The sequence below is a fragment of the Neoarius graeffei genome, chromosome 26 (assembly GCF_027579695.1).
Source record: "Neoarius graeffei isolate fNeoGra1 chromosome 26, fNeoGra1.pri, whole genome shotgun sequence".
In the NCBI taxonomy this organism is placed as follows: domain Eukaryota; kingdom Metazoa; phylum Chordata; class Actinopteri; order Siluriformes; family Ariidae; genus Neoarius; species Neoarius graeffei.
Window position 1 is genome coordinate 52,463,576 of NC_083594.1, and position 135,967 is coordinate 52,599,542.

Sequence of the window (135,967 nt, forward strand, 5' to 3'; positions counted from 1 at the left end):
GTGTTTATATACTGGGTGCGATTTGCTGGTGGGGATCATTTCCCCCCCCCCGGTTTTTATCTCTGCTGAAAAAAAATCCTCGGGGACAACCCCGTCAATAAAACAAACAAACCAAAAAAAAAGTTGACATGACAGGCATGTTGTGACACAGTTTTCTATGGTCTACATTGCACTCACTTTCAAAATGACCCGAAGTGGCAGCTCTGATGTTCACGAACGTCCCCAGCAAATCTTCAGGGATGCAAACAGCGCGCCTTTTGGTGGATGCTGCCTTTTTCACGGCCGATTTTTTTTTAGGGGGGACGTTGGAGTGTCTGATTATAATTTCAAAGTAAATTCTGTATTAAAATTACTAAATAAGCAAATCCGTTACAGTCCATGAAACAGGAAGTATAAGGATGAGAAAAAAACAGTTTAAATCGGAAAGCTGGGCACAATGTGAACTGCGCCATCAGAGCAAACTGTTCATTTAGTATTCAGGTATTTTAGTGATTTTCGAGTCACTGTCCATTTAATCCGGAGGGAGAGAAACATCACAGCAACGCGACAAGCAATACGAACTTTGTTGTGTTATTAGTGTTCGTGTATTTAGTCAGAGAGATAGGAATAGGAAGATGAATTTACTATCTCTGGTTTAGTGTTCGTTTTCACTTAGTGTTATTCATTTGATATCATCGGATGTTATTGAGCTGTTAGCCTATTGTTACCTTAATTTTGTGACGTTTCATGAATTAAAAAAAAATCCCCCCTTCTGTTTTTTTGACACATCGCACCCTGTGTGTGTGTGTGTGTATATATATATATATATATATATATATATATATGTGTGTGTGTGTGTGTGTGTGTGTGTGTTACCTGTGTGTATTTCACATCCTCTCTCACACACTTCTGACTCAAAACTCACCTGTTCAAAATTTCCTATTCTTTGTAATTTGCATTGTTCTCTTTTTTCCCTTATTTTTGCTGTTTAGTTTCTATCTGCTGTTTAGCTTATTCCCTGTAAATTGCTTTTTCCTTTCCATTTTATATTGTGTATTTTGTTTATTTTTGTTTTATTCTTGTAAAGTGTCCTTGAGTGTCATGAAAGGCGCTTATAAATAAAATTTATGATTATAATACACACTACTAGGGTTTTTTTAAGCGTTTTTTCCTCCGTTTTTAGTTGATTTTATTTGATATTGTATTAGTTTTTTTTTTAAGCAAAAAGAGAGAGAGAGAGCTTGAAGTCCCCTGGCTGCTCGCTCTCCCCCGGCGCCATTTTGCTTCTCTGTGTGTTTCTGTGCGCGAGAGAGTTGTGATTGGGCTCCGCGCGCCGCCATTGGAGCCAATCAGCGGTGATAACAGCGAGAAGACGGTGAGTGCGCGCGGCGCTGAGAGGGGATGGGACCCGGGAACAGATGGCGATTGGTGTGCGGCCGACCAACCAAAAGACTAAAATAATTATAAACAGGAATTTAACGGATATGATCCGTGTGTGGATTAACCCGAACAGGGTCATTTTCATCGATGAGCTGACCAGGTTAGCCGAGAAGCTAACCGTTTATAAAGAGGCCCTGCTTTGTTTAGCTTAGCTTAGCTTCACTTAACCAGAGCTGTGTTCTTTGCTCGCAAAATAATTAAACCGTTTGCGTCGAGCTGTCAGACCAGCCTGAGATGAAAACACATCACTTTCGTGTGCATGAAAGACATTAATCCTGACATGTTCTTGTAAAATGAAATAAAAACTGGCCTAAATAACGTTTAACTAGCGTTTGAGCCACCGCTTAACTCTCAGGTTATCATGCAGAGACATGGCTGTATCCTAAATGCTCCCTATTTGACTTTCTAGTGCACTCGGCAGAACGTACAACGTCGTCGGTTGTGACACGACTGTAGCGTACGAAGGAAGCGAGTGTGGAGCAGTTTGGGATTCAACCCGTTGACTCAACATCCAGAACTCGCTGTCAACCATAAACATGCAAACAATGAGTTTATTTATTAAAATAAATAAACTGAAATATATAATTTGAGTTCATGAGCTTAAGTGAGAGGATTATTAGCTTGGAAGCAAACTCGGGATATAAAATCCTGAATAAATATTCTTCATGCCATGAAAAGTTTATTTATATCCATTTTCTGCTTGTCCAGGCCAGACAGGAAGTCCAGGGCAGACAGGAAGTCCGGTGCTCCATGAGAGTTTCTCAGATACAGCTTGGATGCTAATTATATCCTGAATGATTATCATTGAATTGACTGCTTTCATATTTTCAGTACCTTCATTTCAGATCTCATGTAAAACCACAAACATCTGCTGTAACGTCAGCATCACTGAATATAAAAGCCCTGAATCACACCCCACTCAGCATTGTGAAATATCTGAGGAAAAAGCTTCTTGCTGTTTTCTTCTAAGTTCTTGTGCACTGCTAAAATACCACGAAACTAAATCCTGATCTCTCGACTCATACCGATTTGCTCTGTTTCTGTTCACACAGCGTAGCGTTGAGCTTGGGTTCTGAATAGGCTCTGAGAATGGAGCAGTTCACCGAGACGGCGAGTGGCGGAGAGCAGATTGTGGTGCAGGCATCTGGTGGAGCAGTGCAGCAGCAGGTATGAGCTCTGCCTCGGAATGGGCAGGCGTGGTGCAGGCCACTGTCTGTGTGTGTGTGTGTGTGTGAGAGAGAGAGCGAAAGAGAGAGGTGTGTATAACCGTATGGCTGCGTTCTCTGTGGTCCAGAGCACAGTGACTGCAGTGCAGCTGCAGGCCGACGGCCAGGTGGATGCGGGTGCGGCCCAGCAGGTGCAGACTCTCCAGGTAGTGGTATTCTTTCTCTGGCTCGTCAGCTGTCTGCATGTCGGCAACAACGACTCCGCAACGTTTCCTCAAATCTGTACAAAGATGATCGTCCACATGTTAAACCCATTCAGTCCACAAACAGCGAGACGTCATGCTTCATTCATTCGTTTCATGTGTTTATTTAATACTGAATTTGCAGTTTGGTATATTAATGCGAAAAATGTGGTTTAAAAAAGCCCGTGTGTGAACAGACCGTCAGGAAAGCTGTGATGCTACTGTGCATGATTATATAATTTCTGTACATACAGCCATTATAAAGCACAAATATAATTTCCTCCAGTGTTCTCCAGCGCATGCGTTTGCTATTAAGTGTATGAGTGTGTGTGTATGTGCGTTCAGTGTTGTATTCATCGTTTACATTTGTTTCGCAGAACCCTGTGTACGTTCTGCATGATGTCATGTTGATCTGAACGTGAGAGCACTGAGAGACCTGTGGCACCCAAAAAGAAAAATACTCATTGCTCCCGGTCTTCTCTTCTCAGGTCCAGGGGCAGCCTTTAATGGTGCAGGTCAGCGGGGGTCAGCTCATCACCCCTTCCGGGCAGCCCATAATGGTACAGGCCGTGCCAGGAGGACAGGCGCAGACGATCATGCAGCTACCCGTGACAGGCTCGCAGGGACTTCAGCAGGTGAGCAGAAGTGTGTGCTTATCATCAGATCAAAGGTCTGGCTTGATTAAGACTGCGTGTACTATCAACGAAACTGTACTGCAGTGTTGTTGGGAATTATTAATTCACTAATGCTCAATTAATCGGTTATTATGATTCTTATTAGTTTTAATCACGGAGCTAAATTGACAACACTAATCAACAACAACTTTTAATACTTGCATTGCAAGTAAGAACAGAAAATGGTGCTGAGTTTGTTTTGTGTCCCTGACAGATCCAGCTCGTGCAGCCGGGACAGATTCAGCTCTCGGGAGGTCAAACGCTACAAGTCCAATCTGCACAGGGCCAGACGCAGCAGATCATCATCCAGCAGCCGCAGACTGCAGTGACCGCAGGACAGAACCAGGTCTCAACCCGCACGTGCACGTAAACAGACATAAAGGCCGCTGTAGGTCTTTAAAAGTATTATAATATACACACAGGAAGGGAACTGCGACGAGCAGACAACTCGAACCGATGCATGATACTAGTTTGAGTGCTGTAGTTTACCGTCATGTATTAGAAAAGACTTTGTAAGATACCGTATAACACTAATAATTCTATCCACATTCACGGGATATGAGCAGCCACGCATCCTGATTGGCTGCTCTACTACAAGGCTGTCAGTTCATATACCGTGAGTAGAGAAAAACAAAATGGCGGAGCGTGTTACTGAACCAACCGAGGACAAAATAAAAACTCTACTCGGAAAGAAAATCCAAAGAAATAGAAAAAAAAGCAACAAAATATGGAATAAAAGTATTTAATGGGCAGAACATATCTGTTTTAATTTTTTCAAGAATTATTATTAGTGCATTTTTCGCAAATTGCTTCTGTCATTTCGCCGGTTTGTTTACATTCTAAGTGGAAATTATTCTGTCGGACGATTTGTATGAAGTTTTTATTTATCGAATTTGCAAAAAATAAAAAAATGCTCTGTTTCTCAAAATCCAGTGAATGTGGAAATAATAAAATGGTTATTCCATTCAATCTCGCCGTACGTGGCTTATAGACAACTCGGTGCTACGCACCTCACCGGCTATCGGCTCATGTACGACTCGATTGCGTGGAATAACTGTTAAATATTATTGTACTATATTTATTGTATGTAACGCACATTATCTTGTGTGTGTGTGTGTCTCAGCCTCAGCAGATCACAGTACAGGGTCAGCAGGCTCAGACAGCGGAGGGTCAGACCATCCTGTACCAGCCGGTCAACGCTGATGGAACCGTCCTCCAGCAGGGTAACGCAACAAAACCACAGGTTTACACACTATGGGTTCCATTTAGGAAAGAAGTTGAGATCACATTTGGCTAGAAATACAAATCAGGATTGAAGAAACCAGACATCATCATGAAAACATTCTTATATATACCCAGGCAAAAAAGAAGCTCGTGCACCTGTACTCGAGTGCATATTGTGATGTTCCAGAACGTGTGTTAGCTCAGAGTGAGTTTTCAACTTCTCTCTTTTCTGTGTGTTTGCTCTCTTCAGGCATGATCACTATTCCAGCCGCCAGCTTAGCAGGAGGGCAGATCATCCAGGCGGGTTCAAACGCGAGTGGCAGCGGGGGTCAGGGCACCGTGACCGTCGCCGTACCCGTCACAGGAAACGTGGTCAATGCTGGAGGAATGGTCATGGTGGGTCACTGAGGTTTATCGACTTATAGTTACCTATAATGCTCTTTCACATACAACCCCGATTCCAAAAAAGTTGGGACAAAGTACAAATTGTAAATAAAAACGGAATGCAATGATGTGGAAGTTTCAAAATTCCATATTTTATTCAGAATAGAACATAGATGACATATCAAATGTTTAAACTGAGAAAATGTATCATTTAAAAAGAAAAATTAGGTGATTTAAAATTTCATGACAACAACACATCTCAAAAAAGTTGGGACAAGGCCATGTTTCCCACTGTGAGACATCCCCTTTTCTCTTTACAACAGTCTGTAAACGTCTGGGGACTGAGGAGACAAGTTGCTCAAGTTTAGGGATAGGAATGTTAACCCATTCTTGTCTAATGTAGGATTCTAGTTGCTCAACTGTCTTAGGTCTTTTTTGTCGTATCTTCCGTTTTATGATGCGCCAAATGTTTTCTATGGGTGAAAGATCTGGACTGCAGGCTGGCCAGTTCAGTACCCGGACCCTTCTTCTACGCAGCCATGATGCTGTAATTGATGCAGTATGTGGTTTGGCATTGTCATGTTGGAAAATGCAAGGTCTTCCCTGAAAGAGACGTCGTCTGGATGGGAGCATATGTTGCTCTAGAACCTGGATATACCTTTCAGCATTGATGGTGTCTTTCCAGATGTGTAAGCTGCCCATGCCACACGCACTAATGCAACCCCATACCATCAGAGATGCAGGCTTCTGAACTGAGCGCTGATAACAACTCGGGTCGTCCTTCTCCTCTTTAGTCCAAATGACATGGTGTCCCTGATTTCCATAAAGAACTTCAAATTTTGATTCGTCTGACCACAGAACAGTTTTCCACTTTGCCACAGTCCATTTTAAATGAGCCTTGGCCCAGAGAAGACGTCTGCGCTTCTGGATCATGTTTAGATACGGCTTCTTCTTTGAACTATAGAGTTTTAGCTGGCAACGGCGGATGGCACGGTGAATTGTGTTCACAGATAATGTTCTCTGGAAATATTCCTGAGCCCATTTTGTGATTTCCAATACAGAAGCATGCCTGTATGTGATGCAGTGCCGTCTAAGGGCCCGAAGATCACGGGCACCCAGTATGGTTTTCCGGCCTTGACCCTTACGCACAGAGATTCTTCCAGATTCTCTGAATCTTTTGATGATATTATGCACTGTAGATGATGATATGTTCAAACTCTTTGCAATTTTACACTGTCGAACTCCTTTCTGATATTGCTCCACTATTTGTCGGCGCAGAATTAGGGGGATTGGTGATCCTCTTCCCATCTTTACTTCTGAGAGCCGCTGCCACTCCAAGATGCTCTTTTTATACCCAGTCATGTTAATGACCTTTTGCCAATTGACCTAATGAGTTGCAATTTGGTCCTCCAGCTGTTCCTTTTTTGTACCTTTAACTTTTCCAGCCTCTTATTGCCCCTGTCCCAACTTTTTTGAGATGTGTTGCTGTCATGAAATTTCAAATGAGCCAATATTTGGCAAGAAATTTCAAAATGTCTCACTTTTGACATTTGATATGTTGTCTATGTTATATTGTGAATACAATATCAGTTTTTGAGATTTGTAAATTATTGCATTCCGTTTTTATTTACAATTTGTACTTTGTCCCAACTTTTTTGGAATCGGGGTTGTACAAGTCATCAGTATGATGAATGCATTTATATTTTTTAAATATGAAAATAGTAATGGTGTGTAAAACATGGCACCACTTGTGCATTTATCAGATGGTCCAAAGCGGCGGTTCTGTCCCCACCATGCAGCGGATCCCTCTCCCCGGAGCTGAGATGCTGGAGGAGGAGCCGCTCTACGTTAATGCTAAGCAGTACCACCGCATCCTGAAGAGACGCCAGGCCCGCGCCAAGCTGGAGGCCGAGGGCAAGATCCCGAAAGAGAGGAGGGTGAGTTAAACACACTTAACGTGGATAATGGATTTAATTTCTGTGAGAAATTTTTATATGTCAGAAATAAGGTCCTGCGTCAGCCTTTAAAGATGCGGTGTGTATTTTTTGTGTGTTAACACCTGTGGTAATCATATAATTTAAATTAAAACAGAATACAAATGTGACTCTGTATATTGCCTGGTCAGTTTTGTTTCTGTTTCAGATCGCTGTATGTGTGTGTAATATTTAAAATATATAATATTTAATTCTGGCGGCACGGTGGTGTAGTGGTTAGCGCTGTCGCCTCACAGCAAGAAGGTCCGGGTTCGAGCCCCGTGGCCGGCGAGGGCCTTTCTGTGCGGAGTTTGCATGTTCTCCCCGTGTCCGCGTGGGTTTCCTCCGGGTGCTCCGGTTTCCCCCACAGTCCAAAGACATGCAGGTTAGGTTAACTGGTGACTCTAAATTGACCGTAGGTGTGAGTGTGAGTGTGAATGGTTGTCTGTGTCTATGTGTCAGCCCTGTGATGACCTGGCGACTTGTCCAGGGTGTACCCCGCCTTTCGCCCGTAGTCAGCTGGGATAGGCTCCAGCTTGCCTGCGACCCTGTAGAACAGGATAAAGCGGCTACAGATAATGAGATGAGAATATTTAATGCTGGATGTTAGCTCCAGCTCAGCTCCGCCCTTTTTAATAAACGACAAGGAAGCAACAATTTTGGAACACATCTTCAACCTGTGCTGAGTTAGCGATGGCGTGTACTGTGTGTTCACCCGATTGCTTTGTCATCCTAGAAATACCTGCACGAGTCTCGTCATCGGCACGCCATGGCGCGGAAGCGTGGTGACGGCGGACGCTTCTTTTCCGTCAAAGAGAAGGAGGAGATGGCCGTGCAGGTGAGCGGGAGGCTCCAGATAAATCCCAGCACTGATTGGACTGCCATCTCGGCCCTGCCACTGGGATAACAATCGCATCTCGGGCTTTTAAGCAATACACGCTCCTCTTTGCAAGCCAAAGAGACTGCACGTGTGTGTGTGTACGCACATGTTCGTGTGTGTGTGTCTCTGTGTATGTTTGTGCTTTCAGGCTTCATCGTGCGTGTGTAATTTATCCCTGCTGAGACTGTGTGGCTCGACAGCGGTACGATACAAATTGCCCTAAAACACGAAAGCGACCGTGGAATATTTTCAAACCGAGTGGGCCGTTTGTTAATAACGGCTTTTATTCATTTTATTAGATATGAGCAGTGACCTAGATGACGCGCTGATACACGCTTCTTAGATAAGCTTATTTTTTGCATGCTTAACTTAATATTAATGTCATAATTGCACAGTAAATCTCTTCAGCACTTTATTCTTACTGTACAGCCACTGTTTCAGAGCCAAAAACAAAACTCGTCCTTGTGCTGCCCCAGTGTTAAGATTTCAAGTGCGCAACCTGATAGAAATCACACTGGATTTTAATCTGACCTCATTTAATCTCACTAAAGTCAGTATTATAATTCAGTCCTTCCTCGTAATTTCTTATCATTCGTGATTATTCACGGTAAACCGGCTGATTCCACGATTCATCGAGCTTCAAGACTCATCGTTTGCAGGATTTTGCTTTTCTCTGTAACCTATTGTGTTGTTTTGATCTGTGCCGTCTGCATGGCTTATGTGTATCGGTATCGCTGCTTTCGGAGTTTTGCATCATTGCTTCGTTGTTTGTCATAAGTTATTGACATGTTTAAAATGTTTCGAAAGGAACGCATGCAGAACCGAGCTTGTGTTTTCACCTGCCCGATAAAACAAGCCGTTCGTGTCCCTGCTGTTTTCTTGTACTGTTTTCTTCTGTTTCTTTTTTTTTTAATTTGCAAATAAACACGTTTTAAGTTTTCTATTTTCTTGTTTTTAATATCCATCAATATTTTACGTCATTGTAATTATTTTACTGTCTAATATTTTGGACATTTCAATATGATGTGAGTTTTTAAGTAATGCAGATGCACATGCGAAGCAGATATATGATCAAGTTCATCATCACTCAGCTCAGGATACTATGCGTATATAATAAAAGAGATCAAATGCGACGGAGTAATTGCCTTCATCGCTCCTCCTCTTCCTCTCTCTTTTTGGCAGGTGGAGTCAGAGCAGGCCCCGGTCGGCGAGGAAGCTGTGACTCAAATGATCAGCGTTTCATAACCCTTCGTAATGCTTCATACGGTGTTCGGTGTTCACTCCAGTGTAAAGCGAAAAATCCCTCCGAATCTCAGCCGGTGCTTTGTACGGATTTCTACACTGGCTCTGTTCCACTCTGGTGCTTCATGAGCAAGAACGCTGATCTCGGATCAGGTTTTCTGCCTTTAACCTTGTAAATAATGCCACTGTAAAGGCGCAGAGAGTTGATCCCAGATCAGTGCGCTACCAAACTGACTATTTCTGTCTGAAAGCATGGAAAGACTCGAGGAAACAGAACCTGTGCATTTCCTATCGACTTGTATGACGTGTGTAAGGGTGACTCACGAGGTCGCTCCTGTGTGCTGTATTTTGTATGGCATCTTGTTTACCTTCTGAGCATGACTTTTAATATATTTGTTGGAACGTTAACGTTTGTAACGAGACAAAGAAGCTTATTTAAAGACATCGGACATGTTACTTGTGGACAGACTGAGTTTTATTTCCTCATAGAAATTGTGACAAGGTCAAATATTTTGCTGACTATGCACTTCGACATTGTTCTCCAGAACGTACCGAGTACTTAAAAGACTCCAAGGTCATCTCGTGTGAAATTTACAGCACAAAAATCCATTTCATAAATAAAAAGCTGATGTGTTTGGAAATGTGAGCGCTGTGAATGCATATGGCTGTGTTTCGCATGTCAGATCATTTGGACAGAAAACTCCAGGACTATTGGTGAACTCTCAGAAGTTGTTGTTTTGTGGAAATCATTGCTCTCTGTGCAATCTCTGGAGTCTTAATTTTTGTCACGAGATTAACAAAATAATATGACGTGTTTTATCCCTTCCTGAAACATGCAACATCTCATCTCATTATCTGTAGCCGCTTTATCCTGTTCTACAAGGTCGCAGGCAAGCTGGAGCCTATCCCAGCTGACTACGGGCGAAAGGCGGGGTACACCCTGGACAAGTCGCCAGGTCATCACAGGGCTGACACATAGACACAGACAACCATTCACACTCACATTCACGCCTACGCTCAATTTAGAGTCACCAGTTAACCTAACCTGCATGTCTTTGGACTGTGGGGGAAACCGGAGCACCCGGAGGAAACCCACGTGGACACGGGGAGAACATGCAAACTCCGCACAGAAAGGCCCTCGCCGGCCACGGGGCTCGAACCCGGACCTTCTTGCTGTGAGGCGACAGCGCTAACCACTACACCACCGCGCCGCCCACATGCAACATCTCTATTGTAAATTGTTGATCACACTAATATCGGATTCACCTCTGGACCGTGAACCGATTGTTTGACCGTCAACTTTTTTGTTTCTTTTTAAAGAAATGGAACAAAAATCTTGCAAAGAGGTTCCGAAGAGAAGTTCCTCCATGGGTCTGGCTATGTCTAATTTCGAATCTGACTTGTGTGTTTCTTTCCCAGGCAACTGCACAACATCCCAAAGGAACTGTGATTAAATATAGATGCCTGATAGTCATTTCCAAATGCCACACATATAGACCATAACCCTGACAGAGAGAGAAAGAGAGATGGTCTCAATCAGAGCCATACCACTGTCTGAAAGGTGGATTTTATTGATTAGGGGTTTGGATGACAAAAATTGTTCGTGTGGACAGTCTCTTGCACTAGTGTACCCTTTTCCCTCCACTAGAGGGTGCTGTTCAGAAGAACCGGACATGTTCTGTACGATCATGATCTTTCTGTTCGGCAGTCTGGAGAACAGCCGCATCTCAAAAACGAGCCTCGATATTGATGATAATCTTTTTGTTCTCGTGTTCAATCCTCGCTCATTATCAGAGTGTCAAAACTGGCCTTAGATCAGTTGAAAAATTGAAGCATCCACCAACAGCCACCCACTGGACCAGCTCTCCCAGCTCAATAGCCACACATTAGCATAAAAATGGCGTGCTACGAATAATCAGGCCTGGAGTAGTGCAGAATAATTTGTGTTGCTTTTTTTTCTCTAAACAAGAAGTGCTTCATTTAGTTCAATAGCTGAGATAAAATGCAGCGCGTCCCTGATTTGAATTGAAGATGAGAGATGGAGGGATAAGCCTTGGCTCTCTTTTTATAAATTATACAGATTTAAGGTTTAAAAAAAATTAAAAAGCTTTAAAAACGACAACCCAAGTTTACACTGTGTCACAAAAATAGTTACACCACTGTAACATAACCTGAGGTGGGATAAATACCCAGGAGTTCACACGGATGTAATAACCTTAAAGATCTGTTATCATGAGCTAAAACTGTTTCACTCTGGCTCATCGCGATCTAACAACAACTTGACTGAAGTGTGACGTTCATTGTGTGAGGAAAAATCACTTTGGTTTTACGGTAGATACCTACACTGTAAAAACGAAAATGTTGAGAAAACTCAAATGATCACGGCAACATGACGCAAGAGATTTTTGAGTTTTCTTCACTTTTGACTTTAGTAATGTTTTCAAGTTTAGACAAGAGTTCTGCCAACTTGAATCCTCTCGTTCACTGAATTATAATATTCTTGTGAGGCTAACAATGAAAATGTATGTTGTTGCAATTGTATTTAAGGAACGCTCAACAAACAAATGAATATATCAATAAAATGAAGCGCACACAGCTGAAAGTTAACTAAAACTGTGTTTCTGAAAGAAAGAAAGAAAGAAAGAAAGAAAGAAAGAAACCCATGTTTCTTTATGAATATGAGGGATAATGATTATTATTCTATCCACAGTGACTGGATATGAGCAATTGCATGCTTTGATTGGCTACTCTACTACTAGACTATCAGCTCATATACCATGAATAGAGAAAAACAAAATGGCGGAGCGTGTTGCTGAACCAACCGAAGACTATTCGAAAACAAAACCCGCCAAAAAAAACCAAAATATGGAATAAAAGTATGTGATGGTAAGAACATCTTTTTTTTCAAGAATTATTATAAGAGCATTTTTTACAAATTCTCCTGTCATGTCGCTGTTTTTTTTTTTTTTACATTCTTAGTGGAAATTATTTTGTTGGATGTTTTGTGTAAAGTTTTTATTTACTGAATTTGCAAAAAATAAAAAAAATGCTCTGTTTCTCAAAATCCAGCGAATGTGGATCGAATAAAACAGTTATTCCACTCAATCTCGTCATACATGGATTATAGACAACTCGGTGCGATGCGATTCATCGGCTATCAGCTCGTGTACGACTCGATTTTGTGGAATAACTGTTTAAAAGACTGAGGTAAGTCTTGCCTCAAGTCCAACATACGAAAATGTGTTCACTGAAGACAGTGATAAAGGGCTTCACCCATTTCGCGAACGTTGTCCTCAACAAAAAGCTACAATTTGCTTGTCACGAGCTTCAGGCCACGAGGTCCTCTGTTGATAAAATGCAGAACAACATCCTGCTCGCCCACGTCAAATTAGGAGATGCGCAGGGTTTCCCTGAAAGGTCGAACAAAACCGACTGCAACTCAAAAATCCTTGTTATAGTATTTTGAAAATACTTGTTCACACATTAAGAGCAAAGTCTGCTGGAGAGACGAGTCTTTGCTAACTGCAAATAACCAGCTTTATTTCTGAGTGAGATCAATTTGAAAACTTGTCTGAGATCAACAATTATGAGTTATCATTTTTACAGTAGAGGTATCCTTGGCAGGATTGGAAAATACATGTTTCCACGAGATATAATTATGGTGTTTCCATTGCATCACATTTGATTGGCGATCAGCAACTATGGTGAGGATTAACCAATCAGAATCGTGCGTTTTTTTCCAAGTAAATCTGGCTTCATAAGGTAAGATGGAATTTACATCCTATTATTACGAGCATGTTTTCTTTTAATCATTTCCAGCTGAACTGTCATAAATATCCATTTCCTGGAAGCATTACTGATATGATATGATAAGTTGATGGTAAATGGTGTTTTTACTGCTGTCCAGCATCCATCCAAAAACGCACAAGTTCATCAGATTGAGCACCTGTTTTATCAAATCTTCTGACACACAAATTCTCAGAAGTTATTTCGTTTCTGTAATTACACAAGTATTAAAGTCATAATGTAAAGTGGGATGAAAATCATTCGCTTTCACGGTGTTTAAATGATCTCACTGCCACCATAATGCACAATATCAATTATCATCAAGTTCTTGACTGCTAATCACACTAGCCTGTTTGAACACCAGCCTACTGCAGTGCATTCTGGGATTGGATGATGCGGTCAGACAATATCTCTTGGAAATCTCCTGCTATAGTGCAGTATATCGTCAGGTACAGGATGATTGTGACATTTTTCTTGTCCTGATGCTGATTAGATATGTATTTTTTTTAAAATGCCAAACAAAGCTCTGACACCAGTCCTGTCTGGTTATTCCTTATAAAAACAACAACAAAAAAAATCGAGCAAATCCACTGAGTCCTGTCACTACTACGCCACATCTGGTGACAACTGGTGTCTCTGCTCTTGGGAGCTCTTGTGAAGATAAAAATGGTCCAGGAGAGTTTTTCATTGGCGAGTGAGTCGCACGCTGATGCTCGTGCAGCACATGGAGATGCTGTGGTAGACAGGAAGGATGAAGATGTCCACAAGGCTGCTCCACAGCTTCTCAAGACAGGTGTTGTTCATGAAGATGACCTTTACACACGGTGTGAGAAGCCTGAAGGACAAGAGAGGAAAGCTCAGGTCATTGCAAGATCGCATCATCTCTGTCCAAACTCTATCCTTTGAAAAGGAAGAGATTAATTCACACCATTCTCTTCTCGCCCCATGTTTCGCCAATGACACGTTCAGTGTTTCTTGCTGATGTGGTTTGTGACACATTCAAAAAAATGGACAAACATTCACAGCTTGAATAGCTTTCTTCTTCAGGACATGGTTTGGTGTGACCAGCATCTGACTCAGGTAGGAAGCGTGGCCTAAAGTTTGAAGGCGGAACTCTACAATATAGCTGATTTCAACATTTGATTTGATTTTGCATTTTTAAAGGAACAGTTGGACATGTTTCAGCGTTCAGTTGTCTTCCCAATAAACTAGCACCTTGTGGATTATATTTTTTTTGGGAAATGGGCAGGGTTAACTTATTGAAATGTATCATCAGAGCAGAAACGGCTCGTAAGGAGATAACGGTGAGGTCTTTCTCTCAAGCTTCAGTTATTTCACAGCTCCATTTTGGTGAGCGCTAGAACCACGTCAATATTACAAACTGCCCAAAACTTCTTATTTATTTTTACAGTATGGAGTTATTCTGATGGGCGGCACGGTGGTGTAGTGGTTAGTGCTGTCGCCTCACAGCAAGAAGGTCCGGGTTCGAGCCCCGGGGCCGGCGAGGGCCTTTCTGTGTGGAGTTTGCATGTTCTCCCCGTGTCCGCGTGGGTTTCCTCCGGGTGCTCCGGTTTCCCCCACAGTCCAAAGACATGCAGGTTAGGTTAACTGGTGACTCTAAATTGACCGTAGGTGTGAATGGGAGTGTGAATGGTTTTCTGTGTCTGTGTGTCAGCCCTGTGATGACCTGGCGACTTGTCCAGGGTGTACCCCGCCTTTCGCCCGTAGTCAGCTGGGATAGGCTCCAGCTTGCCTGCGACCCTGTAGAAGGATAAAGCGGCTAGAGATAATGAGATGAGATGAGTTATTCTGACTTATGGTCATGTTCATGTCCAAATGATGAGCCAAAATAACTTATTAGCTTCATAGATTCATTGCAAAGGAAGCGGCACCAAATGGATCCGGTTTAGAGGCAAGTAATTTTTTGGTCCAACTGTTCGTTTAATGTATGCAGTGTGGAGATGCTGAGATTTCACATCACCTGCTCATCAGTGTGAAGTGAAGTGACGATGACATACGTTAAGTTCCCCTCTACAGCACCATAAATTATTTCAAAACCCGGATATTGATATTAAATGAAATAAGTGCTCATACCAGATGTGAAGGCAGGTGAGGAACGCGAAGAGAACTCCGGCGATGATGGAGAAGGGGATGGCGAGCACCGCCGTGATGATGCGATAGAACCAAACCCGGGACACCTCGAAGAGTGCGTTGCTCCAGAACCACACCCGGTCTCCAGTACGCACTGAGAGCGGCTCAGCTATCACGTCCTCGAAACTCACCTGACCGCACACACACATTATAGATCAGATCTGATATTTTAACCTTTCAGAGAAATAGCTGTCTCATCAGGTGCTTTAATTAAAGAAGAAAACGCCGTGTCATTCTGTTTGAGGGTGGTTCGATCAAGTGGAATTACTGATACCATCCCAAAGTTTATTGCTTCCCTATAACAGCATGTCCTGATGTGTTTTATTCCTCTTCTACTGCAGTGGTTTGCCTGTTTCTAGTTACATTTAGTGTTGTAGAACATCTGCAAAACAAGTTATTTCCTCTTCTCACTTACGTTATCGCAGCTGTAAACAGTCGTTACTTCACCAAGGAGATAAAAAGGCAAAAATTGCGGCTTGAGGGTGGGTTTTGTCGAGTTGTTGCTTGCTGATGTGGTTTCTGAGACCGGATGTCACACTGTTTCCAAATCAAAGAAACTCATGTCCGTGGCAGCCATCTTGTAACCAGAATCTCTGTGAAATTTCAACTGCTTCTGTGTTACTCTTATTATCGCAATACATGTTGTCATTAGCGCACAGTGGCCTACAATTTATTCTGCTGAATGGTGATCTGATGAATGGTGCTGAACTTTTCAACGGTATTAGCCTGGTTCAGTACCTTCACTGTGCTACGTGGATCATTTTGGATAATTTTGATAATTCTGGATTACTTCTCTCAGTCGGAGGCTAGTGCTCATCTCGTGTGATGCAGGCTGCGCTAACACACCTGCACTGCAACTCCTTCAGCTCATTCGTGGAATATTTGCATATGAACAACACACGCTGTGATTGCATCACTTATAGTGAGCACTAATGAGGGGTTTTTGAAGAACACTTCAGTGGTTATTGATGTGGAGCGTATTTCAACAGTTTCAACTTGAGACAAAATAGCGCCGGTTGATTTAAAAAAAAAGTGTGCTTTGTTTTTCACAAGTCCAACAGATATACAGGATGGTGTTGTATATGTGGGGTCTGAGTATGAAACATGGTATACGAGTAAGAATTTAAACACTTGTCATTGATTATTTTTCTCTAACAAGTTGGTGTGATGATGAAGCAGAGTTCATGAGACCGTCCGAAAGTTGATCATTTTCTTTTTTTTTAAAGATTTTTTTGGGCTTTTTTCACCTTTATTATTGGATAGGACAGTGTAGAGACAGAAAATGAGCGGGAGAGAGATCGGGAAATGACCTCGGGCCGGAATTGAACCCGGGTCCCCGGATTTATGGTATGGCGCCTTATCCACCTCAGCCTTTGTCCTGAAAACTTAGTTACAGCTTTTGACTTAGTTACACTCAAGACTCTTCCGTCAATGGTGAATAACGTCTCCTTCCAGAAAACTACACCATATAAACCATAATAGATGTGTTTTCAAATGAGTGCATTAATATCACAAAAATGACCCCTTTCTGCCAATCAGAGCCAACAGAGCTGTGGTATAAATGGCTTTCAATATACTTTTTCCACAACTTTGTCATTTATTTAAAGAACTTTCTTGGTTTCGTCATTTTTTTTTCACCCAGTATAAGATGAGTCTCCATCAGCGTGCTGCTATAATTGTGCTCATGAGCTGAAAAAGAACAGTTGTTCTGCTTTTATCCTCCATCTGTCTCAGAGCAGCAGCTGTTAGCATTTACTTCAAGACAAAGTCTCTCTTTACACTTTACCTAATAAGCAAAGAGGAAACACAGACCTCCTGAGAGGAACACGTTTGTTTAGTGCAGTGGACAACAGAAGGACAGGAGCTGTCCTTCTCAGCATTAGTGCTCTACGCTGTATATGCACAGTTTACATTTTTTTTCTGGAATTACAGTCTCAAAGAGTATAAACTCTCATTCATGTCGGCTCTGAAGCATTTAATTTGGATGCTTTGCTTTTGCAGAAGTTATTGATTCAGTGATGGCCCAAAGCAAAGTCAAGTCAAATCAAAGTCCCTCTTGCACCAGGATCTAGTCTTCCCAGGCAGTCTCCTGTCCCAGGACTAACCAGCTCTTGAGGTGCATGGGTGTGGCACCGATCTCTGTTTCTATAGCCCTTGGCCTCTCGCCTGTTATAGCTAGGGTTACAGTGGGAGGCCAGTTTTCTGGTAACTGCGAGAGTTTGACTCTCTACTCGCATCTGTATTGCAGCGTGCCTTGCCAGATGGCAGTCGGTACCACTTTTATGATTGTCTTTGGTATGACCCAATTGTGAGTAGAACTCATGATCTCCCGGTCAAGAAGCAGACACGTTAACCACTCGGCCAGCTCACACTCAAGGTCCAAAGCAAAATAATCACGATATAAGGTGAAGTCGGGTAAAAACGAGTCGGATCGGTTTGAATAAGTCCGACGTCTTTTGAATTTCTGCGATCGCTAATTGTTGCCAAATTGGTGTGGCATTGCTTTTTTGGCATGCGATGAAGGAGTGCATGCCAAAAGGTGTCCCAGTTTACCTGATGTCACCCTATGAACCATTTTCTGCTAAGAATTTCCTTATTGTGTCACATCTTCATCTTCTAAACCTGAGGAATTCTGAGTATATTGAGTGCATCTCAAGGATTTGGTCCATTTTCAGGACTAAGCACATGATCTGTGCACAAGTTTCAATCCCAAATGATAGTTTTGGATTTTTGGACTCGCACACTGTCAGTACGAGGACCGTGTCTCAGCCGGGACGGACTGCGTCGCTAACGTGACCCTGTGATCCAGTAAGTTATTCAGTTACCTTGAGGCATTCGTTCATCTGTCGTGGATCTCTCTCGTTGATCAGAGGCCTCGTGTCACTCTGTGTCGAGGCCAAGTCCTCATCTTCCTCCTCGTCTTCTTCTTCCTCCATGACTGTCTCCAGCTGCGTCTTCCACGGCCGCTGTCCCTCGCTGTCCTCGCTGTCTCCGTCGTCCCCGAGGTCGATCTCTGTATCTGCAGGGGCTAGACTCTGCATCATGGTGCTGGTCATGAACACCAAATAAAACCTCCTGAACACAGTAGAACTCTGAGCAGTGTGTTGGCCGGAGTGTTGGAGTGTGTAGTCACTGCAGTGCTGGGGTTGAGGGACGGATATATTAGGAAAGTGACCGTGCTTGTACAAGAATTCCCTGTGGGAAGATCTGAACGCCCCTGCTGGATGAGCTATAAATACTGCAGGATGGGCCGTCACTTGTTAAACGCTCTTCTTGTGAGTCACCAGAGAGGCACATGGAGGGTCAGACCTGGGTTCTGAAAATGAAAGTCTTTTTTTTTTTTGCATGAATTGATTGATTGATAGATAGATCTTTAAAGGGGCAATATGTGATGTTTGGAGCCCAGTGTTGCCCTTACCCTCTGTTGAAACCCTCAATGTTCCCCTGAAATGACCCCACCTCCTCTGTAAATATGGTATACCCCATGAGCTATTGTTTAAGGAAAAAGGGACAAGGCTTAGGTGTTCTGTTTGAGCAGGGGCGGGGCTAATTTCTGGGCCAGAAAAATTGAAACAGAAGCCTGAAATTAAAGTGCTTCTCTGCATGGAAACACTGCAAGTCACAATTTTTCTCAGATTTTTCCTTTTCAATTTTAGGTTTCGAAACGTTTTAAACGTTTCAAGCTGCACCTTTAAGAAACGGACCATTTTTAACTGGAGTGTTTTATACACTTTACAAAGTGTGAAGCTATAGGGGTGAAAAAAGTGAAAACAGAATCTTTAAATGCCCTGTTTTACTTGATATAGCCTGTTTCTTCTTTCCTTGTTAGATCAAATGCCTCTTGCTGTAGATGGATTACGGTGTCATAGTGCAGTGGGTTTGAGACGCGACCATGTGGAGATTCACGTTGGCTTTATGCAGACAGGGTTTTCACTACTGCAGAGATTTTATCGGAGTGTTTCCACCGACTCTGAGTTAATGTATGACTTGACTCGCTGAAACGTCTCCATGGAGGCTCAACAGCACCACGTTTGTCTTTCTGCTGAACTTCTGAAGTGCTGTTTGCAGTAAGAGCTGGGCATTGCAGCTCATTTCAGATTCTCTTCAAAAGTTTATATCCATGTGCTCACTGAAGGTCTTCAATCTGGCTATTTTTTTTTATATTATAATCATAATGAAGCCATTAAAACTTTGAAATAACCCATGCAGTGACCAAGAAAAATGTTGAACCAAGACATATTTAAAATTCTTAAATGTTCATTTTGAAGCTGGCCACATTCTCATCATCTTCATGAAGAGTTTCCTCCAGGAGGGTTTTTAAAAATCTATAGAAACTGACTTCAGGCCTTTAAACATGTGTCACGACACGAATAAACGATGCAAAAGTGTGGAAAATTCATTGACGAATTTAATGCAACGTTAATATTCACATTAAATGCACCATGATTATGTGAGCATTCCGCAAAATCTGGTGCTTATAGGAGAGAAAAAGGAAAATTCTGGGTACATTCTATCTGATCCTGAGAAGTTGTCGAGAACGCAGAAAATGTCACTGCTTCGTTCAGGAGGGCAAGCTTCATCACGTCAGAAAATCGGCAAACCGAATGAGAGACTCCATCAAGCCTGCAGCAGTGTGGTGATGTTTCTCCAAGCTGCGCCCTGATTGAGTGAATGAAATATGAGAAAAATCAAACATGCCGCGAAAAAAATAAAGGTTTCTTTTTTGTGCACAAACCTTGGCCTTTGATGTGAAAGTGTTCCTTTTTCTGGATAGTCAAAAATATATCTATATATAAAACAGTTATTCCACGAAATCGAGTCGTACACGAGCTGATAGCGGCTATAATCCATGTACAACGAGATTGAGTGGAATAACTGTTTTATTCTATCCACAGTCCTTGGATTTTGAGAAACGGAGCATTTTTATTTTTATGTTTTGCAAATTCGGTCAATAAAATCTTTATACAAAACGTCCAACAAAATAATTTCTGCTTAGAATGTAAACAAACCGGTGAAATGACAGGAGCAATTTGTGAAAAATACGATAATTCTTGAAAAATTAAAAAAGATACGTTCTTACCATCAAATACTTTTATTCCATATTTTGTTGCTTTTTTTTTGTATTTCGGGGGGTTTTGTTTCAAGTAGAGATTTTATTTAGTCCTCGGTTGGTTCAGCAACACGCGCCGCCATTTTGATGGTTGGCAAACCAACTTAAAGGCGTGTTACCACCACCGACTGGGCTGGAGTGTGGAACAGGAGATATGGGGGGGGGGGGGGGGGAACTATATTCTTTTATCTGTTTCTGTTTCTTTTAAATACTTCATAACAAAGTGATATCTCTGACTTGATGCATTCCACCATTTTGTTCTTCTCTCCTCACGGTATATGAGCTGATATCCTAGTAGTAGAGTAGCCAATCAGAGTGCACGATTGCTCATATCCAGTGAATGTGGACAGAATAATTACAATTATCTCAGGAACAAATCTCAACCATAAAACTTCCCAAACTGTCTTTAAAACAGTGAAAATGTCAAATGACTCGATTACGTCCAAAATTTTGACTGGTTGATTTGATTGATTTGTGAATCCAGATATTGGACATATGAAGAAGCGAATGTGTAAACTCAGATCTCCTAAAGAACACATGAAGAGCAGATTGAATTTAGTTTTTTAAAGTCAGCTTATCAAGCTTATTTTCATGCGTAGCTCAAAGATGTCTGATTTGCCCTTGATTGTGAAAATATTCATCAGATTCACTGAGAAGAGGATTTGTTCAAAAAGAAATCAAAGAAAAGACTGAGAATCAATACACATGCTGAAACACAAATTGAATGTTTAACAATTCATTATTGAAGGTGCTTCAGCATGAACGCAGCTTGCGCTGATACTGTGACTCTGTGCGCCGCTGGAATCCATTATGCACACAGCGAGATGATGAATGGATCTGAGATTGTTGGGGACCTGTCAGTGTTTTATAATGGCAGGAAAAAACCTCCGAGTCGCCATCAGGAATATTACAGAAAGGCTTAATGCATTGCAAACACAAAGACTAGCATCTTTGCATTTTATTTCAAAACAACAACGGTGTATATGTTGGATGATGATGAACACTGTGGTCAGAAATTAGGAATAAAACAGTTAGGAGAGTGTTTTATTCCTCTTATATCACAGCAACTTTCACATGATGACACTTTTTTCAATTCAAGAACAAAATGCTTCAGTTTCGAGTTACTTTATAGCTACATTCATGAAACCAGTTCATTCCTGTTCTCACTTCCTGTAAGTTATCGAAACTGCAAACAGTCATTCCTTCACCAACCTCCTTTCTCTCTCTGTTGAAGTCGGACGAAAAAAAACCCACAACAAAATCTCATGTTCCTGAGAAACCACAAAGCATAAACTCCTCTCTCCTGAAGAGGTCAGAAAACATGCAGCTCTGACTGCTCCCTCTGACTGTTACACTGACACTGGAGACTCCTTACAGAAAACATTAACGATTACATGCGGGGGGGGGTTGACATATAAGAATGAATGCATTCATATAAATCCGTATAAATCGAAAATTAATCAACACTTGGGGCGGCACGGTAGTGTAGTGGTTAGCGCTGTTGCCTCACAGCACGAAGGTCCGGGTTCGAGCCCCGTGGCCGGCGAGGGCCTTTCTGTGCGGAGTTTGCATGTTCTCCCCGTGTCCGCGTGGTTTTCCTCCGGGTGCTCCGGTTTCCCCCACAGTCCAAAGACATGCAGGTTAGGTTAACTGGTGACTCTAAATTGAGCGTAGGTGTGAATGTGAGTGTGAATGGTTGTCTGTGTCTATGTGTCAGCCCTGTGATGACCTGGCGACTTGTCCAGGGTGTACCCCGCCTTTCGCCCGTAGTCAGCTGGGATAGGCTCCAGCTCGCCTGCGACCCTGTAGAACAGGATAAAGCGGCTACAGATAATGAGATGAGATGAGATCGACACTTGGACTTCAGAATTCATGGAAGAAAGGAGCTGGTGATGGTCCCTCAGTTTGGACGATATTTGGAGATGTTTCCATCCATGCAGTGACACAGAAAGAACGTGACTTAAGCCACTTTGCGTTGTTTCATTTGTCAGATGTGTGGATTGTTTACTTGACAGAATGCATTAGTCATAACAACGTGCGTGTGTGTGTGTGTGTGTGTGATCAGCACGAATGAAGTCAGCCATGACGTCTCTCAATGAAACACAGCGCCATTTGAATCCGCGACAGAAACAGAGGCCGTTGCATCATGGAGCAACAGGATCATGTGGCAAAAATCCATCTTTGAGATTTTAGGAAGATTTGTTCCATTCACACATCATAGCGAAGTGTGTATTTCTAGCTATGCAGCCAATTTAACTGACATGAGATTCAAATCTTCTCATGGAGAGGTGCAGAAATTAAATCAATTACATTTGGTGAATATGAAATAAAATGGTTCTTTGGAATGAAGCAATTTGATCGCAGGCTGTGTTTCTACTGAAACATATATATTTCTACTCTGTGTGTGTGTGTGTGTGTGTGTGTGTGTGTGTGTGTGTGTGTGTGTGTGTGAAAATAGAGAATATGAAGAACAAAGATAGAAAGAGAACCAAATGAATTCTTTTTCTTCTTCTTCATTTTCTCTCTCTCACACACACACACACACACACACACACACACACACACACACACACACACACAACACTTAGTGCTTCTGTGCTGCATTTACTGACCGTTCTATATGAAGGTGTTAATGGACTCTGTGACAGATGGCTGAGCGTGTGTGTGTGTGTGTGTGTGTGAGGACATGGCTGATGAACATGTGATGTATTACTCTGGATTAAAAAGGAAAAGAAACTTGAACAAAACAGAAGCGCTATTCACAGAAAATAGACCACATTTCATTTATTTTTATTGAAAAAAAATTGAGTGGTTTTATAAATAGAATTCTATCTTTCAATTTCTTTCTAGTATTTTTTAAATAACTCGTTGCCTGGGGCGGCACGGTGGTGTAGTGGTTAGCGCTGTCGCCTCACAGCAAGAAGGTCCTGGGTTCGAGCCCCGTGGCTGGCGAGGGCCTTTCTGTGCGGAGTTTGCATGTTGTCCGCGTGGGTTTCCTCCGGGTGCTCCGGTTTCCCCCACAGTCCAAAGACATGCAGGTTAGGTTAACTGGTGACTCTAAATTGAGCGTAGGTGTGAATGTGAGTGTGAATGGTTGTCTGTGTCTATGTGTCAGCCCTGTGATGACCTGGCGACTTGTCCAGGGTGTACCCTGCCTTTCGCCCGTAGTCAGCTGGGATAGGCTCCAGCTTGCCTGCGACCCTGTAGAAGGATAAAGCAGCTAGAGATAATGAGATGAGATGAGAACTCGTTGCCTTGCCTCAAATCTCAATCACGGTTATTTCGCAGGTTGAACGTTCTCCACAAGGGGGCGTACTTACTGACCGAGCTTTTGGTTGCGTCGTCATTTAAATCGTGCAAAATATCATCAACCTGCACTGGAGGGATCTGATGACTGCACACATAATTTGATACACAAAGCTTTAATTTGTAAAACGCACCCTACGCCAACGCAGGCTTATATTAACGATGAAAACGTTCAACGATCTACTTTCAGTTGGATATTGCTCTTACATGAAAGATATTCCGTGTTGAAATTTCCACGCTTGTAGCTACGTGACTAGCTTTTGCTTGGCTGCGTCGTTACCGTAACGACCCATGTGAATGTCTAAACGTGTATGGCTTCGGTATGAACAAACAGCAAATATCATTTGATGCAAATTTTGTTTGTTTTCATTCTGTTGAGGTCACGCAGATATTAACGATGAAAACGTTCAACGATCTACTTTCAGTTGGATATTGCTCTTACATGAAAGATATTCCGTGTTGAAATTTCCACGCTTGTAGCTACATGACTAGCTTTTGCTTGGCTGCGTCGTTACCGTAACGACCCTTGTGAATGTCTAAACGTGTATGGCTTCGGTATGAACAAACAGCAAATATCATTTGATGCAAATTTTGTTTGTTTTCATTCTGTTGAGGTCACGCAGATTTTATACGTCTTTAAGCAGAAAGTTCTGTCGAAGTGTGTCATCGTGACCTGGACAGGTAGGTGTGTGTGTTTTGTGTGTAAGCAGGTGTAGTATGTCATCCTGAAGCTTCTCCAGTGCTGATTTTCTCTTCGATAACTGTCAGTGTATATCAGCGTTTCAGCATCAGGGTCACGACTCCTCATAAATCCTCCACTGTGGATGGATGGATGGATGAGTCACTGCTTTGAAAGAGAGGAACATGGTACAGTAAGTCGATGATAATGTTATTTTATGATGCTGGGAGGCTTTATATGTGATATACAGAGTATGTGTCAGTTCACCAGATTTTCATACCAGACGCTCAGATTATGGATTTTGAGATATATCTGCTGCATTACACGGCCAAGCCTCTGTACGCAGGAAATACAAACCAAAATGAAATTGGACCAAGGGAAGTTACTGTAAATCTGACATGAAATCATGTGCGCGCAACCCAAAATGGTCCATTTTCCAGGCACTGACTACAGATGATACAGAACCATCAGGAGACAATCTTGACTGTAGGTTATTGGTGAATTTCCCAGATTTGTTGAGCAGCAGACCACAAAATGCTGCTCAGAAGGTCAAGAAAACACGTGGTGAACTATTAGCACTGCCGCCAAGCGAATGTTGCTCAATAACTGCGCTCGCATGATCCATGCATTTTCACGACAAATCAAAATGTCATTCACCGATTTTTATGGCAAAAGGAAGATCTATACTTGTCTCAGTCATGGATGATGTTAAAAGCGATAAACGTATCCCGTGGGGTGCTTTTGAGGTGATTATTTGTTGATAGTTACTGGATCAGCCAGCGAAAAGGGTGCAAAATATCGCATGCCGTTTCTACGCATTCTGTAAACGGAGCATCTGGTACAAAAATCAAATGGGATGACCCATATCAAGTATAAGGTGAGTTTATACTGTAGTGTATAATATGCAGTTTAATCTCTGGGCTGGTGGACATGTTGCTTTTGATTCTGTGAAATAGAACAATACTGCCCTTCGTGTTCGAGGGAAGGATCATAATTGGATAATAATTCGCTGATTAGCGCAATCGATCCTGGATATTCAAGAAATTCAGTGAACAAAAATCATCATTTTTATATTGTAACCAAACAGGTTAGAAATATGAAGGTTCCTAGAATGAAAAGTGTTGGAAAAACTATATAATGTATGAGCATTATGTATGTTAAGTAAGTTGATTACACGGCTCATTTGAATACTTGATTCTGATTGGTCAGTGATGTTATTTGTTTATCACAGACTGCCATATGGACCACATCGTTAATGGAAGCAATAAAATCATCTCATCTCATTATCTGTAGCCGCTTTATCCTGTTCTACAGGGTCGCAGGCAAGCTGGAGCCTATCCCAGCTGACTACAGGCGAAAGGCGGGGTACACCCTGGACAAGTCGCCAGGTCATCACAGGGCTGACACATAGACACAGACAACCATTCACACTCACATTCACACCTACGCTCAATTTAGAGTCACCAGTTAACCTAACCTGCATGTCTTTGGACTGTGGGGGAAACCGGAGCACCTGGAGGAAACCCACGCGGACACGGGGAGAACATGCAAACTCCACACAGAAAGGCCCTCGCCGGCCACGGGGCTCAAACCTGGACCTTCTTGCTGTGAGGCGACAGCGCTAACCACTACACCACTGTGCCACCCAATAAAATCATTTTTAAATCAATTTAAAAAATTTAAACTGACATTTTGTCTCAAAACATTGATCTCTTCAGGAAGTAGCGACACTAAAGTCCACACAAAAACACGCCGAAAGATCCTAGAAGCGTGTGTAAGATCAAGGCTGACTTATGGCACACAGGCCTGGTACCCTAACGCAGTCCAAATGAGACGCCTTGAGGCCTGTTGGAATGAGTTACTTAGAACAATGATTAAGGGCGGGTGGTCGAGGAAAAATAGTGCTGGCGGCCCTGAAGAGTACACATTTGTGCACCCGAATGCAGAGGTGCAAAGAATTTTACAGACTACCTCAATAACCCACTTCATAAACAAACAATATCTTAAATATATCGCCCATATCTGCCGATCGTCAAACACTGCAATAACCAAGCGAATGCTATTCGCCACTCCCATCCGGCAATATTATAGAGACCCGTGGCTAAAAATCGCTAGCCTCCTCCAGGTTACAGTGGAGCAGGCAAAACGAGCGATGCAGGAGAGGATCGACTTCACTGAGCTGGTTGCCCAACTCAACTCGAAGGGGGACTCTGTCTCTCAAGAGGAAATATACTGAACTGAACTGAACAGTGGTGCTTGAAAGTTCATGTACCCTTTCTGTATTTCTGCATAAATATGACCTAAAACATCATCAGATTTTCACACAAGTCCTAAAAGTAGATAAAGAGAACCCAGTTAAACAAATGAAATAAAAATATTATACTTGGTCATTTATTTATTGAGGAAAAGGATCCAATATTACATATCTGTGAGTGGCAAAAGTATGTGAACCTCTAGGATTAGCAGTTAATTTGAAGGTGAAATTAGAGTCAGATGTTTTCAATCAATGGGATGACAATCAGATGTGAGTGGGCACCCTGTTTTATTTAAAGAACAGGGATCTATCAAAGTCTGATCTTCACAACACATGTTTGTGGAAGTGCATCAGGGCACGAACAAAGGAGATTTCTGAGGACCTCAGAAAAAGCATTGTTGATGCTCATCAGGCTGGAAAAGGTTACAAAACCATCTCTAAAGAGTTTGGACTCCATCAATCCACAATCAGACAGATTGTGTACAAATGGAGGAAATCCAAGACCATTGTTACCCTCCCCAGGAGTGGTCGACCAACAAAGATCACTCCAAGAGCAAGGCGTGTAATAGTCGGCGAGGTCACAAAGGACCCCAGGGTAACTTCTAAGCAACTGAAGGCCTCTCTCACATTGGCTAATGTTAATGTTCACGAGTCCACCATCAGGAGAACACTGAACAACAATGGTGTGCATGACAGGGTTGCAAGGAGAAAGCCACTGCTCTCCAAAAAGAACATTGCTGATCGTCTGCAGTTTGCTAAAGATCACGTGGACAAGCCAGAAGGCAATTGGAAAAATGTTTTGTGGACGGATGAGACCAAAATAGAACTTTTTGGTTTAAATGAGAAGCATTATGTTTGGAGAAAGGAAAACACTGCATTCCAGCATAAGAACCTCATCCCATCTGTGAAACATGGTGGTGGTAGTATCATGGTTTGGGCCTGTTTTGCTGCATCTGGGCCAGGACGGCTTGCCATCATTGATGGAGCAATGAATTCTGAATTATACCAGCAAATTCTAAAGGAAAATGTCAGGACATCTGTCCATGAACTGAATCTCAAGAGAAGGTGGGTCATGCAGCAAGACAACGACCCTAAGCACACAAGTCGTTCTACCAAAGAATGGTTAAAGAAGAATAAAGTGAATGTTTTGGAATGGCCAAGTCAAAGTTCTGACCTTAATCCAATGGAAATGTTGTGGAAGGACCTGAAGCGAGCAGTTCATGTGAGGAAACCCACCAACATCCCAGAGTTAAAGCTGTTCTGTACGGAGGAACGGGCTAAAATTCCTCCAAGCTGGTGTGCAGCACTGATCAACAGTTACCCCAAACGTTTAGTTGCAGTTATTGCTGCACAAGGGAGTCACACCAGATACTGAAAGCAAAGGTTCACATACTTTTGCCACTCACAGATATGTAGTATTGGATCATTTTCCTCAATAAATAAATGACCAAGTATAATATTTTTGTCTCATTTGTTTAACTGGGTTCTCTTCATCTACTTTTAGGACTTGTGTGAAAATCTGATAATGTTTTAGGTCATATTTATGCAGAAATATAGAAAATTCGAAAGGGTTTACAAACTTTCAAGCACTACTGTAGCCATGTAATATGCGGCATAATGTCGAACAAGCCAGCCATCATTGTGAAATAAACCCCTTCAGGGCGATTCAAGATCCCTCCTTTTCGTCTCGTCATCGTGCATCAGTGTTTATTTTGCATTTAATGACCACCTTAGCCCTGTGATGACCTGGCGACTTGTCCAGGGTGTACCCCGCCTTTCGCCCGTAGTCAGCTGGGATAGGCTCCAGCTTGCCTGCGACCCTGTAGAACAGGATAAAGTGGCTAGAAATAATGAGATGAGATGAGATGAGATGAGATGAGCACCTTGCTGTATATTATCTCTTACTTGTAAATGCGTAACGTTCACGAAGCATCTGGTCTTGATCACGCATGTGTTCGTAAATCGTTCTCACACGCTAATTTATGATCTGATGGGCAGTGTATGGAATCTGTTCACTAACACTGAAGATAAAAAGAAGAAGCTGAATGTCAGTCCTGCTGAGCTTTATACAGTTAAAATCCTATCTGACGACACCAATACAAGCAATGTTTTAAATTCCAGATTGCAGTAATATATCGGTTCTGTAGTTGTCGTGATGTCTTTTAATCATGATACGCCATTAAACAAGGGAAGTGTTCTTTCAGTGTTTTGTACAAGGACACAACACTTGGTCAGAAGAAGTTTGGAACATTTCAATCCCAGAATTCAAATTAAAGGTCTTGTGTGCACTTTATCCCATGATATTCTCATGTTATTGCACTGTTTACACAAAAAAGTCTCGACTTCATCATCTGCCGTTTGACTTATGGGTTGTGATGGGGAAATAAATGCAGCACACACTCACAATGTGTTTTGTGCTATAGTGTAGTAAACAGGCCTTTCTTTATCACCTAGACCTCGACGAGCAGAAACATCATGCAGCAACGCACCAAGCCTGTTCAATCTTTTTTTTTTAAACAAAGACACGTTGTATAACACAGTGCACGTGACAGAGTGAAGGGTGTTTTATTCAGCAGGGAGGCAGGAGATCTTAGAAACGTCTCCGAGCCACGGGGAGAAAAACGAACAGAAATAACAACAGAAAGACAGCATTTGAACTCGAATAAATATAGATCCAAACAATAAATATCGTTTTATCGTTTCACAATATCGTCAACTCAACGGGAAACTACTCACATCACGACTGACTGTAAATGAATGTTAAAATATATTCTTAAACAATATTAAACAACACCGTGTAATAGATACTGATACAGAGCCTTGAGTCTTTGTGTAGCTGCATCACGTGAGGCAAATCAGCGAACAACTCGATGAACATTGGTAACAAAATACAGGATATTTTTGAAAAAGAGATGGATTTAAAGGAGAGATTGAGAGTCTTCTGATGAAAAAAACTGAGTAATGTCATGTTGTGTTGTGTCATGTTGTGATATTTTAAGGTGAATGAATAAAGACGTGTTGTTACGGAGCGCGTTCTGAATAAAACGCAGATGAAGATGATCATTCAAGGCGTTATTGTGGCACATGTAGAAGAAGATCTTCTCAATTCTTCTCTGTAATACTAACAGCCCTGAGTATCTGAGGTTGACTTCGAAGACCCTGACCTCAGCATCAGATTTTATTTTCACATATCTGATCCAGTCTAATTCAAGTCACTGGATCATTTTAAAATTGAGTCATTTCGAAGAATATGCGAAAAACTGATTTTCTCAATTATTTAAAAAATAATCACCAGTGGTACAGTCCATGTTAAAAGTTAGTGTATGGAAACAACCTAGTATAAAAGTGTGTGTGTGTGTGTGTGTGTGTGTGTGTGTGTGTGTGTGTGTGCGCGCGTGTGTGTGGCCTTGCCAACATCACTCATTATCACATGGTATTTATGAGCATGAAAAGCAGACCAAAAAGACATTTCAACTGTAGATTTCTTGTTTTCCTCTTCACTTGATCAGACTTGTTTGATTCGACCTGATTTCAGCTTCTGAATGATTACGAAAATAGAAGGAATTCTGGAGCAGGATTTTTTCTGTACCTTCCCCCTCTTTTCTGAAATTTTCCCTTTTATACAGTACCAGTCAAAAGCTTGGACACAACTTCACTTCATGTCTTCAAGTAATAATGGATGTCGTTTCTCGTTACTTAGTTGAGTCGGTTCTTGACATAATATGGATTACTACAGTTGTGGCGTTGAGTCGGGCTATTTACTGTATTTACTGTTTGATCTCAAACGCATTAAGAACGCAAGAAACTAGTCCACGAATTACCTTTTGACGAGGCACACCTGTGAATTGAAAAGCGTTCCAGGTGGTGAAGATAATGCCAGTGGTGTGCAAAGCATCATCAAGGTAAACGGTGGATACGCTGAAGAATCTAAAATATGAAACATATTTTGGTTTTAACACTTTTTTTGTTGACCACATCATTCTATAGATGTTCCAGATGTTATTTCATAGTTTTGATGTTTTCGGTATTGTTCTACAATGACAAAAATACAAAATATAGAAAAACCTATGAGTGAGTAGAGTAGGGGTGTACAAACATTTGACTGGTACTGTATCTGGATTGAAGATACCAAATTTGGATCTGATTTGAACATTGATTTGGATTCCAGATTTGGATCCGATTTAAATGTCTCAGATCTGGATCCCGTTTGAAGGTTCTAGAGTTATATCCATTTTGAATGTTCCAGATTGAGATCTGAAATGATGTTTTCAGATTTGGATCCATTTACAACATGTCTGATTTGGATCTCCTGTGAATGTTCCAGATTTGGATCCTTTCCTAAGGCGAATGAACCAGACGTATGGGATCCGATTTGAACAGTCCAGATATGGATCCAGTTTGAATGTACCAGGTTTGGATCTGATTTGAAGGTTCCATATCAGGATCCAGTTTGAACTTTCCAGATTTGGAGCCAAATTGAAAGTTCCAGAATTGGCTGCCCTCTAACAGCAGCCTAGGTGAGTTCCTCGGGGATCTGTCCTGGTATCCTGAACCCGGCTTGGTCCAGTGTATTTCTGGGAGTTCCCGTGTTGTAGCTGCTGCGCGTGGCTTCCATCGAACTGCTGCGCTTCAGGAATTGCAGGAAGTCTTCATGTGCCGAGGCATCGTGCCCAGATGCTGGGGCTCTCGCGGGTCTGCTGGGCGAGCGGCAGCAGCAGCACATCGTTTTACACACTTCCTCACGGATCTGGCGGTTGAGTAGGCCATAGAAAAAGGGGTTTGCAGCGAATGAAGAGTACGCAAGCCACGTGACAGGGCCTTCTGCCTCGTCGGCCGAGCTGTGGGCAACGGTCAGAGACAAGTGCAAATGGAAGGCAAAGTATGGCAGCCAACAGAGGACAAACTGGCCCACGATGACAGCTAGTGTAAGTGCTGCTTTACCGCCCACCAGTGTCCGGCGTGGCCTGCGAGGTGCGTGTGTCCCTGTCCCTCTCCTGGCACTTGAGCTTCTGGTGATGATGGTGGTTTGGCTGTTGACGGAGTCAGAGCGGTGTTTTGGACGAGGTGTTGCGGGCACCCAGCTAGGCAGCGGACCCCTGTGTCGGGCGGCCATGTGCGCTACCTTGTAGACATTAGCATACACGGCTAGGATGATGGCAGCAGGGACGCAAAAGCAAAGCACACAGAAAATGATGGAGAAAACACGCCTGTGCCCGCTGTGGCTCCAGTGAAGTGAGCAGTGTGCAGCAGCGATGGCACTGTGGTGGCGATAACTGGGCCATCCAAACACAGTGGCCAATCCAAGGACGGCAGACGCCAACCAGACCAACGCCATGACCGCAGCAGCAATGCGGGGTGTCATTTTGGCCTCGTAGCGCATTGGGTGCACTATGTAGTAGTAGCGCTCGACACTGATCGCCGTCACCGTGAAGATGCAGGCAGAGATCAGAAAGGCATTGAGGAAGATGTACAGGCGACACTCTAGTGGCGTAAAGATGACCCCGGCGAAGATGGGCGAGCCGCATACTATGGCAAGGGGCATGAGGAGGGCTGCGCACAGCACATCCACACCGCACAGGTGCCACACGAAGCTATACTTCCTCAGATGTGCCGCCTTCAGCACCACAATCAGCACGGCCAGGTTTGCCAACAGAGCCACGGCGTTCAGCGTCACCATGGCCGCCAGACCCATGGCGTCACGAAGACGGGACTGCGGGTTGGACATGGTGCCCAGCTGCATGCTGGGAGTCGGGTGCACAGACACGGCATGTTCCAGCGAGTGGTTGGTTTGCGTTTCATTGAGGTGGGGGGTCTGAGGGAATCCGGATGCTGCCATCTTTGGAGCTCAGATCTACGCAGCGCTGGTCACAATCACAGATGCCTTCATTGTCCAACACAGGGGATGCTGCGATTGACTAATCACAGGTCAGACCTGGAGATGAAATAACAGATAATTTTGGAATAATTTTGTAAGAATACTCCTGCACTCAAAAATATGTTTTATGAATGGTTAAATTTTTTTGCACGGTTGATTCCAATTACTGTATTGATGGAAATAGATCAAATATACTGGACACAAAATATACAAAAAATAAATCACATATTTTCCCCTTTAGATTCAGGGCAGGTTATGAGGTTTATGGGATTATACTCATCTCATCTCATTATCTCTAGCTGCTTTATCCTGTTCTACAGGGTCACAGGCAAGCTGGAGCCTATCCCAGCTGACTACGGGTGAAAGGCGGGGTACACCCTGGACAAGTCGCCAGGTCATCACAGGGCTGACACATAGACACAGACAACCATTCACACTCACATTCACACCTACGGTCAATTTAGAGTCACCAGTTAACCTAACCTGCATGTCTTTGGACTGTGGGGGAAACCGGAGCACCCGGAGGAAACCCACGCGGACACGGGGAGAACATGCAAACTCCGCACAGAAAGGCCCTCGCCGGCCACGGGGCTCGAACCCGGACCTTCTTGCTGTGAGGCGACAACGCTAACCACTACACCACCGTACCGCCCCGTCTTCAGGTATCATTATATAATATTGCTCTATCGCCTTGGAATGCCAATCAATCAGTCAGTGAGTTATCTTCATAACCCTTATGATGGACTCATGTCCCATCCGGAGGGAATTCTCCTGAGTTGTGTCCAGGAGAATTCCATCTGGATGGGACACAAGTCCATCATAAGTCCGGTTTAGTAACTTGTGATATCACAGTTCAGTAATGAGCATCAGGACTTTTTCATCTGCAACTCTTTTGGTTTTTTTCCTCCTCGTGCCGTCAGCCCTAAAGCGTGTCACATTGTTTTCAGCTTAATTCGAGACTCATAATCGTGTGGTTCAATATTTGTCTTGCATGGATGAGTCGTTACAGAATTGAGAGAGTGGGAGTTTGATCACTGTGAATTATTCATGACACATGCTCTGTATTTCTCTTTTTTACGCCCTCTCTCTTTCTCTCTCAATTCTGTCTGTCTTTCAATCTGTCTCTTTCTCTGCATGTGTCTCTGTGGCTGTCTCTCTCTCTGTCCTTTTGCACTCCTTCTCTCTGTCACTCTCCATCTCTCGGGATTTTTCTGTCAGTTTCTACCCTTCTTCTCTCTCTCTCTCTCTCTCTCTCTCTCTCTAACCTTTTGATGGTGAGTATAATGAGGCAGCTTGTTGGGTTGCAGCTGCAGGAGGCTTTTCTGCTCTAAGCTGCATTAGCATTGGAGTGAGGTCACTGTCACCTGCACCTCACCCCAACACCCCCCCCCCCCCCCCCCCACACACACACAAATCTCTTTCTCTCTCCCTCTTTTTCTCTCTCAAACACACACAAACACATACAAAGCCCCCCCACACACAGATACATCCTCCCACACACACACAACATGAACTTGTAATGCAGCTCATCCCGAACACACACATACACACTACTCAATATGTGCACAAAATCAGCATCTCTTAAATGCTCATTCAAATCCTCAAAGCAAACTCAAACTGAGAGCATGAAAAGCAAGCACCACTTCAGTACAAGTCTACATTTTCAGTTTAATCCAAGCAAGACTCGTTATTTACATTCGCACTTCAGAAAATCTGAAATGTCTTCCTGACAGTGGACCTGCATCACCTTGTTTATTTGTCCATCATCTCAGGTTTTTGTTTTTTTGCATGTACAGTACGAGCCACAGTTGATGAATACACTTTATAGACGCTAATGGGTGTTATAAATGTGTGCGTATGTGTGTGTGTTACATCATCACGGCTGCATGGTGTGTTTCATCTTTATCGCCGTGTGGATCTTGATGGATCGGACGGATAGGATGAGGGCTTGCACACTCAGCTCCCACGCTTTTTCGTGCGCATGAGGAAGCCAAAGAGCTTTATCTCCAAACACACTCCTCGCCCGTCTGGTGTGAAACGTTGATAACGACAGCGAGGACAAAACATAAAATATTACCTTGTGTTTAACCCTCTATCCTACACACACACACACACACACACACACACACACACACACACACACGAACATCTCTCTCTGAGCACCGTGTCCATTCTGGGCTCTTCTCAGAATCTTCTCAGAAACTTTCAGCAGAATGCTTCAGTGCTACAGCCTCGTTCGATCAGGCCCTGTGGCACGTTTCTGATTTTATCCTCGCTAATCTGCTCAAATGATCCGAGTTTGGTGCACGCTGTGCAGTAGCAGTGTTGGCGTGAGATCCATGAGGTCAGGACACAGAGCTGTTCAGATTTTGATCGTTACATAACATGGTTCCAGATTTCAGCCAGTCTCTTTCAAATTAAAGCACAGAGCAATGCACAGATCACAACAGTTGGAGTTTTATGTTCATAACTGATGATACTGACTTTGCCATTATTTTCTTTTTGCTAATGATGAGATGAGAAAGAATGATGATGACTAACCAACCTGGATTTGCCGATGATGAAGAAAATATTTAATGTATATAAACAACAGAAGCAGTAGACTGGATCAGAAAACCTGTCTGATTTCAGATCTGAACTGATAATTGATCAGCTCCCATAATCTGATTACGTTTCTGGTCGATATCAATCTGAGATCAATTATCTTTGGTGTACAAATGATTTTAATCAAAACGCTTTAATATGTTACTTGTTATTCAATCAACCTTAAATTTTTTTTGTTAATCTGTAATCTATTAATATATGAAACTTTACCATCAATATCTATCTATCTATCTATCTATCTATCTATCTATCTATCTATCTATCTATCTATCTATCTATCTATCTATCTATCTATCTGTCTATCTATCTATCTATCTATCTATCTATCTATCTATCTATCTATCCCAAGTCTTACCAGTCAGACCAATCAGATTTGAAAACTGAACCACACTGTCGGATAAAAATATTCATATCTGCTCAGAATGTGTTGATTAATTTCCCATGACAGCAGCTCTGACAGTAGTGCAGCTGCAACTCGCAGGTTTATATAAATCTGCCTGTTCTAAAACGTTATCCTTTCTTGAGTAACAACTAATAAGTCCTAGCACTTGTCGTACACGAACATGATTAAAGCCGACAGTCAAAAGATTTTAAAGCATGCCCTTTTATTTAACATCCAAAGAAGGAACAATTGTTGCTATGGTATTCAGAAGCTTTTGAAAAAGTCTCATTTCATGTTGTGCTAAGAAGCATGTCTGTCCTGATAAAAATCTGTCAGGTGTTAGATTAAATTAAATTTAATCTACCAAGAAAACCTGATCTGGTGTCTCGTCCAGTGGTGTCCAGTCTTCAGCTGACTGACCGGAGACGTTCATTCTGTCCACCAGGCAGGGGTTCCTGATTTCATCCAGCCTGGAAGATGATGTGATGATTTGATCTGCTTTTGGGTCCTGGGCTATGTTCGTTTTCCACCTGTTGTGTTACACGTCCTTACTACGTTTATATTAAAACGTAAAAATTTAAACTTATTAGACGTCTACACGTCCAGAAATATCTTTTCCACAGATGTTCTACCTTTAGACTATTACTATACATCTGTACTATTACACTAAATCTTGAACTGAAGAGCACAGCACCATCATACCATCCCACATCCACCTCCTGTCACACCGCTACGGTTAACAGTGTGCGTTAGCTACAACTCACGATATGTGGCCATGTTTGTTTTATATGTGTGTTCAGTCCAGCTAATATTAAAATAACTAATACTGATAAACTACTATAATAAATAATGCCACTGACTGTATATTCCTGTACTACCAAGCAAAATATTACATCACTGATGCTGCCATGTATTTACTGTTCGGTACTGTACTCTCATAATCAGTAAGATGAAAAAGACACGACGACTATTTGATTATACAACTGTTATTATATATATGTTAGTATACATTATTATATTATACTACTGTTTTTTAAGTACCGTTAGATTATACTACACACAAAATATACCCAGGTTTATTAAACCAATTGATCGATATTCTCACGAGTGTTTTACTGTTTTACTTTAATTTACTCATATTTTTCATACGAACTCCATCCGGGACACGGAGAACCAAAATTGAGAAATAAATCTCTATATGTCACTTGTGAAGAAATTGAGTCAATATTTTGATAAATTTGGGTATGTTTTGTTTGTGAATGTGTCGATATAATAAAAAGAAAATCACACATTGGCTTGAATATGAAGTTTATCTTCTCGTGTTGAAAAACTTGCATTTTTCATATGAAATACATCGCAGATCTGAGTGATGTATTTAAATAATATCAGCTTGCTTTTTTCATGGTATATCAGATATATTCCATTCAGCGAGCATGATACTGAACAAGTCGAAGACGAGTCACTGAATGGAATATATCTGATAGACCACGAAGAAACCCCACCCGATATTATTATTATTATTATTATTATTATTATTATTATTATTATTATTATACATACACATTCCTTTTGGGTGTTCAACGTGTCTTTTTCAAAATTCTCTCAAAATCTTTTGTATTTAACAAAGCAAACCTGGCGGCCATGTTAGTTTACAAATTGTCACAGTCACTCGTGAGCGCTGAAGTTTTACGTCTCCGATGTGTGATGTCATGTTGCCTTGACAACCATACAGTGTTGTAAACCATATTCAGCACTCATTCTCCATTGGGTAGAGTGATGTAATACATGCAGGATAAGCGATATGCTAACAATATTACATGCTGTCAAACCAAATGAATGAAACCCGCTAGAAGGGAATAGAACACGTTTTTATTCCATCAAAAAAGTGCTCTGGATGTATAATAATAACTGATATTTCACTCCAGTGATGTCACTCCCAGTGTTTTCCCACTGACTAGATGTCTCATCTCATCTCATCTCATTATCTGTAGCCGCTTTATCCTTCTACAGGGTCGCAGGCAAGCTGGAGCCTATCCCAGCTGACTACGGGCGAAAGGCGGGGTACACCCTGGACAAGTCGCCAGGTCATCACAGGGCTGACACATAGACACAGACAACCATTCACACTCACATTCACACCTACGCTCAATTTAGAGTCACCAGTTAACCTAACCTGCATGTCTTTGGACTGTGGGGGAAACCGGAGCACCCGGAGGAAACCCACGCGGACACGGGGAGAACATGCAAACTCCGCACAGAAGGGCCCTCGCCGGCCCCGGGGCTCGAACCCAGGACCTTCTTGCTGTGAGGCGACAGCGCTAACCACTACACCACCGTGCCGCCCCTGACTAGATGTGCGCTGTCAAAATTACATTTAATTACAAATACATAGAATTACATTGATTTTTTTAAGCAGTTCTTGTATAGATATGTGCATGGGCGCAGATAGAGGGGGGGGACGGGGGGGGGGGGGGGGGGGGGGGGGGGGATTCGTCCCACCCAGATTTAAATTCACCTCGTTCGGTCCCCCCCCACTTATAGGGAGGAAAAAACGTCTATGCTGTCTTTCTTTGCATAAGGCAAACCTCACGGAAAAATCAAAAGACTAATTACCATTCGGTTTATTGAGGTGCACAGCAGTACATACATAGTTGCAACTGCGCAGACTGCACAGGTTGCGAGCTCGAGCTTGGTTGCTATGGTTACAAGTTTGACAGGCATATCGGGGACAGCTCCTCCTAGTTCAGGACCCCAACACGGCATGATGAAGGGTGCCAAAAGGCAGAAAACGATTGCATCGTTTTTTCAAAAAAACAAAAAAATGACTGTAAGTAAACTGTGCCTTACTTTATCATATCACCTTGCAATTTTTTGATAGTCTGTTCAAAGTAATGTCGTAGTGAAAGTAAAATCGTCCAGAGTAGAGATGCCTTTCTGGTAGCCTCCTTCTTTCGGTGGTAGCCTGTAGATACAGTGCTCAGAAGGCAGTTTTAATGTTTAATCTGGCGTTCCCTGCCATAATTTCAGCAAGCATATTGTTTCATAAGGAAACTTTGCGAAGAGTTGTTGACTGACTGCCGCTCACGCAACACACAGGCACAGTTAGAAAGTCAGGATGCACTGGTTTACACTTTACACACACACACACACACACACACACGTAGCCCAGCCTCTCGCTATGGTTAACAGTTGGAACTTAGCGGTTTTAAAACTAGTTTTGCAGTTTTGCAATTTCTGTGCGTGATGGTAATGTGTAAACTTTGGATTTCCATAGGCTATGTTAAAATGTTATCATTGTCCTGGCCTGCAGGTAGTTCCTGGTGATGGCAGTGAGGGAGGTGAAATAACATGTATACACACTACCGTTCAAAAGTTTGGGGTCACCCAGACAATTTAGTGTTTTCCATGAAAAGTCACACTTTTATTTCCCACCATAAGTTGTAAAATGAATAGAAAATATAGTCAAGACATTTTTCTGGCCATTTTGAGCATTTAATCGACCCCACAAATGTGATGCTCCAGAAACTCAATCTGCTCAAAGGAAGGTCAGTTTTATAGCTTCTCTAAAGAGCTCAACTGTTTTCAGCTGTGCTAACATGATTGTACAAGGGTTTTCTAATCATCCATTAGCCTTCTGAGGCAATGAGCAAACACATTGTACCATTAGAACACTGGAGTGAGAGTTGCTGGAAATGGGCCTCTATACACCTATGGAGATATTGCACCAAAAACCAGACATTTGCAGCTAGAATAGTCATTTACCACATTAGCAATGTATAGAGTGGATTTCTGATTAGTTTAAAGTGATCTTCATTGAAAAGAACAGTGCTTTTCTTTCAAAAATAAGGACATTTCAAAGTGACCCCAAACTTTTGAACAGTAGTGTGTGTGTGTATATATATATATATATATATATATACACACACACACACACACACACATACATATATATATATATATATATATATATATATATATATATATATATATATATATATAAAATGGAATCATTTGCTGACGGCTCAGTCCCCCCCAGTTCAAAAATCCTATCTGCGCCCCTGGATATGTGTATCTTTTTTATTGACCTATCTATCTATCTATCTATCTATCTATCTATCTATCTATCTATCTATCTATCTATCTATCTATCTATCTATCTATCTTATACAGATTTGTTTATCTTTTTTCTTGAATGTTTATCTTGTACAGATCTGATTATCTTTTTTTCCCCCCTTAATACTAAGTGTTTGTATGAATACACCGACTGGATTGTTTGAAAATGGTAAACCGGTTCAAAATTTAAATTCTTTTGTTTAACTTGCGCATGCATATATATATAATTTGTGAATGTGTCCATATTATGTAAAGAACATCACATGGTGGTGCAAAGATATGAAGTTTATCACTCACTCGTGAGATATACAATCACCACTCGAAGATCAACTTTATATCTTCACCCAACCGTGTAATATCCTCTATATATTATGATATTTTGCTGCGATTATTCTGCTACCATTTGATGAGATGAAAGTGATTAGTTATGAATATTGTGAAGTTCTGTTCTTATTCTTGTTGATTCCATTATAATTTAAATCAGGATCCAGTGACTATTCAGCATGGAACCTCCGTCACTGCAGCCGAGAACCGGTTTAATCTGTACCCCAGGACCTGGCCCTCAGTCTGTGAACGTAATCAGTTTCCAGAAAACTGATCTGTGCTGAATGATTAAGAGCAGGGAGAAGCGGCTGCCTGGGCCGAGGAAGTGCTGTTTACTCTTCATCCTCATTAAAGAGTGTGCTGGACACACAGGCTGCCTTCATTAACATCCATTAATCTTACACAAGCCCAGGTGTGCCGGTGTGTCCCATGTCTCCAACGCACTCTCTCTCTCTCTCTCTCTCTCTCTCTCTCTGCAGTGACAGATCTGCTGTGAACTCATGGCCCAACTTTCCATCCTGTCTAATTCATGAAATTCCTTTTTTTTTAATGGTACCGAGGGTTCAGATTGACTTGATTGTGTCTGTGGGTGAAAATGTTTAACCACCAGCACTTATAACCTGATCAGAAGTCAATCAAATCTTTTTCATTTTCATCTCAGAACATGAAACCAAATTTACCATGTGAATGTCAACATGGATTAAATCATTATATCATTTTTTTTCCTGGTAAAGAAGTGAATCTATGCAGAAATCACAACCAGATCATGAGTAAATATCAGATTAAAAAGTTGATAAGTCTCACCTGGTGGTCACCGAACGTCCTGTGAAACCCCTTTCAAAATTGATCTGGCAGCCAGATGTGCACATGTATCCAGATGTTACAATAAGGAACAGAATATCTATCAGAAGCAGAGCCGTTATTTAGAGCAGGAGGCATTTGAGAGAAACAGGAGGGATGTGTGCGTTGGTAGAGTAAGTCCACTCTCTCTCTCTCTCTCTCTCTCTCTCTCTGTCTCTCTCTCTTTCTCTCTCTCTGTCTCTCTCTCACACACACACACAAAGTGTTTATTACCTATCAGTAAACACCAGGTGGTTTTGAGGCAGCAGGTGAACGATGGCACGGATGCACCAAGATACAGAGAGAGAGGGGGACACACACACACACACACACTCAGAGAGATAGAACAGCTGGCCAGGGTGTGAGTGAGTGTGTGTGGGGGGTGTGAGTAGTAACCAGTAGCAACAGTTAATCACATATTCATGTGAAAGTGAGAGCAAGAACAGAGAAGATGGTCTCTAGACCCTCTCTCTCTCTCTCTCTCTCTCTCTCTCTCTCTCTCTCTCTCTCTCTCTCTCTCTCACTCACACACACACACACACACACACACAGAGTGTTTGGTAGTGACAGGCACACATTGTTCATTTTAGGTTCTCTTCTTGGTCCAGCTCTTGTTTAACCTCCTTTATATTCCAAGTAATTATGAGGAGTTGAATTATTGTGTGTGTGTGTGTGTGTGTGTGTGTGTAATGGCATTTGGGGTCAAAATGTCAACAGTGTGATGTAAAATACTAATGTTTCAATTTGTGACTGAATTTTGTTGAACATCTTTTCAGGTTTTTATTTTAATGGCGTCACTGTGTCCCTGTGGGTTCTTGTGTCTCCGGTTTCTCCCAAAAACATGCCAGGAGGTGGGCTGGTGACTCGAAATCGCCGCTCAGTGTGTGTGTGTGTGTGTGTGTGGGATGTGTATGGTGTCCCATCCAGGATGTATTCCCCCCTCACACCCAGTGTTCCTGGGATGAGCTCCAGATCCACCAGGATGAAGTGACTGAGTGTGTGACGAGATGGGACTGTGTGTAAATTAGTCATGTGTCAGTTTACGAATGAATTGTTTCCTTTTCAAAGACTCTTTTAAAGGAGTTGGATGAATTGTTTGGACTTTTTGCAAAAGAGGTCTATGTTATTTGAATTATTTCACTTTTTGGTCACCTTCACTTGCACAACTTTGGCTGTCAAATCCAGTCTGGTGATGTTTGTAAAATGTGTTGAAATGTTTAAATTCTGCCATATTTCAATCCAGAATTAAAACATTTCTCTTATGTCATGCCTTTGACACCTTCTATCTGTACTTTGTACTATTTATGTTTCATTTATGTCTTTTATTTCATCCTTATGATTATTTCTTTTTGCTTTTAGTTTTATAAAGCGCTGTCAGTTGCTTTTTTGGATGGAATGTGCTCTATAAATAAACATAAACGTGTCTTGCCTGTGGGGTTATTTATTATCAGCTAAACTGGAGTTAATTATAAATATATCTTTCACTAAGCTCCTGTCACATGTGAAATAAAAAAAAAATGAACATGATTCATCTCTGTGGAGTGAAGCAAACGAATTGATTGCAACCGATTCAAGGACTCGGTTCATTCTACTGAATTGCGGCAAAGAAAGAGGACACGTTCTTGAAAGTGAGTCGCTTAGAGAGTGAATCGATTCAGTTTAATTGATTCGCGGTCCAGAGTGAATTGATTCTGTCGAAAGAATTCATTTCATTTCAGCAGTGAATTGATTCTCATTTGAATGAAGTGATTCGCGATCACCGGTGCCTCTCCGATCCGCTTGGGGGCGATAGAGAACAAACACACACACACACTTACACTTCACCCGAGGAAACAGAAAGATAGCAACATGTGCAAGGGATCCATGTGGGGCTTTAGGATATGAGCTAACTGGGAATATTAGATGAATGAAATAACTTCAGTTTATTGAAGTAAAAAAAATATATAATTTAATATTTTATTAATCATGTCTTTCTTTATAAAGAAGAAATCCGCCTCAGCGGCTCCTGGGAAAGGAGAAAAGTCTGCAGGTGGCAAGCGGAAGGTAAACTTTCAGCTAGCATGTGGCTAAAATACACAGGAATCTGCATGGCTATAAATATATAAAACATTTCAACGTTTTTATTTCTGTCTCTTGTCTAAGCACAGTTTCTCTGAGTAAAAATAAGTGCAGATTAATTTGCCTCTGATTCCTGAATAAAAGTTTCGTGCTTGCTGTGACTTGTGTATTATTTATTGTATTGGATACAGACTCTGCATTGACACTCTGTGTGTGTGTGTGTGTGTGTGTGTGTTGTTCTGTCTGCAGGCTGATAATCAGGGTGGAAAAGGGCGTCCAAAAAAAACTCAACAAACGCCTGAATGAGGAAATCTCCAGCGAATCAGAGAGTGAAAAGTGAGACACAAAGCTGAAGCAGCCAGACACCTTGTGTTCTTTTTCTTTTTAAAACTCCTGTGAAGCTTTCTGATCGTTCGTGGCCTGTCTAGTTAAAGCACCACCACTGAGTTTATAATCCGTCTCATCTGTCTTTTGTTCAGCAATGAAACACACATCAGAAAGCAGAAGGAGGCGGAGGAGGACGAGGAGATCCAGGAGACGCCGCAGGAGAAGAAGCTGCGTCTGGCGAAGCTTTACCTGGAGCAGCTGAGAGAAGAGGGTCAGTGAAGGCTTCCAAGGAATTCATTCTGGTCTGATCCTGGATCAGGGGTTTAATCCGAGTCCTTCCTGGTTTTAAAATTAAAAACATTCAGGCAAAATCCAAAGAGATTATGTTGCAAAATGTTTTTCTTTGGAACCATTGGAAGTTACAGGAAGTCTATCAGTGGACGCTCTGTCCTCAGGTCTGTTTGAGACACGGACGATGGACCGACAACCTCACCACCAGCGACTCGGTTCAGTCTGGAAATTCCTTGTCTGCTGTGATCATGTCTGTCTCTCTTTCGTTCTCATCTTTGTGACCCAAATTCCTTCCTTGAACTTTCCGTCAAGGCTTTAACGTCAGAACACAATATACATAGTACAGAAAATATAATTTCAATATTTTTTCCGCGCGGCACGGTGGTGTAGTGGTTAGCGCTGTCGCCTCACAGCAAGAAGGTCCGGGTTCGAGCCCCGTGGGCCGGCGAGGGCCTTTCTGTGCGGAGTTTGCATGTTCTCCCCCGTGTCCGCGTGGGTTTCCTCCGGGTGCTCCGGTTTCCCCCACAGTCCAAAGACATGCAGGTTAGGTTAACTGGTGACTCTAAATTGACCGTAGGTGTGAATGTGAGTGTGAATGGTTGTCTGTGTCTGTCAGCCCTGTGATGACCTGGTGACTTGTCCAGGGTGTACCCCGCCTTTCGCCCGTAGTCAGCTGGGGATAGGCTCCAGCTTGCCTGCGACCCTGTAGAACAGGATAAAGCGGCTACAGATAATGAGATGAGAATATTTTTTCCAAGTTTCTGTATTTCTTATCATACACATGATAATCAGCATGGAAACAATGTTATTACTCTTTTTATTTTTTATACGAGTGTGCTGCTGTGACGGGTATCAAGTTTTCATCCAAGCACGTTTCAGAGAGAGAGAGAGAGAGAGGGATGTCCTTATGTAAACACAGGACTGAGACATGGGTCAGATCCGGACAAAAAGAGTCACATCTGTGCCAGAAGATCAGGCTTGTGTGTGAGGGTAGTCTTTGTTGATTATAAATGTGTGTGTGTGTGTGTTTTTTTTCTTCTGTGCAGAGGAGAAGAAGGCAGAGGACGAGGAGTTCGAGTCAGACCTGATAGCTGGACGCTTACGGGAGGACGTGGTACGCTCACTTCTTCATCCTCGGTAGTGATTCAACTTTTTACTTCAGTTCTGTGCTTGACCTTTCGAACATCTTTCACCTTGTCAACAGCTGGAGCAGAAAGGCAAACTGCAGAGACTCATCGCGAACGAGGTGAGCCGAGTTCCTGTTTGTTTTGATGGAAGAAAGAAGTCGCTTGACTTGATTCTGGAACAGAGTGAAGAATCAGCTTTATTAATAATCAATATGTTTTTGTCACCATGGCAATCTTAATCGTGATGATGATAAAATCAAATTTGCTCTGATCTCCAGTTATGTAATATTAATAAAACATGATCTAGTTTGAGATTCATTGGATTTTATGTAAACAGGAGTCAGTTGTGTGAGGTAACTGATGCTTTTAGAGCGTTTTGACGCTTTGATTTGTGTCTGTGTTGTCCTCGTGTCCAGCTCATCGCTCCGGATCCTTCTGAAATCCGCTTGTTGAGAGGACACAAGCTCTCCATCACATGTCTCGTCATCACCCCGGACGAGAAACACATCATCTCTGCATCGAAAGACTGTTCCATCATCAAGTGTAACTATTATTTAGGGTGACAATATTTTACGTAGATATACACACAGTCCTGTGCAGAAGTCCTCGACACCTTGGTTTTTTTTTTTTTTCTTTCATACAAACTTTGTTATAGATGTCTATTTTGTGACTTCTCCATTATCGAGTCAGTACAAAAACATTTTAGAGCTCCAAACATTCTTTTTTTTTTTCAGCACAAAATTATATGTTGCAGAATGCTAGCCCCACGCTGCTGAAGGGAATGATCCAGTCAGCTGTTGACTTTGTTGCTTGCGAGTGTGAAAGTGGGCTGATCCCCAGGAGAACATTCTGGACACGCATCTTGTTGTTCAGTGAAATATTTCCTCCCGAAACGCTCAGTATTGTTTCCTGTCGGTCCTCCTGTGTTATGAACAGTGTTTCAGTATAACAGTGTTTCTGGGTCAGGAGCAGGTTTCACAGTTCAACACTTAATGGTGTTGTGTGTTGAGTGGGAGGTGAGAAAAGATGTATTTTTCAGGCCCTGTGCTGGTACACTCGCTTTTGTGGGATGGCGGAGTAAAATGTTGGCATTGAAAAGCAACTGTGGGTTTGTGGGAGGAATAAAGAAGCTGTAAGTGTGTGTGGTGGAAATGATGGCCTCTGTATGTGTGTAGGGGAGGTGGAGAGTGGGAGGAAGGTGCAGAAGATCGCAGGAGGGAGGAAAGGGACGGAGGAACGGCACGTCGGTCACACGGGACACATCCTCTGCATGGCCATTTCCTCTGACGGCAAATATCTGGTGAGGAAAAACATGAAAAGTGTGATTATGACTCTGTGTGTATGAGAGAGAGAGAGAGAGAGAGATTTCAACTCCTGTGTCAGGTGTGTTAAAGAAATACTGTGTGATTTTTATAATAACAAAGGCAAAAGAAAATCATTGGTAATATAAAGATTTATTAAATGTCAAGTTTAGATGCAGAGCAGAATGATAGAATATCCTTCTTCCACTCACCGGACACTATTAGGAACTACTTGTTGGTTCTAAGATCCCTGTTCTTGGCTGCAGGAGTGGAACTCAGTGTGTTGGTCTGCTGTTGCATGCTGAGATGCTTTTCTGCTCACCATGGTTGTAAAGAGTGATTATATGAGTTACTATATCCTTCCTGGCAAAAAAGCTCAAACCAGTCTGTCCATTTTCTGATCTCTGACCCTCTCTTATCAAAAAGGCGTTTGTTTCCACCCACAGAACTGTCACTCACTCGATGTTTTTTGTTTTTTTGCACCATTCTGTGTAAACTCTAGAGACAGTTGTGTGTGAAAACCCCAGATCAGCAGTTTCTGAAATACTCAGACCTTCACGCTCAAACCAACTAACACCCATACCACAGTGAAAGAAAGTCACACTTCACTGTGAGAGCACAATTCTTCCCATTCTGATGTTTGAACACTGTGAACATTAACTGAAGCTCGTTGATTTGTATCTGCGTGATTTGATGCCTCTTGCTGCTGTCGAGGGATCGGCTGATTAGAGAACTGTAGAAAACACTACGTGTTTGTTATGCGTGTTCCTAATAAAGTGGCCGGTGAGTGTACATTTAGGCCACACCAATTTAATTAGTTGGTTCTCGGATTTTTTCAGGAAAAATATGAAGCGAGCGCGCGAAATAAAATAAAAAAAAAAAATGCTCTGATGGTAAAGTTAGCGGTGGAAATAGAGGGCTTTCATAATAGAGAAACAAAACAAAGATAATACATTATTGTTACGAATTTCATATGGCTCTTTTAATAGCTTATCTTATTTCCACCCATATGCATTAAGGGCTAGCTCTGGCCGCACGTCTTTTATCAGGCAAACCAGTAAACAGAGGCTAAATAAACGATTGAATTACAGTCAATTGAACATCTACAATGCACAGAATAAAAGAATTGACCAGGAGTAGGCTACTTCTGATGGCTAAATACTTCGATTGATTTTTTGTTTGCCCCTCACATCAATCAGTGAAATATATAAATCAGGGGTTTTCAAAGTGTGGGAGAGTCAGCCCCCCCCTCAGAGAGCAAATAAACAACAGCGCCCCCCCCCCCTACAATTTTTGTTGTTGCTATACTTAATGTTCCATTCGTATTTAAAAAAAAATGGTTGTTGTACACATTATTTTTTTCTTTTACACATTTTAAACATCTGTGCTTTTTGAAAACATCTTTTTTACACATTTAAAACATATGAACTTTATTAAAACATCTTTTTTTTTTTTTTACACATTTTAAACATCTGTGCTTTTTAAAAAAAAAAAATCTTGTTTTACACATTTTAAACATCTCATAGCATCGTTAGCTAGCACCTCTTGGCAGACAACACACTGTGGCAGTGGAGCATCTTCAGATCCAGTCCATGAAAATCCAAACTTTAAATAATCATGGTCATACTAACTTCTGTTTTTGCTTGGCCCAGACTCTGTCTCCTCACTCACTGTAGCTTGAGGTACTAAAAATCGATCCATTTTGTCTCTGGCAAAGGCTAGCTGAAGTTCGCTAAATGTCCGCAATAGTAACTTATTCTGGTTTATTTTTCCTGACGTTGCCCCCCCCCCCCCCCCCCCCCCCCCCCCCCCGAAGAACTCTGGTGCCCCCTAGGGGAGGCGCGCCCCACACTTTGAAAAGCCCTGATATAAATCAAACCCACCTCCGCAGAGTCGTTGTCCAAGTTGGCACATCACAGGGTAACAAGCTCACGGCATCTTGAGTACAACTGTGCAAAGTTTTCCCCCTCTTGAATTTCGACACACCTGTCAAAGATTTTACGCTTCTGTTCGCTGAACATCCTAACAATCACAAACAGGCTTTGCAGGATTCCCCTCCACAGGCATGTTTCTTCCACAAGTCTTTATTGAAAGTGAAAGGGGCGATCTGATTGGTTTTCGACGTCACGTGACCTCAACCTGCAGTCGATTTCGATTTTTTTTTTTCCATTTTGTATTTTCTTCAAGCGGCGATTCCGAGAACCAACTAATTGAATTGGTGTGGCCTTAGGACAAAAAGAAAAATGGATGTAGAGGTTTTTTTTTCTTTTACTCATTTTTTTTATTGACTTGAATGTCCTTGCATCGTAAAACTGGAACTGAAATCTTTTTAAAAATCTGTGTTTAGTTTGTTGATTTAATTCGGAGCCCCGACCCTGAAGCATGTCCCACACACCAGATTTAACTCCTCAGTAAACTGAACGTCCTTTGTCTGAGTCAGTGTCGCTGTTTAAAAGAACTTTTGACACATTTTCTGGATCAAACTTAATGACTTGAATTCGTTTGCTGTTTGGGTTTGTTCTGCAAATACGTAAACATAAATGGGGGGGAAAAACTTTTGAGGGCTGGAAATCTCATCTCATTATCTGTAGCCGCTTTATCCTGTTCTACAGGGTCGCAGGCGAGCTGGAGCCTATCCCAGCTGACTACGGGTGAAAGGCGGGGTACACCCTGGACAAGTCGCCAGGTCATCACAGGGCTGACACATAGACACAGACAACCATTCACACTCATTCACACCTACGGTCAATTTAGAGTCACCAGTTAACCTAACCTGCATGTCTTTGGACTGTGGGGGAAACCGGAGCACCCGGAGGAAACACACGCGGACACGGGGAGAACATGCAAACTCCGCACAGAAAGGCCCTCGCCGGCCACGGGGCTCGAACCCGGACCTTCTTGCTGTGAGGTGACGGCGCTAACCACTACACCACCTTGCCGCCCTGAGTTGAAAGTGTTTTTTGGTTTTCTCTTTGTTTTCTCGGTCAGTCCGGATCTTTAGAGCATGCGCCATTTCTACAGCTCTGTGTTTTGACACAGTTTAGCAGTTCATACATACAAAACCAAGACACACGGCACGTTTGAGTCATTTCCGAGCCAAATCGCTTTCTCTCATCGAAGTTCACTTTGAGATGGACTGAGACCGCCTCGCTCGGACGCTCCCGATCCAATCGCGGTGTTCTCACCTGATTGTGCTGCAAAAACAGGAATCTGTGTTTAGTCAGATTTCAGATAAACACATCAGTTATTGCTGATAGTAATTACTGGATTGAATGAATTATGTCGAGTGACTGTGATTAAGTGATCCATTTACATTCTAAAATGTGATTTAAATCAAAGATTCAAATTCAAAGATTCTTTGTCAATTCACTATATATCCAGGACATATAGGAGAATCGAAATGCCGTTTCTCTCTCACCTTACTTGTAAAAAAAAAAAAAACAGATAAAGATTACACACTCAAACCAAAAAAAAAAGAGAGAAATATTTAATATAGATAAAAAAATTAAGAAAAACAATATATATATAAAATACACTATAAAATCAATGTACAAAATAGCAGTAGTGCAATACAGTATAATAACGGAGAAGGTGCTAGAAGAGCAGCTTATGAGGTGAATATGAACAGTAGTGCAAATGAGCAATAGCAGCAGATCCAGCAGTAATGCTAATGATTGTGGTGTGATGTGCAAACGGATGAGAGAGAGTTTCTTGTGTGAATGAGTGTGTTACAGACCAGGGGTAGGGGGTAGGTAGTGGATAGAGTTCAGCATCCTGACAGCCTGGCGGATGAAGCTGTTCAGCAGTCTTGTGGAGCAGGCCTGGAGGCTCCGGTACCTTTTCCCTGAGGGCAGGAGGCTGAAGAGTGAGTGTGAAGGGTGGGAGGTGTCACCAGCGATGCTGATGGCTCTGCGGGTGAGACGGGAGTGATAGATCTCCGTAAGGGAGGGCTGAGGGGTACCAATGATCTTGCTGGCCGTGTTCGCTATGCGTTGCAGAGTCTTCCGGCAGGAGGCACTGCAGCCTCCGTACCACACAGTGATGCAGCCAGTGAGGACACTCTCAATGGTGCCCCTGTAGAATGAGCACATGATGGGGGGTGGGACTCATGCACTCCTCAGTTTGCGGAGGAAGTAGAGTCGAGTTTGAGCCTCCTTGGCCAGCGATGCGACGTTGTTGGACCAGGAGAGGTCCTCAGCGATGTGCACCCCTAGGAATTTGGTGCTGCTCACCCTCTCCACCTCTCCTGAAGTCGACCACAATCTCTTTGGTCTTCTCCTTATTCAGGAAGAGGTTGTTGTCTTTACTCCACTCGACCAGTTGGCTCACCTCATTCCTGTAGTTGGCTTCATCGTTGTTAGTGATGAGGCCCACCACAGTCGTGTCATCCGCAAACTTGATGATATGGTTGGTGCTGTAGATTGGTACGCAGTCATGGGTCAGCAGAGTGAAGAGCAGCGGGCTGAGCACACACCCTTGTGGGGCCCCTGTGCTCAGCATGATGGTCCTGGAGGTGTTACTGCCAACCGGAACGTTCTGTGGCTTCCCTGTAAGAAAGTCCAGCACCCAGTTACAAAGAGAGGTGTTGAGTCCCCAATGTCCGAGTTTTTGTATTAGCTGCTGGGGAATGATTTGTGTTGAATACCGAACTGTAATCCAAGAACAGCATTCGCACATAGGTGTTCTTTGAGTCCAGGTGAGTGAGGGCTGGGTGTAGAGCAGCGGAGATGGCGTCCTCTATGGACCTGTTTGACCTATATGCAAACTGGAACGGGTCATGAGAGGGAGGGAGAATGGACTCGATGTTCTGCATGACCAGTCGCTCAAAGCACTTCATGATGATGGAAGTCAGTGCTACAGGCCGATAGTCGTTATAGTTAGATGGGAGGGGCTTCTTTGGCACTGGCATTATGGTTGTAGCTTTGAAACACGTGGGGACAACAGCTTGGTTCAGGGAGATGTTAAAGATGTCAGCGAGGACGTCCCTGAGCTCCATGGCACAGTCCTTCAGAGCACAACCAGGTATGTTGTCTGGTCTAGCTGCCTTACGTGCGTTGATCCTGGAGAGGGTCCTCTCCACGCTGGCTGGATCCAGACATACGGCCTGTTCGTCCGGGGGAGGCGTGGTCTTCTGTGCTGGTGTGTTGTTTTGTGTTTCAAAGTGTCCAAAGAAGTCATTTAGGCAGTTTAGCAATGTGGTGTCACTCTCACAGGTCTGTGGTGGGGGTTTGTGAGGGTTTGAATGCCACGCCAGAGAGACTGTGCATCTCTGGTGTTGCTGAAGTGTCCAGATATTTTATTGCTGTACTGATGTTTTGCCTCCCCGATGCCGCGGGACAGGTCGGCTCTGGCTGTTGTTAGACCTGCGGTGTCACCAGCCCTAAAGGCTGCGTCTCGAGCTCGCAGGAGCCTGTGAACCTCTCCGGTCAGCCAAGGCTTCTGGTTAGCATGAACAGTGATGGTTTTGCTGTGAGTGACATCATCAGCGCATTTAGCGACGTATGATGTGACGGCCTCCGTGTATTCCTCTAAGTCTATGTGGTCGTTGTAAGTGGCTGCTGACGTGTTGTACAATGGCGCAGTGGGTAACGCCACCGAATAGGGTTCGATCCTGAACTCCGGTGGGTTTTATTTTACTCAGGGATTTTAAAATATTTTATCAAATCCTGTTGGATGTACGAAAACAAAGTGGAGCGGAATTCCTTCACATGGATCTGATGTACACGGTTGAATGAAGTAAATTTTGTAAGGCCCCCCCCCCCCCCCCCCCCCAGTTTAAAGAACAGCACCAAGCAGGAGAACACACCAGGGTTCCATTTGACCTTGTTACCAACGCTGAGCTGAATGTGGTGCAGCTTGCAAATGTGTCATTAAAACCAGAGCTTTGTGAAATTAAACCTGTCGTCGTCGTCTTCTTTACCAGGCCACAGGAGACGTGAACAAGCAGATCATGATTTGGGAAGCTGCTACGTGTAAACACCTGTACAAGTTCACGGGACACAGAGACGCTGTATCGGTGAGGAAACGGATCGTCGAGATAACTCATGAATTTATTTTTATTTGTTTATTTATTTTTGTCGTTGTTGTGAAGCGTTAGTTTTTAAAAAAATCTTTTTGAAGAACCAGCAGATTTTTTTTGTGTGTGAAATTGAAAAAGTAATGTTCCGTAAAACAACATGGACAAAACCAGTAATTGACGTTAAAACAAATAAGGGTAGAAACAAAATTAATAAATGCTATTCACTCATTTGTCTTTTTAAAAAAATTGTTCAGAATTTGATCAGAAACTTTTCTGAAAGCTGAATTTCACAAAAATGTAAATGTATAGAAATATATAGAACACTACATTAAAATGCAAAGCTGCGTACGAGAACAGTGCAATTCTGAGTTTAATGCAGATATATCTTTTGTAGGGTGTTTTTTGTTTTTAAATTACATTTAATTATTATTTATTTAATTTCTCAGGGTTTGGCGTTCAGGAGAGGAACACATGAGCTGTACAGCGCCTCTCACGATCGCTCAGTCAAAGTGTGGAACGTGGATGAGAACGCTTATGTAGAAACACTGTATGTGCGAGCGCACGCACGCACACACGCACACTCTTCAGGCTTGATTTTAAGTGTGTTATAGTGACCTCCTCCTGTGCGAACATGAACTAGACACGGAGTGTTGTTAATTTCTCCGCTCTTCAGGTTCGGGCATCAGGACGCAATCACTGGTTTGGACTGCCTCGGACGGGAGCGGTGTGTGACCGCAGGGGGCCGCGACCGAACAGTCCGAGTGTGGAAGATCGCCGAGGAGACGCAGCTGGTCTTCAACGGGCATGAGTGAGTCTCCCCACAAATCCACCACCTTTCAAATCTGTCAGGTTTAATCCAGAACTGCAGAATCCGAATTTGATTTTTCTGCTCCTTTTTTCCTTTTACGTCCATGACATGCTCTCTCTATCCTTTTGTCTCTCTGAAGGAGCTCCATCGACTGTGTTCAGCTCATTAATGAAGAGCACATGGTCTCAGGTGGCGATGATGGGTAAGAAGTTAAAATTGCCCTCGGAGTACAGGACAGACAGACCTGTCGCTCCAGACCACTTTTTTTTTTTAAATAAAGGTTGTAGATCTGAAATGAATCTTTTACAGTGATGTCTTTGTGGCTGAACTGTGGCATGATTTTACAATTTAAAATAAATCCAAATGGCCTCATGTTCATTCCATAGAGTATGATGTACAGAAGAGTGCTTGTTGTAGTGCCAGTTGTAGAACCTACATCGTGCACAACATGGCGTCTGAAACATTTTGATATTCAGCTGCTGAAGATGGGCAGCTCGGATAAGATGGCTGTTCAAAGTATTTACGTGTAATATCACTTTTAGGACGTATTTGTTGTGCGTCATTTTAAACCATAATTTTAAAAATAAAGTAAGTGATGCATGCTGGAAATATTGTTTGGTTTGTCTGAAATGAGTTTTCAGCCCAAACGTTTATTTACATTTTCATTTATAAATCTTATAAAGTGTGTGTATGTGTGCGCATCCAGCTGCGTTTCCGTCTGGTCCGTGAACAAGAAGAAGCCGCTGACCACAGTGAAGCGGGCACATGGTCTCCATGGCAGCGCAGGGCTGGAGGAGCCGTACTGGGTGTCATCGGTTGCAGCGCTGCACAACTCCGACACCATCGCCTCAGGTGCCTCAGGTGCACGCACACACACACACCTATATTAAGTCAAGTTTATTTGTATAGCGCTTTTAACAATAGACATTGTCACAAAGCAGCTTTACAGAATTTGAATGACTTTAAACATGAGCTAATTTGATCCCTAATCTATCCCCGATGAGCAAGCCTGGGATATTAATATATGAATATCCCAGCCTATATTAATATTTATATCAGCACAAGTACATACACTTAAATTCCCTGTGAATTATTTTTGTGATGATCATCTTTCTTTTAGCTGTAGTGTTTTTGTTTTTTATTTTTCTCAGGATTGATTGGAAAATAAATATTTCTGGAAATAACAGACCTTTTATAATGACACGTTCTTTTTACTGACATTTTATACCAGACTGAAAAACAATGCCGAACTCATATAGCTCTGATAACTTATAAGCTTATAACTCTTTTATATAGCTTTTATATTCCCTGAATTGAACATTTTTTTTATACACATTCAGTCATGGACTCGCAAGTACACACCCACACACTTGTCTCTATTCTTCCTGTCTTTCTGTGTTATTCTCTGTCACACACTCCCACACACACTCCCTCAAACGCAGAGAGATGGATGGATGGATAGAGACAGAAGGGTGGAGTGAGAGAGAAAAAGACGGAGAGAGAACAAGAGAGATGATGGAGCAGGGAAAGGGAAAGTGATAAGGAGAGTAAGAGATGGATGGGGAGAGTGAGAGAGATGAAAGAAATGGGAGAGAGAGAGAGAGAGATGGATGATGGAGCAGGAAAAGAGAAAATGAGATGGCTGGAAAGAGATGGACAGAGAGGGAGACAGGTGCCAGCAGCTCTTCAAACATCTCATTTACACACCACCGTGTTGTTGTGCTGTTCCTCAGGTTCCCATAATGCCTCTGTGCAGCTGTGGAAGTGTGGGCTGGGATTCCGAGGCCTGGAGCCGCTCTTCACCGTCCCAGTGGTGAGAAACGACACGGAGCATTTCATATCTGAACCTTTATCCTGAGCACAGTGAGATGAGAGGAGAGGAGAGGTGTTCACATCAGCCTGTAGTCATGCACTTCTAATTGGCTCGTGGATGTTAGCCATCAACATGCTTTATTTTTTTAAAACTACTTTTGCATCACCGCTGAATACCACGACGTAATCACGGGTGTGTGTAAAGTACAGTACTCACTCGCTGGCAAAAAAGAGTGGCGGGTTAGGGTGTTTTTTTTTTTTTTTAAATTGATGTAAAATGTTTAGTGGTGATGTGCTACTTGAAGCCATAACAGTGCACCAGATTCTGTATTCAGGAAGACAAATTACGTCCGTTTAAATTAACCTGAACGCCTGCTTGCAGGAAAGTTGGACGAAAAATGCATCAAATCCTGTGGCAGGAACAATATTTAAAGGGGTACCAAATATAATATATACAGTTGCTGATGTGACAAAGTAACGTATTCTTAAGTATTCTATCAAATTTATATACTAGAAAACAACAAAATATCTTGGTAATTGTAAATATAATAGTCGGTACGCTAAACGGCACAAGAGTCGCCATTTTTAAAAGACCGTGACGTCAGCCCTACCCACTGCACTAGGAGAGAAGCGTGTAATCATGGCGTCGGGCGCATCAAGTGAAAGCGACAGCTCTGTCGAATCATACGAAGAGATCCCGCAAGACACACTGCAAGCAGGCTATGGCTTAGAAGGGTACCAGTTTGAACCTAGGAGAGGTACTCTCGACTCCGGTGATGACGAAAGAAGAGAAGAAAGCTTGGATGACGGCGAGGATGAGACTGATGCTGACCATGGGCATGGCGAGCGTGGGGCAGAGCGTAACACAACTGGGCACATACATACGTCATGAGTGTTACGCAGAGAAAATGAACGTGCATTCTGATTGGATAAAATTAATATCATGGCGGGCTGTTCAAACTGTGGAAATAGTTTGCTCGAGCTACTTTCAAAACACTATAACTTTCCAACCTTAGAACAAAAAACTTTTGTAAGTCTTGAATAAGGTTCGTGAATGTGTGTTTTATTGTTATATTTACTCTATATATTGCCCTCTGTTCCCCTTTAAAAATCTCTACTGGCTCCGAATTTTTTTCTGTTTTCTTGTTTAAACTTCTCCGCAACACTGTGCACTTTACTCAGCCTTTTTCTCGCGAGTTGCTGTCAGACAGAAGACCCCAGTGATGTCTTTTGACGGACTGTCAATTAAATAAGCCACACCCCTTTTTCATGATGTCACAGGATCAAGCCAGACTCGAACAGGAGCATGACTTTTCTTTAAAGTCAGATGGAATTGAGATAACATCATATTTCAGATCATGCATTTGTTAGTTTTTAATCATTTTACTGGTGTTGCTTTGGATAAATCATCATAATCATAACTCTCCTGGCAGTTACATAAGAGGGAATTTTCTGTTTTTCTTTTTCAGAATGGTTTTGTGAACAGTTTGAAATTCTCCAACACGGGCAAGTTCCTGGTGGCCGGTGTTGGACAGGAGCACAGGTACATCAGCAGCAGCAGCATTATTTCAAACATCAGTTCAGTGGTTCGGTAAATCAGTCGAGTCCAGGAAGTAATACAGTGTCGCCCTGGTGATCAGCAGAGAGCCCCGAGTGTACCATCATGATGCAGGCACAAGGTGATGCTGTTGCTCTGTGCAGATAAATTCAGGTTTATTTCCTGCAGCCGGAGTGCCAGTGAAAACTGAAGATCAGAACTGTGCAACGGGAGTGTGATATTTATTTCAAGATTTCACCATTCATGAATAAGTGGGAACTGGAACGGTTTTGATTTCAGAGGAGAAAAAAAATGCAATGAACAGACCTCAAACTTGTAATTCCCACTCAAAGTCTTGCTCGGACTTCTCTGAGTGGCGTTTCAAGCTTTTGAGTTTTCTCTAAATACAGGAGTGTGCCTGCATGATTGATTTACTATGACAGAGACGGATATGACAGACTCCTGCGAGGGGGACACAAAAACTAACCAAACGGTTCTTTCTTGGCATTTTTGATATTTCTAATCTTCACACAGGCCAAAAAGCTTGACCTTACTCGAAGCATCGGTTATTACCAGATTTAACCAGTCTAAGACGGAGGGAAAGGGAAGCTTTGTCGTAAAATAGTCCATTCTCAGTTGTGTTGAATGCAGCATCGGTCCTGTAAAGGTATTTTTACCTGAAGTAAAAGTATTTTGTGTTGTGTGCGCTTCAGGTTGGGCCGATGGTGGAGGATAAAGGAGGCGAAGAACGGACTTTACATCATTCCTCTCAAAAGGCAGAACAAAGAGACGACGACTGAGCAATAACACAATAATACACACTCTGAGGACTGGACGAGAGTTTTGTTTTGGCTTTTTCTTTTTTGTAATCTTTATTATTTTATGTTCAATATGTTGTGCAGAAATGTACAAATAAATGTCCCTTTAAGTTTCCAGTGATTGACTCATTATTACACACCTTTCATTAAAATTGGTTGGACTCGGATTGGTTAAAAGGTGTTTTAATTTTCTGTCACAGTAGTGCAGTTCCAGTTCACAGGTTTACTTGTATTCATGGTCTTGTTCTCATACATTATCGTTGAAGAGGGACATTTTTTGTGATTGATGCTCCAGATAAACTGATTATAAAATGCATGAAATTATGAGGATTTTGTGTGTGCGCGTGCAAGGACTAAAGGGAGTTTATTGGAAGTTTATGGAAGGAGCTCTGAAGCAGTGAGTTTTTCACCATGGGTCACTATCGGACCGAGGACTTTACATTTTCTTGTTCTTCAGCAGTGTGACAAGCAGCATTTTGTCTTATTAACTTTAAGAGTAATGAAGGCAGGTTTTGTGAGGGAACTATTGTTTAAAGCTCATTTCAGTGCTGGAGCAGTAATTCAGCTTGTTTACACGGATCTTCTTTTGGCTGCTCCCGATTCGGGGTTGTCACAGCAGATCTTTCGTCTCCACTGCTCCCTGTCTTCTGCATCCTTCTCTACCACTTTCATGGCCTCTCTCTCACCACATCCATGTATCTCCTCTTTGGCCTTCCTCGTTTTCATGTGCCTGGCAGCTCCATCCTCAACATTCTCCTTCCAACATGCTCTGCATCTCTTCTCAGGATGTGCCCATACCGTCTCAGTCTCATCTCTCTTAGCTTAATTCCCAAGCTCTCCACATGTGCCGTCCCTCTGATGTGCTCATTCCTTATCCTGTCCAACCTTCTCACTCCCATCGCAAACCTTAACATCCTCATCTCCGCCACCTCCAACTTTTGTCTCCTGTCTCTTCGTTAAGGGTACGGTCTCCAATCCATACATCACAGCTGGTCTCACTACTGTCCTATACATCTTACCTTTCACTTTTGCTGGGACTTTCCCATCACAAATGATGTGATAGGAAAATAATTCAACTTATTTACACGGACCTGTTGTTGATTACTTTCCTATAATAGCAAGCTAAGCATTGTACCTGCCCCAGTCTACTTTCTAATTTAGCTTCAAGTGCAATGATTAAAAAAAATTAGTGTTTTTGTATTAAGGTACGAGTCAATTTACAATCTTATGAATATGAAAAATGTGCATTGTTACCTGAAAACATTCATCCCTATGAAAGTGTGGAACCTCCCACATGTCACGTGTTCAGCAAGAAATTGCATCCTCCAAATTTCCTGAGAATAAGCGCTAACAAGAAAAGTAAGTTCTCTCATAATTTTTTGAATAATTTGTGATATCAATTAGTGTTATAGTTTATATAAATAAAAGATAGTGCTCAGTGTAAATGAGTACACCCCCTTTGAAAAGTAACATTTTAAACAAATGTCTCAATGAACACAATTTCTAAAATGTTGACAAGACAAAGTTAAATATAACATCTGTTTAACTTATAACGTGAAAGTAAGGTTAATAATATAACTTAGATTACACATTTGGTGCAAAAATGAGTACACCCCACAACAAAAACTCATACATCTAGTACTTTGTATGGCCTCCATGATTTTTAATGACAGCACCAAGTCTTCTAGGCATGGAATGAACAAGTTGGTGACATTTTGCAACATCAATATTTTTCCATTCTTCAACAACGACCTCTTTTAGTGACTGGATGCTGGATGGAAAGTGATGCTCAACTTGTCTCTTCAGAATTCCCCATAGGTGTTCGATTGGGTTCAGATCAGGAGACATACTTGGCCACTGAATCACTTTCACCCTGTTCTTCTTCAGAAATCCAACAGTGGCCTTAGATGTGTGTTTAGGATCATTGCCATGTTGGAAAAGTGCATGATGACCAAGGGCACGGAGTGATGGTAGCATCTTCTCTTTCAGTATAGAGCAATACATCTGTGAATTCATGATGCCATCAATGAAATGCAGCTCCCCGACACCAGCAGCACTCATGCAGCCCCACATAAGGACGCTGCCACCACCATGTTTCACTGTAGGCACCAGGCATTTTTCTTTGTATTCCTTAACTTTGCGATGCCATGCAGTTTTGAAGCCATCAGTTCCAAAAACATTTATCTTGGTCTCATCACTCCAGAGTATAGAGTCCCAGTAGTCTTCATCTTTGTCAGCATGGGCCCTGGCAAACTCTAGGCGGGCTTTTTTGTGCCTGGGCTTTAGGAGAGGCTTCTTTCATGGACGGCATCCACGCATGCCGTTCCCCTGCAGTGTACGCATATTGTGTCACGGGAAATAGTCACCCCAGTTTGGCTTTCTACTTCTTTAGATAACTGCAGTGAACTTGCATGCCGATTTTCTTCAACCCTTCTCATCAGAAGACGCTCCTGTCGAGGTGTTAACTTCTGTGCGTCTCTGTGAGATGGTTGCAGTTCCATCTTTCTTAAATTTCTGTACCACTTTTGCTACAGTATTCTGACTGATAAGTAAAGCTTTGCTGATCTTCTTGTAGCCTTCATCTTTGTGGTGGAAAGAAATTATTTTCTTTCTCAGGTCTCGTGTCATTCTGACAGCATGAAATGGGAAGGGGTTTTCTTTAAGTAACACAGTCAACTGTCTGCTGGACACGACGAATTAGACTCACCTGTGATTGTATTCTTGTTAAATTAGACATTTGTAGTCGACAATTTAGCTTTGCTCCAGAGACTTTCAGTGGGGTGTACTCATTTTTGCACCACCCTAATTTGAGTAAAACTGAAAAATGTGTAATCTAAGTTATATTATTAACCTTACTCTCACGTTATAAATTAAACAGATGTTATATTAAACTTTGTCTTGTGAACATTTTGGAAATTGTTTGTGTTCATTCAGATATTGTTTAACATTAGCTTGGATGCTAATCCTTTCTTTAAAAAAAAAAACGAAAACCCCTCATCCTTGTTACTTGTTGAAGAGTAAAATGCTGCTTTCATGAACAAAAAAAAAATATTTTAAAAGTGAGATATTGTTTCCTGAGATGGATAAACACATTATTTGAACGGTTAATGTAAAAGAATGGGCTTTATTAAACAAAATTTTACTCAGAGTTTTCTTTCAGAAACGCTGTTTGTCCGCGCATGCGCCTGTTCGTGTTAATGAACGCCAATCAATTTACAGGCGCGCGCACGGGACAGCTGATTTGCATTCGGTGACGCCCACAAATCTCCATAAAAGGCAAAGCTCACAGTCCGGAAATGGTGGACAAAAAACAGTGAGTGAGTTATTTTGCTTCACATCTGGCTCAGTAAAAATAAATACATACATACATACATTATTCAGCAGTGTAATAATCCTCTGAAAAGACTAAAAAAAAATCTGGAGTTGAGCAACAGAAAAGGTTAATTATATATGAATTAAGTGAGGTGAAAAGAAATGTAAACTTATCTACACAGATGCACTGTCCTGGGTTTACTGTATAGTCTATTAGGTTGTTTTTCATATTTAATATTTCTTTAGTTAACTCCATCCACTGTATGGAAAAAAAAACCTATATAAATTGGACTGTGCATGGTATCACAGGTGGACAGTAACAAAGTACATTTACTTGAGTTCTGTACTTAAGTCCACTTTTTGAGTATCTGTAGTTTACTTGAGTATTATTTTTTTTTTTGGAAACTTATGACTTTAACTTCACTACATTTGAAAGACAAATATCGTACTTTTCACTCCACTACATTTCTATCAAGTTACTTGTTACTATGAAGCAGCTTAGAAAGTGGATGTTCTTTTCTTTTCTAAAACGTGATTGGTTTTTTCGCAGCTGACACTGAGATAGCTGAGCAGTAATCACTAGGGTCACGTCACGTCCATAGACTGTATAAAATCAAGTTCAGTGACTTCTCAGCAGCATTATTTAACGCGATCAGTTGATGGCAGAATGGAAGGAGGCGGTTCTTCTGGGGAACGCATGCATCCATGGCTATACCTAGAACCCATGTTTCAGTTTTCTGAAAAGATTAAAGACTCATTTTGTTTTAAATGTTTGCTTTGTTTACCTAAAACGAACCACATCATGGCCTGCAGAAGCATATTGAGGTCTGTAAACGTTTTATTCCAAGAGAAAGCTTGCAATGAAATTGTCTGTGCTTTTAGAGCTAGCGATAACGTTGCAATAGCTATGCAGTCTGATTAGTCAAATGACTTTCTATGGATTTGCCCACCAAGTTGCCATCGCCTTGTCCACGGCTAATGTTAACACAACTACTTAAATTGGACACAGTTAGCATTTAAAAACAGAGTTACGCTAACATGAATAATGTTAACTTATCTGAAGTCCTTTCAGAAATGTTTTGATATAATCTTGCCAAATAAACAGAATGTAGAAAGCTTTCTTTTCTCGTAGCGTTAACCAGGGGCGCAGATACGTTTTTTGAATTGGGGGGGAAAAAAAACTGGGGGGACAAAGCTGCCAGCAAACCAACCCCAACCCCGATATGCCTGTCAAACTTGTTGTGGGTTTCCATAGCAACCAAGCTTGAGCTCGCAACCTGTGCAGTCTGCGCAGCTCAACCAACCGAATATCAGTCTTTGTTTTATGTGAGTTGTTGCAACTATGTATACACTGCTGTGCACCTCAATAAACCGAGTGGTAATTAGTCTTTTGATTTTTCCGTGAGGTTTGCCTTATGCAAAGAAAGACAGCATAGACGTTTTTTCCTCCCTATAAGTGGGGGGGACCGAACGAGGTGAATTTAAATCTGGGTGGGACGAGTCCCCCCCGTCCCCCCCTCTATCTGCACCCGTGGCGTTAACTACCCAATATGATTGAGTTTGAAAAGAGTTTGCTAGCATGCCAGGTAGCGCTTCACTGACTGACTAGCTAGCTTAACATTAAACCACCATGATGCACAGCATGCGTTCATTTTGTAAATCCAGTCGGTTGCTTCAGAGGCATTCGGTACTGTAAGCGTTGTGGCAATAATACAACAATGCATTGACAGAAAATGTACTTTTAATACTTTAGTATTTTTAAAAGTGAGTACTTCAGTACTTTAACTTAAGTAAAAATTTGACTGGACAACTTTCACTTGTATCGGAATAACATTTAACCAGTGTGATCTGTACTTTGACTTAAGTAATGAAGTTGGGTACTTTGTCCACCTCTGCACGGTATCTTCAAAAGTTTTGCCACTCTAGGTCTAGCGCCCCTGCTGGCTGGTTGCAGGTAATTTTTAGCCCCACCCATCCCTGTGAGTTTCAATAACAAAGCAGCCAATCTTCCAGGTCACTTTTCTCCTCTAAACTGGCTTTCCATATACAGTGTCGAATTTGAGCAGTTTGTTTTCTCTATGCTGATGTCTGCACATTTTAATTTTACCCAGAAATTAGATTTTCATTCTTCTTTTAAGGTGTGGATCGACTTGGAAATGATGTGATTGACAGATTTCCCAGAAGAGACTGACTTGAGCCACCCAGCTAACTTTACCATGAATTTTACCCTCATTTATTACTTTTTTTTTTTACTTTTCTGGACACATGCACTCATAAAACCGATTCGCCATTTCTGTTCAAAAAACATTTGAAACATAAAAAGGCTAGTTGAATTGTGCTAACTCAGATCGCCAAACATTTGTCGCAATATTATTTCAGTATTCACAACATCCAACCAGCCAGCGATTGAAATTTGCACAAAAACTCTTTTTCAGTGAACACACACTATTGATAACATTAGGATGGATTTTATAAGTAGGTGCCCCAGATAATGAGTTTTTCACACTGTGCACTGTGACTGCAGCTTAAACAAGCCCCTCCTCCTAAAACCATGGTGAATTTCCAGTTCACGGCCATGTGATAAACGTCTTTCCTAGACACATCCATTTTAATGAAATATATCCAACTGAAACCATTTACATAAGCTTTCTGGATAGATGTGATGGAGAGAATTTGAGAATGTGACCGTATTTGTCTGATCCGTTTCTTCCAGAGAAGAGGGCAGGGCTACCAAAGCAGTGACTTCAACCTCTCGGCATGACTGTGCAAACTCAAGAAGGAGAAAGTCTCAACTGCGTGGACTCTGGTTGAAAATTTGACCACATGGCAGAGGTATTTTGGTTTGAGTTTTGTCAAATGGGAGTGTACGGGAGCATGGCGTCCATTTTTTTATCTGGACGATGGTTAACTCTGTTTATATGAAATATCTGTGTTTTACAAGAGTTTAATTAAATTTGTTTGTCACTGAAATACATAAGCTATTGAAACTTCTGTATGTTTGAAATCTGGATATAAAAGCGCGGTAACCTGATCAATTGGCGTTTACATGAGATCGGCTTGTTGCGCCTAAATTTTGTAAAGATACAAAAGTATTTCAGAAGTTCGGGTATTTTTATGAAAACAAAATGTCTTGTGGAAATGCTCCAATGAATGATTTCTGAATGAATCCTTTTGTATCCAATACAAAACAAAATGACTCCCATTCTTGGGAAAATGCTTTAAAATGGGCTCAGTGGTATCCCAGGTGTGACCTCACCCAACGCGATCCAAGCACATGCTTTACAATGATGGTGTGTGTGGCTCTTGATTTCTTAAAACTGCAATGAAACAGACAGGTATTTCATTTAAAAAAAAGTTTATTTACATATATTACAAGAATAGCACTGACGGGTTCACCAAAGTTCACATTTAAACACATTCCTTTTTGTATCGTTATAGCTACTTTCAAATACTTTATTCAAATCTGATATACTAACGATTTAGTCTTCAAGTTCAAAAGGAAATACTGATATAAGGATTTGTTCTTGCATTGCCACAAAACTAGTGCATGGAAAGAAAACATGGGACGTTTCATTAACGACACTCAAAGAACAATGCAAATCTTCAAACGAGCTACTGAAGTAAAACATGGCAGAACTCCGGCTCTCGTCCTTTCAGAGTTCTGCTTCAAGTCAGGTTCACAAACGCAATCGTTTTCTGGAAACATATCTAATAACTACCACTGTTTCATGTTGAAATCATGAACGGTGGTATGAGAAAGTAAATACACCCCCTGAAAAGTTGTTTATTGCACGCACAGTATCTGAACCTCAGTGCTCTCATTGAAATACACTGATCTAATCTAACAGCAAACACGGAGAGTAATTAGATATATAGGTCTATATAATTTTGCAATCATTTACCTAAATTCTGTAGCTCTAAGAACATTATACATTTTTAAGAACAACTTTTCAGGGTTGTACCTACAGCAAAACACTGGAAAGTGTGTGTTTCGGTGCTATCACTGACGAAGAATATTGTTACCTGATAAGCTTCATTCAGTGAAGTTCAGATTTTATAAATATGTCAAATCAAATACCTACTGTTAGTGTTCCTTAAAATCCAAAGTGCACTGTAAATCATTCACTTCTATAACACACTTCATACAGCTGGATTTCAAATACCTTCTTTTTTTTTTTACATGCCTTTGTTGACTTTGCCCTCACCAGTTCCTCTTGAGGGTTGTTCAAATACTTCATTATTGTCAGTAAAACTTGTTAGATGGCTCTTTTGGAGGACTGAGGGTTCGTACGTATATGAAGAAGTTAACTGTGATCTGATAGAATTGACCTTAATATAAATCTATGACACTTGGTTAGCCGTCTATTCAAAACTCATGACGTAACATATGTATTTCAATCTCAACTTAGCTAGCTAGCGAAGCACACGAGCCGGTTATACCTCAAGATCATGAGTATCACAAAAGCGTGAACGTAACATGCTGATATATTTAATCGTGGCTCCAAAATGCACTGTGAGAGAGGGACAGAGATGGCTGTTGTCATGGTCTCGCAACTAAAGATAGCCTGGGACAAAATTCTGATAGTGTCAGGAATTTAGGATGATCATCTCGCAGTGTGAGTGCTGCTATGGTCTGAACCAGCCAATAGGAACGCAGCATGAAATGACGCACTCTTCAGCGCGACGCTGGCACCAAACCTATTATTGGTTCTCTTCACTGTTTACCAATATAGCGGTGCAGATGGATGATGCACGTTGATGACGTTTTATTCTTGAATATTGATTTGTCGTAGCCTCTGGTTCAGGAGGTGTTATCATCGTGCAGTCTACATACATCAAACTTGATGTTGTATCCAAATTTATTCGACCCATGTCGCACAGCGTGGCTTGCAATAAATCTCAGTCTGTAGGCACCATGACAAGCTGCATCATAGACTAACTGGCGATGATGGTTATTTTTAAATTTTTAACCATGAACAATTAGTTAATGTGAATTTTGTTGCGTAGTTGCGCTTCAGGTCAACACATTTGGTCAGATATTTATTTATTTATTTATAAGTAATTGGTTTGCTCTCCTTTAACCCTTGGCTGGCGAGATAGATATCTAACAGAACTGTAATATATATTTACAGAGCGCAATTAAAATACTTTTTCGATTTAAACATGAAAAATATTCAAGAAATTCACCAAACTGCTTTTTATGCGGCCACCAACTGGTGAGGGCATGTTCACAAAGTCATGTTAAAGACATTTCCAAACTGAAGTTTTACAGTTTATTTCCAGACTACAGCAAGTCCCAGCTTCAAACACGCCACGTGGCAATAAACCTACTTACTAGTTCATAATGGCACGTTGTTTTTCACATAGTCACATTTACAGGATTTTTCTTTTAAATTATTGAACTGTTGAATAGTCAAGTATTTGTTTCATAGAATTTCAGCTTAAGTGCCTGAAATGGATGACAGAAGCACCCTTAGTGGAAGAGGCATCGAGAAAAGATTTATCCATGACATCACTGGAGATGGTGTGGTTGTGTGTAGTTGTGTGCGGTAATGCGGTTCCTCCTTCACAATGACGACGTTGTAGAGTCCACGACCTCTCGTCCGTTGCACACGGTGGGAACGACGGTCGCGGCTGAGGCTGTGGATGAAAGATCGAATGTTTCATGGTCAGTTGTAGTGAAAGACATTTCAACTATTGACCTTTCGTGCACAGAAACGTGATCCAATCTCAGGGTAACCATGTTGATCACTCAAGCATGTAAAGATCTTTGACACTGTTTCCCAAAAGACTGAATCCCACTCGGACATGATCCGCTGAAAGGAACTTGAGCTCATACGCAGAGGAAATTCAGTAGGTATACTCTTATTAGTATTAATCTTAAAGGGGACATGTTTTGACAAACACACTTTTTCAGTGCTTGTGCACACCCACAAGCTCAACCCAATCAGCTTTTTTTTCTGCCGATTTCAGAAAACATGCGCTTCAACAAGCCGGTCAGATTTCGCTCCTCTTTCTATGTCACAAGTGGAGCTCATTAGAATTACGCCACCCCCTCATCTGAGTATCTCCACTCACAGCTTCAGAACTGCCTTTGCAAATGAATACTTGAGAAAATTGTGACCTGATTAGCCAGCTGAAGGGGGTGGGGTGAGTCGTGGCTCGTTATAATTTAAAGGAACAGGCACTCAAATCCAGCCGTTTTAAACAGGTTGAACAGCGAGCTGTGGTGCTTTATCCTTGTGGTATTTTCACCAAATCATGTCACAAACATATGTTATTTGCCAGCTGGGAGGTCCGTATCGTGAAATACCATGACCGAGGTCTTGAAAGTACTGACCAAGGCCCTCTGGACCGAGGTCAGTATTCAAGGTCGAGGTCACGGTATTTCACCATACGGACCGACCTTAAGCTGGTAAATAATAATATATTTATTTTTTCTTTAACAAATTCTAACAGAAAACGAGAGCGCCCAAAAGGGAAAACCGAGCTGAGCCGCCATTTTGAATCTTCATTCATGGCTGTAATGCAAATGGCTTCCTCCTCGGTATACAAGTGCACTTCCATGGCAGGAAAAAAACTACATTTTGCCACCTATGTAGTCCCCTATTTATACAAATAGGAGTCATTCAGGATTCAGCCATGTTTTTGCTCAGCGTTAGCAACAGTTAGAGGTTTTTAGCTTTCTCCTGCAATGTTTTTTTTTTATTTCTTCTTCCTCAGGGTAGTAAAACTTGCTTTCGCTGTGAAGACTGTCGTTATCACTATCCATGATGTAAAATTAATGCTATTCTTCTGAGAAATGCTGGCAAAAATTTATAAGATTTTTGATAATCTGATAAATAAATCTTATTTAAAAAAAAGATAAATGTTGCCAAAAAATGCTACTATGTTTGTTGTTGTGAACGAGCAAGTCGCCAGAGGTCCATAACCGGGGTCCGTAACCGGGGTCCGTATCCTCGCCAGCCAATCAGAGCGCAGGATTTGATGGAAACCGCACCGTGAAAAAAAAATTTTCTTTAAGACCTCAGGGAACTGTGTCAACTTGTGTTAAAGGGGTATAATATGTCACCTTTAAGCATGCAGGCTATAAAGTTGTATGATGTTGCCTATTTGTTCTAACCTTAAAGGAATACACCAGCAATTTTAAACCTCCTTAATCATGAGATGATATTTATGACATATATGTTTTTACCATGGATGCGTTACTCTGTCATGGGAAAAGAACAGAATGATTATTGATGTGTAACTCACTTAGAAGAAGAAGTAAAAAAAATAATAATAAGCACAAGTTAGTTATTTGAGAGTAGGTTAAAATATGCTTGTATTTTACTTTACGGTTGTAAAGTATTCCTTTCACCCTGATAAGGACGAAGCAGGTATTTGACTACCGTGCGAGTAGGTGGAGCTCGGGGCTGTAGCGCCTGTGGAGAACCGATTGTCCTTGGCCCTCAGCATTGTCACGTTCTTCTGCGGCTGAAACAGTATGATGTGGATCTTGGGGGCGAAGAGGCAGCCGAGGACCACGGAGCCGCTCAGACTCACCGAGATGCACATGGTGGTGGTCTGAACCTGTGGAGTACACCGAGAAACATGGGCTGTAAGATATTTCTCAGCGGTGAAGATCGAGACGACACTCTTATAGCACCATGTTATAATTCAAAAGAATTTACTGAGTAATTTATTGACATTTCACCTAAATGCCTCTAGTCATGTTTTGATATTTGGGTCATTTTTATTCAGCTTTTATCAGCAATTGTCACATCGTTATCCTCTGCACAAGAAGGCCATGTATCTGCACTCACCTCTGTGTTTTTGAGTGGTGTGTGTCATTCGCGTTAAGTTCCCTGGTCACGTCTTACATGCTCACTTCTTTTCCTGCTTTGCCGAAAACTCTTTATTCTAAATTCTGTTGTTAGCATATTAAAAAGCAGATTAAATATTAAAAAGCCAATTAATCATAGAACATGCAATGATTGTTCATTTGAATTCCATTTCTAATTATTAGTGCCTCATTAGAATAAACAATTTATTTTAATGACGTTCTTAATATTTGTCTCTCGAGGTTACGGTGATGTGTCTCATTTTTCAAATCACACTTTGAATACAGCTCTGTCTTAAGGCCTGTATTTATTAGCTTTATAAGTGAAGTTCGTTAAATGACTCCTTGCAGTGGCAGTGGATTGAATCAACGTCAATCCGCGAGACACCAGGAGCAGCGTTTTCCAGTTTGAGCTCACCACCAGGGCTTTATTATTTTATTTCGGTGATGCCATCAGTAATAAACTTCTTGTTTAACAGATCAGACTTCCATTCGTTAGCATATATTGCAAATTGTGCCTCTTAATTTTCTTCAGTTTTAGCAAGCAGGTCCTCTGTTAAACTGCTAAAACCTTGGACACCTTCATGCTCCTTGACAGGTTAGCATCTCGTTCAGCAGTCAGTTTTACCTTTCGTTTTCTGTGCTTTCATAGCGTGTCGCAGCATGATAGACCAGCAGCATGTCTACAGGAAATTATGATGTTCTGCTTACATCATCAATCTGCACAATGCAGAAAACAGGTTTGTAGAAACACGAACGTTCTTCAAAGTGAGCTTGAGGTAATTAGGACATATTTTTCGTTTATTCGCATGATGTGTGACCATCGAAACCACAGCACTTGGAGCTGTACTTTGAGTTTCGTGTTATCCTGCAGCATCTTCCTATTGGCGGGTTTTAGCTGAGCGTTGGAGCAGTCTCTCACCATGAGATTTGAATCAAAATGTCTCTGTGTGATAACTTTAAAAGCTTTTTTGTCGATGTGTTGATTCGCAGTACCATTAAATCGACTTCTGGTGACCGCAGTGCCATATTATGCCTTCCAAGGTTGCCAGTCTCAAGTCACGAGCAAAGAATATTCTTTACAATGTGCAGTGTTTTTTTTTTCTGCAAACCTGGAAATGTAGCTTATGTAAACCTGGTGTAAGACACATGTGTAGTACCAACCCGGCAGATGTTTGGAAAGCGTTCAGTTGTCTCCCGCAGTAAAGTGTCAGCTTCGATTCTCATCAACTTAAAATGTTCCTGAGAGCACAGGCTCAGGATTTCATTTGTGTTCCTGCACTGTTTTGTCTGTCAAAATTTTTGTTCCATCCACATTGTTATTGCAAGCTCAAGACACCAGCGTGTGATGAGTAGAGCTCATTTGGGATCACCCCATGCGCTACTCTGTGGTAAGCCGTAAAACACTGGACGAAATACCAAAGCGAGGCCTGACAGGAGCCAAACCGCTGTGGGAAGGAAAAGGGAGAGTGAGGAAAATACGAATCTCTTTGTTGCGCTGACAATCGCTGCACTTTGCTCCCATCCACGAGGCCGAGGGTGCCGTGCTGAATCCCATCGCCGCGAGCCTCTCTTTTATGCCAGAATACATTAAAACTAATTCTTTTCCAAACTGTCTTCACACTGAGACAGAGCTCCTCATTAGTTATGATTCTACATTTTAAACATGGCCAAAGGCTTTCTGAATACATTTTTAGACCGTTGTAAACATCTGCTCTATCTTGGTACCAGAGATTGCTAGGTCTGTTTTGCTAATTTGGCACAGGAATGATGCAACTTTGAAAACGAGGATTTGTAGACTAAGGTCATGTTCACAACAAAAGTTTAAAGTCATGTTTTCTACCGTACTGATATGCACGTTTAGCAACAAACAGGGAGCAGCTGGTACGATTAGGCTGCTTGCATAATGCCAACTGAACCTGAGAAACTTTTACTGATTATGAGCAACATTAGCATATTTATTGGAAAATAACCCTTGTACAAGGAGACACTGCCCAGAACCTACTGTATCGCTGAATGCTAATGTGAGCCGCTCTTTGTTAGGAAAAAACAATTGACATGAGATTCTTGCAGAATCAGCTGTCGATAAGTTAAATGTTGAACGTTTGATTGAATACATCTTGATATTCAATGAAACTACAAGTTTAATCTTTTTATTATTGTGGCTGGAGCTGAGCTCCAGTACTGTGCAAAAGTCGTAGGGCACCCCATGATTTTTTTTTTCATTCAAACTTTGTTATAGATTTCTCTTTTCTGACTTCGACATTATTGAGTCAAAACATTACAAAAACATTTTCGAGTTCCAAATGTTCGTTTTCCAGCACAAAATTAAATGTTACAGAAAAAAAGTTTGTATCTGAGCAGCATATTCCATCCATAAGAGAGCACGTTTCAGATTAAAAAAGAAAACATAATGAACGTTACTGTGTTTTGGTGCAAAATTTAGAAGCAAGTGTGACAGTCAAAGTGTCCAGATGAACTGTGGCTGGTTCTGTAAGATGCTCAGTAAAACCTACAGCTCATTTCCGCATAAAACTGCACTCACTGGACCGGAGACTACTTTTTTTCTTTTCTTTTTTTTTTAAAGCAAAGGGTCGTCTCACACCAAATATTGATTTTGTTTCATTTATTACAGCTTACTGCTTACTCTCATCTCATTATCTGTAGCCACTTTATCCTTCTACAGGGTCGCAGGCAAGCTGGAGCCTATCCCAGCTGACTACGGGCGAAAGGCGGGGTACACCCTGGACAAGTCGCCAGGTCATCACAGGGCTGACACATAGACACAGACAACCATTCACACTCACATTCACACCTACGCTCAATTTAGAGTCACCAGTTAACCTAACCTGCATGTCTTTGGACTGTGGGGGAAACCGGAGCACCCGGAGGAAACCCACGCGGACACGGGGAGAACATGCAAACTCCGCACAGAAAGGCCCTCGCCGGCCACGGGGCTCGAACCCGGACCTTCTTGCTGTGAGGCGACAGCGCTAACCACTACACCACCGTGCCGCCCCTTACTGCTTACTGTTTATGGTATTTTTTAATGTTGGAACATTTCATTTAATTATTTTTAAAAGCCATTTTTGGTCTACAGCATTTGCCTAAGACTTTTGCACAGTATTGTATTTTCAAAATAATGTAGATTTTTCCAGTAATAATCTCCTTTTTTTCACCATGTAGCAGTGTAATGTGTCAAAACTACTGTTGCTGTTGCTTTACTGATTATTGTTGTTTTACAGTGATTGTACCTTTTGTTTTACAGTGATTGTACCTTACGTAATATTATCTGCACAATGAAATGAAAATGTCACAGTCGATTTTCCTCAGTTTAACAAAGTCGCTTCAGTGTAGTTGGTTGCTATTTCTTTGTAGCTTGTCGTGTAGCTTTATCAAAAGTGGAGTCTGACTGTAGCTATTTTAAACCACGAGTTTCTGAAGCTTTAACTGTTTGTCTGTAGCTTGACAAGTTGAAATGGCAAAGTAGCTTCCCTAACACTGCTTCCAGAATATACATCCACACAGCAAAATCCCCAGTGTTGAATTAACACCCAGAGTGTTTATATAGGTCCAATTGGACCCAAATTAACTCTGAAAGTGTTAATTCAACACTGAGGAATTTGCTGTGCAGTATATTTTTGCGCTATAAAGTTAAGTCACAGCTTCTTGTGTTGACGATCGGAAACAGCAAATGCATGTTGATGAGATAAAATTGTTCACAAGAACAATCTGAATGTCCTGCCGCTTTGTTTTACTCGCTATTGCTTTACTAAAAACATGACATCAGTCATGAAGATTTCAGGAAAGTTACAGGCTAATGACATTTTGTGTTACCTAATGTTGCCTTTTAAGTACTACTTTACTGAACAACTTTTTCCTGTTTCTGTGCATTATGCAAATTTATAACTAATGCGCCAACTTTTGACATACTTGAGCTTTCTTTTAAAAACATAACACGTTTTGCTTGTCTTGTGTGTGTGTATATAGATAGATAGATAGATAGATAGGGGCGGCACGGTGGTGTAGTGGTTAGCGCTGTCGCCTCACAGCAAGAAGGTCCGGGTTCGAGCCCTGTGGCCGGCGAGGGCCTTTCTGTGTGGAGTTTGCATGTTCTCCCCGTGTCCGCGTGGGTTTCCTCCGGGTGCTCCGGTTTCCCCCACAGTCCAAAGACATGCAGGTTAGGTTAACTGGTGACTCTAAATTGACCGTAGGTGTGAATGGTTGTCTGTGTCAGCCCTGTGATGACCTGGCGACTTGTCCAGGGTGTACCCCGCCTTTTGCCCGTAGTCAGCTGGGATAGGCTCCAGCTTGCCTGCGACCCTGTAGAACAGGATAAAGCGGCTAGAGATAATGAATGATATATATATCTTGCGAGACAACACATTATTCTTTTCTCCGATTGCCATCACCTCAAACAGATCTAAAGATACTTTGCAATTCTTTCCTCAATCTGGTCTCCACTTTGCACTGATGAGAAAACATTGGCTTTCTTCCTGGCACAGTGATCTTTTCTGACAGCTGTTTCCGACGGCAGGCCTGCCATTGCCGCTCACACGGCCTTGGGTGGTTCTTGATGACTGTGTTTATCGTGGAGTTAACTGAGTTCCGACATCTCACACCACACAGCAAAACAAGTTCACTGATAAAGCATGACAGGCCGCCCACAGTCTCCTGGAGGGACTCGTAACACACTCGAGTGTTACATGTTCACACCTCTGAGTTGTGTGTTTGCGTTGGTCGATTTGCTGGATTTATCTGGTTAAACAGCGAGTGTAAAAAGCCATCTGACACTTAATGCCCCATACGTTATGGCATGTCGGAGCTGTACATATAATAAATAAACATTTTTTATGGCTAGTGCATTAATCTTTCAAGAAGCATCAGCATATCAAAGCAACATTACTCATCCTTTTCGAAGATGGGCATTTTGCTACTTGAACATCCACTGTTAAAACTGTAAAAATTATGTTTTGTTGTTGTGGAGCATTACCAAGACCTCTGAAGCTCTTTGAAATTACATGATTGTTTTCCATTTCAAAACCTTTAAAGGATGACTGTAAATAGTCTGTCTAAGAAGAGTACATATTATCTCTGTGTGAACATCTATTTGTCACAGCAGTTGAAATTAAAATAAACGGGGATCGAACAGGGAAAAAATGACTTAAATGTTAATAATATAACATTACATTTTGGATTGGTTGTGTGTGTATATATGTTTAAATAAGAACTGTTCATGGTAATGCACTCAGACTTTACGTTAAAGATGCATAATTGTTACTCACCCTGTAGTCACTTGCGGTGACGTAGAAGATGGGCTGAAAGGCCAGCCAGATGATGCAGGTGGTGTACATGGTGAACCCAATGAACTTGGCCTCGTTGAAGTTCTCAGGGCACTTCCTGGTCTTAAAGGCGTAGAACGTGCACAGGACAATGAGGATGCAGTTATACGTGAGCGACACCAGCATGCTGGAATCCCGACTGTTGCACTTCAGAGTCACCACGTCACGCCTCTCGGGACTCGCTTCCTTCCTGACACCTGGTGCTTCAACCAGGAGCCACACCAGTGACACCAACAGCTGAACAGAGATCAGCGCACCACAGATGGCCACTTGTGACGCGGGACTGATAAAGCGAGGCCGCTGGGCGCCGTCTCGCACTCCACCAAAGATCCGCGCAATCCGATTGGTCTTGGTGAGCAGGGCGGAATAGCACACGGCGAATGAGGTGCCGAGGCCGAGGCGTCGCAGGGCACATACAACTGCAGATGGCTTGGCAATGTAGATGAAGGTCATGGCGTAGCACAACAGAACCCCCAACAGGAGGATGTAGGACAGCTCACGGCCACTAGCCTTCACCACTGGAGTGTCGTTGTGCCGTAGAAAAACTCCAGCCACGGCCAGGGTACACATCATCCCCAGACAGGCAATGGTTACAGGTCCTACCGCCCAGGCATCTGACCAGTGGATGTATTCTTCTGGAAGCTCGTAGCAGCCAGTCAGGTTGGCCAAAGGCCATTCTCCAAAGCCACAGTCCTCACAGGTGAACTCGTCCAGCAGGTACTGATGGGCTTGGCAGGGAATGCAAATCCAGCAGCAAACATCCCCTGGTTGCATGCTCTTGGCCTCGTTCGGTTGGCAGGGGTCACTGCACTGAGAGGTGGGCACTGCTCCTCTCGCCCACTGTAAAATGCTGGTGTTAAGAACCAGACTTTGGGCCCAGTACCCCACCTTCCTGTAGACATACCTTCCATGCTCTTGCTGATAGTGGAAAATGTTGTAGCGGCCCAAGCTGTCACCCAGAGAGGTGAAGCGCACCACGTTCTCCGTATCAGCAGGTCTAAATGGAGCTAGTTAGAGATGATAGAAAGAAAACAATAGAAAGAGCAGTGAAATTTTAATAAAAAGACAGTATGAAATAAAAAATGGTTTCACTTTAAGAGCACATCCTTCACTTGGCACATTTACTCGCTAGAAAATGATCTCATCCTGCCTCCAGCAAAGTTTTTGAAAAATGCAAAGGCTTTGAGCAACGTTTGCTAATTATCACCACCTACTAGACAAAACATTTTAATGTCCATTAGTTTAATGCTGTGAAAAGTAGCTCTTTATTATGGGTCATCAAAGGCCATGGTTAACAACCAGATCAATCAAAATAGCTTCAAAAGAAAAAAAAAACAGTTGGAGAGTGAAACGAAGCATCTAGCGTCTCCACTGATCTTAGACAGCTGAAACCCCATTGGTGGGCTGATTTGCTGAAGCCCCATGGGCTCTGTTGCTGAAACTGAGTCCACTGCCTCACTTGAGTTCCTGAAGTGCTGGTTTTAATGATTAAAAACAATGAAATATTTAAATGTTAATTGCGGCTGAATCAACGTTTTCCTTCTTACAGGCTCTACCAGATCCAATATCGAGTCCTCCCTATGCTTATTTTTCTTCTCATGGTTTAACTCTGTGCAGCTATGCTGACTGGAGCTGTGTGCTCACCTAATAATTACAGTCTTTAAATCAGGAATTCAGCAACATCCTTTTAATCAGCAATAAAAACAACTTGCAACATAGACCGTTCATCTGAGTGATGTCTGAACATTCATTGAACTAGCTTTCCTCTCTTGATAAAGGGCATACTTCATGGATAAACACAGTTGATCATGAATGAAAGACAGTAGGTGGCAATTCGCATTATGCAAATCAAATCATGCTAATTGGTCCCACTAGCTTTCAGCAATTGCTATTCATTTTGAAGTATCCTTTTATGAAGCTGTCATTCGCGTCACTCACCATCAAACTTGGTCTTGAGGATGAACTCACGATAGAACCTTTTGCCGTTCCCAGGCTTCATGGCATCGCACACTCGTGTGGTGTTGGGGCACACGGCCTGCCGCATGTTATGCAGAGCGTGCGCCATTGCATAGACGGCATTGACGACGAACATGATCTTTGACTCCTGCTTGAACGAGCCATCCCTCAGGCTGTGTCTGGCGCAACTGGACTCGTGCAACTGACACCCAAACTTGTGCTCCCAGAATTCCCTGAACCAGGGGTTGCGTGTGTTGAGCTCTGGAGTGAGTTTGGTGAAGTAGTCCTCGAACTCGCGGATGGAGTAGGAGGAGAGCTCGATCGTGAAGGCTCCGTTGGCCGCTTTTTCACTGCCATGCACCACGCTTTCCTGTGCCCCCCAGCCATCACTTGCCACCCAGATAAAGGTGACATTCATGCGTGCTGCTGCAACCAGAAGCTCTCTGGCATCCTCACTGCGTGTGAACAGGGTCACCACTTTGGCATTGGCTTTCTGCTGCAATGAGCGGATCACAGTCTCGTAGTTGCCCCGATTCATGGACCGGCTGACTTTTACCGAAGTGGCGATGCAAATCTGGCGCACACGTGCTTCTTGCTGGAAAGCGTCGATGCCTGTCTCACCATAGTCGCCCTCCGAGGCCACTGTTGACACGTAGGTCCAGTTGAAGTACCGCAGGATTTCAGCCATGGCTTTTGCCTGGTAGAAGTCTGGCGGTACGGTTCGAGCAAAGTAGTCATAGCGGGATTTGTCGCTCAGCTTGGCACTAGTGGAGGCATAGCTGATCTGAGGGATCTGGAAGAGCCGCAGCAGGTTGGCCACCTGGAGACATTTGGGGAGGAGAAAAGACAGTCCTGATATCCTACTCCAAACTCTATCAAGACATTTTTTTGTGTGTCTGGAGCTATGATGCTGGTGCAGCTAACCAATAAGAGAAGCTTATAGAAATTGAGGTAAGCTAAATTATGAGCAAAGGGGAGATCTTTCTTTCATATCACAATGATAAACATTGTGGGAAATTATCCTAGGCTTTCAGGCTACTCCATGAATAGTGTCATATATCCTGTGTACATTCACAATTCAGCAGGTTTATAGACCCAGTGATCGTCCCCTCGCAACATTTTGTGCCTCCAGTTACATTGTCTCCACACAAATCAATTTAGATAGATAGCCAGGGGCTGTCTGCAAAGCTTGTTGACAAGCAATCAGCCACACATTCCGATCTCGATGCCCGTCCATGTCCCCTCTTTAAGAAAAGATTGCTTCTGGCTATATATCCATTCAGCATGGAGAGGGATTTAGATCCTACAAAACCTCCATGTTCATTCGTTATCTAACTCATCTGGGTCAATCATTTCTTCTTGCCTCTCCATGGGACATGGGCAGGTTTCACTCTGATGGCTCGAGATAGCAGCAACCGAAAATAACAGATAAGGAATACTGTTACATTTGTCCCAGGGCATGATGAGGTTAAATTTAGGTGTTGAAATCCAGCTTTTATGGTTCACTATAACCGTTGCTAGCAGGCATGGAGAGGGGAAAAAGTATTGAGTTTGTCTCAACTTTTTGCTTACTCTCAGCGTAAAACATCCTTTTGGATATTTCAGTGGAGCATGGAGACAAAATTATCCATTTCAATCTGGAGGTGGCATTTCTTCCTTAACTCTTGCAGTTTGCTCATGAGCTTTGAAGTGGAAATTCAGGTCACACAGTCAGGTCTATCTATAAGTATTTGGACAGTGATGCAATTTTCATAATTTTGCCTCTGTACACCACCACAGTGGATTTGAAATGAAGCAATCAAGATGCGATTCAAGGGTCGGCCTTCAGCTTTAATTCTAGGAGTTGAACAAAAAAAAATTGCATTAGCCATTTAGGAATTACAGCCTTTTTTCATAGTGCTTCCATTTTCACAGGCTCAAAAGTAATTGGACAATTGACTGATGAGCAGTTTCATTGCCAGGCGTGACCCGTTTCCTTGTTAGTTCACTGAAGTTGATTCCAGGTGTTGAATTTGTATTTGGCAGCTGTTGGGAACTTTTAGGCACGTGAACAAGGCCAGCATTAGACTGAAAAAGTAAAACAGACCTATCAGAGAGAAAGCCGAAGCTTTTGGAGTGGCAAAATAAAGAAACTGACAGAAATGGATTGAAAAGAAGGAATGCACTGGTGAGCTCAGCAACACCAAAAGGCCTGGAAGATCATGGAAGACATCTAAAGTGGATGATCATAAAATTCTTTTCTTTTCTCAAAAACATTCACAACATCTAAGTCAAGAACACTCGAGGCAGTATTATTATTATCAAAGTCTACAGTCACGAGATGCCCTCATGAATGTAAATGCAGAGAGTTTACCTCAAGATACAAGCCAAGGGTAATACTCAAGAACAGAAAGGCCAGATTAGACTTGGCTAGAAAGCCTGCCCAGTTCCAGAATGAGATTTTTTTTTCTTTGACAGATGAAACCAAAATTAACTTGTACCAGAATGATGGGAAGAGGAGAGTATGGATAAGAGAAGGAAGGGCGGGGGCGTCGTGGCTCAGGTGGATAAGGCGCCATGCCATAAATCCGGGGACCTGGGTTCGATTCCTGCTCGAGGTCATTTCCCGAGCCCTCCCTGTCTCTCTCTCCCACTCATTTCCTGTCTCTACACTGTCCTATCCAATAATAAAGGTGAAAAAAGCCCCAAAAAAATCTTTAAAAAAGAGAAGGAAGGGTCCATATCCAAAGCATGCCACATCATCTGTCAAACATGGTGAACATGGGCATGTACGACTTTCAATGGAACTGAATCACTGGTGTTTGTTGATGATGCTTCACAGTACAGATGGATAATGACCCAAAACGTATTGTGAAAGCAACACGCAAGGCAAGTTTATTTATATAGCACATTTCATACACAATGGCAGTTCAATGTGCTTTACAGAAGTAAAAACAGTAAACAATAGAGAAATAAAATTACATAAAATAATTTTATCTTTATTCTAAAATAATTAATTAAAAGAATTAAAAGAAAATAATAAGAATTAAACAATAGTAGAAATAAAATATTAAAATGCCAAAAAGACAAAGAAAAAGGAGAAAAAGAAAGAAAGAGAAAAAAAAGAAACTAGCAGAATAAAATAGAATAAAGTTAAAGTAAATTTAAAACATGCAGAGAAAGTAAAGATTATAAAAACGCGAGCTTCTTAAGGCAAAGAAATGGAGTGTTCTTAAATGTCCAAGCCAGTCAACACAATTGAGAATGCTGTTCATGAATGCAAGACAAAAAACAAAGGCACAAACAAGCAGCTTATCTTTTTAACCGTTGGTTTGTCCAAATACTTTTGAGCCTGCAAAAATGGGCCGATGAAATAAACCTCTTCAATTCAAGCTGAAAGTCTACACTTGAATCACATTGATCGCTTCGTTTAAAAATCCATTGTGGTGATGTACAGAGGCAAAATTAGGAAGATTACAGCGCTGTCCAAATACTTCTAGACCTGACTGTACATTCTTATTTCCCAAAGCTTCAGAGCAATCACTGGAGGAACTCAGGGAACCCATTTACTTTGCAAATTGGAATGACAATTAGGCCTGTGGGGAGCACTGGCTGATGATGGAAAGTCAGTGTCCAGGAGGATTCACATATAGCACAAGGCTGCTCACATTAAAATACCATTCGCTGGAGGATTCTTGGGCCAATTGTTCTGTTTTAGGATCTGATTTTGCCTTTTGTATTTTAATGACTTGCAATGATATGGACATCACGAACTGACCCTCGGTCAGACTTCCCTCTGGAACACCCCATACTTTGGGTTCATGAGCTTGAGACGTGCCAGTGCTCAGTAGACTAAATTCGATAACAATACTCCAAAGGGGTTGGCTGCAATTTTCTCCTTCCCGAATTAAATTCTAATTTCGAGTCCCACCTAAGGCAAATCTATTTCTGTTCGGCCCCCAGACATGTACGGCTGTTGTTATTGTATCCGTCTCTGCATGCATATGGCGAAGGGATTCTTATTCAAGCTGAAAATAATCATATTCTCTGAATATATGCAACAGTGTGCGCTGTTATGCTACTGCCCAGCTGTGCCAGTGTTAAACTCTCGGAGCAATTTCACCTCTTTGAAAAGTTATTGGTTCTTAGCTTCCTAAAATGGGTCTAATCTGTTGTAGGGTTCGACAAAAACCCTTTCAGGGTAAACTTTGGGTAACCTGATCATCGTCTTAAAATGTTAAGCAGTTTTGCCAGAGAAAATTACATGACCGGCATAGAGGTTAAGTATTAGTACAGAACCATGTTTGGTCTCCCAAAGGACCTGATAGATGGTTCACAAATCATTCTTTTGACGTTACAGAGTACAAAATACTTTCCTGTCATTGTGGGAGATGCACTGTAGTGAGAAATGAGCTCTCTTCAAAAATTCAAAGCTCCTCAAGGGATCTTTGGATAGTTAAGGGTTCTCAGCTTTCTAGAAATTGTACTTTGAACTCTGTTTGAGCGGGAAACCCTTTGTCGAAGGCTGATTGGATGTATATTCCATTCCATAATGGTTAAAGACCATTCTCTGAAAAATGTCCCTCAAAAAATCCCACCCTTTTTCTGGCACCTTTAAAAGCGTGCTGATGGCTCATAATGATGCATTGCTGAAAATATGTGTCATGTGACATTCACATGTTAAATCTTGTGGAAACTGAAAGTTTCTGTGTAGAACTATACAACACAGAGTTTCCCTTTGAGAAAAGGATCCATGGTGGCACGGAAGCACAATGGGTGACATCGATGCCTCGCGGCTTCATAGCTTTGCTTCTGAGCCAGGCTTACTGTCTGTGTGGAGTTTTACAGGTTCTCACCATATCGGTGTGGGTTTCCGTCAGTACTCTGATTCCTGGTCAGTGGATTGCTGTTCCCTGTGTGTGTGACCTGCAGTGGACTGCCTGATTCTCAGTGTTCCTGGGAAAGACTCTATATCCACTGTGACCCTGACCAGAATAAAGCACTTGCTTGAGATGAAAAATTGAATGACTAAACAAAGCTAGAATCCTAAACACCCAAAGAAACCTCAGGTAACGCTTGTATCGAATGGTGCACCTGTATTTTAATTCTGTAGCTCTGGAAGAACAACATTCCATGTGAAAGCGACCAGCACAGCCTTGTCCACATGCTGATAGACATTAGATATGAGGAGTTAAAGTGCATATTCTGGACCAATTAAATTTTTTTTTAATATGAAAGTATGTCCCTTTGCACACTCATCCAGAAGGGTAATTTTGCACAAGGCCATCTGTCTACAGCAGAAAAAAATAAAATAACAAAACGTGTCTGGAAAAATCCCAAGGGAGTCTGGAGCCAGAATTGTGACGTTATTTGCGGAAGCGCCAGCAGGCTGCGCGAGCTTGTGCGGTTTCAGTGCACAGCCTGTGTAGACCAAGCGCTCCCATTTCTCTCTCATTGTCCGGTCTTTTGGGAAATGATCTGTACTAATCCCATCAAGATTGGTGTTGCTACACCCTCCTATGATACATCTGTTAACCATTTTAATAATTACATGATAACGTTGAAGAAATTTGCAGAAAACCACCAGGCCGTTTTCTCATAAACAAACCAGCGCTGACGTAGGATTCAGAAGGAGGCGTCCCGCACGTGACGTCACGAAAATCAATGTTTGCCAGGAAATCCAAATGCCAAGTTTTTCAGAGGCGGACCAATTCGCCTCAAATGGCTTGATTTCAACTGAATTTTTCTGGTATTGCGCAAGGTAAAAAAATTGCAGAGAATGCAGAATGTTACAGATATTTGACCAAAGTTTAATATAAAATAGGAGAATTACATTGATCTTGCTCCTGAATTTACCCGTGATGTGCACTTTAAGTGTTTATATTCTTAACACTGCACAACAACCAGGTTTAAGGAGCCCAGTGGGTCTCCCACTGGAGAGCAGATGAATCATTGACCCCAGGAGGAGAAACGGGGAATGTAATTCGTTGAGCCAAGAGCAAGTCTGGTCAGGTCCAAAACCCGGGTTCACTATCAGAACTTCCTACCCACAGAGACTCGTCCTGTTCAGACTATCTCAGATGCAAACCGAGGATGTTTGTGCATTAAGATTTCATTTACGTTTCACTGCTTTTGTTTCTTTCCCTTTCATTTGGCATCTTCGATCTCAGGTGGAGTGTCTCAGAGCTGCACTGAAGCGTTTGACAGAGACCAGCTCAGCTGTGCTTTACAGTCCAGCACACTTTACAGAAACACATCAGCATGGGAGAAACACCCCTAATCTGACTGTCCCCCCCCCCCCCCTTTTTTTTTAAATTTTCTCGGTCTTTAATCTGTACACACAGAACTGAATATTTATCATCTCGTTATCCTGTATGTGTGTATGCATGCAGGTAATCTGTTGGAGCATTTACTGACATCTGTCTGAATTCACTTAGGCAAATAATGTCCTACTGTCCCTCTACCAGAGAAAGAGACCGAGAGACCATCTTTGGGCATTTGTTCAAATCCAATTTGAAAGGAAGCGGCTCATTGAGCTCCTTATTTTGGCCAGATTTACGGGTCACGTTGCAGGTATCCTGCTCAGTGTAGGCAATCTAATGTTTAGGCAATTCACACATGGGTGACCATACTGTCGTTCTGACTATGGAGTGTGAAGAAACGTAAATAAAGCTTTTCTTCTGGCTAACAGTTGCCTTTGTACTCAAATATGTGTTATCATTTCAAATAAATAAAAAACTAAAAAATTAAAAAGTGAACACTGCACAGCCTTACGGTTTGTGTCGCTAGATTAAATGGCTAGCTTTCTAGTCCCAAGCTAACATTACTGATTCTAACTTTATAGTTAGCCAGCTACACTGCTCAGAATATGGAAGTAAAGCTGTATAGTTAAAAGTAATTATCATGACCTGGCATCTTGTCTAGCTAGCTTACACACTTGCTAATCACCAAGGCTTGCTAGTTCTTGGATTGTTAGGTAGCTATGTTATCCAGCAGTTGAGAGCAGTTTAGCTGGATTCATCAACAAACCGGAACTACTGTGAGTTCTGGATTGATTGATTGATTGATTGATTGATTTTTATTTAGTAAATTCAATGTAAATACATACAAATAATTGTAAATACATTAAAAATACATGGATGACACAAGAAAGTGAAAACATTTATTTCCGTTGTGGTTCAGAAAATCAAGTGACAAAATCTCATCTCATTTATCTGTAGCTGCTTTATCCTGTTCTACAGGGTCGCAGGCAAGCGGGAGCCTATCCCAGCTGACTACGGGCGAAAGGCGGGGTACACCCTGGACAAGTCGCCAGGTCATCACAGGGCTGACACATAGACACAGACAACCATTCACACTCACATTCACACCTACGCTCAATTTAGAGTCACCAGTTAACCTAACCTGCATGTCTTTGGACTGTGGGGGAAACCGGAGCACCCGGAGGAAACCCACGCGGACACGGGGAGAACATGCAAACTCCACACAGAAAGGCCCTCGCCGGCCACGGGGCTCGAACCCGGACCTTCTTGCTGTGAGGTGACAGCGCTAACCACTACACCACCATGTCACCCATATATATATATATATATATATATATGTGTATGTATATGTATGTGTATGTATATATATGTATGTGTGTGTGTATGTTGATAACAAATAACATGAGTAGTATAAATTAATATGATAATATAAATGTAAAAAGATAATACTGAACAAAAGTACTTAGTGCAACATGCGAGTTAACAAATACCTGCATCAAAATTAACAGGACAAAGACAATATAATAACAGAGAACTAGTTAGATTATGACATCATACAAGCGTTGAGTTCTTCCTCTAAAAGCTGTTGAGATAAAAAGGTTTGGACTAGATGTTTGAAAGCACTTTTGGAAGACTGGGATCGTATATGACGAGGTAAACCATTCCAAAGGCAAGCACCAGTATATGTGAAAGAGGACTGTCCAAAAGATCTAACAGAAGGGATAAGTAGAGAGAGGGGGCCTGAACGGGTATGATGGTGGGAAGAGTTTGGAATAAAAGCAGATGTTAGATCTTGTGCAGCATTACCATGAATAATGTTGTATATATGATTTAATTTAAGCTGTTTGACTCGTAGGCTCACTGGCAATACCCTGACCTGCTCAAACTCAACATGACCTATATGAGTCCTAGGAGAGGATTGATCCTCACATACGAAAGCAGAAAAAACTAACAGACAGTGCAAATGCGCAAGCTAAAACTTATGATGTGTGATCAGGGCCGCGTTAACCCTTGCCGAGGCCCTGGGCAGACACACCCCCGAGGCCCCACCTCCGCCTGTTGTCAACTGCGCTCAGCAAATTCACCCCCTCAGACGTGCCTGTCTAACTAGACACAGAAACTTAAATAATGACAGTGGCACAATTAGAAATACTATTGAACAATAAAACTTTATATTCATCAACACCTATTTAATCGAGAAAAAGCAATGGTGAAATAGGCAACTGCATGGTGAAAAACTCCATCAGACATCACGGTTAACAAGTCTGGTTAACTAAAGTTTAGCCTCAAGAAGCCTTTGAATGAGTGAGTCAATGAACAACATGTCAAGAACATAACCGAGGCCTACAACAGTTTCTTTAGTATTCAGAACAAGAACATTCATTTGGTATATAACCGTTCGTTTTCATTTTGGAATCCAGGCGACTTTTAACTTGTGAAAACAAAGAGCGATAACAAAGAAAAATATCTTGCTTCTCAGAAATAAATCTCAAAATGTTAGGCTATGTGAAACATTTCATCCTTTCACACACGGAATGTCCCAAACAGCAGTGGCACACAGCTTTGCGCGTTCAGTTTGACACCCATGGGTCAACTTACCGTACAAGGGCACTTTCCTACTTTTCTGGAAAGCGAAGTCATTAATTAAATCATTGAACTCAAGCTGGCGTAGCGTGTGAAGACATGGTGGACAGTGATCATATTGACAGTGACGGGTGATTTATGCGACGGGACAAGGTGGGCTTCCTTACGGGTGGCGAAATGCATCAAAAATGTTATCAATATGATCAAAACTTCTGAAAATATCGTTTCATATTTTCCGATCTCGCTACCTCCGAGGCCCCCTAGTGGCCGAGGTCCTGGGCAGCTGCCCATGAAGCCCATTAGGATAACGCGTCCTTGTGTGTGATGAAGCCGAAGCATTTCTCAAATGTCTGAGAAGACTGTTCGACAACAAAAGTCCTGAATGAGAAAGGGACCTTTAACAGATGCAGCGACTGAATAGAAAACAGCTTCTGGCAAGGACAAAGAGATGACAGAAGACAGGAAGTGTTTGAGAGATGAGCAAGATAAATATAGTAAGCATGTGAGTCCGAGTGAGAGAAAGTGGGGATAAAACAGAAAATCGTGAGAACTACAGAGGGAGCTGGAAACTGAAAGGCTTCATGGGGAGAAGAGGTGTGGTGGTTTGACCCTGTGTGCGAGTGAATTGAAAGCGGAGTGTCTCGTGACGCAGTTCGGCCGCTTTTTACCGTCCTGCTTTCGACATGAAAGGCCCATCTGTTTCATCAGCTCCTGCGCCAGGCGTGTGGGCATCCCACACAGCTACAGCACTCCAGCTTCAGCCAGCAAAGTTAAAAGGAGCCTCCCTCCACACTCACTCGCTCAGAGTCAAACAAATGGACGGAAAATTAAATTTCACCCTTTGGATTTCAAGTCAGTTGGAAAGTTGCTGCCATTTAAATTCCTGAACATTGGCTGTAAATTCCCAGAATGGGATGGAGATTGTGTGTGTGTGTGTGTGTGTGTATAGAGAGAGAGAGAGATAAATAAATAATATGCAGATGCTCTGTGAGAGTCGATGCAGCATATTGCTTGTTAGCATTCTCTAAAACACGAAGCACAGGTCAAGTCTCTGCGTGAGTGACCTTGTGCAACTCCGAGAGGATAGCTGACTATATTGAACACTCCATTTTTTGGTTTCGTTTTTGGAGCTGTTCTAACACCATGGCTCTCAAAGTGAAGGCCAGAGAGTAATTTATTTATTTTCTTTCTTTCTTTCCTTCTTTCAATTAATTCATTCATTAATCAATCAATGAAAGGTGCGCTGATGCTAGGGGGGTCTGCCACCCCCAGAAAATTTTTTAATTTACATGCCTTCTGGTGGCGGCACGGTGGTGTAGTGGTTAGTGCTGTCGCCTCACAGCAAGAAGGTCCGGGTTCGAGCCCCGGGGCCGGCGAGGGCCTTTCTGTGCGGAGTTTGCATGTTCTCCCCGTGTCCGCGTGGGTTTCCTCCGGGTGCTCCGGTTTCCCCCACAGTCCAAAGACATGCAGGTTAGGTTAACTGGTGGCTCTAAATTGAGCGTAGGTGTGAATGTGAGTGTGAATGGTTGTCTGTGTCTATGTGTCAGCTCTGTGATGACCTGGCGACTTGTCCAGGGTGTACCCCGCCTTTCGCCCGTAGTCAGCTGGGATAGGCTCCAGCTTGCCTGCGACCCTGTAGATAATGAGATGAGATGAGATGCCTTCTGGTGGTTTCTGATACATTCTCAGCTAATAAATTACTCACCATTTCTCTGGAAAATACTTGCAAAATATGTATGAAATTTCCCTCCAGATGTACCGGTATGTGTGCTTTGCTTTCTCAGTTACCCTCTGTAGTACGCTGCCTGACCCTCTAACATAACTATATGGCGTAACATAACTACATACGCAACAGTGTGGTCGTGTGGTTTGACTCAACTAATCAGAGCGCGAGAATCGATCAACAAATATGGCGTCACTTCTGGCCATGTTAGAATGAATCGAAGACAATTTCGTGGTGGAATAATTGGATTTGCAGCAAATTATAGGCAGCTGAAATAATGTAAATCGCTCGAACATTGAAAGGCAAGGTTGTTTTTTTTTTTTTGTGGGATCAAGTAGCCAGCGCAGACAGTCTGTGTAGGTGGAGAAAACCGCTTGTGGCTGGCACTTGTGGACATCTCTGGATTTTAATAAATGTGCAATCGCAGGGCGGCAGGGTGGTGTAGTGGTTAGCGCTATTGCCTCACAGCAAGAAGGTCCGGGTTCGAGCCCCGTGGCTGGCGAGGGCCTTTCTGTGCAGAGTTTGTGTGTTCTCCCTGTGTCCATGTGGGTTTCCTCCGGGTGCTCCGGTTTCCCCCCACAGTCCAAAGACATGCAGGTTAGGTTAACTGGTGACTCTAAATTGAGCGTAGGTGTGAATGTGAGTGTGAATGGTTGTCTGTGTCAGCCCTGTGATGACCTGGCGACTTGTCCAGGGTGTACCCCGCCTTTCGCCCGTAGTCAGCTGGGTTAGGCTCCAGTTTGCCTGCGACCCTGTAGAACAGGATAAAGCAGCTAGAGATAATGAGATGAGATGTGCAATCGCCTGCAACCCTGCACAGGATAAGCGGCTACAGATAATGGATGGATGGATGGATGGATGTGCAGTTGTTGACATGGTGATGTTTTCTCTGGGCGGGAATTTATTAAATGCTGATGGAAGGAGTCTTCAGTGTCGGTGCTTTGTACAAGTCAATAAGTTTTCTGACACGGAAACGTCTTCAGGACCGATCAGTTGACATTCTGTGGCTTCTTTGTAAAATAACAAGCTGCATTTTTTTTTTGTCTTATTTACTTTGAGATAAAAAGATAAATATGAATCTGTCCACAATGCTACCTGGAGGTAAAGCCTCCAAGAAATAAATATGACACTACATATTTGCATAATGGACTCAATATATCAATAAATAGGTTGATTATGTTAACGAATAATGCCGTACTGCAGTCGTAAAATGATTTTCAAAGGAAGGTATGCAAAACCTTTGAGAACCTTTCAAGGACTGTTTGGCTGTTCATGTTACTGCATGGAAATTATTGTTCCCAATCCTATTATTACTCCCAATCCTCTGGATGCACAAGGTCGGTTTTGTGCAAAATGTTCACTGTAATTTATTCTTTGACCTGCTGGAGGAAATGAGAACAGGAAGAACGAAAGAAGCTACATGACGAGCAAGTGGTTTGTGGTATGAGCACCGGCGTGAACTGTGACCTTCCTGGAGAATCCGGCAAACTTTCATAGAGATGCACAGTAACCTAGGAAATATTCTGCCACTTTAATTAGAGCTCAGGAAGACTCTCAGTGAAAGAGTGACAGATCCAGACTGAAATGTCGCAGCCGGAATGAGAACTCTGGAGTGCCTCAGGCTTTGTGCATGAACTGAATTAATTGTAATGTGCGATTACTGAAGGATTGTTGTAGTGTAATATGAAGATTCTGTATTCATATTAATTCGCTGTTTATTGCAACAGTGTGCTTCTTTTTTTTTATCGTTTCCTTCTCGAGAGAGGAAGGAATTTCATTCTCAAGACAGCCACACAACCAGTCTGCCAATCTCACCCACACACAAATTCAAATATAGATCTTTATATCTCACTCACACACACACCAAAGATAGCACAGTCACCCGGTATCAGACACACCCCCACACTCCTAAACTTAACCCAAACACAGGTGAATCTGAAGCTGGGGCTCGTAATAACATCCGGAAATTCACTCGCACACCTGTATTTGGCTACGTTTACGTTATCGTGAGACAAATCCGATTTTCTGCCAAAATGCGACAGGTTTTTCAGGACTGTGTGGAAATGAAAAGTTGTTTTTTTTTTAAATCAGACTCTTTTATATGTGGTCCTAAATTGGCTGCTTGTCTGATAGATGGCACGGCTAAATCAGAATTCATGCGACTTCTTCAGCAACGTTCATGTGTATATTAATGCCGTCATCATCATCCAGTATCAGCAGCAGAGCAAAACAATGATGGACGTCAGCTACAGCAGTGGCTGCATTTCGTGGGAGGACAGGGAAATTTGGATTTACTCGATGTTTTAGGAATCACTTCGAGCAAAACTGGAAGCTACCAAAAGCTACTGAGTAGTGTACAAAACCCAAGTTGCCCAAGAAATTGATGTGCGCATGTTGGATGTTTCACAGCACAGGTGCATTCATGTTAAAGGTGCACGTGATGTCATTGTATGCGGGAGTCACTGTGTTGTTACACCCACTGAGTTGCAAAGTTAGCTTTCAGACACAAATACATAACGTCAAGTTTTTTTGTATCGCACTTTTAACAATAAACATTGTCGCAAAGCAGATTTACAGAATTTGAACGACTTAAAATATGAGCTAATTTTATCCCTAATCTATCCCCAATGATCACGCCTGTGGCGACGGTGGCAAGGAAAAACTCCCTCAGACGACATGAGGAAGAAACCTCGAGAGGAACCAGACTCAAACGGGAACCCATCCTCATTTGGGCAACAACAGACAACGTGACTATAACATTAACAGTCCTAACATAAAGTCAGCTTTGTTGATGCTATAAACCCCCCACCGACGGAAACCCGAGCGCAAAACCGTTCACGACAACCGAAGTCCCAAAGTCAGCAAGTCAACCGCAGTCCCCAGCCACAAAAGCACCACTGCAAGAGTCCAGAGCGTCCTCCAGGCGCGACCCCCAACTGTAAAATATATATATATACACACACACATCTAGAATGGGAAAGAGCTGTTTTGCGATTAGATGTACAAATAGATTCAACAAGAACTCAGATCTTTTGACAGATGAGAAGTCAGTCTTTGAACAGACTACAGAAAGAAAAAGAGAAGAGTTGCTGCAAGCAACAGAAACACCTGGAATCCAGACTCTGAAACGTAGATTTGCGGTTCCCATTTTGTGTTGGATATGTTGTGTTTTTTGAGAAGGGAAAAGAGAAAGAAAAGGATCCTGCCAGGAGAAACTCAATTGCTGAACTGGACAAACTAAAGGGACCCTTTAGTTGACTGGGAAAAACTTCAAAACCAGACCACACTTTGTCGCACAGAGAAACAATTAGTATCATCAGAAAAGGTTAATTGTGCTGTTTATCTTGGTATGTGGTATCCTGTGAAGTGGACCTTTTGTGTCTTCTTCAACTAGGAGTGTGAAAATGGGTGAATAAATTAGGAAAGATATTACTTTGCAGAAGTTTGATCTGTCTTCATCACGTGATTACTTGGGTTTGCACAAATGTCGCATCATTACAAAGCTTCAGTTCTGCAGTTTCTTGCGATATGTGCTTCATATCTCTGCAATGACAAGTTCATGAGAAATTCAAACGAAAGTAACGGGTGTGGAGATGGACATGGAGCTGGACACAGATTGTCACTATGATTTAAATTTGATGTAAATTCAAGATGATTTTTCTCACCAACATTGTGTAGTATAGACAAGCAACTTGCATCGTAAACTCCAGGCTGACGCCACATGTGAAGATGATAAGATAGCAGCTATCTTGAGTTATCTCAGACTTTCACCAGTCTGGTCAAATTTTGTGGATTGTTGCCCCACTGTTAGTTAGCACTTGGCTTTTTTTTTTAATAACAGTAGCGAATCAACTAAAAATAGCTTTCCATGATATTCAGTGATTGACAATTCTATGAAAGTGATGGTGGTGTATTTCGGAGGAAGGGGAGGGACTGCGCATTTCCTTGTTTCTTACTACAGGGTGGACACCCCAACTTTCTGGTGACATACTGCCCCCTATTTTTTTGGAGTGTAGAGTATGCACTCGCCAAGTGGCCACATTCTTATAGTCTGGCTAACGCGACTTCAAAGCTCTGCGAGCATTTGGTCTGGCAAAGATATTAAGCCCAACCGTTTCCCAAAGGCGTGGTTGACCCGCCTCCCTGAAATGCCTCAGTTTGCTATTGGTCGAAGCCAGAAAAGGCTGTGACGAAGCTTAAACCAATCACATCACTCTTTCCTCTGACGTATGTGACGCGACGGAAACTGCTTGAGTAACAGGAAGAAGATAAATACCTCCAGGGCTGCTCTTTGCTCCGTTTTCAATGAGAACTTCCCGTTGAATGCTTTCAATACAGCATCTACCGCTGTGTCAAAGGCTTGCCGCTGCTCCATGTTCGTAATGTGAATGAAGCGCTTTCGGCATAGATTCTGTAAACAATCTATGGCTTCCGGTCGCAGTTCTACTACGTCACTGCCTTGAACACGCCTCTACCCAGGGCCGTTGGAGATGCTCAAAGTTGATTGGCTCCCGATTTTTCGGGAGCTTGGAAGAGCTGGAGATAGCTTGCCTTGCCAGACTAAGCTCGCAACAGGCCCTCGTGTTGCGTCACACTTAGGATGGGCGGGCCCAGGCTAACATTCTTACACATTGCACCTTTTAAAGCCAATAAAATGAGAAGGTCACTTTATGAATGCGAACCCTCAAGACAGACAGATCTGATCTGAGCCAAAAATTGAAATTGTGTTCTGAAGCTTGGAATGTAAACATACACTCATTACGTTCGACTTATTAACATCATTTACTGACTCCTAATCCTTCCTTCTCCAATCTACCTCAAAATCCAGATGGCGTGCAGTGAGGAAAAAAATACTTGTGTGAAAAAACAAACAAACAAAAACCCCACAAACCCTCCCAGCTCCAAAAATGGCTGGGATGTCTGTTGCCATGTGCTGTCTGTTTTATATGCGTGTTCATCCACATCATGTTTGCTCAGGGCTCGTGCCAAGCACTGTCTCTCTCATGCCAGCAGGCTGATTGAGCTCCAGACAGCCCGAAGGCTCCTCTTAGCTCCTTGTACTCAGAGGAGGACAGGTGGCTCGGGTTCTGCCAAAGCAGCGTCTCCAGGGCTGCGCTAGTCTTGCTACAGACGGAGGAAACGGATCGCGAGTCTGCTCTAATTCCACCTGCTGTGAGCTATGATGTGATGTAGAGCAAGGAGAATTTGGTGGGTTCTATTTTGGATTACGACATGTGACTTGGAGCCGTTTAGTACATGATATAACAATAAAAGCACAGTACAATAAAAGGAACTCGCCATCTATTGCAGTCTGGTTTTTTTTATTTTTATTTTTTTTGGACTGATAGTACCTTGGTCAAGTTCCTGCGTACGTTTCTGATTGCATAACAGTTCCCATAGAAGCAAACAATGTTCCATAATTTCCCACGCAACGCTAGTGTTGACAGAAAGCATGAAGAGTAACAACAGCGGAGGAGCTTAAAGATCTACTTAATGATTGACTTGTCGTTAGCTCGTGCCTTTTCAACAGGCAAACATTCAACGGTCTTCATTATTTATACCCATGTATGTCCCTGCGTGGTACACTTGGTATCTTGGCAAAGTAGGCAACTAAATTCAACTCGAGTCCAGATCACTTAGCAATGAAAACAATACCAAAATGTCTGGTGGAAAAGCTCGCCACCCAATAGCTAGCTCTTTCCTATCACATGTCACTGCGATGCCACAGTGTGGCTGAACGCTTCAAGAAAAGCTCTGAATTCTGTGTGAAACTTGCAATCTCTTGACGATGGTGTGAGCGATCGATTTTCTGCTGTGCCATTTGGAAGCCGGAAAGTTAGTTCTGATATGTTGCCTCTTCATTTAATTCTGTCCCCATCTTATACCACTCTTTGTAACTTCCTGCCCCTTTTGACCTTCCAGTTTCCTTATATGGTTTGTGCTTCCTGTTCCCGTGCCTTAGTGTCTAATTAATCACGACTATACCTTGCTTCTCCTTAATGAGTTTGTCGATTGAAACTCAGTGTTCATGACGTATCTGATGTATACTTTATCAGTCAGTACGTTTTTGCTTGCCAAGTCTTGAATCTAGTCCTTGGGTTTTGACCCGTTCTTTTTTTCCTCCTATGTTTTAACGTCTGCATTTGACAATCCATGACAGTGGTGATCGAATTCCTCTGAGTAAACGTATTCAAAACCTGGAGAAAACCAACGAGAGCTGCCAAATTGGCAAAAGTCACACCTTGCACCTTTCACTAGAGTTCCACTTGCAAAGTTGTAAAGGCTACAAAAATGTGCCAGTCAGATGGAATATTCTCAGAGACATGGTGGTCACATGACCACGTTAAAGTCAGACCTCATCTGATCAACTGCTTTATTTGGACCCATGCTCATGTTCCTTCTATGATTACGACAAAGGACTTCGATGAAGGGTTTAGCAAAGCACCACAAATAGCATGTCGTGAACTCCAATCACAGTCTGGCGCTTTGTTTCATTTATTTTTGAGGAAATTACAAATGTAAATAAGACCGCTCCAAGAATAGGACTTAGAAACAACAATTAACTATCTTGGGCTCAATAATTACACCTCTCATAATGAAGCTTGGCATGTGCTTTTTTTTTTCTGGATATTTTGAGATAAAAATCAAACCACTGTTCACTGCACAGTTCACTAACTCCTGTTTTCTCGACTTTTACTCCACTAAACAAAAGCTGCTTGCATTAAAGAAAACCCTACAAATCCCTCAGGTGGTCGAGTTTGTGCTCAAACAGTACTCAGAACCAAACCTAATTATGCAATGGGAACATAATTAGAGCTCGGCCCTCTCTCTGGCTGTGACAGCTGAAAGGAAGGAGATGGTAATTAACCATGCTTACACTCACAGCTTACGGCTTTTCTGCAATGACGCGCAGGAAAAAGAAGGCACTTCAGTGCCATCAGACCTGTCGGGGTTCAGGAAGGCTGAAAGCCCGGCTCAGGAAACGCCCAAAGTGGCAAGAGAATTTATACCCCAACAAAAATGGCTTTCAGACAACAATGAAGTTGTGACACTGTCCATGGACATGTCAGCTATTAATACGCAGGGCTAACGTATTCGACCTGTTGGGACTGTTTTGGTCATTTCATGTTATCTGATTACACAGTAATTTTCTGTGCTTTAAAAAACTGTGCTTGACGGAGAGCGCTAATTACTCAGATGAAAAAAAATACCAAGACTAGTTCATGATCAAAGCATTGTAGTGCCTGCAAAGCAGCAGTGACATTTAAAAAGAAACTGTGAAAACAAAAAATAATGTTCCAGTAAAACCCATTTTTTTAAAACTGGTACACTCAGTACAACAGTAGAGTCAGTCAGTGTTGGAGAAGTACTGATGATTCTTGTGGCACTCTCAAGTATAACATGATGTAATTTATCAGAAAATCAAATTCCTATCTTGCGATTACCCAGAGCGAACCGTCAGCAGGTACTGGAATTCAGACTTTTAATATCTAAGATAAAAACCCTTTCTTGCTTCATCTCAGACTTCCATCTTATCTCTCAACTGATGAAAGTGGATTTGAAGAACCTTGAGGGAAGTTTTTGTCAAGTTGTTTTTTTTTTTTTTTTGCTGTACAAAACTACACTTTGATTTGACTCCACCCATATGAAGACCCCTTCGATATAAGCCTCTGGTTTCGTTGGTCAAAGTAATTTGTGAACAAACTCGGTGGCCTGATATTTCCTGATTTGCAGGCTTTGATGCATGTTCCTCTGTCTGAGTCTCCCAGATGACTATGGTTAGCAGAATTAACCACGATTTCTAGCTGGTGAAAATCATGATTGCTCAAACCAGTATACACCATCCCATTACACAACGAGGTTAAGGGGAGGCTATACTTGCAAGGACAGCATTCGTTTTCTTTCACATGCTAGTTTGCTTTTGCTCACCGGATCCTTCTGATGATGCTAAGTCATGGCTTTTACACCCTTCAAAGTGATATACATAGCAGTTATTCCACGAAATCGAGTCGTACATGAACTGATAGCCGATGACGCGCGTAGCACCGAGTTGACTATAAGCCATGTATGACGAGATTGAGTGGAATAACTGTTTTATTCTATCCACATTCACTGGATTTTGAGAAACAGAGCATTTTTATTTTTATTTTTTGCAAATTCGATAAATAAAAACTTTATACAAAATGTCTGACAAAATGGCGGCATGGTGGTGTAGTGGTTAGCGCTGTCGCCTCACAGCAAGAAGGTCCGGGTTCGAGCCCCATGGCCGGCGAGGGCCTTTCTGTGTAGAGTTTGCATGTTCTCCCCGTGTCCGCGTGGGTTTCCTCCGGGTGCTCCGGTTTCCCCCACAGTCCAAAGACATGCAGGTTAGGTTAACTGGTGACTCTAAATTGAGCGTAGGTGTGAATGTGAGTGTGAATGGTTGTCTGTGTCTATGTGTCAGCCCTGTGATGACCTGGCGACTTGTCCAGGGTGTACCCCGCCTTTCGCCCGTAGTCAGCTGGGATAGGCTCCAGCTTGCCTGCGACCCTGTAGAACAGGATAAAGCGGCTAGAGATGATGAGATGAGATGAGAGTCTGACAAAATCATTTCCACTTATAATGTAAACAAACCAGCGAAATGACAGGAGCAATTTGTGAAAAATGTGGTGATAATTCTTGAAAAAAAAGATGCGTTCTTGCCATCAAATACTTACTTTTTATTCCATATTTTGTTGATTTTTGTATTTTTGAGGTTTTGTTTTCGAGTAGAGTTTTTTTCGTCCTCGGTTGGTTCAGCAAGACATGCCGCCATTTTATTTTTCTCTACTCACTGTATATGAGCTGATAGCCGAGTAGTAGAGTAGCCAATCAGAGCGCGTGATTGCTCATATCCAGTGAATGTGGATAGAAAATTTTATATATATAATATTATGTGGCTAAACATTTGTGACACCTGACCACCATACTTAAATGTTTTGGTTGGAAGTACACAATTGTATAGAATGTCTTTTGTATGCTGTAGCATCATAATTTCTCTTCACTGGAACTCAGAGGCCCAGACGTGTTCCAGCATGACAAGTCCCCAGAGTCCAAAGCAATCTCCATGAAGACATGGTTTGCCAAGGTTGGAGTGGTAGAACTCGCGTGTCCTGCACTGATCCCTGACCCCAATCCCAATGAACACCTTTTGGAAAACCTAGAACACTGACTGTACCCCAGGCCTCCTTGCCTGACAATCAATACCTGACCTCACTCATGCTCTTGTCATTGAATGATCACAAATCCCCAAAGCCACGCTCTAAAATCTAGTAGAAAGCCTTCCCAGAAGAGTGGAGGTTATTTATAACAGCAAAGGGGGAAGAAATCTAGCATGGCACATTCAACAAGCACATATGGGTGTGATGGTCAGGTATCTCCAAACCTTTGGCCATATATTATATCCTCATACGAAGAGCCATATCAGATTAACCAAAAGAAGAGTTATAAAGAAAATCATAATTTGGATAAGACTTGTGTGGGATTAGTCATGGTAAACAAAAATAAGAGTAGCCAATTTACAGTGGGGCAAAAAAGTATTTAGTCAGTCACCAATTGTGCAAGTTCTCCCACTTAAAAAGATGAGAGAGGCCTGTAATTTTCATCATAGGTACACTTCAACTATGAGAGACAGAATGGGGGGGAAAGAATCCAGGAAATCACATTGTAGGATTTTTAATGAATTAATTGGTAAATTCCTCGGTAAAATAAGTATTTGGTCACCTACAAACAAGCAAGATTTCTGGCTCTCACAGACCTGTAACAACTTCTTTAAGAGGCTCCTCTGTCCTCCACTCGTTACCTGTATTAATGGCACCTGTTTGAACTCGTTATCAGTATAAAAGACACCTGTCCACAACCTCAAACAGTCACACTCCAAACTCCACTATGGCCAAGACCAAAGAGCTGTCAAAGGACACCAGAAACAAAATTGTAGACCTGCACCAGGCTGGGAAGACTGAATCTGCAATAGGTAAGCAGCTTGGTGTGAAGAAATCAACTGTGGGAGCAATTATTAGAAAACAGAAGACATACAAGACCACTGATAATCTCCCTCGATCTGGGGCTCCACGCAAGATCTCACCCCGTGGGGTCAAAATGATCACAAGAACGGTGAGCAAAAATCCCAGAACCACACAGGGGGACCTAGTGAATGACCTGCAGAGAGCTGGGACCAAAGTAACAAAGGCTACCATCAGTAACACACTCCGCCGCCAGGGACTCAAATCCTGCAGTGCCAGACGTGTCCCCCTGCTTAAGCCAGTACATGTCCAGGCCCGTCTGAAGTTTGCTAGAGAGCATTTGGATGATCCAGAAGAGGATTGGGAGAATGTCATATGGTCAGATGAAACCAAAATAGAACTTTTTGGTAAAAACTCAACTTGTGTTTGGAGGAGAAAGAATGCTGCGTTGCATCCAAAGAACACCATACCTACTGTGAAGCATGGGGGTGGAAACATCATGCTTTGGGGCTGTTTTTCTGTAAAGGGACCAGGACGACTGATCCGTGTAAAGGAAAGAATGAATGGGGCCATGTATTGTGAGATTTTGAGTGAAAACCTCCTTCCATCAGCAAGGGCATTGAAGATGAAAAGTGGCTGGGTCTTTCAGCATGACAATGATCACAAACACACCGCCCGGGCAACGAAGGAGTGGCTTCGTAAGAAGCATTTCAAGGTCCTGGAGTGGCCTAGCCAGTCTCCAGATCTCAACCCCATAGAAAATCTTTGGAGGGAGTTGAAAGTCCATGTTGCCCAGCGACAGCCCCAAAACATCACTGCTCTAGAGGAGATCTGCATGGAGGAATGGGCCAAAATACCAGCAACAGTGTGTGAAAACCTTGTGAAGACTTACAGAAAACGTTTGACCTCTGTCATTGCCAACAAAGGGTATATAACAAAGTATTGAGATGAACTTTTGTTATTGACCAAATACTTATTTTCCACCATAATTTGCAAATAAATTCTTTAAAAATCAGACAATGTGATTTTCTGGATTTTTTTTTCTCATTTTGTCTCTCATAGTTGAGGTATACCTATGATGAAAATTACAGGCCTCTCTCATCTTTTTAAGTGGGAGAACTTGCACAATTGGTGACTGACTAAATACTTTTTTGCCCCACTGTACATCAAAAGTGGGAAAAAATCTAGACTCAACCACTAGGACTAATGTGAATTATGAACTCAAGAACCCTCAATTCCATGTTAGCCTGAAGAAAGAAATATCTACCTGTATGGATACATCACTATACGATCCCCCGATCACACCAGATATAGCCAGCGGTGCCTCGTCTGGCACAGGGTTAGACCCGTCAGGGCAGATGAACCCAGGTTGGTGCACTTTGGTGAGCGAGGTGCGGACAAACTCCAGTGACTGCTCCAGCGCGTACGTGTCCTTGGAACAGGTGTCTAGGATGTGGGCACCCAGCTTGAGGCCTGGTAGGATGCGGTTGTCTTGGTTGATCTCATCGAGTGCCAGGAGCATGGCCTCCAGACGCTGGATCCCACGTTGCTCGTTGATCTTACCACAGTCCTGTGTGCCCTCGCCTTTCTCATGTACAGGGAACAAGCCACCAATCACCAAGTCGCCATCCATGATGATCTCGCGTTTGGCACCGGGTAGTGCAGGGACGTACCTTGGGCTGGCCTGGACTAGGACGCGTGGGACAAGCAGGAGGACGGCCATCATCGTGAGAGCTAGAAGAGCCATGATGGGGGAGTGGATCCTTACTGGAAGCGCAGACATGTTTGGTCGTTGGGAATGTGCTGTCGGTTTAGATGTTTCGATGCTGTATTTTATTGACTGCTAAGGCTTCCAGTAACTGTTCTTGCATTTTTTGGTGGGGTGGGCTAGGTGGTGGGGCTTTTTCAGAACCTGAAAGGGGAACAAAGAAGGAAATGTGGGTTTCAAGGCTCTTAGAGTTTATTTCAATGGAGCATCGGTATCTGTCTGGATCTCTCAAGTGTGATAATTTAATCTGGCCATTTAACATTGCCTAATGTTTGCCTACCAGTTGAACATCTTTGATTAAAACCAGACATTGTGCTAATCATTAGACATCACATTAGGCAGAGTAAATTTACAGAGCCGTCTAGCCATTTAATTGGATTCACCTCAGTGTCATGGAGGCTAGGCTGCTTTTATTGACTCATTAATTTTATTAAATTTTTTGGTTTATTTTAATTGAAACATTAGAGCCTCTCCGATTCTGGCAAATAACCAAAAGCAGTGCTTACAGCTCATGGCTTATGGAAGGAAGATTTCAAATCTGTTTAAGAAAAACATGTCTATCCATTTTTAACTTAAATAAAACAGCTGGCAATTTTAGTTTTGTAAACTCAGAGGCTGACATTCATCATGAGCAGTCCTCATTTAACATCAATTAAAAACTTCTATTAAAATGCAGCTTTAGACTATTTTATATCCTGGAGGTTTGCTAAATGTTGCATCGATATTTTCTGCATTCTGAGATCAAAATCCCCTGGCACCATAATGACGTCTCCTTTTCGAAACTTTTAACAGAGGTCATCCTTGCCTTATTGTGATGCTGATTTAATATTTCTTTTCCACTGATCCGTCTTTCTCCACATCAGACTCTTGCCATTCGTCTAATGAAGCAACATCCTCATATTTATTAAAGTGTTCTTCCTCGACCTCCGTTGCCATGGAAACTGCAGTCTGTGGGTATGTAAAGGGGGGAACGAGGTGCTATGATAAAGGTAAGCAGCATATACCAATTAATTTGAGATCTTTCATCGTACAAGAACAAATGCAGCATGCTGAGGAAAAAGGATTTTTTAAAATCAATTGAATACATTAAAGTGCTTTTAAAAAAATAATAATGTGGAGTCAGGGAAAAAAAGTTTGATTGTGCTTATGAAAGAAATAAGACAGGCGCAAAACAAAGAATAATTCAGGCTAAAACTGGAAAAAAAAAGAACAAAACATGAAATATTAATGATGCTGTTCCACTGGAGTTTGTTCAGCTGACAGACGCCAATCACAAATCTGGATGGGTTTAATTTCCTAGGGCAATAATGAAATATTAACATCCAAAATCAAATACACAACACGCTGATCTGAGTCACTTATGCAAGACAGATACGTAAAGGTTAATACAAGACTACGTGAAGATAAACAGCATCCTGACTACAGATACGATTGGTTCAGGCCCAGTGAGCCAATGGTTCATATAAAATCTTTATATCTAAAATATCATCTGGAAAACAGTTTCAGCACAGCTTTAAATAATCTCTGAAATTATTAATTTATTTGTAATTCCTCATTCAATTGTTTCATGCAAGTCCATACGAGAATTTTATGATTGTTCCAGGATGGCACGATGAAGCACGGTGCCCACTCGGATCAATCTCGGCTCTTCGGTTTCCTCCTGTCGGTCCCCAAGAAAGTGAGTGAGTGTTGCATGATGCCGTGAGATAGACTTGTGTCCCAATCCGGGTGTATTCCCACTTCACACCCACCTGTTCCACCGTGACCCTGACCAGGACAAAGCCCTGACTGAATCAAACGCTGTTAAATGTCAATCTATCTGTAATATGTGCATGAACACCGCTGCGTTTTGGTCAGAGTTCTACCTGAAGGATCACATGACAGGAAATGCAAACGTGTGAAGATGATAAGACGCTTTGCAAGTTGATATGAGGTCAAATGTCAAGTCTGTAGAATAGTCAGTAGAGTTTCTTTGGCTGTTTTCCTGTCTCCAAAGTAAATTCCTTGTAAGTGCTCAGCATCCTCCAGGAAAGTCAGAGACGTTTTCTGAGCTCTGACTCTTTCATGGCAGCTATCCTCGACATCTGTCTCACCCTTGTCACAGCTAATGCTTTGGCTCATGACTGTGCAGACGACCAGCAGGGTCCAGCAACTGTGTCCATGTAAAAATATTTAATTGGCATTAAAATAAAATCTTTCCTTGGCTTTCGTGCAGCAGATGGGAGCAGCTGGACTCTGTGTCATTGCCAAGGTTGAGGCCTGGAGTTAATGGGACACTCCATGCCAAGGTAATGTAGCATGATCAAACCCGAGAGGAGATGATGAGGAAGAAGGAAAAACACTGATCCACAAATAAGGAGTAATACAGTGTCTGCGTGGTTCAGGGCTCAGTGTTCTGATAATGAAAAGAAGAAAGCTGATAAAGTGATATTAAATAATTTTTAACCTTTAAACAGTCTGTGGTGTTTGAGTGTCGTGTTATGTCACATCGCTTGTGCAACCTGATGCAAACAGAAGCGTATCGCTGGAAAGCACACAGCATCGAAAACCACTGCGGATAATTGACAGAAAGAAGTTTGCAGTTTGTACATCTTGTCACCTACTTGTCCTGGCTCAGTTTCCAAAAGTTTTCACTTGTTAGTGCTCTTCCTGTTGGTGATCTTCATACTGTACATGATCTCATATTAACACTTCCCATGGGAGTCGAATTCAACCACCAGGAATCTCATCTCATCTCATTATCTGTAGCCGCTTTATCCTGTTCTACAGGGTCGCAGGCAAGCTGGAGCCTATCCCAGCTGACTACGGGCGAACGGCGGGGTACACCCTGGACAAGTCGCCAGGTCATCACAGGGCTGACACATAGACACAGACAACCATTCACACTCACATTCACACCTACGGTCAATTTAGAGTCACCAGTTAACCTAACCTGCATGTCTTTGGGGGAAACCGGAGCACCCGGAGGAAACCCACGCGGACACGGGGAGAACATGCAAACTCCACACAGAAAGCCCCTCGCCGGCCCCGGGGCTCGAACCCAGGACCTTCTTGCTGTGAGGCGACAGCGCTAACCACTACACCACCGTGCCGCCCCACCACCAGGAATGGTTTATGTGTAATACAAAGCTCTAATATGCTGTTACTTCTGGAGTAACAGCTTAGACAGGGATTTGATCCCAACAGGCATTCCCAATCTTTTTAACAATGCACACTGAACATCTGCCGACAACAGTGTGCACACTCTTGGGAAAGGGGAAAAAAAAAGAAATTTCCTTCTAGTACCTGTAAAGAAACCATGAAACCTTTTTTCCACACAATGATATATCAAGTGAAACAACAGCGGGACTTTAGTTTTACCCATGTACTGTAGTTTTGACTGGCTTGTGAAAAGTAGGTGTTCCAGAAAAAAACATGGAGATGCAAGCCTGAAGTTGTTTGTGGAGAACTTTGGGTATGTTCAAAGCAGGGAAAATTCTGTCTCAGAAGGATGTCTGAGAAGACACAGAGGCATCGACAGTTTGAAACTGATCGCACTCTCGTTTCTTATCTTCTAAGATGCCTTCAAACTGCTTCCAGTTGAAGGCAATATCGATGTATCCTCGATAATACCTATTACCCATAAATCTGTGCAGCAGCTCCCTCAAGCAGCAGAAAAACTAAAAAAAGATGGCAGACCGAACTTCACAGAAAAGTGATCTCAAGCTTTTTTGGAAAGTTTTTGGGCTTTTTTTTTTTCTTAGATTTTTGAAACGTTATCAAGAAACAGACACTGTACTATTGTATAACTGTGACTGTAACCAAATACATTTGTTTTGATGATTTATGAGGCATCAGTTAGCCAACTTCCTCACTCTTTGGTTCAGTTACACGGTGTCCTGATGTCAAACACTCCTTGAAATGCAATTCTAAAAGGTTGTTCAAAACGAACTTCCTTAGATGCTGCCTTCAGTTGAAAATCCTGCCTGTTCTGACAGCAGCCTTCTGTTTTGAAGCTTCTGTTTGGACTCGTCTCCAACACCACCAGGCGCACTTTAGGAATGTGGACACAAACAGATTCCTGTTATTGATGGAGGAAAAAGATGTTTTTTGTCCCCAGATAAAACAGAACTGTACAAAAGAGAACCTGACAAGAAATGTCTGTTTTGATTTCAGATTGTCTTGAAGGGTTTATCCCTCTATGAGAAACCTTCAAGTTTTCATTTCAGAGAGGGTTCCAGGGAGAAGAACTCCCCTATCCAGAAAAGCTTTAAAGAAATGGCCAGAAAGGGGGGGGGAGCATGTGGTTCCATGATGCTTCTTCAAGGCGTCCACTGAACTCCAGGGCATGTTCAGAATTGATGAACCATCATATTAATGGTGGAAATGGAAATAGAGATGGAGGTGGTGATGGGGGTGAATAGTTCATCCAAATGACGTCTGATGTCACCAGAGAATCTTGTTCAGGAAATATGATTTGACAAAATTAGGTGAATTAGAAGCAGTTTGTGGAAATTAAGTCAGACTTGGAGCCTACTGTAGGTTTCAACGTTTGATTAACAGGATCCTCTTGAATCTCTGAAAGCCAAATTAAACACGTGAGCATTTATGTTAATGCAATGCACAAATGATTAGAATCCCTACCATAAAATTGATAGTGTACCTCTGAACCAAGCTCTTTTACCCTCTCATTTTTGTCACGTTTGCAACTGATAATTCAGATTAATGGCTCTGTGGAGCATTTCCTTCATTCTGGCGTAATTAGATTGTTGGAGAGTGCTATGCCGGCTTCGTCTACATGTTCGACCTCCAGCAGTGCCGGACAGAAAATTCAACTCTCAAACGTAGGATGTTTCTAGGTAACCACAGGGAAGCTGGATAATGGCATACATGATGGAGTTGTGGGGGGTGGGGAAACAAACAGCTTGATCTCAGCAAAAGCTTTTTCTTGGTGATGAGTGTGAATCTCAGAATCACAGGTATAAGCAGCTGAGCCACTTTTTTCTCCCTGTTTGAAAAAAGGAGTTCTTTCAAGTGTTTGTTCTGAAATCATTGCATGATAAGGTAGCTTGCAAAAAGGTTTGTACTTGAAAACCTTTACCATCGGGAAGCACAAAGTCAGACTCCTTTAAAGGTTCCGCTTGATTGACAAGTGAAGAAATGTAGTTCTTAATTCTCACTTTGACTAAGTGCTGGTCAGGGTGGCAGTGGAGCCGGAGCTTATCCCAGGAACGCTGGGCTAGATGTGGGAATACACCCCGAATGGAAGCCAGTCCATCACCAGGCACACGTACAACCACACAAGGGGCGAGTTATCTTCACCAAGGTACCTTTTGACAATTTTTCTGAGGAAAACCGAAATTCGCTCAGAGACAGTAACTTGAGCTCAGGCTCGAACTGGTGACTCTGGAGCGTGGGATATTTAGATACAGCTGGAACCAACATCATGTTGGACAAACAGCTCCTGATCCTGCATCCTGCTCAAATTTGCAAATGATTAACAGTTTAATATCAACAGTTAAGATATTTTAAAGAAGACAAAACTGTGGAATGGTGGTGAAGATTCTGATTTGTACCATGTCTTGTGAAAATATCTTCAGCACAATAAATTGAGTTTATTTACAGGTTTTTTTTTTCATAATTTTCACTGTAAAAAAAAAAAAAAGTCAGAAACAAGAAGTAATTCTGCTGCCTACGATCCTTTGGACGAAGGCCAAACTGACCTGAATTTTGCATGCTGGATGGATAGATGCATTTATACATGTAAAAATAAACCACACAGTGTTGTCTTTAGCATGTCACTTCAGCGTTCCTCTGCAGGTTACCATGGCTTCCTGAGAATGGTGACACTACAGACTTGGGCTTCTCGTGAGCTGCTGCTGCTGCTGGTGAAGTGGGCTTGATTTTGTTGAGGTGTCGAGAGAAAACCCTGCTCTTTGATTCGCTTGTGGGGGAGAAAGTCAGCTCTGGCTGAATGTGATTCAAAGCACCGTGTTATTGAAGATTTATGATCCAGAACTTAAAAAAATAATTAATTCCTCGCCAGACTGTCAGGTCAACCTTGTTGATTTGATGAAAAGGTGTGTATGTATGTATGTATATATAATATACACACATTATTTTTATATATATGTATATGTGTATATATATGCGTGTGTGTGTGTGTGTGTGTGTGTGTATATATATATATATATATATATATAATATTTATTTATATATATTTCCTGTTAAAGCTTCCCGTTCAGACTTGCTCGCTGGTTTAAAGCTGAGACATTTTAAAAGAACTAAAGTCCTATAAATAGTACGTTATGATCTAATATCACATTGAGAGATGATTCATTCATTGGTCATTGAAACAATTCCCAGCAAATTCCCCAGTGTTTAATTAACACCAACAGCATTGGTTCAACACCCACAGTGATGTTCTATAGCTGATGGAGTTAATTCAACATTCTAACGGTTCACCTGAACTCGTGGGAGATTTGTCTCAAACAAATGGTTAGAATTTTTATTTTATTATTATTTTATGAGTAGGCTCAAGGCACGAAACTAAACCCACTGACTTTAACCTTATCTTTTCATGCAAGTTGAATGAATATAAATTCACTAATTAGTATTCTATACATTCTCACAAATAAAGGTACCAAACTGTACTTTTTCTTGTTGCTCATATGGCACCATCAAGGCCACCTGTTTTGTCGCTTGCATGCAGATGTGGTGGATCTTTTTTTTTTTTTGACAAATATATACAGGTGATCCTTAAAATCCAGTTCTGCACCTTGAATTTTAAAGTACACTGTCTACCTGTTTCCAGGTGAGATGCACACAAAAGGTAGGAGAGTACAGGTTGGTATCTGAGTGATAGGAAGCTCTCCGAGGAATGAAATGTTTTTTTTTTTTTTTTTTAACATTTAATTGAGCATAGCTACCTGAGAGAAGTGTTCAGGGAAATCCATTGAGAACATTCTTCCATGTTCAGTATCACATCACATCACATCACATCACACCCCTCAGCCACAGACTCCAATCAAGTCATCGCTTCCTCTGATAAACTGGAGGCCGGTAATAAACTGGAGATGTTCCCATGCAGTGGTGTGTGTGTATAAACCTGACTGTGTGTGCTGGTGTGATGAGAAGAATCTAGAAGTGGAAACCTTTCATGCTCACTTGCGTCACGCACAGATCTGATCGGAGAGTTTGTGATGAGGGAGAGAGATTTTAATGGATCTAAAAAGTGTGTTTGGATCAGATGGTTGGTGCAGGGTGATGCGCGGTGATCAGTGTGCGTAAAGGAGGTGATGCATAAAGGTGCTGGTGAGCGCGCAGCCTGCGAATGCGCATGCAGGTGTGTGTGTGTGTGTGTGTGTGTGAGAGAGAGAGAGAGAGAAAAGAGAGAGAGAGAGAGGGCGCTTTCTTACCTGTGGTGAATGAAAGTTTTTCTGTCTCCAGCATAAACCAAATAATGAGAGAGTTTCTCTTCTTGAAGTTGGCTTCAAACCAGGTGATCGGTGACAATAGCTGAAGCTCCGACGAAGCAGAGTGCAAAGAACAAAACAAAAAACAAACAAATAAACAAACAAAGTCTAAATCTGCGTAAAGGCGCGTGAACGCATCACTTCTCCGGTGCGCCTCATGACTCCACCGCGCGCCGCGGTCCGGTCCGGTTCGGCTCGGCTCGGCTGTGATCCTCACACACACTCACACATTCTAACACACACTCACACACACGCACGGTAAAGTCACTCATCCAGTCAGTCCTGAGCTGGTGCCGAAAGGAAAGTTTGCGCAGCTTCAGGCTCAGTGGAAGCAGGAAACATTCAGATTATAATAGAACTGGAAACACATTGTTGTTGTAGTGTGTGTGTGTGTTTGTGCTTGCATGATGTGATGTGATGCGATGGTAGGAGTATGACCCTGATTCTGCTCACTCTGCCCATCATCGGCGAAAGGTGGAGCCTGCGCGGGGACGCGCGCACACACACGCGGGCGCGCACACTCCAGCTCCATCTGTTCACTCAACACACTCGGAAATTGTAGAATATAAGCAACAGCCTGCTTTTTACAGTGTGATATATTAATCTCTACGCAGGTTTATCAGCCCGGACAGTGAGTGAGCACCAGCAGAGCTGAATTCACCTGCAAGCTCGGCTGTAAATGGATTGTATTGTCTGGTACATCAGGAATAAAACAACAAATAATGGTGGAGTGGTGTGATGAAGTGGGGTAACTCTTATTACCCTGAAGCTGATTCTTTTCCAATCTCTAAATTTCCTATTTTGCTGTTACTTTATCGACTCTTCACGTACTGACACTGGAGACTCCTTCCATCAATATTAAATGTTATTTCTGTCTCCTTATGATTCCTTATGATTCACGGTTATGTCTTTGTTTAACAACAAGAACACGTTTTAAAAATCTGTTTATTACTGGCTTTAGATTAACTGGAGTGCACAACTCTGTACAAGTTCCTGTGAATGAGTTGTTACGATGGAAACAAGAACAAATGCATTAATGTAAATCCAGAGCAACTGTCAGAGCTTCTAATCAACACCTTCTGACCAATCAGAGCCAATAATTCAACAGTGCTGTGCAATTAGTGTCACTTTCAGTGCTGAAGGAACTTTTGCATCATTAATGTACATCTATAAGGTTAGGTTAAAGGTCAGTTATAGTATAGTCAGTGATTTTGGTGGAAGTCATGGCCTAATAGTTAGAGAAGCAGCTTTGGGACCAAAATGTTGCCAGTTCGATTCCCTGGACCAGCAGGAAGGCTGAAGTGCCCTTGAGCAAGGCACCTAACCCCCAACTGCTCCCCAGGCTGCTCTGGGTATGTTGTATGTCGTTCTGGATAAGAGCGTCTGGTAAATGCCTGTAATGTAATGTAAAAGTTAGTTAATGCTCGCTGTAGTTAAAGCCTTGCCCCTAAAAACACATCCATACCTACCTCCAGGGCGAGACGACCTGAATGAGTACATAGTTCTGCTTATTGCTTTTATTACCTGCTTAAAATAATCCTTCAGTCATTAATATATCACCATAATTGTCCATAAACACCAAACAAGCAATATCTCATCTCATTATCTGTAGCCGCTTTATCCTGTTCTACAGGGTCGCAGGCAAGCTGGAGCCTATCCCAGCTGACTATGGGCGAAAGGCGGGGTACACCCTGGACAAGTCGCCAGGTCATCACAGGGCTGACACATAGACACAGACAACCATTCACACTCACATTCACACCTACGCTCAATTTAGAGTCACCAGTTAACCTAACCTGCATGTCTTTGGACTGTGGGGGAAACCGGAGCACCCGGAGGAAACCCACACGGACACGGGGAGAACATGCAAACTCTGCACAGAAAGGCCCTCGTCGGCCACGGGGCTCGAACCCGGACCTTCTTGCTGTGAGGCGACAGCGCTAACCACTACACCACCGTGCCGCCCCAAACAAGCAATATGCAAGCACTAAATGATGTTCCATCCCTGCATGGACACCTCAGAATATTGTCAGTGTGAGAGTACCTGAAGTTGTGGGTGGGAATTGGCGACAGTGAAATTGGAAGGGAAACTGTGTAAAAGGCAATTATGGTGGCGTGAATATTTAATACCTGCACATGCCTAATCAAGTGTGTTCAGAGCAGGAAAAAAAAATACAGACCAGTGTAACAGAATCTGCAAACCGCCAGGCGTTAATTCAACCACATTAAAACGGCAGCTCACAGCCAGCGAGCCCAGCGGTGGTCCAGTAAGTCCAGTGTCCAGCACAGTTTACTGATTTTTCTGCTCGATCACACTGACTAAACCTACAAATAAACAGATACGAAAGTGTGCCAGAGCAGGAAAATCACACAGACTGACGTCTAAAAATACAGCGCAACAATGAGCCGCCATGATCGAGTGTCCACTTTTAAAAGATCTTTTTGATCTCAGCTCCCAAAAAAGGCAATTCACATCATTTTCTCTTTTCTGAAAATATAATCACTCATTTATGACAAGGTTTGCTTCTTTAGTTTGTTGTTTCTGATACTATGACACACTGTTATCTATAAAAATAGACAAAACTGGAACGGTTAAAAGGCTAGACCTGCTAATAATAGACTGGGGCTAGTGTTTTAGCTGATATTGTGTTTCATAAACATATTGTAAAAGTTAATCCGTTCCGAAGTGAAATATCAGCAAGATCAACGTGACGAACCACCCGGACAGGATTTAGCACAGCTCCCGGGAAATTATTGGGCGTCTTGTGTGAAGAGAAACAGCTAGCACACAGGCACTGTGCCCTGTAAAGGCAGGGTGAATGATACGTTGCTAGAAATGAGACAAAATTGTCTGGAAAGTCAACATTTCTTTCAGTTATGTTGTTAAATTCCAAAGAAAAGACTCAGACTTGCTACGATTACACTGTAATAACACTTAGCCACAACCGCTAACTGAACTTCCAGAGATCCTGCGGTATGATATAGCCCGTGTTATGTCATGTGAACATTGCACAAGAACTTTTAAACTCACAAGATACAAGGATAGATTTTAAAGACTGAGTTTTGAGTCATGTTTTTCTCCTCTTTTGTCATTTTATTTAATTAGAAATATGTTATTTACCAGCTGGGAGGTCCGTATCGTGAAATACGTATTTCACCATACGGACCGACCTTAAGCTGGTAAATTTTATATATATATATATATATATATATATATATAATTTTTTTTTTTTTTCTTTACCAAATTCTAACAGAAAACGAGAGCGCCCGAAAGGGAAAACCGAGCCGAGCCGCCATTTTGAATCCTCATTCACGGCTGTAATGCAAATTGCTTCCTCCTCGGTATACAAGTGCACTTCCACGGCAGGGAAAAAAACTACATTTTGCCGCCTATGTAGTCCCCTATTTATACAAAATTGAGTCATTCAGGATTCAGCCATGTTTTTGCTCGGTGTTGGCAATAGTTACAGGTTTTTAGCTTTCTCTCGAAATGTTTTCTTTTATTTCTTCTTCCTCAGGGTAGTAAAACTCGCTTTCGCTGTGAAGACTGTCGTTATCGCTATCCATGCTGTAAAATTAATGCTATTCTCCTGAGAAATGCTGGCAAAAATGTACAAGATTTTTGATAAAAATCTTATAAATAAATCTTATTTTAAAAAAAAAGATAAATGTTGACAAAAATTGCTACTATGTTTGTTGTTGTGAACTAGCGAGTTTCCAGAGGTCCGTATCTGGGGTCCGTCACTGGGGTCTGTATCGTAGGATACGGACCCGCTCACTAGCCAATCAGAGCGCAGGATTTGATGGAAACTGGACCGCGAAAAAATTATTGCTTATTATGTTTCACTTTATTTTCATCCACATTGTTCCATTATATTGATGTAGGATGATTAAAAATCTCATTCAGTCTTACACACACACACACACACACACACACACACACACACACACACACACACACACACACAGCATCAGCTATCAGTATCAGCCTTCATATATAGCACAGTTGTGGGAGGATTAAAAACACTTAATTTGAGTTCCGTGTCTCACAGTGTTAAACAATTTGACCTTTGACCTCTGGAAAGCCGATGCCTGTATTCTCATAGACACATGGAGCAGAGCCCATGTTTAATGTTGTTGAAGCATCCTGACCTCTAATGCACTTGTCCAATCAGAACCTGTTTTTCAGAGTCTGTGAAAGGAGTGCGATAATGGGAGGAAATCAGGCGTGGGAAGGTGTGTGTGTGTTTTTGTGTGTCTGAGAAAGATGGCCATAGAAAGAAAACCGGGGATGTGAGCCAGGGCACAATGTTCACTCTGTTTGTCACACAGCCCTCTTCTCCCCCCCGCTTTCTTCTCCAAACAACTCTCTCTGATATTTCAGGAGATGAAGCCAGAACCTCACGGATAATTAGAGCAACTCAGAATCAGCCTCATGAGCAAGGGCGGGCCATACAAGGGCCTTGCCCACCCTGAGAGTCACCGCACACTTTAAAGTCGCTAAAAAGTGGTGCAACAATCCTAAAAATGTTCCATCATTCCATCCAGCTTGGCTCAGTTTATCTAATGATAGCACAATCTTTAAAATGTTTTTTTTTTTTTGCTTTGGCATCCAGGAAAAAAAAAGAGATCCATCGAGCATGTCTTGTTTCTTTGAGTTATCCGTGTGGGAGAACCCGTAAAGTAGAATCCGAAAAAAAAGGGTTTCTCAAGTAGAACTAATTGAGGAATCTACAACTGTGAACCCGTCAAATTCGGGTAGGAGGCATGGCTTAAAGTTTAAAGATTAAATTGATATTTTTTTGTTCATCTATTTTGTATCAATAAAGTCATATGCCACTTAAAAACCCTGAGAACCTTGGACGAACCCTTTTTTCGAAGAGTATATCAATAATATATTTTATGATCAGATCATTTTGCCACGAGAGCATTAAATAAATTATCCAGCTGTATTCTAATTACATTTCAGGAGGCTACCCTCACTTCAGAGTCCCCCCTCCCTCTCCCCCGCCCTCCCCACTGTTGCTTCCCCTTCCGTCACGACGCTGAACTCAAATATAATATTCGCTCCATCTTTTATTTACATTCCTGTGAACACACAAGCTGTGAGTTCTTCAGGTTTCATTTACATTCATGGATGTTAAAATAAAAATTTCAGTTGTATTACCATAAATCGGAAAAGGATGGAACAGAACCTGAGAGTTAAGAGTAAAGAGTGCGTCGTTATGCTACCAGGCAGTGTAGGAAGTCTGCATCTGGAGGCTTAATAAAACAGTCGGTGGGTGTGTTTTATTGCTGATGAGATGCATAATACACAGTTGAATAGATGGTTTACTTCTGAGTTAAGTGCTCGTCTGATATCTCTGTGTTTCAGGGAAGGCACCATTAACAGTCACAGCACATTCGCAACTAATATCGTTTGGTTTGAACCCTGGTGCTTTGCTTTCTTGGATACTGGCATAAGCATCAGAGTTAGAATCATTTTATTTGCTAAATGTCCAAAGTCCACAGTGTAAGATCAGTAGAAGGATAGATAATGTGCAAACCTACAGATGTACAGACTGACAAAATTGCCGACCCTGTGCACGAAGTGAGCTCCATGAAGGAAGTTTCTTTTGTTTTTGGATTTTTCTCCAGGTGGCACAGTGGTGTAGTGGTTAGCGCTGTCGCCTCACAGCAAGAAGGTCCGGGTTCGAGCCCCATGGCCGGCGAGGGCCTTTCTGTGCGGAGTTTGCATGTTCTCCCCGTGTCCACGTGGGTTTCCTCCGGGTGCTCCGGTTTCCCCCACAGTCCAAAGACATGCAGGTTAGGTTAACTGGTGACTCTAAATTGACCGTAGGTGTGAATGTGAGTGTGAATGGTTGTCTATGTGTCAGCCCTGTGATGACCTGGCGACTTGTCCAGGGTGTACCCCGCCTTTCGCCCGAAGTCAGCTGGGATAGGCTCCAGCTTGCCTGCGACCCTGTAGAACAGGATAAAGCGGCTAGAGATAATGAGATGAGATGAGATTTTTCTCCAATTTTCTTCCTAATATAGATGTGGCCATTTTCCACCCATCATACACGTCTCCTGTATCACATCACAACAGCTCCGAACCAGGAAGGGTAAAGGTCATCACGTGCTTCCTCCGAGGCACGTGACGCCAGCCAAACCGACCGCATCTTCTCGAACTGCTGCTCATGCAGCACGAGGCGGCCATGGAACAGTAACACACTCTGAGGAAAATGTGATCCGCACACCATGATTGGCTCACGTTCCTGGAATTGACAGGGAGAGAGACTCTGCTTCGCTGAGAGCACAGGCAAATTTTGCTCTCTTGAGCTCCCAGCTACGATGTCCGGATCATCGACGGGATTCAAACTAGCAATCTCCGGATGATATGGCGAATGCTTGAAGGATTTTTCATTCACACAATTTCACATGAACTTCTTCTAGAACTGCTCAGTCTTCTTCCTATTGTTTCAGATCATTACCGTGATCATGGGGTTTAAATTCAATGTTTAAATTACTTTTGTTCACACTTGCCCTGTTGGACATAAACATTCTACCCTGACTTGCATACTTGCACACTTCCACACGAGTATAATTGCAAACTTGTGCACTCGCATTCCAGCGTAATAGCTTCTCAATCTCAGTGTAAGTGCACTAGAGAAGGAAGAAAACCGTTTTTTACACACACTATGACCTGAAGTTTAAGTTAGCTCTTTTCTCCCGTTATCTGTATATATCATGTGCACTCGGATATCTCTGAAAGGAAGCTCATAGACCCTACAAAGGGCACTATAATGTCTCAAAAAGAAAAAGTGTATTCTGCAGCTCTTTTGACAGATGGGTGCATGCATACTGTAGTGCTGGAACAGGTGTCACTTTCTGTCACTTCAGGGCATGGTGCGAACGTGTTTTTTTTTTTTTTTTTTTTCCTCATGTGTAAATGAACAGAAATTATGTGCTAAATTACTGAATGGTGACTCACTGATGAAGCTTTTTCTTGCACTGAGCTTTTATGTGTGGCTGTGAAAACACATCTGCATGCATTTATAAATAACTTCACATCAGCACAGGAGTGTGTGCACAGACTTGCACTACCGGTCAAAAGTTTGAGAGCACCCCAATTTTTCCAGTTATTTATTGCAATTCAAGTCGTTCAACTCCAATGAATAGCTTGAAATGGTACAAAGGTAGGTGCTGAACTGTCAGAGGTAAGAAAAAGAAAAAAAGGTAAGGTTACCCAAAACTGAAAAATAATGTACATTTCAGAATTATACAAAAAGACCTCTTTTAGGGAATATGCAATGGGTTAACAATTTAAAGCTGTTCTGCAGCAATGAAGGTTGATCAAACCTTGAAAGCTGATGCTACTAATTCCTACAATTGTTCCAACTTTTCTTGATTGCTTGCAACCCTCTCTGTCTGCATAAAAGCAGTGTTGGAACACACTGTGGTACCATACCCTCGTGAGCATCAGCTGAACAGTATTATACTGCAGAAAGTAGTGTGTTGCTACAAAACTGGCGAGAAAAAGGCAATTAACAATGGAAGAGAGACAGACCATCATAACACTTAAAAATGTAGGTCTTTCTTACAGAGAAATTGCCAAGAAAGTCAAGGTGTCCGTGAGTACAGTTTTCATCACCATCAAAAGGCACTCAGAAACTGGGGGAAACTCTGACAGGAAGAGGTCTGGCAGACCCAAAGCCACAACTGAATCGGAGGACAAATTTCTGAGAGTTAACAGCTTGTGTGATAGGCGGCTCACAGGACAACAGCTTCAAGCACAGCTTAATAGTGGTCGTCGTAAGCAAGTCTTAGGCCCTGTCCACACGGCAACGGATTCAGGTGAATCTGATCGTTTCGGCCTGGCGTCCACACGGCACCGGTGTTTTGGGTGCCCCAAAACGAAATCTTTTGAGAACGGGTTCCAGAGTGGAAAAATCTGGCAACAGCCCCGTTGCGAAGTCGTCTGGATGAGTAGAACGGATTTGTTTACGATGACGTCACAACCACATGACTTTCAGTGCTTCACGCCGGGTAGAAGTGTAACGAACTCGATGCGAGTTGTCAACAAATCCTATAACTTGATTCATAAAACGCGCTTACAAAATATTTTCATTGTGAATATTTATTGTGTAATGGTGCAAAGAGAGAGAGAGAGAGAGAGAGAGAGAGAGAGAGTGAGAGAATAGCCCTTAGGGCAGAGTCTTTAGTCCAAACACTGCGGAAGTACTGAGTATAACCAAACCGCGCACTGCCCGTGCACTTTCCAAAACCAAAACCAATCCCGCCAGCAAAAATAGGAAAAAAAAAGGAGCAATCTCACCTCTTCAGATGTTGGTTTAAGTCCGACAATACATTCCTCAAAAAGGGCGTAGAAGAACAAAGTAATCCATCAATGTGTAGCATTCAATTTATTCCGGACCATTAAAGAATTCTGGAGGATATCAGAATGTTGGCGTACCGGCTTCCATCTACCCCCATTCATTCCTCTTTCTGCATCTTTTGTTTTACGCTACTGATTAATAATCAAAACTTTGTGGCTGATGCTACAGAAGAAGGGGTTTATGCACATGCGTCTACTTCTATTGTTGTGGTGTCTCCGATGGGACCGTCTTACAGCACACGTAGAGGTGTGGCATGTGTATTGCATCGTTTTCAGCAAGCGTTGCGTTGCCATATGAACCTGATATTTTACTGATCCGTTGCCCATGTGGACACGATATTTAAAAAAAAATCTCGTTGCCATTGTCGTGTGGATGTAGCCTCAGTTTCAACTGTGAAGAGAAGACTTCGAACTGTTGGTTTGACAGGACGAGTTGCAGCAAGAAAGCCATTGCTAAGACGTCAGAATAAGACAAAGGGGCTTGCCTGGGCCATGAAACACCGCCATTGGACTACTGAAGACTGGAAGAAGGTATTATGGACTGATGAATCAAAATTTGAAATCTTCGGTTCATCACGCAGGATCTTTGTACGCTGTCGAGTAGGCGAAAGGATGGTTCCACAGTGTGTGACATCAACTGTCAAACATGGAGGAGGAAGTGTGATGGTCTGGGGCTGTTTTGCTGGATCCAGGGTTGGTGACTTGTACAGAGTGAGAGGCACCCTGAACCAAAACGGCTACCACAGCATTCTGCAGAGCCATGCAATACCCTCTGGTATGCACCTAGTTGGGCAGGGGTAGATCCTACAACAAGATAATGACCCAAAACATAAGTCCAAGTTATGCCAGAACTACCTCAGGAAAAAAGAACAAGATGGTAAGCTTGAAAACATGGAGTGACCAGCACAGTCTCCAGACTTAAACCCCATCGAGCTGGTTTGGGATGAACTGGACAGAAGAGTGAAAGCAAAGCAACCTACAAGTGCCACACATTGATGGGAACTTCTGCAACAGATTTGGGAATAACTTTCTGAAGAATATTTGATTTCTATTGTAGAAAGAATGCCACGAGTGTGTTCAACGTCATACCCGGAAGTCAAGATGGCAGCACGCAATGCTCTCGTGTCTCTGTCTTTTCGTGTTCTGTTTTAATCATGTTTCGCTAAGTTGTTTTTAAATCGCGCATATACCAATTCTCTGGCGCTTATTTTCATGAATTCTGAAAACGCAGATTCAAACTGCTCCTTTGTCACCCTCTGGCTCGTGCATTTGTTTACCTGCCTGCTCCTGCTACTCCATTTCTGAATGCCCACCTGATGCACCTTCTCAGGCCTGCACCGACAGCGATTTCTTTCCCTTCCCCTTTCCTTTCCCCGTTTTCCAATACAAATTCCCATATTTCATCTTAGGCTTATGGACATATGCATCCAACATCAAAGTTAACACTCGTCGTTTACAAGCGTTTTAGTGGACTAAACTGAGGAGGTAAACAGTGGACTTAAGCGGTTTGTCTGTCTGCTTCCTGTTCTCTTTATTCCAGTAGGTTACTGTTTTCTATTCATTATGCGTGTTTTATACATTGCCTGGACTTTATGGCTATTTTGGATGTTAAATATGGACTGGTTGTCATCAACCCGGGAAAGAGTTTCCCGCAGGACTTTGGATTTCGTTTTATACACTGCATCAAAAAGTACGCATATACACACATTTGTCTCCCAAAAGGAGTACACTGACCTTTCCACACATGGACTTGATTTAAAGCTCTCTTTCATTTACTTGCTAACGATCAGAGACTATTTCACTGTATCAAGCACAAGGCGTGGTTTGTTGCACAGTGTATCTTCCCGAGATGTCATATTAAAACGTTTGGCAACGTCGTTTTATTATATTGTTGTTGCTTTTGGCCGGCAATGTTAAACCAAACCCCGGACCTGAATGTCTCGATATTGAGGTATTTCAACCACGTGACCAAGTCATGTGATGCTGCCATTTTGGACGGCACGGCTCGAATCAGTTTGAATGCGAGGAAGGCAACAAACGAAAAACAAAAGAAAAAGGAGCGAGATGCAGAAAACACCTTCACTATCCAGCGACGTAGGGCATTTACAGGGTGAGCAGAGGGACAGGTATTTGCAAAAATTGAGGTTAGCAGGCTTAGAGAACGACGTTTACCTGCTTCCACCAGGATTGTTCACTGACCCATCGCCATACACAGGTTTGGGCGATTAGAATAGAATATTGAATAGAATATTATTTTCCTTTTGATGAATAAAGTTTATAAATACTACTTATATCATGTCATAGCCGGAGCGCGCTAGCGAGCTCCCCCGGCGCGCTAGCGAGCTCGCTGGCACGCCGGGGGAGCTCGCTAGCGCGCTCGGGCGCCGGAGCTTGCTGGCTCCCCCGGCGCGCCAGCGAGCTCCCCCGGCGCGCCAGCGAGCTCCCCGGCGCATCCAGCGAGCAAGCTCCGGCTATGACATGATATAAGTAGTATTTATAAACTTTATTCATCAAAAGGAAAATAATACATGACAAACAGGAGAACAAAATGTCTGCTACATGCAACCCTAGACAAATTAACACTGCCTTGTTTCACTGCTCAGATGGGTTAACAAACACTGACCCATTTACTTTTTGCTATATATTTTATCAAAATTGCGTTGACTGATAAACTAACCTGAAATTAAATGATCACTGCAAAGTCTGGAGTACTCTGTTGGCTCCCAATCCTGTCTTTTCACAGCTGCAATCCATTTGGCCCTCTTGTCTGGGTCAGTAGGAAACCAGTAAAAGGAGCGTCCTGCACGCTGTCCCTGTCTGTTGTGGCAGCCCACAGCACAACAAGCAAACACCATGGTTATTTATAGACTGCTTACTGACAAATTAATCTATTCTAGGTGTCTGTAACACATTTTTTTCCAAGCTGGTTCTCCCTTTCTGTCTGCAGCGTTAGTACGTAGCTTGCCGTCCAAAATGGCGGACACCGGGGCGTCATGTGACCCTGTGACGTCAGGTGAAATACCTCAATACCATCGGATTTTGCCAGGAAACCTGGCCTGAAAGTTATGCATTTAAATGTCCGTAGTTTAGTGCCTAAAATGGACTTCATTAGGCTATGGGCAGTGTCTGCAAATGTTGATGTTTTTGCTTTATCTGAAACGTGGCTGAAAAAAAGAGCGTATCAGACAATGACATTGCAGTCAATGGTTACAATGTATTTCGTGCAGATCGAAAGAGTAAAGGGGGTGGGGTAGTGTTGTATGTAAGATCTGCATATCATGCCATTTTGTTAAAATCTATGAGCGTTATGAAAAGTTTTGAGTTGTTGGCAATTAACTTAAAATTAGGGAATACCAATCTAGTCACTGTCTGCTGTTATCGACCTCCATCAGCTAAAAGTGACACATTATCTTCCTTATCATCTGTGCTCTCTGAAATCATCGGCCAGAAAGAAGTTATTCTACTAGGTGATTTAAATTGGGATTGGATGAAAGATGACTCTAGAGACTTCAAGGCATACTGTCACTCTGTCAATTTAACCCAAGTAATAAATGCCCCAACACGCCCAAATATAAAAAATCCTAGTAAATCTACCGTACTCTAATTGATATAATCTTAATAAACAAACCTGATAAATGTCTTTATGTTGGTATATTCCCAAATGATGTGAGCGACCATTGTGCAGTAGCAATGATTCGAAACTGTAAACTTTTAAAATCAGATTCACGAATCAACAGGCATTTTTGCACGACTTATCATTGTGACTGGCATAGGGTGCCCTTAATTCCAGAGGTCGAGTTGGCATGGACTTTCTTTAAGGATCTCTTTTTGAGAGTTGTAAATAAACACGCCCCCTTGAGACGATTTAGGGTTAAAGGGAGAGACAATCCATGGTTTTCAGAAGAACTGTCCTGTCTGGTTAGGGACAGAGATCTCGCCTGGGCAAAGGCAAGAAAATCTGGTTTAGATACGGATTGGACTATTTTCAGGTGTCTAAGAAATAAATGCACGGCACAGATACGTAAAGCTAAATCTCAGTTTTACCTAGACGAAATGACTAGGAATCTACAGAACCCGGCTAAATTTTGGAAAACAATTAAGTCATTAAAGTCCAATTCTACAACATCTGCATTACCCAAACAAATATGCTTAGATTCCGCACAAATTACTGACAAAAAAGAGATAGTGGATTCTTTTAACCAACACTTCGCTTCGGCAGGGCTTCTTTTTAATTCACTACCGAGGCAAACACAGTCTGATTTTCAGTCTCCTAGTGTGAGACAGGTAAATAGGCCTACTTTTGCTCTTGAACCAATTCACAGGGAGTCAGTGTTATCAGCTCTAAAAAATATAAATAGTAGAAAGTCAGCTGGTCCTGATGGTCTTGACCCATCACTTTTAAAACTTTCTGCTGAAATTATCACTGACCCTTTAACATACATTTTTAATTTATCCCTGGAACAAAACTGTATTCCAGATTCCTGGAAATTAGCACATGTAGTACCTTTATTAAAGAGTGGCGATCCAACTTTGCTAGATAACTACCGTCCAATCTCAAAGCTTTCAGTGTTAGCCAAAATCTTTGAGTCTCTAATTAGTGATCAACTAAAAGAGTTTGTAACTAATAACAGTATTCTTAGCCCAGTTCAATCAGGCTTTAGGAAGAGACATAGCCCCATCACAGCAGCCGTAAAAGTAGTCAATGACATCATTAGTGTTATTGATAGTAAAAACTCTTGTGCCGCATTGTTTATTGATCTTTCTAAAGCTTTTGATACAGTAAATCATAGTATTACATTCTCTGTATAACATTGGGATGTCCGAAAAAGCTTTACTTTGGTTTAAATATTATTTTACAAATAGATATCAATGTGTTTCCTGTGATGGTATAACATCAGGAAGAGCTCAGATCAAAATTGGCGTTCCACAAGGTTCCATCTTAGGTCCATTATTATTCACCATCTACATAAATGACATCTGTGCATATGTAAACAATGCCAATGTACACCTATATGCAGATGACACCATTCTATACTGCTCAGCTCCATCTCCTTCTGAGGCATTAGCAAAACTCCAAGTCTTAGGACTAGGACTGTTTTGGCCTCTAGAGGCCGCTGTTATTTCCTTTTCATGTCGTGTTTATTTTGGTCTCTAGAGGCCGCCACTGTTCCTGTGTTTTGTGTTTGTGTTAATTGCCTAATTATCTTCACCTGTGTCCTTAATTAGTTTGTCTATTTATACCCCTGAGTTCAGTCCTCTTGTCACGGAGTCTTTGTGCTGTTATGTTTATCTCCAGTTTCCTTTGTACTGTGTTTTTTGATCTTCTTAGCTTTTGAATTTTTGCACTTTGCTTTTCTTTTGGATTTTACTCTTTGGTTTTTTTTTGTCTTTTGTTTTGCCCTGTATATAGTGTATATAGTTTAAATAAACCTTTTGATTCTTTTTCTACTTCCGCCTCACGCCTCTGCATTTGAGTCATCCCCCTGGTGGCCTAGTGGGGGTTTGCTGGATTATCACACCTACGAACCAGGTTCGAATCCCAGCAAAACCCTAACAGAAAGACTCCGTCATGACCGACTCAGCAGAGGCTGCTTCAACTGTCTACCCGGCCAACCTTCAGGGAATTATGGCAGCTTTGACACGCTTCGGAGCGACCATGGACGCTCATGGACGTACGCTCACCAGCCAACGTGAGGCCCTCGCTCGCCACGAGGAACTGCTTCAGCAAATTGGGAAAACCCTGGCACAGCTGACATCTCTGCCTGCATCTCCTGCTCCTGATCCAGTTCCTGCTCCTGATCCAGCTCCCACTCCTGCTCCAGTGCCTCCTGCAATGCTGCCTTCTTCACCTCGCGAACCCAGCCTTCCTGCACCACAGAGGTATGACGGCAAGCACAGTGAGTGCCGAGAGTTCCTTACCCAGTGTCAACTCACCTTTGAGCTTCAGCCTACCACCTACACTACGGATCGCCGCAAGATTGCCTTTGTGATCACCTTATTAGCTGGTAAGGCGCGAGCCTGGGCTACTGCTATCTGGCAAAGACAGGGACCTGAGTGCTTTGATTTCCAGCTGTTTTCTGAAGAGATGCTTCGGGTCTTCGATCAGGCAGACATCAGTACCGACGCAGCCCGAAAGCTCATGTCCATCCGGCAAGGAGGAAGCGTCGCAGATTACGCCATCTCGTTCCGAACACTCGCAGCAGTAAGTGGATGGAACGAGACTGCCCTGGTGTCAGCCTTCCACCATGGTCTGTCTGACCCCATCAAGGACGGTCTGGCCTCTATTGGATGCCCAAGTGACCTCGAAACCCTCATCTCACATGCTATTCGTCTGGACAACAGGATGAGAGAACGCCACCAAGCCTTGAGCCCCCCCAGCCTCCCTACCTCTACCTGGAGACCGTCTACCTCCTTCAGTGACTGTCCAGAACCCATGCAAGTGGGTCGTACTCGCCTCTCCGCATCTGAGAGGGAGCGCAGAAGGAGGGACAAGTGCTGCATCTACTGTGGCAAGCCTGGTCACTTCCGAGCATCATGTCCCGAACTCTTGGGAAAAGGACCGCCCCGTCCAGCCGAGGGAGGGTTGTGACGGGGCCTACCCTCTCTCCCGGACTCCCTGGCCAAGGAATCTACATCCCGGTCTCCATCTCCTGGGGTGAGTCTGTCCACTCTTGTCAAGCTTTGATAGACTCAGGGGCGGCTGGGAACTTTATGGATATTCACTTCGCCCAAAGCATCAATATTCCGACTGCACCTCTTGAAGTCCCACTGTCTGTGTCTGCCCTCGATGGCCAAGCGTTAGGTGATGGAAGAGTCACCCAAGTTACTTCTCCAGTTTTCCTCCAGTCTCAAGGTCACAAGGAAGAAATATCCCTGCACCTGATTCCTTCACCTGAGTTCCCAGTTATTCTAGGCCTTCCTTGGCTTACTCGCCACAACCCTCGCATAGACTGGGTAACAAGCCAGGTTGTGGAATGGGGCCCTGCATGCCATGCCTCTTGTCTGCTCTCTAGCTCTCCTGTGTCTCCTGCCGAGCCCCCTGATCTCACCGAGTTATCTCAAGTTCCCACAGAGTACTGGGATCTCAAGGAGGTATTCAGCAAGAGCAGGGCCGCCGTTCTTCCTCCGCACCGGGCCTACGACTGTGCCATCGACTTGCTCCCTGGGACTACCCCTCCTCGTGGCAGACTGTTTTCACTCTCTCAGCCAGAACGCAAGGCCATGGAGGAATACCTCAAAGATGCCCTGGTCTCTGGGTTTATTCGACCCTCCACTTCACCTGCTGGAGCCGGCTTCTTCTTTGTCGGCAAGAAGGATGGGGGGCTCCGACCATGTATTGATTACAGGGGCCTGAATAAGATCACTGTGCGCAACCGATATCCCCTTCCGCTGATGTCCACAGCTTTCGACCTGCTCCAAGGCGCCACCGTCTTCACCAAGTTGGACCTACGGAACGCATACCACCTCATCCGTATCCGACAGGGAGACGAGTGGAAGACTGCCTTTAACACCCCGTCTGGGCACTACGAATACCAGGTGATGCCCTTCGGACTCACCAACGCACCAGCTGTTTTTCAGGCCCTAATCAACGACGTCTTAAGGGACATGATTAACCTATACGTTTTTGTCTACCTCGACGACATCCTTATCTTTTCCAAGACCGTGCAGGAGCACCGCCACCATGTCCGCCAGGTTCTCCAGAGGCTGCTACAGAACAATCTGTTCGCCAAGGCCCAGAAATGCGAATTTCATGTTCCCGAGGTCTCCTTTCTGGGATTTATTGTACGGACAGGCCAACTCCAAATGGACCCTGCCAAGACCCTGGCCGTCCGGGATTGGCCTACTCCCAAGTCCGTTAAGGAGGTTCAGCGGTTCTTAGGATTCGCTAACTTCTACCGCAAGTTCATCAGGAACTTCAGTTCTGTGGCAGCACCCATGTCAGACCTCACCAAAGGGACAGGTGGATCTTATGGCTGGTCTCCTCAGGCAGAAAAGGCATTCAAAGACCTCAAGGACCGCTTCTGCACGGCACCCATTCTGGTTCTCCCGGACACCTCCCAACCATTCATCGTGGAGGTGGACGCCTCGGACAGTGGTGTCGGCGCGGTGCTCTCTCAACGTTCGGAAGGAAAGCTGCACCCCTGCGCTTACTTCTCCCACCGCCTGAGTCCTGCTGAGTCCCGGTACGATGTGGGGGATCGAGAACTGCTAGCGGTCAAACTGGCCCTTGAGGAGTGGAGGCACTGGCTGGAGGGAGCACAACATCCATTCCTGGTTTGGACTGACCACAAGAACCTGGAGTACCTCCAGCAAGCCAAGAGACTGAACCCTCGACAGGCTAGGTGGGCCCTGTTTTTCAGTCGGTTTGACTTCACCCTCTCATACCGCCCCGGCTCCAAGAACACCAAACCTGACGCACTGTCCAGACTGTTCTCTGCCACTAACAGGGAGAATGAAGTCGGGCCTATTATCCCTGTGTCCCGGATTGTGGCCCCTGTCCGCTGGGGTATTGAGGAGGCTGTCCGACGAGCCCAACGCCAGGACCCCGGTCCTGGGACGGGGCCACCAGGCCTCTTGTACGTCCCACATCAAGCCCGGGCCAAGGTTCTCCAGTGGGGTCACTCTTCCCCTCTCACCGCCCACCCGGGAGCTCGGAGGACCCTGGACTTCCTGAAAAGACGCTTCTGGTGGCCTAACATGGAGAAGGAAGTAAGGTCATTTGTCCTGTCCTGTGAGGTTTGCACCAGAACCAAGAACCCACGACAGCGTCCCCAGGGTCTCCTGCATCCTCTGACCATTCCCCGGCGTCCCTGGTCCCACGTGGCAGTCGACTTTATCACGGGTCTCCCTGAGTCACAAGGTAACACGGTCATTTTGGTCTTAGTTGACAGATTCTCCAAGGCCTGCCGCTTCATACCACTGTGCAAACTCCCCTCTGCTCTTGAAACTGCGAAACTTTTGTTTAATCATGTCTTCCGAGTCTTTGGTCTTCCACAGGACATCGTCTCAGACCGAGGGCCCCAGTTCTCCTCCCGAGTGTGGCACGGGTTCTGCAAGGTCATCGGAGCCACTGCCAGCCTCTCCTCTGGGTTTCACCCACAGTCCAATGGTCAGACGGAGAGGCTCAACCAGGACCTGGAAACCACCCTGCGAGGCCTGGCTATGGATAACCCGACATCGTGGAGCACCTGGCTGCCATGGGCGGAGTACGCCCACAACACCCTGCAGTCATCGGCCACCAAGCTGTCGCCATTCCAGTGCCAATTCGGGTTCCAGCCACCTCTGTTCCCGGACCAGGAGGAGGACGCGGGGGTGCCCTCGGTCAACCAATATGTGAGACGGTGTCGCAAGACCTGGAGCAAGGTCAGGAAGACCCTCATACAGACCTCCAGAACCAACCAGACTCAGGCCAACCGCCATAGAAGACCTGCACACGCTTTCCGCCCTGGGCAGCGTGTTTGGCTGTCCACTAAGGACCTTCCACTGCGGGTGGAGAACCGCAAGCTTGCTCCTCGCTACATTGGCCCCTTCAAGGTGGTGCGCAGGGTGAACCCTGTCTCCTACCGGCTCCAGTTGCCCCGGACTCTGAGGATCAACCCCACTTTCCATGTTTCCCTGTTACGGCCCGTACTGACGTCTACGTATGCCCCTGCCCCTAGGAACCCCCCACCCCCCCGCATCTTCCAGGGGCAGACTGTGTTCACTGTGAATCGCCTGCTTGACTCCCGCCGGGTCCGCGGCGGGTTGCAATATCTGGTGGACTGGGAGGGCTATGGTCCTGAGGAGCGCTGCTGGGTTCCTGCTCGGGATGTCCTTGATAAAGAACTATGTCGGGACTTCCATTCGGCCCATCCGGATCGCCCTGGGAACGTCAGGAGACGCTCCTAGAGGGGGGGGTCCTGTTAGGACTAGGACTGTTTTGGCCTCTAGAGGCCGCTGTTATTTTCTTTTCATGTCGTGTTTATTTTGGCCTCTAGAGGCCGCCACTGTTCCTGTGTTTTGTGTTTGTGTTAATTGCCTAATTATCTTCACCTGTGTCCTTAATTAGTTTGTCTATTTATACCCCTGAGTTCAGTCCTCTTGTCACGGAGTCTTTGTGCTGTTATGTTTATCTCCAGTTTCCTTTGTACTGTGTTTTTTGATCTTCTTAGCTTTTGAATTTTTGCACTTTGCTTTTCTTTTGGATTTTACTCTTTGGTTTTTTTTTGTCTTTTGTTTTGCCCTGTATATAGTGTATATAGTTTAAATAAACCTTTTGATTCTTTTTCTACTTCCGCCTCACGCCTCTGCATTTGAGTCATCCCCCTGGTGGCCTAGTGGGGGTTTGCTGGATTATCACACCTACGAACCAGGTTCGAATCCCAGCAAAACCCTAACACCAAGAAGCTTTCACAAAAATACAAGAAAACTTACTTAAGTTACATCTAGTACTAAACAAAACCAAATATATGTTATTTACTAAAACTCAAACTTTGCCTCAAATAATTACTCTTCAGGGACAGGTTATAGAGAGGGTGTCAAGCTACAAATACTTAGGATTTTTATTGGACGAAGAGCTGTCTTTTAATTCTCATGTTACCAGCTTAGTGCAGAAACTAAAAGTAAAATTAGGGTTTTATTATAGAAATAGGGCGGCACGGTGGTGTAGTGGTTAGCGCTGTTGCCTCACAGCAAGAAGGTCCTGGGTTCGAGCCCCGGGGCCGGTGAGGGCCTTTCTGTGTGGAGTTTGCATGTTCTCCCCGTGTCCGCGTGGGTTTCCTCCGGGTGCTCCGGTTTCCCCCACAGTCCAAAAACATGCAGGTTAGGTTAACTGGTGACTCTAAATTGACCGTAGGTGTGAATGTGAGTGTGAATGGTTGTCTGTGTCTATGTGTCAGCCCTGTGATGACCTGGCGACTTGTCCAGGGTGTACCCTGCCTTTCGCCCGTAGTCAGCTGGGATAGGATCCAGCTTGCCTGCGACCCTGTAGAAAGATAAAGCGGCTAGAGATAATGAGATGAGATTATAGAAATAAGGCATGTTTTAATCTTGAAGCCAGAAAGGAACTGGTAATATCTACATTTGTTTCTGTATTAGACTATGGTGACATTCTTTATATGCATGCATCAAAGTCTGTGCTACGGTTGCTAGATTCAACTTATCACTCTGCGCTACGTTTTATTACTGGGGCTAAATATTCAACACATCATTGTGACCTGTACAGCCTGTCTGGTTGTCACCCGCTGTCAGTACGCAGGCAGCTTCATTGGCTGACTTTCATTTATAAGGCAGTTATTGGTTTGTTACCATCCTATCTATCACGGTTTTCTTGGTCTTCAAATAATAGATATAACCTCAGATCAAACAATATTATTCTCTTTAACATACCAACTCCTAGAACCAATTTTGGAAAATTAGCCTTTCAATACAATGCCCCCTCAACCTGGAATGAACTCCAGAAACAGTTAAAGCTAGATTTGTTCATTCCATTGACTGATTTTAAGTTCCGCATTGCTGACATACTAAAATATCAATGCAAGTGTTTTTAAGGTTAAGGCTATTCTATTGAACACATTCAGTGCATTATTTTTTATGTTCATGTTGTAAGTATGCCAGCTTTGGTCTATGTTACCTGTTATGTGCTTGTTTGTGTTCTTATTTCATTGTGTACCTATTTTTTACGGTAATCTCTGCTCTCTTGCTGTCTAGCATGCTATGCTTATTATATTCTGCTTGTCTCAACCTGCGTGTATATTAAGCTAAGTGTCTCTTGTCCAACATGTTATTGATGTGTCCTGCCTGTCTTTTAACCTACTGTGTGTTTTAAGCTGTGTGTATCTTGTTGCCCTGCATGGTATGTTTTTGTCCTGCTTGTCTTATCAAGTTGTGTGTGTTGTTTAGTATGATGTGCTCACGCCCTGCCATTCTTTTAAGCTATGCATATCTTGCTTATGTCTTGCATGTTTTGATTATGTCCTGCATGTTTTCATGTTTTAATCTTTTATGTCTTTGCTCTTAATCTTTGTTATGCTTTGCTGCTGTGTTTATCTGCATGTCTGCTTTATGTTGTCTGTTTTAGCTTATTGCTGCTTTCTTGGACAGGGCTCACTTGAAAAAGAGGCAACAGCCTCAATGTGACTACCCTGGTTAAATAAAGGAGAAATAAAAATAAAAAATATGTGCCAAAGGTGGCTGCTTTGAGGAGTCAAAAGTTTAGAATACATTTTGGTCTATAAATTGATTCCATGATTTCTTTTTTTTTAACTCCAATTGCTTATTTGTACTATGCTTTCATTTCAGAGTGCAATGAGACATTAAACTGAATAGTTTCCAATAAAAAAAAAAACCTGGAAAATTTCGGGTGTTCTAAAACTTTTGACTGGTAGTTTACTTCTATTACAGAGACCGTGACTGGTGTAATGTAGACTCCATGAATGGATACATGAGACAAACAAATAGAAATTGCCCTCGAGTGCAGATCTTCTGCCTGTGTTCAGATTTGTGGAGTTGCGTTAAAATCAAATAAATGGTCTTAAAGCAGTTATGAATTTTAAACTCCTATTTGGAGTGTCTCATCGCCTGGACAAGACGGTTTGCAGAACTGATCATGTGACCTTTCAGAGCGAACACGGACTGATATTAAATCCAACTCCAATTTATTCAATTTGAATAAAGTTCCCAGGTTTTACACCAAATAAATATTGAGAATAATATTATTTATTGGCAGGGTGACATCTGAAAGGAGTTGGAGTTAAAATAAATATGAAACATTTTGTAGTTTTTCAGAATTATTATTATTATTATTATTATTATTTCGAGAGAGAATGAGAGATGATATGAAAAATGAAACTCATACATAATGCATTCACAGCAGTCAGACTTCATAGTTGATTCAAGCGTGTTAAAGTTCTGTACACTTGGAGTGTGTGTGTGTGTGTGTGTTCACAATGATTCACTGATTACTTTTTAATTTATAAATTATACAACAGTTAGTGGGGGAAAGATCATTCTGAAGGTTTTTCCATATAGTCAGTAAGTATCAGAGGGAAAAAAACCCTTTCTTGTGTATTATTTTCGACCGTGGATTCTGTGAACTGGAGCTCAAGCAAATAATTTGAATAGCTGGATGTTAATATTTGAACAGCTGGATTATGTTGATTATCTTTGTGCTAGTTCTCCATGGTTCGCTCCTAAATTGTCTGGGAGGAGTTTTGCATGTTCTCCCCAGGTCCATGTGGATTTCCACAGGGTTCTCCAGGTTCCTCCCATGACCAAAATCATGCCAGGTGAACTGGTTATTCAAAAGTGCCCCAGGACTACAGAAGTCTTAGGCACATGTAAAGAAGTGCTGGTGACCAAAAATGGCTGAAAAAAAAAATGAAGTGAAATGTTTCAACATAAAAAATAAGCAGTAAACCGTAATAAATGAAACAAAGTCAATATTTGGTGTGAGACGACCCTTTGCTTTAGTCTCGGGTCCAGTGAGGTCAGTTTTATGCGGAAATGAGGTGTAGGTTTTACTGAGCATCTTACAGAACCAGCCACAGTTCTTCTGGACACTTTGACTGTAACACTCGCTTCTTCATTTTACACCAAAACCCAGCAGCCTTCATTATGGCTTCTTTTTTTAATCTGAAAAGAACCCTCTTATGGAATATGCTGCTCAGATACAAACTTTTTTTTTTCTGTAACATTTAATTTTGTGCTGGAAAAAAAACCCCAAACGTTTGGAACTCGAAAATGTTTTTGTGATGTTTTTGACTCGATAATGTAGACGTCATAAAATAGAAGTCTATCACAAGGTTTGGATGAAAAAAAAAAGTAGGATGCCTAAGACTTTTGCCCAGCACTCTGTGTGTGGGTGGGGTGGGGGTTTGCTGGTGCTCAATCCAGCATGTACACTCAAAAAAATAACCTGCTCAGTGAACGTAATAAAATTATGGAAAGTATTTCCACCCAAGTAAAATGCATTAACTTAGCCAGAAACAATTTTGCTGAGTGACCTAAATGTCAACCGTTACATGTTAGACTTAGGTTCATGTAACAGACACCCATGTTGTTGTTTTTTTAGTGTATTCCCACCGTCCAGTGTTCCTGGGAAGGTCTTTAGATCCACCACGACCCTGACTAAGATGAAGCTCACTAAAGACTGAAAGTACTACTCAGTGCTGAGAGTGTGTGTGAAAGTGATCGCTGAATGAAAGAAAAGAAATGATGAGAAGCCATATTTTAGATCGCTTGTTGCTGAATGTGGTTGTTTCTGACAGATTATAAGAAAGACACGCTGAAAAAGACTTGAGTGACATGAAGGGCAACGAATTACTGCTTTTACATCTCAAAGTGATCCTGAACACTGCGTAAATCTTTCACTGGATGATCAGAATGAGGCATTTGCACTCTTCATTTTCTGAGTGAAGCCCTTTTACCTTACATACCACTTGAGATTTTAGGTTAACGAACGCAGAGTGAAACTTGTTAGGTAATAAATGGCACTTTTTAGCTTTCTTCTTCTCGTTATTCTTCTTATGTCGTAATGTTGTTTTGGTGATTATTATAATTTTAATACAAGTTTAACATATTTGATGTAATATGACCTTGACGTTTCCTTCACAGTCTCATGAACCCCCTGTTGGAGAAACGCTGATCTCAGTGCTCACTGATGCTTTAATATGCATGGACATATCTCAATTCCACCTTCAAGTGATCGTTCCTTTGTCTTTAAAGCCCCAGGCAGAGTAACAACCAAGCCACATCCTGACAACAAGCTCATTATGGCACAATTTCGCCATTTACCTTCAAGTATTTAAAGCAGTAATGCTTGTTCTTCACTCCAAATGAGGCATGTACTGTAACCCAATTTCCTCTGTGAGGAAATAAGGCACTGGGAAACTGACACTGCAGGAATATACGTGATGATTTTTTTTCTCTGAGTGTAATAAAAAAACCACAAGCTTTTGGGTTCAAGGAAGGGAGAAGAAGCTGTGCGCAGTTAAGTAGCACGTGTGAAGCTTCTTCAACGTGACTGATGGAGAAATTCATGCTGTTAACAACATGGTGAGTTCACACACCTGACACGCTTGCAGAGAGGGAGAGGGAGGGATGAGAACTTATAAAAAAAATAGAGGCAAATGAAAGTAAATGAAGCTCTGGTGAGTGTTTTAAAACTCAAAAACAGCATTCCAAATAGCACAATCAATATTTTAGCACTTTTCAAAAAAACCTCAAAAAAACTGTGTAATCCAACTGTCTGGGTGTCACCCAGAAGAGTCTGGCTTCTCGAGCTGAGCAAATGATATCCCAATATGCTTTTCTGAGATATTGCAGGTATTAGAGACCTTTTTCTTGCTTTTTTTATAGCAATAACAAATCATCTGATTGCATGTTAAAATTTTTGTACTCGTCTCGTCTTCTTCCGCTTATCCGGGACCGGGTCGCGGAGGCAGCAGTCTAAGCATGGAAGCCCAAACTTCCCTTTCCCCAGACACCTCGGCCAGCTCCTCGGGAAGAACACCGAGGCGTTCCCAGGCCAGCCGAGAGACATAGTCCCTCCAGCGTGTCCTGGGTCTTCCCCGGGGCCTCCTCCCGGGGGGACATGCCTGGAACACCTCCCCAGGGAGGCGTCCAGGAGGCATCCGAAAAAGATGCCCGAGCCACCTCAGCTGGTTCCTCTCGATGTGGAGGAGCAGCGGCTCTACTCCGAGCTCCTCCCGAGTGACTGTGCTTCTCACCCTATCTCTAAGGGAGCGCCCAGCCACCCTGCGAAGGAAACTCATTTCAGCCGCTTGTATCCGCGATCTTGTTCTTTCTGTCATTACCCAAAGCTCATGACCATAGGTGAGAGTCGGAACGTAGATCGACCGGTAAATTGAGAGCTTCGCCTTTTGGCTCAGCTCCTTCTTCACCACGACGGACCGGTAAAGCGACCGCATCACTGCGGAGGCTGCACCGATCCGCCTGTCGATCTCACGCTCCATCCTTCCCTCACTCGTGAACAAGATCCCGAGATACTTAAACTCCTCCACTTGAGGCAGGACTTCTCCACCAACCTGGAGAGGGCAAGCCACCCTTTTCCGGTCGAGAACCATGGCCTCAGACTTGGAGGTGCTGATTCTCATCCCAGCCGCTTCACACTCGACTGCAAACCGCCCCAGTGCATGCTGAAGGTCCTGGTTTGAAGAAGCCAACAGGACAACATCATCCGCAAAAAGCAGAGATGAAATCCTGTGGTTCCCAAACAGGATTCCTTCCGGCCCCTGGCTGCGCCTAGAAATTCTGTCCATAAAAATTATGAACAGAACCGGTGACAAAGGGCAGCCCTGCCGGAGTCCAACATGCACTGGGAACAGGTCTGACTTACTGCCGGCAATGCGAACCAGACTCCTGCTCTGTTCGTACAGGGACCGGACAGCCCTTAGCAAAGAGCCCCGAACCCCATACTCCCGAAGCACCCCCCACAGAATACCACGGGGGACACGGTCAAATGCCTTCTCCAGATCCACAAAGCACATGTGGACTGGTTGGGCAAACTCCCATGAACCCTCGAGCACCCTATGAAGGGTATAGAGCTGGTCCAGTGTTCCGCGACCAGGACGAAAACCGCATTGTTCCTCCTGGATCCAAGGTTCGACTATCGGTCGAATTCTCCTCTCCAGTACCCTGGAGTAAACTTTCCCTGGGAGGCTGAGAAGTGTGATTCCCCTATAATTGGAGCACACTCTCCGGTCCCCTTTCTTAAAAAGAGGGACCACCACCCCAGTCTGCCACTCCAGAGGCACTGTCCCCGACCGCCACGCGATGTTGTAGAGGCGTGTCAACCAAGACAGCCCCACAACATCCAGAGACTTGAGATACTCAGGGCGGATCTCATCCACCCCCGGTGCCTTGCCACCGAGGAGCTTGCAAACCACCTCAGTGACTTCGGCTTGGGTAATGGACGAGTCCACCTCTGAGTCATCAGCCTCAGTCTCCTCAGTGGAAGACATGACGGTGGGATTGAGGAGATCCTCAAAGTATTCCTTCCATCGCCCGACAATGTCCCCAGTCGAGGTCAACAGCTCCCCACCCGCACTGTAAACAGTGTTGGCAGAGTACTGCTTCCCCCTCCTGAGGCGCCGGACGGTTTGCCAGAATTTCTTCGAGGCCGACCGATAGTCCTTCTCCATGGCCTCCCCGAACTCCTCCCAGTTCCGAGTTTTTGCCTCCGCAACTGCCCGAGCTGCAGCACGCCTGGCCTGCCGATACCCGTCGGCTGCCTCAGGAGTCCCGGAGGTCAACATGGCCCGATAGGACTCCTTCTTCAGCTTGACGGCATCCCTTACTTCCGGTGTCCACCACCGGGTTCGGGGATTGCCGCCACGACAGGCACCGGAGACCTTGCGGCCACAGCTCCGAACAGCTGCGTCCACAATGGAGGTAGAGAACATGGTCCACTCAGACTCAATGTCCCCCGCCTCCCTCGGAAGCTGGGAAAAGCTCTCCCGGAGGTGGGAGTTAAAGACCTCCCCAACAGAGTGCTCGGCCAGACGTTCCCAGCAGACCCTCACCATACGTTTAGGCCTGCCAGGTCTGTCCAACTTCCTCCTCCGCCAGCAGATCCAACTCACCACCAGGTGGTGATCAGTTGACAGCTCAGCCCCTCTCTTCACCCGAGTGTCCAAGACATAGGGCCGGAGATCAGATGAAACGACTACAAAGTCGATCATCGACCTCCGACCTAAGGTGTCCTGGTGCCACGTGCACTTATGGACACCCCTATGCTCGAACATGGTGTTCGTTATGGACAAACCGTGACTAGCACAGAAGTCCAATAACAAAACACCACTCGGGTTCAGATCGGGGAGGCCGTTCCTCCCAACCACGCCCCTCCAGGTGACACTGTCGTCGCCCACATGAGCATTGAAGTCCCCCAGTAGCACAATGGAGTCCCCAGTCTGAGCACCCCTCAGTACCTCTCCCAGGGACTCCAAGAAGGCCGGATACTCTATACTGCTATTTGGCCCGTAGGCACAAACAACAGCAAGAGCCCTCTCCCCAATCCGAAGGCGCAGAGAGGCGACCCTCTCGTTCACTGGGGTAAACTCCAACACATGGCGGCTGAGCTGGGGAGCTATAAGCAAGCCCACACCAGCCCGCCGCCGCTCACCACGGGCGACTCCAGAGAAGTGGAAAGTCCAGCCCCTCTCGAGGAGCTGGGTTCCAGAGCCCAAGCTATGCGTGGAGGTGAGCCCGACTATCTCTAGCCGGTACCTCTCAACCTCCCGCACAAGCTCAGGCTCCTTCCCCCCCAGCGAAGTGACATTCCATGTCCCAACAGCCAGCCGCTGTGTCCGGGGATCAGGTCGTCGAGGCCCCTGCCTTCGACTGCCACTCAATCCACATTGCACCAAACCCCTACTGCTACCTCTGTGGGTGGTGAACCCACAGGAGGTCGGGCCCACGTCACCTCTTCGGGCTGAGCCCGGCCGGGCCCCATGGGCAAAGGCCCGGCCACCAAGCGCTTGCATACGAGCCCCAACCCCGGGCCTGGCTCCAGGGTGGGGCCCCGGCTGCATCCTACCGGGCGACGTCACGGTCCTGGATTTTTTCTCCATAGGGGGTTTTTGGTGAACTGCTCTTGGTCTGGCCTGTCACCTAGGACCTGTCTGCCTTGGGAAACCCTACCAGGGGCATAATGCCCCCGACAACATAGCTCCTAGGATCATTCAAGCACACAAACCCCTCCACCACAATAAGGTGGCAGTTCTAGGAGGGGAATTTTTTTTTTTGTACTGAATATTTTTGTACTGAATATTTTAAAAATTATTACTAACATGGGGCGGCACGGTGGTGTAGTGGTTAGCGCTGTCGCCTCACAGCAAGAAGGTCCTGGGTTCGAGCCCTGGGGCCGGCAAGGGCCTTTCTGTGTGGAGTTTGCATGTTCTCCCCGTGTCCGCGTGGGTTTCCTCCGGGTGCTCCGGTTTCCCCCACAGTCCAAAGACATGCAGGCTAGGTTAACTGGTGACTCTAAATTGAGCGTAGGTGTGAATGTGAGTGTGAATGGTTGTCTGTGTCTATGTGTCAGCCCTATTATGACCTGGCGACTTGTCCAGGGTGTACCCCGCCTTTCGCCCGTAGTCAGCTGGGATAGGCTCCAGCTTGCCTGCGACCCTGTAGAAGGATAAAGCGGCTAGAGATAATGAGATGAGATTACTAACACGTATTACAATTATTAGATTTTATTCTTGTTTTATTTGGTTTCATTTTTCAATTGAGCAGAACCTAGTGCGGTTGGGAATTAATTTGGTTGGCAGAGGGACTGTCTCTATTTTTACATCCACACCTCTTTGGTCAAACGCTGGTCTGAACAGCACTGTAGTCATCTGTCAGTTACTCCGATTGATGAATGTTTTTTTTAAATCCAGTTTTGTGTTGTCATTCTGTATGGATTTTGTTTTTTCTGCATGGGAGCATCATCAGAAGTGTGTACATGCACGGCTTTGAGACAAGTGATTGTGATATAGCATACCGTGTAAGTCAGGTGCCTCTCAGGTTTTCTTTCTCATGTCGGAGTATTATTTATCACTGCTGCCTCATTAGGAACCTCAAATTTTATGATCTTGAAAATTTTTGAATCTGAGGTGATTGAGGTGGAGCGAGAGCCCCAAACGAAAACCACTTCCATGTTGACTTCCTGAATAGGGAGGGGAGGCTGATCTCCTTCATGCAGACCAGAACGACCCAGAGCTCCATTCAGGTCAATGACACAGTCCATGGATTGGATTAGATTAGATAGAACTTTATTGATCCCTTTGGGCGGGTTCCCTCAGGGAAATTAAAATTCCAGTAGCATCATTACAGGATAAACAGAGAATAGAAATAGAGAAAAACTTCTAGATAAATTAAATTAGGTATTTGCATATACAAATATAAAAAAGAATAAGAATAAGATATGGGGAAGAGGGGAAAAAAGGACCAACGGAAGAGGTATTGCACATTATATTGCACACTGTCCAGTATTGTTTATTGATTTCACCAAACACTGGACATTACATCTCTCTGGAAGCATTAATGGTATTTGGAGAAATTTCCAGAATATTCCCAGTTAACTCTGATCACTGTGAAGCCACAACAGCATTCCTGCAGCAAAGTTTCTGGAAAAATGACTGTTCTTTTCATGTCATGCAGCTATATGACTTCTCAACTTCCTCAGCAAAATTTACTTTGTAACATCATGCAACACACCCACTTACGAGACCGGATCTACTCCCCTTTTGCCCTCATGGAGACGAATTATTTTGTCTATCTTGGTAAATATTCTCAGATATTTGACTGAATTGCTTTTCATGAAGCTCAGAGGCACACGCTGATGACATCAGGAGTTCGAAGGAATGCTAACATCGAATGACAAATCAATGTCGATCAACTAGACCATGATGAGAAACATTTGTTGGGTTCGACGAAAGCTTGTAACTCTGAATTCCTGACCTCCAACTTGGTAAGAAAACCAAAGAATTCCAAATTGGAAAGTTAAGAACGTATCCTCGACCCTGTGTTCAGCACATGGCATCAAATCAGCATGGCTCCTCAAGGCATCAACAATGAACAAAGGAGCGCTTCTTCCTCTTTCAATGAGTGAGACTGTATATCCTACAACCCCGATTCCCAAAAAGTTGGGACAAAGTACAAATTGTAAATAAAAACAGAATGCAATGATGTGGAAGTTTCAAAATTCCATATTTTATTCAGAATAGAACATAGATGAAATATCAAATGTTTAAACTGAGAAAATGTATCATTTAAAGAGAAAAATTAGGTGATTTTAAATTTCATGACAACAACACATCTCAAAAAAGTTGGGACAAGGCCATGTTTCCCCACTGTGAGACATCCCCTTTTCTCTTTACAACAGTCTGTAAACGTCTGGGGACTGAGGAGACAAGTTGCTCAAGTTTAGGGATAGGAATGTTAACCCATTCTTGTCTAATGTAGGATTCTAGTTGCTCAACTGTCTTAGGTCTTTTTTGTCGTATCTTCCGTTTTATGATGGTCCAAATGTTTTCTATGGGTGAAAGATCTGGACTGCAGGCTGGCCAGTTCAGTACCCGGACCCTTCTTCTATGCAGCCATGATGCTGTAATTGATGCAGTATGTGGTTTGGCATTGTCATGTTGGAAAATGCAAGGTCTTCCCTGAAAGAGACGTCGTCTGGATGGGAGCATATGTTGCTCTAGAACCTGGATATACCTTTCAGCATTGATGGTGTCTTTCCAGATGTGTAAGCTGCCCATGCCACACACACTAATGCAACCCCATACCATCAGAGATGCAGGCTTCTGAACTGAGCGCTGATAACAACTTGGGTCGTCCTTCTCCTCTTTAGTCCGAATGACATGGCGTCCCTGAGTTCCATAAAGAACTTCAAATTTTGATTCGTCTGACCACAGAGCAGTTTTCCACTTTGCCACAGTCCATTTTAAATTACCCTTGGCCCAGAGAAGACGTCTGCGCTTCTGGATCATGTTTAGATACGGTTTCTTCTTTGAACTATAGAGTTTTAGCTGGCAACGGCAGATGGCACGGTGAATTGTGTTCACAGATAATGTTCTCTGGAAATATTCCTGAGCCCATTTTGTGATTTCCAATACAGAAGCATGCCTGTATGTGATGCAGTGCCGTCTAAGGGCCCGAAGATCACCAGCACCCAGTCTGGTTTTCCGGCCTTGACCCTTACGCACAGAGATTCTTCCAGATTCTCTGAATCTTTTGATGATATTCTGCACTGTAGATGATATGTTCAAACTCTTTGCAATTTTACACTGTCGAACTCCTTTCTGATATTGCTCCACTATTTGTCGGCGCAGAATTAGGGGGATTGGTGATCCTCTTCCCATCTTTACTTCTGAGAGCCGCTGCCACTCCAAGATGCTCTTTTTATACCCAGTCATGTTAATGACCTATTGCCAATTGACCTAATGAGTTGCAATTTGGTCCTCCAGCTGTTCCTTTTTTGTACCTTTAACTTTTCCAGCCTCTTACTGCCCCTGTCCCAACTTTTTTGAGATGTGTTGCTGTCATGAAATTTTTTTTTAAAGATATTTTTTGGGCTTTTTTTCAGCTTTATTATTGGATAGGACAGTGTAGAGACAGGAAATGAGTGGGAGAGAGAGATGGGGAGGGATCGGGAAATGACCTTGGGTCGGAATCGAACCCGGGTCCCCGGATTTATGGTCTGGTGCCTTATCCACCTAAGCCACGATGCCCCCGCTGTCATGAAATTTCAAAATGTCTCACTTTCAACATTTGATATGTTGTCTATGTTCTATTGTGAATACAATATCAGTTTTTGAGATTTGTAAATGATTGCATTCCGTTTTTATTTACAATTTGTACTTTGTCCCAACTTTTTTGGAATCGGGGTTGTAGTACTGTATGAGCTGGAGAGATAAAACATCTCAGCACTTTTTAAATAACACAGTGAGCTCCTTTGAGGAAATATTCTAGCTCTCATTCTAAAATATTCTATTTTCATTTCAGAAACGGATCATTTGACCTCTGAGTGTTAGAGAGCACCTAATGATTAAAAATGTGAATTTGTACCGAAACGATGTGCGAAAAACACTCAATGTAATAACGATGCAATATTCTGCATTGTGTTTGAATTGTCTTGTAATTAACACAGTTCTGTTCAAGACACCCGGATCATCTTCACTCGGTATTTACTTCTG

At 42.9% G+C, this 135,967-nt stretch overlaps 5 protein-coding genes across 9 annotated transcripts; 2 read left to right on the forward strand and 3 right to left on the reverse strand.

The window, feature by feature from the left end:
- The first annotated feature begins 1,269 nt into the window (after positions 1-1,269).
- Positions 1,270-9,828, forward strand: nfya (nuclear transcription factor Y, alpha). Of its 5 annotated transcripts, XM_060909829.1 has the most exons (10): positions 1,364-1,519; positions 2,472-2,586; positions 2,714-2,791; positions 3,316-3,462; positions 3,716-3,847; positions 4,625-4,724; positions 4,976-5,121; positions 6,873-7,046; positions 7,819-7,920; positions 9,145-9,828. In XM_060909829.1, the coding sequence occupies exons 2-10, from the start codon at positions 2,509-2,511 to the stop codon at positions 9,205-9,207; spliced, it is 1,020 nt and encodes a 339-aa protein (XP_060765812.1). In that variant the 5' UTR covers positions 1,364-1,519; positions 2,472-2,508; the 3' UTR covers positions 9,208-9,828. The 5 variants fall into 5 exon arrangements, with proteins under 5 accessions (XP_060765810.1, XP_060765811.1, XP_060765812.1 ...); XM_060909827.1 differs by lacking the exons at positions 1,364-1,519; positions 9,145-9,828 and adding an exon at positions 1,270-1,354 and having other exon boundaries at positions 7,819-8,905; XM_060909828.1 differs by lacking the exons at positions 1,364-1,519; positions 9,145-9,828 and adding an exon at positions 1,292-1,354 and having other exon boundaries at positions 2,477-2,586; positions 7,819-8,905.
- Positions 9,829-13,471: 3,643 nt separating this feature from the next.
- cav4a (caveolin 4a) lies at positions 13,472-18,226 on the reverse strand. Its single transcript, XM_060910029.1, has 3 exons — positions 17,967-18,226; positions 15,085-15,272; positions 13,472-13,825 (listed from the first exon to the last, which is right to left on the reverse strand). The coding sequence occupies exons 1-3, from the start codon at positions 18,195-18,197 to the stop codon at positions 13,675-13,677; spliced, it is 570 nt and encodes a 189-aa protein (XP_060766012.1). The 5' UTR covers positions 18,198-18,226; the 3' UTR covers positions 13,472-13,674.
- Positions 18,227-30,921: 12,695 nt separating this feature from the next.
- si:ch211-213o11.11 (probable G-protein coupled receptor) lies at positions 30,922-32,343 on the reverse strand. The gene has a single exon (XM_060909994.1). The coding sequence runs from the start codon at positions 32,324-32,326 to the stop codon at positions 31,004-31,006; it is 1,323 nt and encodes a 440-aa protein (XP_060765977.1). The 5' UTR covers positions 32,327-32,343; the 3' UTR covers positions 30,922-31,003.
- A 10,118-nt stretch (positions 32,344-42,461) lies between these two features.
- On the forward strand, positions 42,462-56,843 carry rrp9 (ribosomal RNA processing 9, U3 small nucleolar RNA binding protein). Its single transcript, XM_060909863.1, is given in 16 exon segments — positions 42,462-42,671; positions 42,936-42,965; positions 42,967-43,022; positions 43,166-43,284; positions 44,351-44,418; positions 44,509-44,550; positions 44,848-44,974; positions 45,607-45,731; positions 51,656-51,748; positions 52,198-52,298; positions 52,425-52,559; positions 52,699-52,761; positions 53,266-53,420; positions 54,293-54,372; positions 55,841-55,914; positions 56,622-56,843. Coding segments are annotated over 16 exon segments (1,440 nt in total). The 5' UTR covers positions 42,462-42,593; the 3' UTR covers positions 56,716-56,843.
- Positions 56,844-65,177: 8,334 nt separating this feature from the next.
- On the reverse strand, positions 65,178-97,496 carry grm2b (glutamate receptor, metabotropic 2b). Its single transcript, XM_060910506.1, has 5 exons — positions 96,954-97,496; positions 75,141-75,978; positions 73,146-74,209; positions 67,430-67,610; positions 65,178-65,678 (listed from the first exon to the last, which is right to left on the reverse strand). The coding sequence occupies exons 1-5, from the start codon at positions 97,467-97,469 to the stop codon at positions 65,605-65,607; spliced, it is 2,673 nt and encodes an 890-aa protein (XP_060766489.1). The 5' UTR covers positions 97,470-97,496; the 3' UTR covers positions 65,178-65,604.
- Between the last annotated feature and the right edge of the window lie 38,471 nt (positions 97,497-135,967).

Coding starts and splice junctions, on each gene's coding strand:
- nfya (XM_060909827.1), top strand. CDS start 2,509: ATGGAGCAGTTCACCGAGACGGCGAGTGGCGGAGAGCAGATTGTGGTG. Junction 2,587..2,713: donor GTGGAGCAGTGCAGCAGCAG/GTATGAGCTCTG, acceptor TCTGTGGTCCAG/AGCACAGTGACTGCAGTGCA. Junction 4,725..4,975: donor TGGAACCGTCCTCCAGCAGG/GTAACGCAACAA, acceptor TGCTCTCTTCAG/GCATGATCACTATTCCAGCC.
- cav4a (XM_060910029.1), bottom strand. CDS start 18,197: ATGACCAGCACCATGATGCAGAGTCTAGCCCCTGCAGATACAGAGATC. Junction 15,273..17,966: donor AGATGAACGAATGCCTCAAG/GTAACTGAATAA, acceptor GTGTGCGGTCAG/GTGAGTTTCGAGGACGTGAT. Junction 13,826..15,084: donor CTCACCTGCCTTCACATCTG/GTATGAGCACTT, acceptor CTTGTCCTTCAG/GCTTCTCACACCGTGTGTAA.
- si:ch211-213o11.11 (XM_060909994.1), bottom strand. CDS start 32,326: ATGGCAGCATCCGGATTCCCTCAGACCCCCCACCTCAATGAAACGCAA.
- grm2b (XM_060910506.1), bottom strand. CDS start 97,469: ATGTCTGCGCTTCCAGTAAGGATCCACTCCCCCATCATGGCTCTTCTA. Junction 75,979..96,953: donor ATAGTGATGTATCCATACAG/GTAGATATTTCT, acceptor AAATGTCTCCAG/GTGGCCAACCTGCTGCGGCT. Junction 74,210..75,140: donor CCTCAAGACCAAGTTTGATG/GTGAGTGACGCG, acceptor ATCTCTAACTAG/CTCCATTTAGACCTGCTGAT.